Source organism: Mirounga leonina, unplaced genomic scaffold (assembly GCF_011800145.1).
Source record: "Mirounga leonina isolate KUSES-001 unplaced genomic scaffold, KU_Mleo_1.0 Mir_151, whole genome shotgun sequence".
Taxonomy (NCBI): domain Eukaryota; kingdom Metazoa; phylum Chordata; class Mammalia; order Carnivora; family Phocidae; genus Mirounga; species Mirounga leonina.
The window spans coordinates 51925573-52069751 of NW_023270377.1; the positions used below are offsets into that span (position 1 = coordinate 51925573).

Below are 144179 nucleotides of genomic sequence, written 5' to 3' on the forward strand. Positions count from 1 at the left end.
AACAAGAATCAAGCATGAGCAGGTGCAGTGCCTGAGGATTTCTTTTATCTTTTCTTGATGTTCTAAGCAAAGTCCTAAGTGACTCAAAGGGCACTTGAGATTTTGAGACTGAGGATTTGGCTTTAACTTGCTCAATAAAGGTTCAAGCTTTAAAGTTATACAAGATCTGGAATTGGCTCCCTCCTTTCTTTCCTCCTTGCTTCTTCCTTCCAACACGCACACAATATTAACATTTCCACATACAATTCCTGTGATAATCTTTAACTCCTTCAGTCTTAACATAGGTTAGGACTCTGGAGACAATGCCCAGAGGCCTGGTCTTTCATTCCTTGGGGCCTCTAGATATAGGACAATCTGTTCTAACAGAGGTTGGGGCTCCAGGAACAGAGCTTTTTTTTTTTTTTTTTTTTTTTATCTCCATGATCAATAGCACCTCTCTGGTAACTCCGAGTGCAATCAGAATCCCCAAAAGGATACTCCCTCCTGGAATTATTGCTTCATTTGGGGCATTAAAACTATTTATAAAGATTGCTAAGTTTCTGAAGGCTTATGTTTCAAACCAGGAAGCCCTACAAGCAACTCAAAGTAAATGTTCTATAGAATTTCTGCATTCCCAAAGATTTATTCTGAATAACTCTGGGGAACAGTATAGGAAGTACAGGGAGTGCTCACTGGATCATTTAAAGTGATAAATGTCCACCATTACTTGCTGTCATGGGTTGATGCAATCTGAGAAAGTGTCCCAAAATAATAAATGGTGTTATTTAAAAATTAATTAGGGAATACATAACATTTTTACTTTTATATGTCTTAAGATCCAGAAATTGGTGATGCCCAGTTTAATGTCAACAAGGCAGAGTTAGCTGGAGGCATATTTACGAAAAAGAAAAGTTTTCTTTGGCCCCCTCCAAACATCATTTACCCTCTACTCTGTCACTTTGTGAAGAACTCTCAGCACTTAACTCCCTCTTAATGCCTTCTGGTGGGCCAGATACTCCCCTGAAGTGTCCTTCTCTGACTGGCCCACCCTAAATAGGGCCTCATTACTTAGGTCTTTACTTCACAGTAACTTCTAGTCAAAACTTAACTTGTCATATATTCTACTCTTATTAGACTCTTTTTTTAGCTTAAAAATTGTTTATTACTAAGAAGTTAAAGTCTGTTAAGCCTTATTACTCACTGGATATAGTTGTATTATTAAACACTAATATATTAAAAAGAAATTCATAAGATCCACAGTATTTTTCCACAAGACCCTTTGCCAGAGTTAGTGACAAAGCAGTCATCGGCAGCACCCCCATCTCAAATGCCACAAGCAAAGGTTCTGTCATGTAGCAAGGCACAATGCCACGTTAGGGGTACACGGTACGGCCACTATGAAATGATGCCTTGAGCTCACTCTCTTTCTCAGTATAAACAGACGGAACATTTTATGGATGGAATTAAAGGGTCATAGAAATATGGCATTACATCCTGCATTTTTTCTTCTCTTTGGCAAACATTTGGGGATCCAGCCTTTTGTTTTGGGACATCTTTGATCACAGTTAGCTAAGGGGACAAGAATACTACCCTCAAAGAAAGAAAGAACCTCATCTGGATGCCCAAACCTAGGTCTTATGGTAATTTCAAGGGATAGTCATAAAAGAGGTTAGAAAGAAAGAAAAGTGGAAAAAGATTCAGGACAGAAGCCCTGTTTAGAAATAAAGAGTGTCTTTGACCAGGGACGTTTTCATTATTGTACCTCTTGAGACTCTAAGTTCAGCAATAGGGACTAGAAAGTAATTGGGTTTAATGGAAGCAAACACAGTTTCTTAGTGAATTACTCAGTTTCCCCCCAACAATAAATTACATTATTCTGTAATTATTTCTTATTCCTTTCTTGTTTTGTTGCCTCTACACATAATATCTAAGGAAGAAGTCAGTCTCTCGTTTTACCCCCAGTTCATAAACTGAATTTCTTCTTGTTTTTCACATTTGGTAAGCTAAAAAATCTTTCTCTTTCTCTTCTTCTTGCAGCCATAATTTAGCCTCCATCCTCAATCACTGGAAATTAGATCACTGGAAATCCAGAGGTCTGGGTCCAAATCCAGAGTAAATAATCTTGACAAAATAAGTTCATTTCTGTCGAAACATTCAGACCTTGTCAGTGGAGACATTTTACCTTGCACCATTTTCCCATTGAGCACCAGAGGCATAGTGATCTTGACCTGTGATATTTGAGTGCCTTAAAACAGTGAGATTATAAAAGTTATTAGCTGGATGATATGAAAGGAAAAAGATAATTCAATAATAGTTGGAGACTTCAATATTCAACTTTTAATAATGGATAGAACAGCTATGCAGAAGATTAACAAAGAAACAGAAGAGTGGAACAACACTATAAACCAACTAGACTTAACAGGTATCTATATAATACTTCACCCAACAATGACAGAAAATACATTCTTCTTAAGTGCATAAGGAAAATTCTCTAGGATAGATCATATGTTAGTCCATAAAACAAATCTCAAAACTTAAAAGGATAGAAATAATACAAAGTAGGTTTTCCAATCAAAATGGGATGAAAGTAGAACAACAGAAAAAGATTAGGAAAATCCACAGATATGTGGAAATTAAACAACACACTCCTGAATAATCAATGCGTCAATGAAGAAATCAAGTAAGAAAACAAACTATTTCGAGATGAAGGAAAATAAAGACACAACATACAAAACTTATGGGATTTAACTAAAGTAGTGCTTAACAAAAAATTTATATCTGCAAATGCTTATATGTAGAAAGAAGAAAGATTTCAAATAATACACCTAAGCTTCCACCTTAAAACACTAGAAAAAGAAGAGCAAATTAAATCTAAAGGAAGCAAAAAATAAAAATTATTAATAAAAATTAGAGCAAGAATTAATGAAATAGGGACTACAAAAACAATAGTGAAAAATCAATAAAAACAAAACCTGGTTCTTTATAAAGATGAACAAGTTCGACAAACCTATAAATAGATTAACCAAGAAAAAAATAGAGAAACTCAAAATACTAGAATCAGAAATAAAACAGAGGATATTACTACCAAACTTGTAGGGGAAAAAAAAGTATTATAAAGGAATACTATGGGACACTTGGGTGGCTCAGTCTGTTAAGCGTCTGCCTTCAGCTCAGGTCACGATACCAGGGTCCTGGGATCGAGCCCCACATCAGGCTCCTTTCTCAGTGGGGAGCCTGCTTCTCCTCTCCCTCTCCCTCCCCCCACTCATTCTCTCTCTCTCTCAAATAAATCAATAAAATCTTTAAACATAAGTAAATAAATAAAGCAATACTATGAACAACTGTATGCCAATAAATTAGATAATCTAGATGAAATAACAAATTTCTAGGAACACACAAACTACTGAATTGACTCAAGAAGGAATAGATAATCTCAAAAGATCTATAATAAGTGAAGAGAATGAATTACTAACCAAAACCTACCCAAGGAAAGCCAAGCCCAGATGGCTTCACTAGGGAATTATACCAAAGAATTAACACCTTTAATTTGCTCTTCTTTTTCTAGTGTTTTAAGGTGGAAGCTTAGGTGTATTATTTGAAATCTTTCTTCTTTCTACATATAAGTATTTGCAGATATAAATTTTTTGTTAAGCACTACTTTAGTTAAATCCCAAAAAATATAAGAGGAGGCAACACTTCCTAACTCATCATCTTATATTACCCTGATGCCAAAATCAGACAAAGACATCACAAGGAAAAAAAAACCCTACAGACCAATATCTCTTATGAATATGGATACAAATATCCCCCCACAAAATACTAGCAAATTGAATCCAGTAACTTATTTTTTAAAAACTTATATACCATGACCAAGTGGGATTTATCCCAGGAATGCCAGGTTAGCTTAACATCTGAAAATCAATTAATGTAATACATCATATCAATAAAATGAAAAATAAAAATCACATGATTATCTCAATAAACACAAGAAAAGCATTTGACAAAATCTAGTAACTTTTCATGATAAAGACACAAGACAAACAAGGAATACAAGGGAACTGCCTCAATCTGATAAAAGTCATCTTCAAAAAACATACAGCTAACATCATACATAAGGGTGAAAGACTAAATGTCCTCCCTCTAAGATCAGCAACAACACAAAAATGGCCTTCTTTCAGCACTTTTGTTCAACATTGTAATAAAGGTTTAAGCCAGGGCAATTTAGGCCAGAAAAAGAAATAAAATACATCCAGGTTGGAAAAGAAGTAAAACATCTCCAATCACTGATGGCATGATACTATATACATGAAATCATAAGGAATATACAAAAAATGATTAAAACTCAAAGAAATGGAAAACAGAATGGAGGTTCCTCAAAAAGTTGAAAATAGAGCTACCCTATGACCCAACAATCACACTACTGGGTATTTACCCCAAAGATACAAATGTAGTGACCCAAAGGGGCACCTGTACCCCAATATTTATAGCAGCAATGTCCACAATAGCCAAACCATGGAAAGAACCCAGATGTCCATTGACAGATGAATGGATAAAGAAGATGTGGTATATAAATATATACAATGGAATATTACACAGCCATCAGAAAATGAAATCTTGCCATTTGCAATTACATGAATGGAACTAGACGGTATTATGCTAAGTGAAATAAGTCAATCAGAGAAAGACAATTATCATGTGATCTCACTGATTTGTGGAATTTAAGAAATAAAACAAGGATCATAGGGGAAGATAGGAAAAAATAAAACAAGATGAAACCAGAGAGGGAGACAAACCATAAGAGACTCTTAATCATAGGAAACAAACTGAGGGTTGCTGGAGGGGAGGGTGGGTGGAGTGATGGGGTAACTGGGTGATGGACATTAAGGAGGGCATGTGATGTAATGAGCACTGGGTATTATACAAGACTGATGAATCACAGGCCTGTACCTCTGAAACCAATAAAACATCATATATTAATTAATTAAATTTAAATTTTAAAAATGTTAAAAAAAAAAAGAAATGAATTCAGCAAGTTTTCAGGATACAAAGACAATATACAAAAATCAACTGTAATGGAAAAAATATCCATGATCATGGGTTGGAAGACTTAATATGGCAATATACCCCAAACTGATCTAGAGATTCAACACAATGCTTATGAGAATTTCAGCTAACTTCTTTGTAGAAACGGACAGACTGATTTTAAAATTCATACATAATCACATGGGACCCAGAACAGACAAAACAATCTTGAAAAAGAGGAACAAAGTACAAGGACTTACACTTCCTGATTTTAAAACTTACTACAAAGCAATGGTAATCAAAACTGTGTGGTACTTGCAAAAGGATAAACAGATGAATGCAATAGAATTATGAGTCAAGAAATAAAATCATGTGTCTATGGCCAACTGATTTTTGACAAGGGCACCAAGACCATTAATAGTGAGTATTTCAACAGATGGAGCTGGAATAACTGGATAGCCACATGCAAAACATAGGACTTTTGTCCCACAACATATACAAAAATTAGCTCAAAATGGATCAACAACAAAATTCTAAAACTATAAAACTCTTAAGAGAAACCAAAGGGTAAGTCCCTTGGACTTGGAGAAGATTCTTGGATATGACATCCAAAGCACAAGCAACAAAAGAAAAATAGATACACTAAACTTCATCAAAATCAGAAATGTCTGTGCTCCCAAGGATACCACTGAGAGAGTAAAAAGCCAACCCACAAAATGGACAAAAAAATAAATCATGTATCTGATAAGGGACTTGTATCCAAAGTATATATGGGGCGCCTGGGTGGCTCAGTCCATGAAGTGTCTGCCTTCGGCTCAGGTCATGATCCCAAGGTCCCAGGATTGAGCCCCAACTCAGGCTCCCTGCTCAGTGGGGAGCCTGCTTCTCCCTCTCCCTCTGTCCCCTGGCTCATGTTCTCTCTCACTCTCTATCTCAAATAAGTAAATAAAATCTTTAAAACAAAAAAAGTATACAAAGAACTTTTACAACTCAATACTGGAGAGATAAATAAGCAATTTTTTTTTAAAAAAAAGGAGGTGAAATATTTAAATAAACATTTCTCCAAGGAAAATATACAAGCTCATAAAAAGATGCTAAACATCATTAGTTATCAGAGAAATATAAATTAAAGCCACAAAATAGCACTTCATACCTACTAGAACATTAGAATCAAAAGCCATATAATAACAAATGTTGACAAGGATATGGAAAAATCAGAACTTTCATACACTACTGGTAGGAATGTAAAATGGTGCAGCCACTGTTGGAATAGCAGTTCCTCATTTAAACACAGAGTTACCATATGATCCAGTAATTCCATTTCTGATATATACCCAAAAGAACTGAAAGTAGTTGTACACAAATACTTAAGCAATACTGTTCATTACAGGCAAGAGGTGAAAATAACTCACATGTCCAACTGATGAATGGATAAACAAAATGTGGTATATCCATACAATGGAAATCTTATTCAACCATAATAAGTAATAGACTACTGATACATGCTACAGCATGGATAAATCTTGAACACATTATGCTAAGTAAAAGAATCCAGTAACAAAGACTGCATATTATATTATTCCATTTATATAAAATATCCAGAACTGACAAATCTATAGAGATAAAAAGATTAGTGGTTGCCCAGAGCTAAAGAGGGAGTGAAGGGAAACAAGTAGGGAGGGTAATAACTAAAGTGGATGGGGTTTCTTTTTGAGGTGATGAAAATGCTCTAAAAGCTACTGTTGTGACTGTAGCATTTATCTGTGAATGTACTAAAATCTACTGAGCTGCAAAATATAATGGGTGAATTGTATGTAAATGATATCTCAATAAAGATCCTTTTAAAAAAGAATTGTTCTGGTTTGCAAAACAAAAATTACTGACTCCAAACACAAAACAATTTCCACAAAATAAATGTTATATTTATTTCATATATGGTTAGATTTAATACTAATAACAATTTAAGGACCCAGAACAATTTGTCTCATTTCTCATTTCAAAATAATTCTCTAGTAAGCACAATGATTCTTTAGAAATCAGAACTAAACATAATTTCAAAAACAAAACTATAAAAAACATTTACATCCTGTTCACTGTGCAGATATTACATTTAATGAGACATGTGGGTACACTTAAGAATGTTTCATATGATGTAGAGCACGATTTCCAAAAGTTAAGTGTTGCACACTAACAAACTCTTAAACTATCCCTGCTTTTACCATGTCTTTCACCACAGGCACATGCCCAGACACTGTGCTTGTCAGTTAAAAAAAAAAAAAAAAATTACGAATTTCAATGTCATTCCTCTTGACTCAACACATTTTGGTTTCCAGGGACTCTTAACTCCAGCTTTCTCCTCTGGGTTTTGTTCAAATTTTTATTTGTCATCTTTCAGCACACCAAGGCTTATGCTTTCAGGTAAAATATAAGGAAAATGTGAACAGATAAACCACTATAATGTGGATTGAACAGAAAAGGACTACAACATGGATTAGCTCATTTTCATGCAAATGTCTTTATGAAGAGAAAATGTCTTTATGTCAAGAAAGAAGGGTTAAAAGGGCCAATCTATGAATGCCTGAAGTGAAATTGGTATAGTACATAAAATTATTCCTCTTGAGATAAAATTGTAGCTAGTAAGTATTTTAAATTTGGCCAGTCATCAAGATAGAAAGCTTAGAGACACTTCAGAGACAGATTATTCCAGGTTTGGATCCCCTTTCATTTACTGGCTGGATGATCTTGAGCCAGTTGCCCAAATTCAATTCTCTTATTCACATAAAAGAGGATAATAAATTATGCATACATCATAACATTATAAGGAAAAAAGGACTATGCCTAGCAAAAGTAGGCATTCAAAAAACTTTTCTACCTTAATATTCTGGAATCTCAGTTAAAATAGAAATTCCATAATGTACCATTGGCCATTCAAGAAATGTTACTAATAATCTCCAATAACTAAAAAGATTTATTCTCTGTTCTAAATACCAGAGATAGATCAGACACTACTGGTAGACTACAAATAAACCCTCTCCCTACTGCCTCATACTCTCTAACCTTTTATAATATCTAATGAAATAGTTCCAATATAACTTCTTATGAAAATTGGGAAGTACAGACTCCAGAAGAGGGCAATCACTGGAGTACATGTGATAATAGACAATAGGCCCTCAAGTTTACTGACAGTAGAATAACTGGTCATTTCTTCCTCTCTGGTATAGCACTGCATCTACAGACTGCCTTATGTCACAGGGATGTTGTAAAGAACTAAAGACCTAAAAGAATCATTATAAAATGATTATAGGCACCAAATGCCTAATGAATTAATGAATGAATAAATAAAGCATAAAAGAACTAAAGGAAGAAAGTAAAGATGAAGTTATCTTCAGCTGCAGAAAAAAGGAAAAGCAACTTGAATAAGGTCAAGAAAACATGTTAAGTAGAATAGTTGAGAGAAGCCTTCTAAAGGTTTCTGAGTATCAGATGTGATTTTGTTTCTTTCAACTTGAATTTTTTTATTCCTCACTTTCCTTCACAAATCAACTCTTGTGAAATTGTACTGTACCTATAATGGAAGGGCATACACATAGTGATAGAAATTTTCTAATGGGGTAAGATGCGGAAGATAGATTCTGACCTTTTCATTTGCCTTCTCCAGACCTTTTCAAAGTTAAGCTTAAAAGAACTGGAGTCAGGAAGAGCTGGGGATTGATTTAGTTAAGTCAATTTCTAAAGCAATTTGGAAATGAACCACATGGAAGAGAAAGGGATTTCCTTGTTTGTGTTTATATTTTCCCTTCTGCAAAATAAGACTACATACTTCCTACTATTGGAGGAAGGAAACAGATAAAGTTTTTTTTTTTTAAGATTTTATTTATTTATTTGAGACAGAAAGAATGAGAGACAGAGAGCATGAGAGGGAGGAGGGTCAGAGGGAGAAGCAGACTCCCCGCCGAGCAGGGAGCCTGATGCGGGACTCGATCCCGGGACTCCAGGATCATGACCTGAGCCGAAGGCAGTCGCTTAACCAACTGAGCCACCCAGGCGCCTGGAAACAGATAAAGTTTTGAAGGTGTCTTTATAGTCAAGATGATTTATGAAATAAACTGTGGCGTATCCTTAATCAATACATCAGAATCTACACACAGAGTTGAAAAACCACATCATATTTTTAAAGTTTTTAAATTGTGATAAAAAATACGTAATATAAAATTTACCATCTTGGAGAATATGGCCAGGCAGCTCGGACTGAGCATGGTTTTCCTTGCCAGTGGATTCTGTAGAATGCACTGCCAGCCTCTTGTCTGCTCTTCACCAAGGCTTCTTCTGATATCCCAGTGAAAGAACTGGAGAAGCATGCCTCAGGCCAAGTTTTTGAGTTGATTCTCAGCCCTCAACCAAAAGAATTCATCCCAGAATTCCCCATTTCCCTCCAAAGAAGGAGGATATTTCTCTAGAGGAAATTCAGAAGAAATTAAAAGCTGCAGAAGAAAAATACAAGTCCCATAAAGCTGAGGTCTTGAAGCAGCTTGCTGAGAAACAAGAGCATGAGAAAGAAATGCTTCAAAAAGCAACAAAAGAACCACCTCAGTAAAATGGCAGAAGAAAAACTGACCCACAAAATGGAAGCCAACAAAGAGAATCAGGAGGTACAAATGGCTGCCAAACTGGAGCGCTTGTGAGAGAAGGAAAAGCACATTGAAGTGTGGGAGAACAAAGAATCCAAAGATCCTGTTGATATAACTGATGCTGACTAATTTGTTCTGAGAACCAACTTTCTCCCCTTCCCCTTCCCAAATACCCAAAGACTGTACTGGACAGTGTCATTTTATGTTTGCCTTCCTGACAAATATTCTAAAAGCTGATGTAGGACCGTATTGATAGATCTAGACGGTATGATGTTGTTTTAGGGGCTAAAGGGGAAAATCTGAGTGTTGCACTCTTTTTCTCAAGTATTGAAGTCTTTCTAATGTAGCTATTTTTGTTGCATCTTTTCTACTTCAATACACTTGGCGTCCTGGGTTAGTGGCTAGTACCATACTGGCTGTGTGAAAACATGTTTGTGGAAAGAGTATATAGTGGCTTCTTTCAAACTGTTAGATGCTGAATATCTGTTCACTTTTATTTTTTTAAGATTTTATTCATTTATTTGACAGAGAGAGACACAGCAAAAGAGGGAACACAAGCGGGGGAGTGGGAGAGGGAGAAGCAGGCTTCCCGCTGAGCAGGGAGCCCGATGTGGGGCTTGATCCCAGGACCCTGGGATCATAACCTGAGCTGAAGGCAGACGCTTAACAACTGAGCCACCCAGGCACCCCTCTGTTCACCTTTAAACCCCAATTCTGTCCTGATCTTACCAGATGCTACTGTACTTGAATGGCTAATAAAACTGCATAGTGCTGTTGGAAAAAAACATTCACCATCTAAACCATTTTTAAATATATAGTTCAGTAGTTATAAGTATCTCCATATTATTGTGAAATAGATATCTAGAACTTTTTCAACTTCCAAATCTGAAACTCTATAGCCATTAAACAATTCTTATTTCCTCCACCCCAGCCCCTGATAACCACCACTCTACTTTCTGTTTCTATGAATTCTATTATTTTAAATACACCTCATATAAAAGGAATCATATGGTATTTGTCTTTTTGTGACTCGCTTATTTCATTTAACATAATGTCCTTAAGGTCCATCATGTTGTAGCATGTGAAAAAATGTAAAAAGGATCCCCTTCCTTTTTAAGGCTGAATAATGTTCCACTATATGTATATACCACATTTTGTTTATCCATTAATCTGTTGATAAACATTTGGGTTGCCTCTACTCTTAGGCACTGTGAATAGTGCTATTACGAACATGGATATGCAAATATCTCTAAGTCCCTACTTTCAATTCTTTTGGATATACAGTCAAAAGTAGGATTATTGAATCATATGGTAGTTCTGTTTTCAACTTCTGAGTAACTGCCATACTGTTTTCCATAGCAGTTCCATCATTTTACAATCCCACAAACAGTGTACAAGCATTCCAATTTCTCCACATACTCAACCAACATTTATTATTCCCTGTTTTTATTTTTAATAGTAGGCATGCTAATGGGTACAAGATAATATGTCATTGTCGTTTTGACTTGCATTTTTCAGATTATTACTAATGTTGAGCATCTTTTCATATGGTTGTTGGCCATCTGTATTTCTTCTTTAGAGAAATGTCTGTTCAAGGCCCTTTGCTTATTTTTAATCAGATTATTTGATTTTTTGTTGTTGAGTTGTAGCAGTTCTTTATTTAACCTGGATATATTAATCACTTATCACATATACAATTTCCAAATATTTTCTCCCATTCTGTAGCTTGCCATTTCACTCTGTTGATTCTCAGAGCCCCTTGATACCCCAAATTTTTTCAGTTTAATGTAGTCTTATTTTTCCCTTTTTGCTTGTGTTTTCTCTGTTTTGGGTGTCATATTCCAAGAAATCACTGCCAAATTCAAAATGATGAAGTTTTCCCTCTTTGTTTTCTCCTAGGAGTTTTATTGTCTTAGATCTTTATGTCTTTAATCTAGCTTAATTTTTGTAAAAGATAAGGATCCAACTTAACTCTTTTATATATGTATACTCAGTTTTACCAAAAATATTTGTGGAGGAGACTGTTTTTTCCCATTGGGTAGTCTTGGCACCCATGTCAAAGAACATTTGACTATATAGGTAAGGATTTATTTCTGGGTTCTCTATTCCATTGATGTAGTTGACTGTTAATGCCACCATGTTTTGATTACTGTGACTTTGTGATATGTTTTAAAATCAAGAAGTATTCCTCCAACTTTTGTTTTTTTATCTCAAAATCGTTTTGGCTATTCAAAGTCCATTGAGAATCCATAAAAATTTTAGGATAAATTTTTCTATTTCTTTAAAAAATGCTGTTGGAATTTTGATAGAGATTGCATTGAACATGTAGGTCACTTTTAGTACTATAGACATGTTAACAATATTAAATCTTCCAATCCATGAACATGAGATGTCTTTCCATTTATTTGTGTTCTCTTTAAATTTCTTTTAGCAGTGTTTTGTGGTTTTCACTGTACAAGTCTTTCACCTCCTTGGTTAGATTTATTCCTAAGCATTTTATTCTTTTTGATGCTATTGTAAATGTAATTGTTTTCTTATTTTCCTTTTTTGGATTGTTCATTGTTATATCTGATAGATTATTAAATAATTCACCATTAGCTGTCCTCTTCTTTGCCATGATTCCTTTCTATGGTAAGTCTAATTATTCATGAGGCAGAACGGGATGCCAGGGTCTGTGTTCCTCTGATGCACACCCTTTTCACTGTCAGCATTCTCCCTGTTTCCAACCATGGTGACTTCAGTACTTTAAGACAACAGACTCAAAACAGAGAGTCAATCAAGATGGTAACATAGGAGGCTCCTGAGCTTTGCTCCTCCCATAGATATACCAAATATATAGTTACACATGGAGCAATTCCCTGTGAAAAAGATCCAGAAACCAGTTGAGTTACTCCTATATATTGGGCAAATGAAAAAATACACTGAAATGGGTAGGAAAGGCTGAGCCACACTTTGGCCATAAAACTCATGCCTGATACAGTGCCATCCAATCAGAATGGAACTCCCAACTGCCAAATTCTTCCTGAGGAGCAAAGAGACCCCACCCACATCTAAACTCCAACTTTTAAGACTCCTACATTTGAGACAGGCTCACAAATACTTAGTTTGAAAGCCGGTGGGGTTTTCATCCATGAGATCCACAAGATTATATCAAACAGAAAGCAGTTCTTAACTGGCTATCCCATCCAAGGCACAACATAGAGGGAACAGGCAAAAATTATCCATCTCCCTGAATGGATAAAGAAGGTGTGGTGTGTGTGTGTGTATATATATATATATATACACACACATACACAATGGAATATTATGCACCCATCCAAAGGAATGAAATCTTGCCATTTGCAACGACGTGGATAGAACTGGAGGTTATTATGCTGAGAGAAATAAGTCAATCAGAAAGACATGTATCATATAACCTCACTGATATGAGGAATTCTTAATCTCAGGAAACAAACTGAGGGTTGCTGGAGTGGTGGGGTGTGGGAGGGATGGGGTGGCTGGGTGATAGACATTGGGGAGGGTATGTGCTATGGTGAGCGCTGTGAATTGTGTAAGACTGATGAATCACAGACCTGTACCTCTGAAACAAATAATACATTATATGTTTAAAAAAAGAAAATAATAGGAAGGGAAAAATGAAGGGGGAGAAATCAGAGGGGGAGATGAAACATGAGAGACTATGGACTCTGAGAAACAAACTGAGGGTTCTAGAGGGGAGGGGGGTGGGGGGATGGGTTAGCCTGGTGATGGGTATTAAAGAGGGCACGTATTGAATGGAGCATTGGCTGTTATATGCAAACAATGAGTCATGGAACACTACATCAAAAACTAATGATGTAATGTATGGTGATTAACATAACATAATAAAATTAAAAATGCAAAAAAAAAAAAATTCATCTCCCATTTTTTTCCCTGAAAGGGCTTTATCTGCACATTTCAAAAGCTGCTGCCTAAAGTTCAGGCCTATAATTTAGCAGGCATCTAGGGGCTTTGCTCCTCCTTCACAGACTAGGGAAGTTGGCATACATTTCCCCCCCATCTTCTCCCTCCACCCTACTCCAAGTCACCAGTGTTTCCCTGAGAGAAGCTTGTATACACATCCATACCTCAGTTTTTGCAGCTGCTGACCAAGGGATGGATCTCTAGATTACCTAGCTCTGATAGCCAATGGAGTTTCCATTCATGAGTTCCACAGGGATGCAGCAAATAAAGAAGCAAATCTTAACCACCTATCAACCCAGAGCTCAACACAAAGAAAGTAGGCAAAAATGCCCATCTTCCAGTCTTTCTTTGAAAGGGATTTATTTGCATACTTTAGAAGCTGCTGCCTGAGGGCCAGGTTTCTAATTTAGCATGTATCTGGTGGCTGGCAACCATCATCTCCAGACACTGGGAAAACCAACAGATACCTCCTGTCTTCTCTCTCCAGCCTGCTCCAATTCACCAGCCAGTATCTCTCTGGAAGAAGCTTGCATACACATCTGCACTCCAACATTTATAGCTGCCTCAAGGGATAGATTCGCAAATCACCTGGCTCTCATAGCCAGTGGGGCTACCTTTCGCCAAGCCCCACTGGAGTGTAGGAAATAAAGAAGAGGTCTTAACTGGCTATCTCTCCCGGGCTCAACACAGAAGCAGGCAAAAATGCTCCTCTCCAAGTTTTCCTTGAAAGGGATCTAGCTGTACACCTTACAAGCTCATGGCTGAGCTCAGGCTTTTAACTTTAATACATATCTAGGGCCTGACTGTGACAAAAGTACATACTTTCCAAGCTTCTGTGTGAGATTCCAGCTTCTAATCAATCTACATCTAGGTGCCAACTGTAATCCTCCCTTTTGGAACACTGATGGCCTTAACCACTGGGAGCCACTAAAACAAAGAAGGCATCTTGGTGAATCACAAAGATTTGAGAGAAAACCAAGAGCTTGGTTGGGCTGATTAACAAGGTTGATCTCCTACATGAGCTAATATGTCAAGAGTGCAACAGGTGGCTATTTTATATAATATACAGAAACCACCAGAGTCTAGGGAAACGGAGAACAGAGAAATATGTACCAAACAACAGTACAAGATTAAACTCCAGAAACAGACCTTAATGAAATGAAAGTAAGTGATTAACCCGATAAAGAGTTCAAAATACTGGTCATAAAGTTGCTCACTGCATCAGAACAATTCAGTGAAAATTTTGACAAATAGAAAATATAAGAGACTGTCAATCAAAAATCACAGAGCTGAAGAAAGCAATAACTGACATGAAAATTTCAAAAGAGGGACTCAAAAAGCAGAAAATAGATGAAGCAGAAAAACAGATCAACAAATTCAAAAGACAGGGTAGTCTCCAGCCAACTAGAGAAGTTAATAGAAAAGCAATGAAAAGGAGTGAAAATAGCTTAAGAAATTTATAGGACACCATCAAATGGGCCAATATTCATATAATAGGGATCCCAGAAGAAGACAGAGAAAAAGACAGAAAGCTTATTCAAGGAAATAATGGCTAAAAAAACTCCCTAATCTTAGAAAAGAAACAGACGCCCAGGTCAAAGGATCCCAGAGAGTAAAAAATAAGAGAAATCCAAAGAGACCCACTTCAAGATGCATTATAATTAAACTGTCAGATGTTAAAGGTAAGGAAAGAATCTTAAAAGCATCAAGAGGAAAGCAAATTGTTAGGTACAGGGAACCTACATAAAACTATCAGCAGATATTTCAGGAGAAACTGCAAGCTAGAATGGAGTTGGATGATATAGTCAAAGTAATGTGGGGAAAAAGACTGCCAACCAAGAATACACTACCTGGCAAATTTGTCCTGCAGGATTGAAAGAGAGAGAGAATTTCCCAGACAGACAAAAGCTGACAGAGTTTATCACCACTAGACCAGTCTTACAGGAAACATTAAAGTGACTTTTTCAAGCTGAAACAAAACAGTGCTAATCAGTTACATAAAAACATATGAAAAGATTAAACTCAGTGGTAAATACATAGCTAAATGAAGAATACTCTAATATTATAATGGTGGTAGGTAAATCACTATTAACTCTAGTATAAAAGTTAAAGGACAAAAGTATTAAAAATATATATAACTACAAAAATTTGTTAATGGATATGCAATATAAATAAAAAGATGTAAGCTGTGATATCAAAAACACAAAATGTTGAGGGGAACTTAAAAATGTAGAGCTTTTGTATGCACTCAAAATTAAGTTGTTCCCAGCTAAAAATAGGCTGTTATAAATATAAGATAATTTATATAAGCCTTATGGTAACTACAAGGCAAAAGCTATAGTAGATACACAAACAATAAAGAAAGAAATCAAAAGAAAGAAATCAAAAATCATTACAGAAAGTCATCAAATCAGAGAGTAAGACAGAAAAGAACAAAGGATTTACAAAAGAACCAAAAAACAACAACACAGCAACAGTAAGTCATATCTATCAATAATCACTTTAAATATAAATGAACTAAAATTCTCTAATCAAAATATATACAGTGGCTGAATGTATAAAAACCAGACACAACTATATGCTGCCTACAAGAGACATATTAGCTTTAAGGACACACACAGACTGAAACTGAAGGGATGGAAAAAGATATTTCATGCAAATGGAAGCCAAAAGAAAGAAGAAGGAGTTATATTTCTATCAAAACAAAAACAGACTTAAGCCAAAGACTATAACAAGAGACAAAGAAGATCATTATATAATGATAAAAGAGGTCAATTCATCAAGAGAATATAACATTTGTAAATATTTATACAATACAGAAGCAATTAAATATATAAAGCTTATATTAATGGATGTAAATGAAGAAATAGAAAGCAATACAATAATAGCAGGGGACTTCAACAATCCACTTTCAACAATGGATAGGTCATTCAGACAAAAAATCAATAAGGTAACATTGGAGTTAAAGGATCCATTAAAGCAGATGGAACTACTGGGTATATACAGAACATTCCAACCAATAGCAGTAGAATACACATTTTTCTCAAGCACGCATGGAACCACCTCCAAAATGGATCATATGGTAAAGCCACAAAATTATTGAAATTGAAATCATTTAAATTCAATTAATAAATTGAAATTATATCAAACATTCTTTTCTAACCACAATGGTATGAAACTAGAAATCAATAAGAAAATTGGAAAATTCACAAATATGTGATTGAACAACATGCTCCTGAACAACCAACAGGTCAAAGAAATCAAAAAATAAATCAAAATAATCTTGAGACAAATGAAAATGGAAACAAAACATACCAAAATTTATAGGATGCAGCAAAAGCAGTTCTAAAAGGAAATTATAGTAATAAATAATGTATTAAATAGATAAATTATTAAATAGTAATAAAGGAAAAAGATCTCAAACAACCTAACTCTACATCTCATGGAACTAGAAAAAGAACAGACTAAGCCCAAAGCTAGTAGAAGAAAGGAAAAGAATTGTGTAAGACTGTTGAATCACAGACCTGTACCTCTGAAACAAATAATACATTATATGTTAAAAAAAAAAAAAGAAGAAGATAGCAGGGAGGGTAAAATGAAGGGGGTGGAAATCGGAGGGCAAGACGAACCATGAAAGACTATGGACTCTGAGACAAACTGAGGGTTCTAGAGGGGAGGAGGGTGGGGGGATGGGTTAGCTTGGTGATGGGTATTAAAGAAGGCATGTACTGAATGGAGCACTGGGTGTTATACACAAACAATGAATCATGGAACACTACATCAAAAACTAATGATGTAATGTATGGTGATTAACATAACATAATAAAATTAAATAAAAATAAAAAGTGCTTTTTGAAAATTAAAAAAAATTAAAGTGGAAATAAATGAAATAGAGAATAAAAAGAAAATAGAAAAGATCAATGACAATAAGACCTGGTTTCTTTGAAAAGATAAACAAAATAGACAAACTTTTACTAGCCTTACCAAGAAAAAAAAGTAGACTCAAATATATAAAATTAGAAATAAAAGAAATGATGTTACAACTGATACCACAGAAATATAAAGTATCAGAAGAGACTACTGTAAACAATTATACACCAACTAATTTGACAATGTAGAAGAAATGGATAAATTCCTAGAAACATACAATCTACAAAGACTGAATCATGAAGAAATAGAAAATTTGAACAGACCAATTACTAATAATGACTTTGAATGTTTACATAAAAACCTCCCAACAAAGAAAGGTCCAGCACCAGATGGCTTCACTGGTGAATTCTACCAAATATTTGAAGAGGAACTCATACCAACCCTTTGCAAACTCTTCCAAAAATAGAACAGTATGGAACGTTTCCAAACTCATGTTACAAGGCCAGAATTAACATGATACCAAAACCAGACAAGATCACCACAAGAAAAGAAAATTGCAGTTTAATATCACTGAGGAACATAGATGAAAAAATCTTCAATAAAATATTAGCAGAGTTCAACAATATACAGGATCATACACCATAATCAAGTGGGATTTCTTCAGGGTTGTAAGGAGTTAAACACCCACAAATCAATGTGACATATCACATTAACAAGATGAAAGATAAAAATCATATGATTGCAGAAAAAGCATCTGACAAAATTCAACATCCTTTCATGATATAACACCCAATAAACTGAGTATAGAGGAAATATACATGAACATAATAGAGGCCTACATAACAAGCCCATAGCTAACATTGTATTCAACAGCGAAATGCTAAAAACTTTTCCTCCTAGATTAGAAACAAGACAAGAATGCCAATTTTATTCAATATAGTACTAGAAGTACTAGTCAGAGCAATTAGGAAAGAAAAAGAAATAAAAGATGTCCAAATTGGAGGAAAAAGTAAAATCAGTTCTATTTGCAGATAACATATCATATATAAAAAATCCTAAAAAAATCTACCAAAAGCCTCTTAGAATAAACAAATTTAGTAAAGTTGTAGGCTACAAGATCAATATACAAAAATGTTTCATTTCCATATATCAACTATCAGAAAGAGAAATTAATCCCATTTACAATAGCATCACAAAGAATAAAATACTTAGGAATAAATTTAATGGTGGAGGTAAAACATCTGCACCCTGAAAGCCATAAGACACTGATGAAAGAAATTAAAGTCATAAATAATGGAAAGATATCCTACATTCATTGATGGCAAGAATTGATACTATTAAAATGTCAGTACTACTCAAAACAATCCACACTTTCAATGCAATCCATACCAAAATTCCAATGAAATTTTCCCCAGAAATGGAAAAAACAATACTAAAATTTGTATGAAACTACAAAAGACCGTGAATAGCCAATGCACCTTGAGGAAGAACAACAAAGTGTACTGCTGGAGGCATCACATTTCTTGATTTCAAATTATACACAAAGCCATAGTAATCAACACAGTATAGTACTGGCATAAAACCAGACACAAAGATCAATGGAACAGAATAGAGAGTCCAAGAAATAAATAATTACATAGATGGTCAATTAAAGGGTCTAGGAGACAAGTCAAGAGGATAGAGTTTAAGCCAGTAAGAAGACAGGTTGGAATATAAACTCAGGAAACCAAGACAGAAGTTCCCTCATTTGGACTTTGCAGATACAATTAGGATTTGGGGAAGGGTTCATGGAAAATACTGAAGCTCAGCACTAAGCCTCACCCTAGACATAGCAGTACCTAGAGCAGAGAATTCTGAGGTAATATGCAAAAACATTTAATAACTAGGACAAAATAAGCCCTGACCATCAAAACAGATGCTAGTTATAAACACTCTGTCCAGAGGTACCCATACACACACAATCCCTGAACAGTATCCCTGCATAGTAGAATACCTTCAGCTCAAAATAAGTAAAAATTCTAATCCAAACCTAAAACACTAAAAGTGATTCTCAGCTGGGAACTGCTATTAGCATTTTAACTAAGACAATGCCTTATTATTCACAACTATTCTTTACATCACAAAATGTTTACCATCCCCGGCTTTAGGAACTAACTGCCTGTAGTAATGGCTTCTGACAGTAGCATCCCTCACAATCAAAAATAGGGGATAGTATAAACCTTGGTTTAGAATGGCTGCTAAACAGTTCATAAGTAGGTTTCAGGTCAGACTTAATCTAGACATTTGTCAAAAGTCAACAGTGTATCTGTTCTCTTTAGTTTGTTCAGTTGTTCCCTCCTTTACTGGTCACCACTGATCTCAGGTTGGCCCCTATCCTAACAAGAGCTGCAACAATTCCAGACTTCACATTCCTATCACATTGTACAGAAGGAAATAGCATCTTTACTCCAACATTCCTAACAGAAATCTTGAGGTTCGCTGTAGTAAGACTGCCTTGGTAACATCCCATCCTTGAAACAATACTGACTGCAGGGGAACACAATACTTCACTGACCTTGCTCACATGCTCCTCTGGTTGGGTAAAGGGATGGAGTTGGTTTCCTCAGGTTGAGAAGCAACCCCAGAGAGAAAATTAAAGTCTTCTGTGAAAGGGACAAGTTGAGAAATGGACACTGGGAATATAATCAACAAATGAACACTCTAAGAGTGCTACTCAAAGTATCAGTGTCTGAGTTGTTTGTTACCAACTAAGAACAATGTAACAAAAGTTGTACCATAATGTACATCACTATGTCACTAGATTAAACACAGTTTAGCTGATGTTTATTTCGTAGTAAGACTCCGTGAAATTGACATCATGCACTTCCTGCACTGAGAAAAAAAAAATAAAACAAAAACACATCATCACTTTTGGGGCTTTCCTACCCAAAATATACACATCACCTAAATCTCATCATGAGAAAACATGAGACAAATCCAAACTGAAATGCATTCTATGAAATAACTGGCCCATACTCTTCAAAAATGTCAATGTTATAAAATGCCAAAAAAAAAAAAAAAACCTCTGAGTATTCTAGATCTAAAAAGACAAAAGAGACAAATCAACTGAATGCAACATGTAATCTAGAATTTCCTTTTGTCATCAAGGACTGGTAAATTTGCAAAAGTTGCTTAAGGTATATAGATTAGATGGTAGTATTTTGTGAATGTTAATTTCCCAATTCTAACCATGTTATGGTTGCATAAGAGAATATCTTTGTCCTTAGAAAATAAATGCCATACTATTTAAGGGTAAAGACACCATTTTTATAGCTTCCTCTCAAATGATTCACACACACACACACACACACACACGAGGGAGGTGGTGAAGACAGAGAGAGATATGTGTGCATATGTTCGTGTATGTGGAGAGAAAGAATGATAAAGCAGATGTGGCAAAATGTTAAATGTGAGAAATCTTGTTTAAAGACATACACAAATTTGTTGCACTATTCTTATAAATTGTCTGTAGGCCTGAAAGTATGTTTATTTAAAATTAAAGGAAAATAAACTTTTAGAATTCATAAATAGCAGCAATAATAAGGATGCTTCTATTTAAATATTCACTCAACTTCCTTAAAATGCATATGTAATTTTTTAGCTACTGCCTCAAGGTCTTATTTTTATTTTTGGAGTGTATAATTCAATATACATGTGTGCATGTGTGAGAATATCAGCTATTTGAAATAAAAATGCTTTTTTTTTTAATAGGAAGCCAGAAAAAACAGATAGATAGGGACAGTCTTAGAGTGTGAAAAGTGAAATTTTTATACTGGTTTCATAAAATCTGGGATTTAAAACAAAACTTTTTTTTTAATTTTTAAAAATTAAAAAAAAATTTTTTTTAATCCTATACTTCCAGCAAACATCCTGAAAGCTTTTTAAAGATAATGTTGACATCTTTAAATATCAAATCCAGAAGAAAAAAAAAATGAATGCAAATTTATTAGGGCCCTGCAGATGTCCAGAAGTCTCACCCAGAGAAATCTCCAGAAAGGCCCCATCTAATCTTTGGTCCATCATTGCAGAGATGCCCATGGGTACTTGACTTCTGTGCCAGATTTAAAGGCAATGAAGTCTTGGCAAACCTGGGGTCCTGCCACCTTAAGTGCCCTCGCAGTCATTCTTTTGCAATTCTGCCATCTTACCTTTCCTCCCACGACAAGGCACCACCTCTGAATGGGGCCTAAGTTCCCCATACTTGCAGACTTACTCAGCTCCAGCTTTCTCCCTATCTCACTATGTGAGCCTCTCTTCTCCATCCACTACAGCATTCTCCCCTCCAGGTGCACCTACCTGCAGAAAACAAAAGCCAGCAAAATCTTAGGCCAAGTGGCTTCTATTTCCAGACCTATCACTAACTTTCCCTGAGGAAGGTGGTCTCTATCTACCTGCAGGCTTGAAATGAGGAAAGCGGAGAGTACAAGGAAAACAAACTCAGTACATGATCATTTCATATTTATGAACCAAGACCCTTTTTTGTTGAGAACAAAGAACATTTGTTCAGTAATTTTCCTGATACGCAGTTTATCCATTTTTAACTCACCCTGGAATAGAACAGTGCCAGCCACTGTTTCAAATGGTTAGAGCAAACTGTTGATACTGCAACCATGTCCCTTGGCCTCTGCAGAGGCTACCTTGGTGGACTGTTCCCCTAACAGCTTTTTAGCACAAGCACTGGCATCTCTCTGCCTGAGGCCTTTCTCGGGCTACAGAAGCAAGCTTAGCTGGAATGCCAGCCTGCCAGAAGAAATTAACTCCCTCAGGAGCAACTCTTAGTCAGTGAAGGATCACACTGTCCCATTAGGGGCAATTACGAAGTATGTTCTCTACGCTGTTCAATACAGTAGCTACTAACAAATGTGCTTATTGAGCCCCCAAAGTGTAGCTGGTCCAAACAGATAGCCACTTTAAATGTAACATATACACTGGACTTTTAAGATGTAGCATAAAAAAAAGGTAAACTACATCATTAATATTTTTATTGATTATATGCTGAAATTATAATACTTTGGACCTATTTTTCTAAATAAAATATAACATCAAAATTAATGTTACCTTTTTTTTCACTTTACTTAGTACTAGAAAATTTTAAATTACGTAAGTGGTTTATACTACATTTCTGTTGGACAACACTATATACAGTTTATTAAAGCCTCTTTTGCAGAAATGAGCTGCAATTGCCCTCACTAACAGCCTAACCATTTTGATATATCTCCCCTACTTTCAACTGTACTGAAAACATTATTTAGGAACTGTGACACACTATAAAGAGATGGGTTTTTTGTTTGTTTGTTTGTTTGTTTGGATGGAGGCTTGCGTAGATGAAATCAGATTGAAATCTGTGCCTGTTGTTGCAGGGATGGCAGAAAATTCATATTTGGGGAAAGACAGCTTCTTGGTAAAATAGTATCTTTTATGGCCCTTTAAGTTAAGCAAAGCAAAGGAGAAAATGGAAATGGAATGCATGAGACAATGAGAAAGGAATGTGCTCTATTTTCCTTGAGGCTATCTATGTGTTATCCCTGCAGAGATTATGATGATGTTGGCTGGTTTTTGCTTTTCCTTGAGAAAGCTGGAGACAGAGCAAGTGGGGGACTTTCACTCCTGAAAGGGGAAAGCAGGAGTGAAGGGCCATCCATCTGGGGAAAATGAGTCAAGCCCTGGGCCACAGAGACAAAGCAGAGGAAAGGAAGGAGGCTCTTTGGAAGGCATGACTACTGAACTCCAGGAGAAATGGCACCCAATGCTTCATCTTAGGTTTCTTTTCCTGAATTGTATTATCATTTCTTGAATGCTTTAGTGAAGTTTTATAAAATGCCAAAGCTGTGCTTTGGGCAATTAAAGGTTAGGAGCCATGTCTGTCTTTGGGGCATAACTAGTCTGATATGAAAACTAGATGAAGTACGCATAAGATAGTGATGAGCAGAAAAGCCTGAAGCAGTGATTTTGTGGGGGAAAGTGAGCAACATTTTTCTAGCTAATAATAATAATACATTCATGTTTTTTTGAGCCAGACACCTTTGAACTACTACTTCCAAGTATTTTCATCGGTTATCTCATTTCATTCTCACAGTAACCATGTAACTAATATTATTATTATTCTTGCTTTATAGATAGGAAAACTGAGGTACAAAGATACTAAGTAACTTGATCAGGATCAAACAGCTAGCAAGTCAGGTACAAAGGCAGAGTCAAGGTACAATTTGGGCAGTCAGTGTTGTCTTGTGCCTTAACCGCTGTGATATTCGTTCTCTTGGGACATGTTTGTGAAACAAGGACCTACTCCCTATGGATTTTCAGAAATCAGGAGGCAAACCTTATAAGAGAACTGTATGGCAAATCAGGCCTTTCACAGAAGCTCTCAAGTAGGTGGGAAAAAATCATTTTTTCACAAAAATTCTCAAAGAGGCAGAAAATTTGAAAGGAGAGAACAAGTTCCTAAACTTCACACACATCATTGTATCTCTCACTGTTATCTGTGCTTAATAATAATTCCTAGTTACTGATCAAACGCACAAATGTGAGAAATGTCCTTTATTTCCTTTTATACCTAAATGTCCCAATATATTAAACATTGACTTTTAAGCTGTCCAAACAGCATTTTTTCCTAGCACAGCTTTGAGTGTATGCAGAGTATCTGTAGTATTCTAATAGTGTTAACTAATTTGCTAACTACAGATATATGACTTTAAAAATACTACCAAGTGATATTAAATTTTAACTCAATATAAACCTCAACTTCAGGCAGTGAAATCCCCATTATTACTTTTTTCAGGGTACTTTCATTCTACTTAATCCAAGGATTATCAAACACATGCTGCAGGACTGAATGAGACTGTAGAGACCTTCTCTTTTCATAATTATAGTCTGGCCATTTTCCTTCACTGAATTGCTTATTCAAATGTCTATAATTTTAACCAAAATTCAAAAGATTTAGAAAAAAAAGACCTTTTTAATATGCTATACATGATTTAAGCAGGAGAAAGCTCAGCCATCACTCCACTCTTCCTTCCTGGGACCTACTCTTTCCCTGTGATTTTTCCCATATAGCTGTTCTCCATCCCAAACTTTCCGTTTCTATAAGGATCTAGGCTTTTGGAAACCAAACCAGGAAGACCAGCAGGCCTATAGCATCCCATTTTGTCATATCTTACTGCTCATGAATGAGCCAAGAAAACCAACAGCTTGTATGGGAGAAAGGAAAAGGAAATCCCTAGGAGCAAAAAAAAAAAAGGTCAATATTTCAAAATTATTATTCTGCGTAAGGCACCATGTTCAGCATTTTACATACATCATCTTAGTTCATCCTTAAATAACCCTAATGTTTATTATGTTGTTTAGTGTTACAAATGCTATTATTTATCCTCCTTTTAGAGTGAAGGAAACTGAGACGTGGTAGTTTGGGCTACCTAGCTGGGGTGATAAAGCAGTCTCTGAGATGACCTCTGGAATTCACACCCTTGGGTTATCCCCTCGCCCTGAGTATCAGATGAGCCTAGTGACTTGATTCTAACCAAAGGAAGATGGTCCAAATAATGAGGTGTCACTTTTGAGACTAAGCTATGCCTTCTCTCACCCTTTCTCACTTGTTTGCTCTGATGAAAGCCAGCCACCATATTGTAAGCTGTCCTAGGGAGAGATCCACATCAGTAGCTGGGAACTGATGACCCCAGTCAATAGCCAGTGGGAAGCTGAGGCCTGCCAACAAAATATGAGTGAGCCTGGAATGGATCCTCTCCCCCAGCTGGGCTCTGAGTTGACTGAAGCCCTGGCCAACAGCTTGACTGCAGTCTTGTGAGAGACCAAGCCAGAGGACCCAGCTAAGCTGCACCTGAATCCTGTCTTGCAGAAAATGTGAGATAGTAAGTGTTGTTTTATGCACTAAGCCTTAAAGTAATGTATTGTGTGACAATAAATAACTCAGACAGCTGGTAAATTTAAACTCAGGTGATCTGGCTCTGGACATCATGTTTTAGCCAGCATGCTCTTCTGCTCCCTAGGAACTGGGACTGGTTCTCTCAGCTTCTGTCACAGAGGCCACCATGTGCAGTCAGTCCCGGTATAGTCCCTCCTGTCTCTCAAAAGCCCAAGTGGTGCCGAGATGCCAGCACAGAGCACACACACCATAATCACCTCCTTCTCTTGTACTAAAGAAAGATTCCTGTCCTTTTGCTTGCACTACAAAGTCGCTGGTAATGCCTGTTAGATTCTTGTATCCATTCTCATTACCATTTCATTTATTTCTCTCCAATTCCTTACTTTCTCTTTTGTCACTGTTTTTCTGCTCCTTTTTTTGTTCTTCTTCACTCTTAGACCCTATTTTCCTCTTCATTTCCACTTTCTCCTGTAAACTGTTTTCTCCTGCTTCTATTTTCACTTACAGAAAAAGGCTCTATTTGCCTCCTGGAAACTTTAATGCTTGTCTGAAAAGAACAGCTTTCTGGAAATATCAACAGAAAGAAAAACACAGGTGGAGAGTGGGCTTGGGGGCTGGTGCAAGAGAACCCTCTTTAGTGGGTTTTTTGTTTTTGAGGCCACGCGCCTCCCATATCAAAACATCCCTTAGGGCAGTTAAAAGCTGCTGGCCACCCCAATTAAAGTGTTTTCAAAGAAACTGTAAGAAATAGTTCCAAGAGCACTTTTAACTTATTACATGTGGGTTACATAAGCACTGGAAGCTTGTTAAAACATTCAAAATATGATATGAATTGAGTCACACAACAGTGGGTCAAAGCTTTAGCTTTTTAGTGTGACTAACATGATCGTCTATGATTCAGGCACCCTGGACAAAAACGGATCTTAAAGCAAATCAATTAAAGGATATATTTTGCTCCTTCTAAGAACCTACATTCCTAACTTTAAAAATATGGCTATAATTCCTTTGTATTTAGATTAACTATGCTTTAAAGCATAGCTGTAACAGAACTGGTCATATTACAAATCAGATATGGGAAGCAAAGGTAATTCTTTGATTTAAACAAATCTTATCTTCCTCAAGAGCCCTACCCACTAGGTTGTGTGGAAACAAAACAAAACAAAAACAAAAACACCCAAGCTGTTAAGCCACCCTCTAAACCCAAATGAAGAGCATGATTTAAACAACCCCTTTCATATTTCTCCCGATAACTCAAATGGCATGATGGGTAGGACAGTTCTGCTTAGAGCTTGGCAGGCATTGAGCACCTTCTCCCTCTTATCACCTCCTTCTGCAAAAAGCCAGTAGCCGCCCTTCCTGGCATGCTGACAACCTTAACCATCCTTACACATTTCCAAACCACCCCCTTGTGGGTCAGTACTGCTCTCCCTCTAAAAAATAACAAATCTAAGTAATGCTCAGGTATTTGGGTAAATTATTTAGTGTATGAGATCCATCTCTCTCCCACCTCCTCTCCAAGATGGCATCTGGGCTTTACACAAAAAGGAGTTAGCCAGGATCTTTAAATCAGTACAGTGTTCCCAGGTCCTCTGGTCTCCAAGGCAACGGTCATTACTCAGCTGGGTGGCCTCCACAGCTAAAGTCAACAGCTAGTGTCATTCCTGAGCTGGTCTCCATATATAGTCAACCCTTGTTGATACATGATTAAAGGAGAATTATTCTCAAATATGACACTTCAAGTATGACCTTGTTGCACAATTGATTTGTCCAATTATACCCTGATACAAAGAAGGAAATATTCTTATCAATCCTATGTAAAAAATCACAGCACTGTGAAAGTAAAGAGACTTAGTAAAAATATTCATTTCTCAATTCTTAGAAGTCAGTGAGCATCAGATCCCAAAGGCAGAGTCTACTGAAGATTTGAAAGAGCTTTAAAAAAAAAAAAAAAAAGAAAGGACTCTCTCCTATGTCTATGAGAAATACAACATTAAAAAATACCAAAAATATTCTGAATAAATTACCACATTAAAATTTTCCTCATTAACTTATTGAGTTCACTGTAATTAATATTTATTTTAGGGGCATCTGGGTAGCTCAGTCGGTTAAGTGTCTCCCTTCAGCTGGGGTCACAATCTTGGGGTCCTGAGACGGAGCCCTGTCAGACTCCCTGCTCAGTGGGGAGTCTCCCTCTCCCTCTGCCTCTCTCCCCACTTGTGCATGCTCTGTCTCTCTCAAATAAAATCTTTTTAAAAAATACTTATCTTACTCTGCTTTAGATCAAGCAATTAGGTTTGATCAAAATGTGTCTGCTTTTAGACAGAAAAGAGTCTTGCAAATTCTGACTTGGTCTACAGGTACAGATTGAAAGCTTCCTAAACAATGTTACCTTGGAAGATTGTACCCAAGTCTCTGTTCTTTGAAATATCCATAGTTCAGAGTACTTAGTGCAGTCCTTTTCCACAGGGCCCCAAGACTGTTTTTTTTCTTAAAAACACAATCACTAGCTTGTTGCCTAAACTGAAAGCTCAGGCAAGCTTCAGAGGGAAGCAGAAACCTGTTTATTGCTGTGGACAACTGATTACAGTACCAATAAAATCAGAATGAAGAACAGTAAAATTTTCTATTATCTATTTCGTAAGGGTTTAATCAATGTTTCCCATGAACTAAGAACCTATTGTGGACAGTAAGTGCAGTGACAAATTTCCAGGACCTTCCCTTAAAATCTACAATCTGTGAGATTTTTATATAAACTTATACTAGGGAAGGCTGAGATCTCTTCTGGTCTGACAATCCTTCCCATGCAATTATTACAACAGTAATACAGAACATACCAAACAAACCTAATAATTTCTAGCATCTCTCCAGTGCTAGTACCCGTTGTATAGGACACAGAAAAGCAGCATTCAGACATTCACATCCCTCTTCAAGAAAGGACTTGTGGCCTCCAGCTATTTACTCCTTCAGGTTGGCTTCTGCTTTTGAGCTCAGGTCATGGTCCTCTTGTGGTGGCCCCAGCTAATGACCAAGCAAGATGTGTCACAAGGGCCTAGACTTTCACCCAATGCAAGACTCTTCTAATAGGCAATCTTCACTGTGGACCTCTCTGTTGAGCTTTCGGAGACTTTGTCAGATCTGCATCATGGTACTGTTGACACTTCCTGCTCAATCCTATTTCCTGTCTTTTTCCATTCTCAGGTGTTACTCCCACATAAACCGTTTATATGCCTGTCTTCACCTCAGTGTCCACCTCTCAGAAGACCCAACTGACACAGTGGTACCAGGAATGAACAAAAAAAGCAAGTAGTAAGTTGGGATTTTGAGATTATATCCCTACCTGCTTGCCTGGCAAAGATGAGCCCATCCCAGGTGGTATGTAGCTAGTGTTATGCTTAGCAGTTGCACTACCATATTGTGCCAAAGACTAATTTTGCCCCACTATAGAAAATGCTGTCATGGCATGTATGAAAAACCCAAAGCTAACATCATCCTCAATGGCGAAAAACTAAGAGCTTCTCCCCTAAGATCAGAAACAAGACAAGGATGTCCACTCTCATCACTTTTATTCAACATAATACTAAAGTCTTAGCCAGAGCAATCAGACAACAAAAAGAAATAAAAGGCATCCAAACTGGTACGAAAGAAGTAAAATTTTCAATATTTGCAGATGACATGATACTATATGTGGAAAATCCTAAAATCTCCACCAAAAATCTACTATAACTGATAAATAAATTCAGTAAGTTTGCAGGCTACAAAATCACAGAAATCCACTGCATTTCTCTACACGAATAATGAAGTAGCAAAAGTAGAAATTTAGAGAACAATCCCATTTACAATTACACCAAAAATAATAAAATATCTAGGAATAAACTGAACCAAGGAGGTGAAAGGTCTATACTCTGAAAACTATAAGTCACTGATGAAAGAAATGGAAAACAACACAAACAGAAAGGTATTCCATGTTCATGGACTGGAAGAACAAATATTGTTAAAATGTCCATACTACCCAATAATGCAATCCCTATCAAAATACCAACAACATTCTTCAGAGAACTAGAATAAATAACCAAAAAATTTGTACAGAACCACAGAAGACCCCAAATAGCCAAATCAATCTTAAAAAGAAGAACAAAATCAAAGGTATCACAATCCTAAACTTCAAGATGTACTACAAAGCTATAGTAATCAAAACAGTACAGTACTGTTACAAAAATACACACAGAGCAATAGAACAGGATAGAGATCCCAGAAATAAACACACAATTACATGGTCAATTAATCTTCGACAAAGAAGGCAAGAAAATGCAATGGGAAAAAAACAGTCTCTTCAACAAATGGTATTGGGAAAACTGGACAGCTACAAGCAAAAGAATGAAACTATACCACTTTCTTACACCATTCACAAAAATAAACTCAAAATGGATTAAGGGTCTAAATGTGAGCCTTGAAACCATAAAAATCCTAGAAGATGGCACACACAGTAATGTCTCTGACATCAGCCACAGCAACATTTTTCTAGCTATGTCTCCCTAGGCTACGGAAACAAAAGCAAAAATAAACTATTGGGATTACATCAAAATAAAAAGCTTCTGTACAGCGAAGGAAACAATCAACAAATCTAAAAGACAACCTACCAAATGGGAGAAGATATTTGTAAATGACATATCCAATAAAGGGTTAGTATCCAAAATATATAAAGAATTTATACAACTCAACACCAAAAAAAACAAATAATCTAATTAAAAATGGGCAGAAGACATGAACAGAAACTTCTCCAAAGAAGACATACAAATGGCCAAAAGACACATGAAAAGATACCCAACATCACTCATCATCAGGGAAATGCAAATTAAAAGCACATGAGTTATCAGAATGGCTAAAATCAAAAACACAAGAAAGCACAAGTGCTGGTGAGGATGTGGAGAAAAAGGAACCCTCGTGAACTGTTGGTGGGAATGCAAACTGGTGCAGCCACTGTGGAAAACAGTATGGAGGTTCCTGAAAAAATTAAAAATAGAATTACCACATGACCAGTAATTCCACTACCCAAACAATACAGAAACACTAGTTCAAAAAAATATATATACCCCCTATGTCTACTGTAGCATTACTTACAATAGCCGAATGATCTACTATTGGAATGAATCATATGCCGGCCAGGTAATAAATGGAGTTATGGCCAAAGTCTGGTTCACAATGGGTCCACTGGGATCACAGATCAACTCAGTGGTCATTTACTCAATCCCAAATGTATAATTGGAATGTATATACTTCACAGTTGGGAGTCATTTCCATTTATTGTCCTTGGCCTATGGAGTAAGAGCTGTCACAGGGGGGAAGGCCAAGTAGACATCTTTGAAACTGCCTTCCCTGGCCAAGAGAGTATATCTAAAACAATATCACAATGCCAGAGGATGGTGGAGATTAATAACACCCTTAAGGATATAAAGGATGCAGAACAGTAGTTCCCATCACACCTTCATTTAATTTGATACTCTGGCCTGTAGAAACCAGATAAATTAGCAGAATGATTGTTGACTACTCTAAGTTCAACAAAGTAGCAGCCCCAACTGTAGCTGCCATGCCAAGCAAAGTATCATTGTTAAAGCAGGATAATACAGCCTTGGGTACATAGCCACTGATTTGGAGAATGGATTCTTTTCTATCCCAATCAATAAATATAATTAGAAATACTAATATACAAATGAAATAAGCAGGCAACAACATGCATTGACACTTTAGCCCCAGGGCTATGTTAACTCTCCTGTCTCTCTCATAATATAGTCCAAAGAGATGTGGATCATCTGAAAATCCTGTAGAGTATCATAATGATCCATTATATCAATGACATCATGCTGATTAAACAGGCTGAGCAAGAGGTGGCTAGCATGCTGGAGGTTTATGCCCCAGAAAGTAGGAAATTAACCTTATGAACAAGTCAGGGATCTGTCCCTTCATTAAAGGGTTTAAATGCCCAGTGTTCTGAGCAGTGCTAGAATATCCCCTTCTCAGTAAAAGACAAATTGCTGACTCTTGCACCCCCTACAAGAAAGAAGAAAGCACAGTGCCTACAAGGCTGCTTTGAGTTCTGTTAAGCAACATACTGCACATCTAGGAATATTTTTTGGGCCCTCATTCCAGGTGACACAAAAAGCTGCCAGCTTTACAACCTGGCAAAAGAGCTCGACAGCAGGTCTGAGTGGTGGCGCGAGCGGCCTTGACACTTGTGGTGTAGGATCTGGCACATTCTAGGGTGTTAAGAGTTGTCACTTTTAGAAAAAGACACAGTATTGAGTTTACGGAAATCTAGTGGGAGAATCACAGTTCAGGCACCTGGAGTTCTGAAGCAAGGTTCCACACCTTTTAAAAATTAGGTCTTCAGGGACACCTGGGTGGCTCAGTCCGTTAAGCAGCTGCCTTTGGCCCGGGTCATGATCCCAGAGTCCTGGGATCGAGTCCCACATTGGGCTCCTTGCTCAGCAGGGAGCCTGCTTCTCCCTCTGTCTCCCTCTGCTTGTGCTCTCTCTGTCAAATAAATAAAATCTTTAAAAAAAAAAAAATTAGGTCTTGGCATGCTACTGGAAAAAAAAAGGGAATGTTTGACCATGGGACACTAAATGATACAAAATGAAATATGTCTTGTTGAACCCATCATGTCATAAATACTGGAGGGCCCAGTCATAATTCATCATAAGATGAAAGTATTATATTTGGGATGAAGCACAAAGATGAGAAGGCACAAACAATCCACATGAACAGACAGTCCAGACCTTGATGTCACCCTTCAGTTGCATCCACACCCCTCTCAGCTTGCACTGATGGCCATATGGGAGAGGGGTGGTGTCTTGAACAACAAGCTGAAGAAAGAAAAAAATGGCTGAGCTTAGTTTACAGATGAATTGGCTAAGTATGTGCATGAAACCTGAAACCGGACAGCAACTACAGTACAGCCTCCCTCTAGAATAGCCCTGAAGACAGGAGAGTGACAATCTTGCTACTGGGTAGAGCTTCAGGGGGTGCACCTGGTCATCCACTTTGTATGGGAAGGAAAGAGGCCTAATTGTCAGAGTATAAACAGACTAACAGGTAATGGCAAAAAGCTTGGCTGGCTGGTCAGAGGTCTGAAAGAAAGAGATTTTAAAAATTGCAGACAAGGAGGGCTCCTGGGTGGCTCAGTTGGTTGAGCGACTGCCTTCGGCTCAGGTCATGATCCTGGAGTCCCGGGATCGGAGTCCCGCATCAGGCTCCCTGCTCGGCAGGGAGTCTGCTTCTCCCTCTGACCCTCCCCCCTCTCATGCTCTCTGTCTCTCATTCTCTCTGTCTCAAATTAAAAAAAAAAAAATCTTTAAAAAAAATTGCAGACAAGGAGATCTTAAAGGGTGAGAGGTATATGGATATGCATATTGTTGTGGGTAAAAAGTGTGAAGATCTTTTGAACACAATCAATGTCCATAAGAAAGCATACATTGCAGAAGAAGCACTAAACAACCAAGTAAACAAAATTATTCAGCTTGTTGATGTTAGCCTTTGTTCGCGGCCACTCCAGTGTTGGCACATGGACACTTGAGTGAAATGGTCATGGTGATAAAAATGGAGTCTATGTATGGGGTCCATGAGTATGAAGCCCATTTACCATAGCTGACTTACCTACTGTCTCATTTGCAAGTTCAACCTGCCAGCAAAAGAGAGCAATGTTGGGCTTCTAATGTCATCACTTCTTTAGGAGATCAAGTAGCCATTCCATGGCAAGTTGACTACACTGGAACCTTTCATCCTGGAAGGGGCTGCAGATCCATCCCATGGGAATAGATTACCTATATTGGGTATGTGTTTGCACTTTATGCCCACCAATCTTTATCCATCACCACTATTCGGAAACTTACACAATGCCTGATTCACAGATGTGGAATACAATACAATATAGCATCCAACTAGATAACACTTCACAGTAAAGGTAGTGTAGGAGGGTGCCTGTGACCATGGGTTCCACTAGTTATATCACATGCTGCATTTCCCAGAAGTTGGAAGCCTAATAGAGCACTGGTATGGCCTACTAAGAGTAAAATTCAAGCACCTAACAGGAGACAATACTCTACAAGGAAGAGGTGCTGTTCCCCAGGATGCAGGAGACTTTGATATGGGTTAGAGTCCCCATTAGGAACAATACATGGGTCCACAAGACAAAGGGTTAAAACAGGATTAGCCCCATTTACCATCATTTCCAGTGACCCATTCCTGCAATTCTGAGCTTTGTGGAATTAGAGGTCCTAGTCCCCAAAGGTGTTATATTCTTGTTAGAGGACACAGCAAGAGTCCCACTGAACTAAGCTTCATCTGCTGCACGGGCACTTTAGACTTCTTGAGTTCAGGGACAAGTAGGCAAAAAGAGGAGTCAACACCTTGGTAGGAGAAGCTAACTCTGATCAGCAGGAGAATGTAGTCTTGATGTTACATAACAGGAACAGGTAAGAAAATGTGTGGCACTCAGGTGATCCACTTGGGCATCTCTTTGTGCTACCTTGCCCAATAGTGACTATAAATGGGCAAGTGCAGCAACACCTACATGAGAAGACAATTATTACTAGGGGCTCAAGTTTCTCAGGAACTAGGGTTTTCACACCACCAGTTTAACCACTCAGACCAGCAGAAGTGGTAGCTGAGAGGGAGAGGAATTTAGAATGAATAGTGGGAGAGAAAGGTTCAGCTGTGGCCCAAGACCAACTGCAAAGATGGGTACTGTAGTTTGTTCCACTAACTTTTGTAAGTTTCTCTTCAGGAAGAGAGGCCACTGGAACCCTGTAGGAATTACTCCCTGAATGTATATACAAAGTGGATCTAAATAGTGCAAGGGGTGGACTGTGACAGACGAAGAGATAATCTACTCAGATACATTTTCAAGAAAAGGCTCTTTGCTAGGAGTGTGGTTAGGAGACAACCTTCAACTGTTAACACTTCCAAGCACATTTCAGGTTTTGAATGGAGGCCACATTCTCCTTGAGGTGGCTCTAGCCAATGAGTGAGCAGGACTGTGTTACAAGGGCCAAGCCATTTTATCACAGTGTGGGACTCTTTACCTTTGCTCTGGAGTTACCCATGCCCCATCCAATTTCCTCCCTCTTCCTTTTACCATTTTACATTCCAAACCCTGTATCACAGTTTGCTTCCTGAAAGAAGCAAATTCCAAACGACAAACCTAGTCTTTTCCAGCTCCATTTAGCTCCCCTAGCTTCAATTCTAACTTTCCTATTTCTATTGATAATTGTAGAGGTGGTATTGTGCTTTTTTTTTTTTCAGATATGAATACAAATGTTTACCAGATTCATCCCCTGTGCCCTGTATTGGTACAATCGAAATCTAGTCTCTTAAATATTTAGAGACACCAAAATGTACTTTAACTATGGTCAAATATGTTAACTATAAAAAAAATAGATAATACTGTTATGTAGTAGGAATTATGTCACATACATCAAGTGTATCAGCTAATTCATTCTTAAAAGTATTCTATAAGGTAGGTATTAATTTTTTTCCCTAACAGAAAATGGGCACACAGTGTTGCCCCAGAAAAATCATCCAGGAGTACATCAATAGAAAGAGTTAAACATAAATAGGCCTGCTCCAGTAACTTTTTCTGTAATCGCTATACTCTTCTGCCTCAAAAAAAAAGGGGGGGGGGGGTCATTAGCATGAGTACTCTAAAATTCTAATAGAGAAAAATGTTTGGAGAAACCAGGCCTGGTGTATAGAAGGTTGGGGAACATATACAGTCGCTTTAAGAAAAGATAGTTTCCAAAACAGTAACCAGGAGTTGAACTTTTAGATTTTGTTACTATTGAAAAGTAAAGAAAACTATTTCACTGATTACCTCTGATCTCTGGACAGTCGGCTATTTCCAAATTGGCCAGCCAGTCTCCTTATCCTCAGGATATCTTGCCAGCTGGTACCTTAAACTCAAACAGAGGCATCATCCTCTCTACAAAATTAGCTTCTCCTCATTACTTCACTTTGTTTGTGGTCCCATTCCCGTAGGCTTGAAATCTTGGAACTTTATAGGTACTTAACGCTTCTAACATTTTTGCTTATACAGATTCTTTATATAACTACTGAAAAAAGTCTGAAAAAGGCGTCTGCTCTTCTTAAGATTTTCACGGAAAAGTGACTAGAAAGGTCTATTTTTTGCCAACTGCCGAGAAGGCGCTTTAGAGTAAATTTTGCCAGAGCCTCATCACTACCAGGTTTCAGAGGAGCCTACTGGATCTCTCCGGCGCCTACCCAGAAGAACTACAATTCCCGTCGTACCTTGCGACCTTCTCAGCCTAAAAAAATTTACAATTGTTCACGTCATTTCCGCCCTCACAGGCGGCGGATACTGGACTTTGTAGTTTGAATTAACTTCCCTTTTGTCGCCGTCTTGGTAAAAGAAAATTAAAGCCAGACCCGCTGCTCTAAATTTGGTATTACGATAGGACATTTGAAGTAAATTAATAGGATAACGTTTTAAAGTGAATTTAGCGTCAGGTTTTTATGTATTTCACGTACCGCCTTCCTCGCACTGCCGGGTCGGGAAGGGGAAGTGACGCGCTTCCGGTGTAATGGCGGCGCGGTGTAGCTCCAGGTAATTACCGAACTCCGTAGACTCGCCTCAGGCAGCGAACCGGAGTGGGGGTGGCGGGCTGCCGGTCCGGGTGGGAATTGAAAGGGGACCAGGAGTGGGTCCCGGCTGGCTGGGACCGCCGTGGGCAGCGCCGGGTTGCGCGTGGCTCTCCTCGGGCGCCGGCCGGCCCGCGAGGCTGAGGTGTGAGAGCCGGTCGGGCGGAGGAGTCTGAGCGTGAACTCCGTCCCTGACTGCGCGGACGGACCCAGCTCCCTGCTGAGGCTCCTGGAGCGGTCTCGCCGTGGGGTCTTTGTTGCTGCAGTCTGGCGCGGCGCTGGGCCTCTTCTCCTGTCGGCACGGATCACTTAGAGCTTCTCCAGTCGTTTTGGGCTTCCTGAGGCCCCTTAATGTCCGGATTCCAGGCCGTGGGAGTGGGATTAATGAGCTGTAGTTAATTAGAAAGTAGCGGAAGTTCCACTCTTACGCCTCGTTCTAGCGTAATATACCTATGACAGCTTCTTTAAAATTTCATTAGTCGTTTCTTTTCCATCCATTTGCCCTGTAAATAAAGATGCTTTCTAGTGTTTACTCCTGGGGCTCTTCGTTCCTCATTAAGTGAGCTCTTTGTCCCCTTTTATCGTTGATCTACTTGCAATAAGGTGATACTCCCCAACTTGGGCCTCCAGTGTGTCCAACTATCCAGCTCCGGATCTTACAATACGCTTGTACATATCGGTCATAGTTAATTTCTCTGAGTCTAACTCCAGTAATCGCTTTACTTATTTTACCTTAATCCTCACGACTTTTTGAGATAGAGAAGGAAACGATTTGAGAAAGGTTATTCCAGATACAAGAAATAAGGGATTGAAAGGATGGTCAGAGTTCCCTTTACATTTTTAGGTGTCCCAAAGACTAGCAATAGCAGATAGAAAAGCAAGCAAATTTGGCCTTCAGAAAACTAGTTAACCTGCCTCCTTATCGTATTTAAGCTTGTTTTAGGATTGCCTGTGAACTTGGGGGTTAACCTCAATTATCGTCCTACTGTAGAAAAGCGAATTTAGATTTGGCATTAAAAGTGTGACTTTGTTCGCAGAAGCGTTGTGACAAGCAGCATCTGTAGGAGGAGGAGACCTACTTGTGTTGATGCTGGATGATGGACTAGTAAACCAAAGATTCGGCACTTACTAGGTCTGTCACTTGGGGCACGTTACCCATCATTTCTAGTCTCAGCTTCTTCACCTGAAAAATGTGAATGATAATAATATCCAACTTCGTGAGTTGTTTTGAGGATAAAGGAAAATGATGGATATAAGGCACTATGCACAGTGCCTGACATACAATGTTAGCTATTATTGTTACTGATGTGATATAGTTGATGAATTCTCTTGCCTCAGTTCTTTTCCTTTGGTTTTGAAGGTTGCCCTTCCACTTTTAAGTGCCCATGCCACTTTCATGGAGCATTTCCCACTTCATTTGGCTGGGGTCTGGTTTACTGTCCTCCCTGATGATTGCACATTGCCAGGTGATTTATTAACTTGTTGTACCTGAGACCATCTAAGAGAGCACACAATTATAATGTTGGTGCCCTAACTTAAACATTATTTTCTGTTTATTACCCACTTGTATCGAGACTGAATTTTGTACTACCTGGTATGTCCCTAACTTGGTATAAGTTAAGGCTGGCCTAGAGCTAGTTTAAAAGAGAGGTGGTTATTGGTAATATAGCTGATCCTGCTGATGACTCCATGGGCTTCCTTGTTGCATTTCTCTACCATCTAAATTTGAAAATTTTAGCATGGGAAGGTGATAAAACAAAAAGGCCTCTGGCATATTAGTTTCAGCAAACTTCTGGACTTACTAAACGTGTAGCCTAAATATTTTATCAGTGTATACATTTCCCAAGTGAATTTTGGAAGAGATAATTCATTGCCTACAACAGAGTGCAAATTTTCAAAGCATTTTCTTAAAAAATAACACATCAGGAGAGGAAGCGATGGATTAAAGCAAGCCTTTGCTATTTGTAGCCAAGTTAGTGAGTCTTTCCTCAGAGAACAGATACCAAAAGGATGGCATAAGCTGCCTTGGTCTGGAGACATTAGGACTCCTGTGATTATAGAAGCTAATGGGAGCCAAATTATGCAAAGAGCCCAAATGTCCATTGAGTGATGAATGGATAAAGAAGATGTGGTGTATATATTATATTGTGGTATATATATATATTACTCATCCATCAAAAGGAATGAAATCTTGCCATTTGCAATGACCTGGATGGAGCTAGAGTGTATTGTGCTAAGCAAAATAAGTCAGTCAGAGAGGACTCCTGGGTGGCTCAGTCGGTTAAGCATCTGCCTTCGGCTCAGTTCATGATCCCAGGGTCCTGGGATTGAGTTCTATATCAGGCTCCTTGCTCAGCAGGAAGCCTGCTTCTCCTTCTGCCTCTGCCTCTCCCCCCCCGCTCCTGCTCTCTCGCCCTCTGACAAATAAATAAATAAAATCTTTTTTTTAAAAAGAGAAAGACAAATACCATATGATTTCACTCATAATTGGAATTTAAAAAACAAAACAGATGAACACAGGAGAAGGAAGGGAAAAATAAAATCAGATAAAAACAGAGAGGGAGACAAACCATGAGAGACTTAACTACAGAAAAAAACAGTGTTGCTGGGGGGGAGGTGGACAGGGGGATGGGCTAAATAGGTGATGGGCATTAAGGAGGGCACTTGTGATGAGCACTGGGTGTTATATGTAAGTGAAGAATCACTAAATTCTACTCTTGACTAACTTGAATTTAAATAAAAACTTGAAAGATAAAAAATAAAATTCATCTTGGGGGAAAAAATAGAAGCTAATGGGAGGTAGAAACTCAGTGAAGATTCATATTTTTCTCCACTTTGGGCCTAATTCAGATGGACCAGGATAGACAGAGTTTAGCACTTCCGGGTGAAAGGTCACCCTGTGAGTCCTTTCCTCAATTTTATCAAGACAATTTTATTCTACATTTGGTGACAAGTGCCTCAGTAATGGAATATAGTGCTGTGTGTCTGGGGGCTACTTCATAGATTTCTCAGTGGAGGCCACCACTTCCAAGTTCTCTTTAAAAACCCGGGTTGTGGTTTACTAAATGGCTCTTTAATTAATAATCAGAAAGGCCACTTTCAAAGCTGTGCTGTGAGTGTTGGCAGAATATATTCAACCTATATACTTATTTAGGCAAGCAGAGGAACACATTTTTGGGGAGGGAGGAACAAAGTGGTATGAATGTTTGAAGGCATGAAGTATATTCAATAATTAGATGTGGTTTTGTAAGTTGAAGTAACTACACCTTCATGTTCAGATTTCCCCTTGGAATGCCTTTAAAGGAACTGGTATTTTTTTCATCTCAATGGGGAAGTTTATTCAGGCAGCTCTCCCCGTTAACATGGGATGAAGACAAGGGATGACACTTGATAGTAGTGCTGTCTTGATGCAGTTGATGACAAACAGCTTGGGGGTTCCTAGAAGTCGGGGTTGATAAATGAGACAAGTCTGTTGTGATAGTCTTTGGTAAAACACGTGTCAAAATATCATTATAGGGAGTTCTTTGTAGGAAGAGATACAGATAATCATTAGAAGTCTACATGCCCCCCCCATTTAATTTTAGAATTGGAACCTATAAAGTGGCAAGCACTGTCCTAGGTTCTTGATATATGGTAGTGACCAAGAACCTCAAGAATCCAGTGGTCTCATACAAGGTCTTTCATGCTTTAGCTTCTTGAATCTCATGTTCCATCTCATTTCTGCTCAATCTTCTGTATATACCCTGTACTCTGCTCAAACGGCTGAGAATCCCCTAAATTCTTTTATATCTGGAGTCTTTATACATGCTGATTTCATTGTCTGAATGACCTTTTTCTCCTTTCCATATGGGAAATTACCTTTTCCCCCTCTTCTACTTGTTCTTCGGAATTCAGCTTCTAGAACCACTTCTTTCTGTATGCCCCAGGCCCACTTAGTTACACTTTCTCTTTTCCAGAAGTACTATGTCTATAACATTGCTACAGCACTTAGACTTTTCTTCTCTGCCTGAGGATAGGAACTTTCATCTCTCAGACATCAGTGCCTTGTGTGCAGCGTAATGTATGTATCACCTCACTATTCACAGACACTGCCTTTAATCTCTCTTCTTAATTTGTTTCCAAAGAATAGGGGATAAAGTAAAAAACCAGAAAGAAGAAGATTATGACCATACTTCTCTTTCTCTTAACCTTATACTTCCTTATTTTTTCTATAAGTGCTTTACTGTACAACTTCTTAATGTAATTATCAGTTTTGGCTCCATCCTCATCGTTTTTTTAGTTCTGTTTACCTGTTTGTGTTGTACAAAGTTTCTCAATTTTTTATGACCTCACAAAAGAGTCTCTTCTGCACAAATTCAAACTTTAACGCAAAATGAAAAAGGAAGCATTCAGTGGGTGATAAGAAGCACTAGAGCTATTTCTTTACTACAAGGCTGTTCCTTTACTATTAAGTGGTGAGGGTTATGGTATAGATTTGAAATTTAAGATTTTGTCTCTTCTTTGTGATGATGAAAATGGATGTAAATTTAGCTTAATCACTAGACCAAGAAAACCCATAATGATAATATTTGTTCAATGAATGAAGATGTTGGAGTTAATGAGGAAAGTTAAATCCTGTTGCCATGCAGTTGAATTATGAACCAAGGGGTATATGGGCAAGATGAGGTGGGCTTAGGAGGATGTAAATACAAGTGATTGAGGGTGCAGTAGTAGCAGAGATCTCCCTTAGTTCAGTAATTAGAGGAGTGCTACTGAACAACAATCATATGTAGAAACAGATTGTTAATAATTGAGCCATTGAGACAGAATTTCCATTTTAAAAACTTAGAAGGTAACTTGGAAAGCATGAAATAATTTTGAATATATTGTGGTGGGATGTACTTTTAATTTAAGGACTAGGCTTCCCTATGGATAGCTTTGCAGATATTTAAAGGTACCTTCTGTCCTGTATGGGTGGAATACAATGAAACCTGACCAATTAGACATATACATAAGTAATTAATATTTTAGAGGCAAGTTGGAAAAGTTCTTATAACCTAGACATAAAGAAGACCTTGGGGGAATCTTATTAGAAAGGTCAAAAAAATTTTTGCCTTCCTCTAAAATGAAATTAAGGTTGTCTGATTATGGAAACTTTCAAAACTGAGCCTTCCCCCTACCTTCTTCTGTACACAATGGCAGAGAGAATAAGGAGAGGGAGTAGATTTGATTCTATGTCCTATTTATAAACTTGAAGGTAGAATTATTAGGATTTGGTGACTAATTGGGAGGAAGGAAAAGGGAATTGTCACTTAGTTAGGTTGTAGGTAATATCTTAGAGGAAGAGGGGGTTTGAGGAGAGGAGGAAATGATGAGTACCAGTTTGGACTTCCCTATTTCTGAGGGCCTTTGGGGCATCCACAGGGATTTTTTTCTATAGACATTTGGACATAAAGATTTGGAACTCTGTAGAGAAGATGAGGCTGAAGTAAAAGTCATTCTTGTAAATGTTAGTTGAAAGTGTGAGGGTATAGATGGTCTTCCAGAGAGAATATGGAGAAAGAAGAGATAAAGACTATTCATTTGTTCATTTAACAAATATGTTTTGAGGGCTTTCTCTGTTGGGAGAATAGCAATGAACAAAACAGACAAAATGCATAAGCGAAGATTAAACTCTACAGGATAGTAAATGTTAGAGGGGTGGACAGGAGAAGAGAGACAAGGAAAACCAGGTAAACATGGTGTCCCTATAAGTTGAGATTCGAGAACTTCAAGAAGAGGGATTTAGCAGTACCAATTGGTAGACCAGTGGCAGGTAAAAGAAGGAAGTGGCCCCTGGATTTAGCAACAAGGAAGTCATTGTGTAACTTTAATAAGTACTGTGGAGTAGTGGGAGTAGAAAACCAAACTGGAGTGTAAGAGGGGTTAATGGAAGGTTAAGAATTGTAGGCATCAAGTGTAGACTCATCTATCAAAATAAGTGTTAATAAAAACTTGGCTATGTAAGGAAAGAGAATGGAACTTGAGAGGGAACAGGATAAAGGGAATTTACCCCATAAATGTCATAATTTATGTTCAAGTGAATCAGTAAAGAAGTTCAGTATGTAGAATTTTTCTTGAAAACCAACTAAATTGGAAATCAATACTATGAATCAAGAAAAAGTTGATAGAAATTTTGAAACAGAAAAAAATTGACAAATTGCTGCTCTTAAAGAACCTACATTCTGGTGAAAAGGAGCACATTAGAGAATCTTCCTATGTACCAACAAAAGAATTTTTTTTTTTTTAAATTAAGTAGCGTACTGAAATGATCATATCACCTTTCATTTTATTTGGTTAAGTACAGACCATTATGGCCCAGCTTCATGATATGGGGAAATGAATGAAGGATAATAACTCCTCTCAGTTTATGAGTAATTTTTAGTATGGCTATTGATATCACTGAGTTCATTAAAATGTTAAGAACTTTTAGATTTTGTCATTTTTTTTTACTCATCTGAGTCTCACTGTCTTAAGATGTCCCCAAATTGGGCTGTCTCCCCTACACAGAGTCAGAAACTAATCAAAATCTTTTATATTTTGTTCATTCCTATACAAACAGTAATTCAGGTACTATCTGCACAATTTTCATCCCTGTACTTGAACATGGGAATCTTCAGTCATTCAAATGGTTCTAAGTCAAAGAGCATGCCTGATGTATGCATTGACTAAGAAGCAAACAGCAGGGAGTACAGGTCTCCAATTCTTTATTTGTAATTCTTGGAGCCAGAACTGTTTGACATTCAGAATTTTTCAGATTTTAAAGAAATACAGTGCATATATACTTATGAAGTAATCACTCTTTTGGGATCCAGGGTAACATCTTCTAATCAAACACATTAATATTTCTGCAGCGCATCAAATTAAGTCACCTTAAGTCTCAGGTTGGTGCCAGATGAGTTTCCCACGAGCTTAAGAAAAATCTTTGGAAGTTGTGCTGAGCATAGCATAATGTATAGAGTTGTCAAATCCCTATGTTATACACCTGAAACTAGTATAACATTGTGTGTCAACTATACTTCTATTTAAAAAAAAAAAAAAGGTAAAGAAAAACCTTTGTGTTTTCAGAGCTTTTCAGATTTCATAATTGCAGATAAGGGATTGTTACCTGTACCTGGTGACTTTTTCTCAAAATGATAGTAATGTTTGGGTGCTTTTATTTTCTTGAAATTGTAAAACTATGCTGAAATCAAATTACAACATCATTTTTCCTTATGTGACATATTATGGGGCATATTTCTCACTAATATGTGCACATTTTTAAAAATAGCAAGGAAAAAAGTAGGAAAGCTGTTTTCTTAAAAGATTTTTCCTTCAATACAGATATATAAAGGCCATAGCAATCTTGTCATAGTTACGACATATATAAGTTAAGAAATGTGGCCCATCTGTTTTTCATATCTGTTCCCTGAGAAGGAAGATCACCATGTGGAAGGGCCAACTGCTTGGGTCCTGTTTGGGGATTTTCTTGAGGATCCCATTACCACCTCCTTGCCCCCATTCAGTTTTGCATTTAGAACATATTTAAACTAGTTTTTCTTTTGAATATTGTTTAATATTATCATTTTCCCTGTTGAACAACTAAGTTGTTTTTTTTTTTAAATTCTGTTACAATGGTTGAAGTTTGCCAGGTGTGCTGCTATGTAGAATGCAGAAGAGCAAACTAAAGGGAATCTACTTTGTTGATTCCCTTTTAATTTTTGATAGTAAGTTACGGCAAGTTCCTTTAACATTGGTTGAGGACACCTAAGGGAAAATGGTAGGAGTACTCAACCAAAGTCATTGAGTATGTTTTCATCTTCTGAATTTTTGTGATAATTGCAGAATGTACAATTTGATAGTTTCCAGTTAACAGCCTAAAGTGCATCATACAAATGTTATTATTTTGCTTTCTGATGCTTGCTGAAACTGATAGGAAAATTATTTTTAAACTATATCTCCTTATTATAAAATACCCTCCTTGTTCAGGGGAGCAGGTGTGGTTTTGCTGAGTTGCTTTCTTGTGACAGGAGAGAGAAATTTAATAATTCATCATAAAATCCACACAGTGATACTAAGAAGAGCAGCGAGAGCTATAAACTCTAGATAAATTGCTCTCATTGCAGGAATTTCCAATTAGTCTAAGTATCAAGCATGCACATGTTGAACTGTCAGAATTTCCCTATGGGCATATTCTGTATAAATCTGGACGATGATAGGACTTTATGCATTTTTTGTTAGAACTGTAGTAGCAGTCTACTTTATAATATTGTCAATTTCACAGTTAGTTTTGAGACACAGAAATCTAACAGATTGTGTTTGATTGCCAGAAAATTATTTGGTGATGAAGGTTGAAGGATAGAAAGGGAAAGATAATACACACTGATCAGAAAGAAAACTCACTAAGTTTAGATAAATAAGGTAATTTGAAGTAAAATACACAGAAAATTGCTGTGTGTATGTATGTGTAGATAAGTTGAGAAGAGAAACCAGGCTTCAGAACCAAGAAGGATATCCAAGGAAAATGTTAAATTTTGCATAATAGAGTTAAGTGACTTATTTGCTTATGGAGTGAATTCTAGCTATGCTGATTAAATAAAGGGAACCTTTAAAATATTATTTTGCATGTTTAAAAAGATGTAGGTAGGGCCTCATATCAACACCTTTGCTATCTGGAACTTTGGAAGAATGGATCAGTTTAGGATAGGAAGATTTTCTGAATAGTAGAGACTATATCTGTTTACATTTTATAGTTTACTAATTTGGTATCAATATATTAATGTTATCATTTTCATTGGGATGCAGTATCATTTTCATTGGGTTTTGGCATCAGAAAAATCTTTTGATTTTAGCTCTGCCATTTACTAGCTATAATTTACTTGGACACATTGCTTCAACTCTTTGAACCTCAGTTCTCCCATTGAAAAAGAAGGTTAAAAAAATAAAGCAAGGTAATTATGAGGATTGAATAAGAAGATATAAATGAAATGCTTAGTGTTGTATCTTTGTGGCTGCGCTAACTTATCATTCTTTATTGTTGCTCTTACTATCTTAATTTAAATTACACATTTCAGACTTCTAAAACGGGAAATATATGTAGTTAATTGGTTAATCTTTGGATATCTCAGGAACCTCATTGTAATGTGCTATAGACTCTATTAGTGTCAATGGTAAATTAGTTTGTTGAAGAGCTACTGGTACATTGACGGTTCTCCTATTGGCTGGTTTTGAACAGTAATGTTGAACATTCACCACTGCACATCAGCTTTGGGACACTCACCATTATATTATTTTAAAATGACTTCTATATCAATGGAAAACATGTTTATATAGTTGACGAAAATACTTAAAAAATTTTTTTAAGATTTAGAGAGTACTCACGCATGAGAGTGGGGGAGGGGCAGAGGGAGAGACTCTTCAAGCCAGACACTCCCTGAGCAGGGAGCCTCCATCTCACAACCTGAGCCAAAACCAAGAGCCATGTGCTTAACTGACTGAGCCACCCAGGCGCTCCAGAAATTACTTTTTAAAAGTTTGTGTATTATTGGCATTAGAGCTGAAAGTATCTCCATTATCAACTTGGGCACAGTATTTAGGCAACAGGTGATTTTGAAATGAGTCTTATTTCAGGTACATACTAAGATAAGTTTTCTTGAATAGAAAATATGTAATAAGGATTGAAGTAATTCCAGGAGTCCATATCCCACCCTATCTTATTATTCCCCAAAAAACCATGATGTGAATATGCTAATAATATCAGCAGGTTCACAGTCGAACTAGATTAGAAAATGTTCTCTTCCAATAATTCATCCTTTTTGCAGAAATAAGAACTTCAGCCCACCTCCATTTTAGAAGGAAAGTTGGGTAGAGTTTATTAGTCAATTGAATTTGTACTGAATTCAAGTTAGTAACATGGGTTCTACTATATAAATACATCCCATTTTAGAGAAGGGAAATTGTTCAACTCAGGATCTAAACAAGGGCTGCACATTACATTGAATCTGTTAAATCACTTTTATTCTATAATAACTATCCTGCTTTTTTACTTTTTTTCTTCTTTTGTCCCCGTGGCATTGAATTATTTGAGAAATAGGGTCATTTGTCATATATGTTAAAGCCCACCAGTGAGTAATCACCAATATCATATCTAATTAGTAATCAAAGTCAAGTTTATTAATTTGCTGCAGCAAGGGAGACAACATACTCTGAGGGGCCATGGGGTATCTCATTAAGAGGGTTTAAGAAGGGTACTTACAGACTTTGTGAGAGTAGGGGTAGTTATCAGATGGTCTTGGCAGGGATTAAGCAGAAATTGTAAACTAGTGAGTTGCTAGAGCGGTAGATGGTCATACCTTTAGAACACACAGGTCCTTGCAGACATAATTTTGTGGTCTTACTTTGGAACAGATGGGTCTAAAGTAACTAGAAATAAGAATTTGACCTTAGCTAATCCAGGATAAGTATATCGTGACTTAAACTGGCATGATATTTCTGTTTTGCAAATTAGTGGAATCCATTTTACAAGTAGTAAGGTTTATATTTCATTTGTCAGTTCTCTCTTCATAGCTGTCATCGGGGTAATTTTTTAATTCTATTAGTACCCCTGGTTACTCAGCCTAAGCTGCAGAATAGACCATTATCTTCTGGGAATGCGATCAGTCCATATCTACACTGTTGTTCAGTGGGTCATGATTGTATCAAGTTTGTGATTGTCATAATATCTCTAGGACCAGATTTTCTTGCTGTTTATGTTAAATGATCAATGGCGTCATGGTGGCTGCACTGCATTTAAGACTCTAGAGATCCCACATTGGTGACTGCAACATAGACAAACTCTAGGACCAGGATTATTATATTATCCCTTATTTCCCATAATCTGAACCTTTCTTAGAAAATAACCAAGTGACTTTTCCTGTAAATTGGGTATGAGTTATTTTGCTTTGTCAGTATCTGAAGAATTAACACCATATCTAGAGATTGTCAAGGACAAGGATCTTGAAGTACCATGATTAAAAGGCCTAAATGTCTAGTAATCATTTAGAAGTATGCTGTCCAATATGTGTAAACTTTGATTTTCTCAAATCCACTAGGCGCATTTTAAGTGCTCAGTAGCCACATGTGGCCAGTAGCTGTTGTGTTAATGAAGTAGCTACTGACGGTGCAGAATATGAACCTTTCCATCAATGCAGAAAGTTCCATTATACAGATTTAGAAGCATCAACCAGCAGAGAGGGAAAAAATAAATAACTAAGAGGATAAAAAACAAAAATATGCAAAGAAGTAGCATTTCTAGCATCAGGGGAAGGAGAGCCTTATTCTGATAGCCTTGAACAGAAGCAGTTTTCAATGATTTCTGCTTCTGGACCCAAAAAGTCCTGGAAATCAGTCACAGGTGATGTGTGGTGGTGATCATGGCAGCAGTATCCATCAGGTTATTTCCTGTAAATTAATGAACAGTACTGAGTAGAGTCTTTCACACAGATTTCTTTTGATGTTCCTTCTGTACAATTCAATTCTTTAATTGTTTATAGAAGGAGTGTTTAGTTGAAAGTAGGGAAGCAGAAACTCCTGTGGACAGTGACTCTGATTAATTTATATGATAATATTAGAATAGAAGGGAGTGGAATCCTCCATGGAGGTATAATATAGTATCAATTTTATAAGGACTTAGTCACTGATTATCCTGGATGTAAGAACAAATTAAGGACACTGACAACTCTCTAGGCTTTTAATTTTTCCCTAAAGTATATTCCAGATCTCATTAATTAGCATATTTAAACCTATAGGCAAAAATTTTTTTACAAAAGTTATTTCAGTCCTTGTATATGAATATATATGAAATTTGTATCTAGTTTACCTAGGGAGGCAGTTGATGTAGGTTTTTCTCAATTTTTCATGTCTTACATTCATTTTAAGAATAATAAAAGCATTTTATAAACATATTTTGTCATCTGGATGACTCCATTTCACTGCTTAAAATTGTGCTTGTGCCCACGTTGCAGTAGGTAATGTTAATTATTACAGCATTTATGTTTGTTTTTTTGTTTTGTTTTGTTTTTTTTAAAAGATTTTATTTATTTATTTGACAGAGAGAGACACAGCGAGAGAGGGAACACAAGCAGGGGGAGTGGGAGAGGGAGAAGCAGGCTCCCCGCAGAGCAGGGAGCCCGATGCGGGACTCGATCCCAGGACCCTGGGATCATGACCTGAGCTGAAGGCAGTCACTTAACCAACTGAGCCACCCAGGCGCCCTCGGCATTTATGTTAACCTCCCAATGAGCCTGTGCTGTGGCAGTCATTACATAAGCAGTGAGGATTTTCTCCCTATGAATTGTGCCCAGAATTTCTCAGATTTAAGAATCACTGATATTGATATTCTTTTGCATGCATATATACGCTTCTTACCAGTGAGTTAGTATGGATTAATACATTTGGAATACAATTTGGAATGTATGTGTCCCTTTCCAAATGACTTATGACTACTTACTTCACTATAAAGGAGGTAGGCTATGAAGTCTCCGTATTTTATCTAAGTAGTTCATGGTTTACAACAAACTGAGAACCAAGATTTCTCATCCAAAATCAGAAAGCTGAGGAAACCTGGGGAAATACCTTGGGGATGCTTTCATAGAACCAGCATGCCTAGGCCTCCCCATTGCCCCCTGCCACACACACACACACCTGATGTAGTAAGTCAGGTGGGCCCCCATATAGGTACTAGTACTTCTATTATACAATATTCATAATTTAATATAACATAATGACTTAGGAAACCAGCTTTACATCAAATAATGATTTGAAACTTGCATGTAAAAAAAAAAAGCCCAACAAGCCACTTTGCTTGAGCAGCTTAGTGCTTTGCTTATCAATATAAATTTACTTTTTGTAACTAGGATATAAGCTCCATGTGGGCAGGGGATTTTGTTATGATTGTTCACTGCTGTCTACCCACTACCTAGAAAGATGCCTGGCAAAATAATAGAAGTATAGTAAATACTATTTGTTGTTGAATGAGTGTATATGTAAATAATACTGTGTGATAAAGGTGATAAGGATTTGTTAGAAATGATATGCAGGTTGTGCTGGTAGGGGTAAAAAAAATAACCATTACCTTTAGGCAAAAGTTAATTGAGTAAAATTTTGAATTTTATGGCTCTATACATTTATAGCCATAAAAACAGGACCTTTGAAAATAGTCATGTAAAAAAAGAAGAGTCATGTGATTTGTAGATTATGGCACAAAGTCAGCTTGTTGAGAAGACATGTGGGGCCTAAAACCCATCCAAGACAAGATCTGTGCCTTCAGGGTTGCATCCATCTGAGGGGAGGGAGAACTTAGCTTCTCTTTGTTAGACATGTTTGTCCATTAATATTTGATATAATTAGCAGTTAGATTAAGTCTGCCATCTTTTTTTTTATTTGTCCCTCCTGTTTTTTGTTCCTTCGTTCTTTCTATCCTGTCCTTCTAAATTATTTAAATATCTTTTTAAATTCCATTTTAATTTATTTACAGACTTTTTAGCTATATTTTTTACATTACTTTTTTAGTCATTGCTCTAGGGAACACAATATATATCCTTAACTTTCCACAAGTTTCTTAGAGTTGATATTACTACCACTTCACAAAAAATAGAAACCCTAGAACATGTAGGTCTGTTTTACCTCCTCCTCCTATATGCTACATATCACATATACCCCATCTACATACACTATAACCCCTCAAGATGTTAATTTTTGCTTTAAGTAGACCAATGTATTTTAAGTGAAGGAAAAAGTAGCCTTTTATACTTCCTGAGAAAGTTACCCGTTTCCAGTGTTCTTCATTCCTTTTTCAAGTCTCCATCTGGTATCACTTCCCTACAGCCTGAGAACTCTAGCATTTTTGTAGTACAGGTCTGCTAGTGATACATTCTCTTACTCTTCGTTTTCTTTGGTTTGTTTTAATTAGTAAATGTCTTTATTTTCATTCTTAAGATTTATTTTTGCTGGAATTCTGGGTTAGCAGTTTTTTATCTTTCAGCACTTTTAAGATTGTCTTCTGGTCTCCTTAGTTTCTGATGAGAAATCAGCAGTAATTTGAACGGTTATTTCCCTGTATGTACAATGTATTGTTTTTCCCCTTTTGCTGCTCTCAGGATTTTCCCTTTATCTTTGATTTTCAGCAATTTGACTGTTGACCGTTATCTATGACTATGTGCATAGACGTGGTTTTCTTTGTATTTGTCCTACCTAGGATTCCTTGAGCTTCATGAATCTGTAAATTTATGCTTTTTGCCAAATATTGGAGAAATTTGGCTATTTCTTGAAATTTTTTTTATTGCATTTTTTCTGTCTTCCCTTCTTGGACTTTGATTACACAGATATTAGGTCCTTTGATATTGTCCCACATGTCCCTGATAATTGTTCATTAATTTTTTTTGTCTGTTTTTAGATTGGTTAATTTCTTTTGATCTTACTTCACATTCATTGAGTTTCTTTAATCTCCATTTTGCTTTAAGTCTAACCAGTGAATTTTTCACTTCATATATTCTTCAGTTCTAGAAATTCAGTTTGGTTCTGTTTTCTTTTTCTTTTTGTTTCCTTTTGTTTTGTTTTTGCTGAACTTTCCTGTTTTTATTCCTTGCAAGCATGTTTTCCTTTGCACATTTGAATAAGCTTTAAAAACCTTATATTGCCAATTCCAACATCTGGGTCATCTCAGTGTTGGTCTCCTTTGATTGTCTTTTTTCTTAAGCTTGGACCACAGTTTTCTGATAAGTTATTTTTAATTGTATCCTGGACATTGTTACTGTTATGTTCTTAAGACTGTAGATTCTGTTACATTCCTCTGAGGAGTGGTGACTTTTTAGGCAATTAACTTGATTAGACTTAAATTGTAAGTTCTCTTAGGTGGCTGTTCATATCACAGTTCACTTCTTTGATCCTTAGCAGTACTCTGTTTTGTACATGTGTTGATTCAGAGGTGGTCAGAGATTTGGGCACAGGGGGCTCCTCTCCTCTGGCTCTCTCCCTGCTGGGAGTCCCCTAGAGTCATGTTAGTCTAACTGCAGCTACAAATACAGAAGTGGTAATGTGCTTTACATTGCAATTATCTTTTATAGATTAAGTTTATAAATAATCTCATATATTCATATAATGCGCTTTTAAGAACTTTGATGCCATGTTAACCACTGTAATAGAAACTTTTCTTGACCTAGTGATTTGGGTACTTCCCTATCTGCATTAAATGATAGTAGCTCTATGTCACTTTATAGTGTCAAGATTATTTGCATATATCTGAAGTCATGTGCCTTTGACAGATTATGTTAAAATTTAATTATTTTAATTTAACACCTTATTTTTTACGCAGAGCATATTTATTTCTGAGTGATCATTATTATAAGAACATTGGATAATTCATTCTTAGTTTATATAGAAACATGGGATATTTTACATTCAGTTTATATAGACTTTATTTTATATAATTATTTCTTCTGTTCACTCGCTTTTTATAATATCACAGTACTGTTTTATGATGTATGTTTAGGTGTCCCTCACTGAAAACAATTTGAATAAAGTTATCTGACATCAGTTATTAAATTAATTTTTGTTCCTCTCAGTCATTAGACTAAAATACCTTATGGTGCTTAATAAGCCCTTATTATTTGCTCTCTTATTCAGAGTCTTTTCTATGAATGTGTTCTTTTTATACATTGTTATGTGGAACTGTTTAAGGGATTTTTGAATTTTTATTTAATTATTGATTATATATCTGTGCCTACTGATTAAGAAAAATAAGACGGTCAAATGTTCATTGTGTGTAAATAATGTGTTGTTATTGCACATACATTTTATCAGTGTTAACAGAGCTTTCTTTGATATATCTTTCAGGTGACATTTGCATACAGAAAAAGCAAACTGTCAAGGAATTCATACGATTTGGTACCTGTTATTTGGACCAACTTAAGGAGTCTTTAATTTATCAGATCAACTGGCAACAGAAAATGAAAAGTAGTGTGGCACAGATAAAAGTAAGTGTTTGAAATTTATAGTGAAGAACATAAACTTGTACCTGTCTTTTAATCAAAAAATGCATTTATACAATTAGGACATTAGAACCAGACAGTAGAGTGGCATCATACACATATCTAACTTACACAATTTCAAGTGTTAGCTACGTGATCAGATAGAAGCAATAGTGTGCAAGAGGGCAAGTGAGAGAACGTGCAAGATGTATGTTTGTGTGTCCATGTACATGTATGCGCATATGTGTATCATTGCCTGCCCAAATCAAGAAAGTGCATGTGAGTGAGCATACGCAAAAGAAGAATAATTAACAGGACAGGGAATTCCACCATTCTTCTTAAAGAGCATACTTCCCTGAATGAGCATGAAGTGGAAGACAGGCATCTCCTTCCTCGGTTTTTTGTTTGCTTTTTTTTAAGATTTTATTTTATTTATTTGAGAGAGAGAAAGAGAGCACAAGAGGGGGTAGGGTCAGAGGAAGAAGCAGACTTCCCGCTGAGCAGGGAGCCCGATGCGGGACTCGATCCCAGGACTCTGGGATCATGACCTGAGCTGAAGGCAGTCGCTTAACCAACTGAGCCACCCAGGTGCCCTCTCCTTCCTCAGTTAATCATAGTTCCTGCATGTCTATCTACAAGGGAGCCATTTATTGCATTTCATGTGCATAAACAAGCTCTTTATTCTGTGCTGTCCTTTAGACATTATACACTCATTTATTCAACAAATATTCACTGAATTCTTAACTATGTCCCAATGACCGTTCTAAGCACTTTAGGTAAAATGATGAACAAAATAGAAATCTGTGGTCTCATGGAGTTTTCATTCTAGTGGGGGAAGACAGAAAATAAATTATAAACTTAATCCATAAGTAAATGGTGTGGGATAGTGTTCTTAAGAGCTAGACTTGTGCTATAGACAAAAGAAGTAGGGTAAAGTTGATCATTAGCATTGGGGGTTGCAATTTTTGATAGGGACGGCCCACTGAAAAGGTAGCCATTTGAGGAGAAACTTGAAGGATATGAGGAAGTTGGCCATGCAAATACCTGGGAAAAGAGTATGCCAGGCAGATGGAACAGCAAGTATAAAGCAAAGAGTCTAGTGTGGCTGAGGCAGGTTATAAGAAAGGGAGAATAGTAGATGCAGTCAGAGCAGTAATAGGGACCAGTAACTCCGTCGACTCTCAGAACTGTTCCTCTGCTTGTCAGTGGACTTAGCAGGAGAGCAAACCATTCCACTTCTTTTCAGTTGCACAGATCTACAAGCAGATACATCACTCCTTGGGTCTTGGAGTAAAGGGGAAGGTATTTTTATTTAATTACAGATCTAGGCCCTGCTCCCTTCCTCTCTCCTCCACCAATTCTGCACCCCTAAACCTCCTTTTTTAAAGAGAACCAGTGGATTGAGCTTAACAGTAGATACCAGGTAGTAGGCCTGGTGCCTGGTAAGTGTTTAATAAACTGAACTGATAGACTTACAGACTGAGGCAGGCTCTGCTGCCATCTTTTCTAAATTTTGTCGAGTATGATACTATCGAGTATAAGGCTTGGTAGACACCCAGCCCATGCTTCATATCTCTTTTGGTGGGAGCTCACTGTCTCAAGCAAGAGAGGTCAGTAGATACTTTCATATATTGTTCTGAAATCTGCCTCTTTGGACTTGTACTCATTGGTCCAGTGGCACTTACGCAGTTAATTAATTGTGGGCCTAGTAGGTGGCAGACTGTGCTAAAAGCTGAGGATAAAGAAAGAGGAGACCTGGTGTGGAACTGGCTCTTGATTGAGCCATATTAGACGAGAGCACTCAGATTTAGCCGGATGCCTTTTACACAGAGGGAGATGTGTTTAGTCTTTTTAGAATCCTTGTCCTGCTCCTCTTACACTGTGCTTCTCCACCTTTACTTCCTGTGGTCCCCATGGGTCCTCAGTGGCACCCTCCCATCCTAGGAGTGGGTATCTTCAGTCAGCATGCCCTCCAAGCTTAATGGCTCAGCTGTCTCTGCCAGTTCGTAGCCTAGTCTGCCTCCCTTTCTCCATCCTGTTAGCCATAGGCAAGTCCACTAGCTGGGTGGGGCCCATTTTTCACCTCAGGTGAAGCTCACATCTTCCCCTTGATGTTCTGAGGACTCATCTGCTAGGTTCGGGAGGGTTCAGCTGAGGATCCCTTGTTTTTCCATTGAGCCTTGCTGCAGCTTCCTTAACTGTCAAGAACCAAATTTCCTACTTGTTTCAGCCCTTCCTCTCCTTGCTCTTAAAAGACTGGTTCCTGAGCCTAATGTATGCTTGGACTCAGGCTCCCTGCTCCACTTACCTTCTCATACTGCTGTCTTTATATTGTTAGAGATAATAGGTAACCACATAGTATAAACATTTGTTTTGCTCCATGAGCAATTTAGAGAATTTTTAAAGGTAATTTTGACAATATATTATTTTCAATGCCTACTCTGATTTATAATCTGGATTCTGTGATAAAGGAAATAGGAAAATTCAGGTTATTATTTGAATCACATCTCAAAATGATATTTTACTTAGTGAAATCCTGTTCATCTACCAAAGCCTAGTTCAAATCCCCCTCTACCTACCTTCATCCCTCAGTATTCAGTTATTGTTCCCTACTCAAGATGTCCTGTTAACACTTCTGTGTGGGTCAGTCACATTAACGAAATCATGATTCATGACTTCAATATTTTTGGTTTCCCCCCTTGCTTACAACAGATGTTGCGGAGATGTGTTAAAAATCATTAGCACAGCACTGAGGCCTTCTCCCTAATGTAATCAAAATAATTGCTGTGCCTTGTAAAAGAGAAAGTAGACTGCAGTTCTGTTCTCTGTCTCTCTCTCTTCCTTCCTCCTCTCCTTCCCCTCATCCTTCTCTTTCTCCTCTTTTTCTTCTTTTATCTTACGCTCTCTCAGGAACTTATAATCTGATATGTTTAATTGTGGGAATGTTTACAGCTATCTTTCTACCGTAAGATCATAAATTCCTTGAGGGTTTTTCCTAACTTTTGTATCCTCCAGAGTGTCTACACAGGAAGGGCTATGTCTTAAATGATCAGTAAATACTGTGTTTGGTGTTGCCATGAATCGAATGAGTCTTGTGCTCCATATTGGTTTGGGATCTTGAAGTCAAGTTTTATAGAAAACTGTGTCATACATATTGAACAATTTTGCCTCATTGTGTTGCTAAGTGAAATAATTTTTACAACTTTATTATATACATTAGAAACAGGATTTTGAGATGGTTGCATTCAGTACAAAATAGCAGCCAAACTCCGGCTACCATAAATTACAAATTTTGATCACATGCTTATTCACCTATACCAATCAGTCTAGGTAGTATATAGTATTAGAAAAATTCAATAGTTAATGAGACTGTTTGGCAGTTTACTTGTGACAATGTTAGACTCAAACTGCTGTTAATTAGTCATAAAATAAGAGGAAGTTGGAGCTTATTTACATTTCTGTGCAATATAATTTTCTATTTTTAAACGTTTCTTTTTCCCATTAAGGAGGCAAGCATGTAAATATGTAGAACAAGTTGTTCATTATTTGATTTCCTTTTTCTTAGCTTTTAAGGTAAAGCTACTTTTTAAAAACATACTATTTTTCCTTTCTTATACTTAGGTTAGTTAAAATTATTTTAATCCGTAAAAAAAAAAAAGGCTGGTCAATGTGAATGTTCATCAGTGATATAAAAAATTTACCTATTTACAGAGATAAATATTTTGGCTTTTTAACTGTATTTGGATTTTTAAATTAAGATTTGTTCTCCAACTGGATAGTTCATATCTCTGTCTCTGTGACATTTCTCTTCAGTTTCGTGTTACAGTGGAGTTATTTATTTGTATGTCTTGTTATTTTTTAAAGGATTTGGTATAGGAACTCTCTCTCACAAATCATGTTTTTCAACTCTGTAGAGTCTAACATAGTGCCATACATATCAGACATTCACACAATGTTTCCTGAAAGTGAAAATGAATTTTCATAAATATATTAGAGTCAGTTTCTTCTAGCTGTTTATTTTATCCAGATTTAAAGATGACAGAGAGAGGCACAGTGAGACAGGCAACACAAGCAGGGGGAGTGGCAGAGGGAGAGGGAGAAGCAGGCTTCCCGCAGAGCAGGGAGCCCGATGCAGGGCTCGATCCTAGGACCCTGGGGTCCCGACCCGAGCTGAAGGCAGATGCTTAACGACTGAGCCACTAGGCGCCCATTTTAGTAATCTGAACTGAAGTGTTTTTTTTTTTTTTTTTTAAAGATTTTATTTATTTATTTGACAGAGAGAGACACAGCGAGAGATGGAACACAAGCAGGGGGAGTGGGAGAGGGAGAAGCAGGCTTCCCGCGGAGCAGGGAGCCCGATGTGGGGCTCGATCCCAGGACCCTGGGATCATGACCTGAGCCGAAGGCAGATGCTTAATGACTGAGCCACCCAGGCGCCCCTGAAGTGGTTTTTATAAGACAAAGTAGATCCAGGAAAATAAGTGCAGTATTATAAGACTTTGATATAACCACAAGAGTGAACTCTTCTTGCTAGATCTCTGGCCCTTAGTCATGTTTTTCACCAAGAAAAAGCTTTGCTCTTGTTTTTCACCAAGAGAAGGTGTTTATAAAAATGATGTTCTATATATTTAAAACCTAATACATAAGAATAAAATATCAACTAAGTGGTATCGAAAATTTGAGAATTATTTTCTTCTACCTTGAATTTTTTTTGGTTAAAAAAACTGTGTGGTCCATAGTGAAAACAGATTATATGCCACAGATATTCACCTTGGAGGGTCTGAAAATTTTGTTTTATCTTACATACTGTTTAGATAACATGAATTATTCTTATGATTAAAAAAAAGTTCTGAAATAATTTGTAAAGCACTTGTAATTTTCTGAGATACATATTTCATTTTCTGTGTGTTTTGTCATAATTTTTTAAATAACCCCTCCCCCTCTTTTTTTTCCCTTTAAAAGCATTCTTCTGGTCATGACAGAAGGGAAAACTATAATTCCTATCAGAGGACCTCCTCTCCAGAAGACAGGTAAATAATTTTATGTGCTCCTGAAATTTAAATTTTTTGTAATAAGTTTTAAAAAATTATTTAGCTCTTAGGTTCTTCATGTTAGGATGAACAATTTCTTTTATTTTTATTTTTATTTTTTTAAAGATTTTTTATTTATTTATTTGAGAGAGAGAGAATGAGAGACAGAGAGCATGAGAGGGAGGAGGGTCAGAGGGAGAAGCAGACTCCTTGCTGAGCAGGGAGCCCGATGCGGGACTCGATCCCGGGACTCCAGGATCATGACCTGAGCCGAAGGCAGTCGTTTAACCAACTGAGCCACCCAGGCGCCCCTGAACAATTTCTTTTAGATGGTTTTACAATATTACTTGAATAAGCTTGAGGACAAATCATTCTTGAATGACTGTTCTAGGAGTTTCTAGTAAATCTAGATTTTATCTAATTTTGGAGGTGAGAATAATTTCTGCATGTCAAATACTACATAAAAGTTTTATAAAATGAAATTAATATTGAATAAAACACTAAATGAAAGTTTATAAAATGGAAAACTGAGTTGAAATCACCTTATTTTGAAGTGCTGCTTTTACTGTTACTACTATCCTTTACATAGCTCCTTATAGATTTTAGAATACTTTTATATATATGTATCATACCTTATAATTGTGTTAAGATGAAAGATCTAGAAATACTGCTGTTAATGTTCATCAGGCATTCATAGTAGTACTTCAGTTATTTCACTTAGGGAGAAGCATCCTCTAAACTTCCTTTCAGTGGTCTCATCTGTTCCTTACCCCATATGTACTTTCTTCTTATTTCACTCTGTTGTCTCTAAAAACTTTTGTTTCATGGATGTTGAATTAATTGTAATGGTTTGCAACTACTTAGTACCTTTCATCAAAGTAAGCTAGAGAAAAGAAAATGTTATTAATGAATTCATAAAGAAGAGAAAAATACATTTATAATACTGTGCTATATTAGAAAAAATTTGCTAAACCCACACAATTCAAACCTGCAACTGTTCAAAAGGTTAACTATATATAAAATATGAATCACTATATATGTTACTGTGTATATTTATTATGTGTGTATGTATTTAACTTCTCTTAAGGTTCTCTGACTTTATTAATATTTAAAGTTCAAATGGCAGATCTTATACTGTCATCCTTGTTTGCTAATAATTTCAATCCTTTCTCATGGCTATTCAGTAAAGCAGCTTCAAGAATAATAGCTAAAAAAAAAAAAAAAAAGAATAGCTAATGTTTTTTGGATGTCTCTTGGAATAAGTTAAACTGTTCTTTATGGAGGCCAACCAATGACATTGGTCTCATTTGTTCAGTGCTTTAATAAAATGTGCCAACTAGGCAAAAGGAGTCCTTTGCAGCGTGGGCTTTTTTCATGCCAACTATATATGATATCCAGATATCTATCTTTTGCTTAAGACAATGTGAATCATGATGACAGGTTTGGTTACGTGAACTCCAGTAGTTGTTTTGTACACAAGCTGAAAGCTTTTATAATCAAGACTAAATGAATGGTGTCAACAAAATAAGCTGTTTGTTAAAAAGTTCAGTAAGACATCGTTCAGTCATAGAGTTGCTTTAGCATTACCAATATATGATTTTCCTAGGTATTTATAACATGTAGTTTTCATCTTATAACTTTGGTTTTCTTATTTAATGTGTTAGATATGCAGAACAAGAAAGATCCCCTCGGGATAGAGATCACTTTGATTACAGCAGGTCAGAATATGAGCATTCAAGAAGAGGGCGTTCTTATGATAGTAGCATGGAGTCACGGTTAGTATTGGAAATTTTAACTATAGAAAAATCATATTTGTTTAAATTTTCTTTATGCTTCATAAAAAAAACATAATAGCAGCTAGCATTACATGGATGTTCTTAGGTGCCAGGCTTTCTAATAAGGATTTCATGTGAATTAACTCCTTATTGCTGTAAATATATGAAGTAGATACTGTTGTGTGTTTTATAGATGAAGAAACTGAGGCAGAGAGGATTTAAGTCATGTGTTTGTGTTTTAAAAGCATGTCAGTGGAAGGTCCAGGTCAGTCTGACATTGAGCCTAAGCTCTTATTCATTATATGGTACTGTACTGCATGAGGACTTGGCAGTGTGAGTTTTTGAGATTCCTTACTGAATGAAAGTCGTTTTTATTATATGACATAGAGTGATCAAAATATACTTTCCTGCATGATGGCACTGGGACAGTGAGAATGAAGTTACCAATCTAGTTTTTACCTAATATAAATTATTCTTTCTTGAGCCTTGGAGAATTTGACTACCCACCCTATTAGGTCGTCCAGTTTCAAAAACTTGTCTACTGTATTTTATTGTTCACGAAGGTCTGTATCCTTTTGATATCTCCCTCATATTACCCACTCTGTGACTATCAAGACTGTACCCCCACTAAAATTTTGATGGCACTCCTGTGCAGTTTGGAGCTAATCACATTATTTGATATCTGCAGCCTAAGTTTCCTTCTCACTACTTACTTTCTAATATATACCCAAAACTAAAATGTCAGATTAAATTAACTTCCAAAAGCCAGGCTCATCTGCTGTCACCATAATGACCCCTTGGGAGAACCAACTACTGCCACCATAATTGGTGAGCTAAGCATTCTGCACTCTTTCTCAAATACTGTTAAAATTCTTACAAACTAGATAGTATTTTTTTCACAATTTGCAAAAAAAAAAGTGAAGTGGGTTTGAAGTGATTATATAACTTACCTGAGGTTGCAATTGCCCATCTGGTAGACAATGAAAGTGGGATTTGAACTCAATTTTGACTCCAAAGCCCATGTTTTCTTCCATAATCTCTGACTGTATTACTCCATTGTAACTGTGTTTGGTCCAGTGTGTGTACATAAGTCTAATTTGATCCATACAGTCACACTGTAAAGTAAGCAGGCTTTGTATTGTGTAGAAAATAAAAGCTAACAGTATGAAAGCATTGGAAGAGAAATATTTCTATTTAGACTTGAAGAAGACTCTATTACTTCTACACTCTAAAGGAACAAACAGTGAAATTGTAAAGATGCAATTTTATCAGCCAGCTAGCAGTCTCACCTAGTGTTTCTCAGAAGAATCGTAACCAATGCCAGTAAATCCCTGCTGTAGCTACTCTCTTAGAACATACTACACCCACAATAAGAAGCAACTCAGTTGCAAATCACTGCCTAGATTGCAGTGCACCTGCCTTTGTGACTAATTGGGGTGTCTATTTGGAACCACTTTTTTTCCCTTCTGTTCACTCTGTCTTCGCGTATACAGTGGTATACTTCCATTTCAAAACAGCTCCTCTGATCTACCTGGCTAGGTGACCCTCCCTCTTTTTGTAAGTTGTATTACTATATATTAAGACAGACCATCTCAAGTACATCCCCCCTAGATCTAGCTAAAATCTATCAAGCAGTTTCCTGGTAATCATGATAAATGACACTTGTTTTTATTTACTGTATTCATTTAACTAATGGTTGCACAAAGCATAAGCAGAATGATCTAAATTTCCAAGGTAGTATAGGTAAAAAAACAGCTAAGTGGACAAACTCCTCTAAAAAAGCAGGAATTTACTCTTCCCATTAGTTCTTGATAGTTTCAGAGAATAATACCTTGATTGTTTTAAAAATGTTAGCTTAAGAAAAGATACTCACCTATAGTAGTCAGGAAGAGTTATAGCTGGAAAATAGTTGATTTTTTTTTCACATTGTCTCAAATAACCAGATGTTTTTGATATTCTGAGGTTTTAAATGCCAGTTTTATCAAGAAATAATTTCAAATGTTACAGTTTTTTAGGACATTTTTATTCCTAAATTGCCATTATTGGAGATAAACTCTGATTTCTTCTTTATACAGTATATTGTGTACATTGCAAGCTAAATTGTCTTCTTTAAACACTGTTTTCATGTCACTATCACACTCAGAAACTATTAGTGATTCTCCACCAACTCCATTATAAAAAACTTAGTCTTTTGCTTGTCTTTTAAGATTTCATAGTCTGACTCAAACTCATCTTTCCAACTACCATTATACATGATTCTTTATTGTTTCCTGACAATACTACTTATTAGCTTGAACACTCCTGCTCCCTTTTTCAGTAGTTACTCTATTCTGCACTAGTTGCAAAATGCCCTCCTTCCTCCTCCACCTTCCCACCCTTGCCCCAGTATAAATTCTGTCAAGTCTTGAAGCCCTAGTTTAAGTTACATTTTCTCTATGAAGCACTTCCTCATCATTCCCGACCAGTTTCCCTTGTCTGAATTTGTGGCCTGCAAATGGTCTTGCTCATTTTGTATTTTGCTCATTTAAGAATGTAATTTATATTGCCTTTTCTCCGTTAAAAAAATTTTTAATATTACAGAAGTAGGGACCGAGAAAAACGCAGAGAAAGAGAAAGAGATATGGATCGTAAAAGGTCTCGGAAATCCCCATCTCCTGGGAGAAGAAGCCCAGAACCATCAGTAACCCAGAGTTCCTCTGCTCAGGATGAACCTACTGCAAAGAAGAAGAAAGATGAGCTGGATCCTCTTCTTACTCGCACCGGTGGAGCATATATTCCTCCTGCAAAGCTCAGAATGATGCAAGAGCAGATCACAGATAAAAACAGGCATGTCAATATCACTGAATATACAATATCGTTGAAAAAAAGTCAACTATGGTCTAATTAACATTGGCTATTGAGAGTTTACATTATTAGTCCACAGTGGTAGAGACCTCAAATTAGATTTCTCCTCTTTACTCCATAAGCTTCCTTGGAGCTCTACTTACTATTTGCCCTGACATTAGCTCAGCTTATTTTTTTACATGAATAAATCAAAAGGGTTTGAAGAAAGATCTTTTATTTTTACTATTTTCAAACTATTCCTTTTATAGTTGTATGCATGCCTATTAGTAGTGTCCATTTTTCATAGATAAGAGAATTATTGATATTTTAGAACTCAAATCGATCTTTCCAGTTGTACCAAACCAGGAGTTGGCAAACTTTTTCTGTAAAAGGCCAGACAAGAAATATTTTAGGCTTGTGCAGTGTTCTGTGTCTGTTGCGGATACTCAGCTCTGCTGTAGTAGTGAATATAGCCATAGGTAATATATAAACAAATGAGTGTGGCTCTCTTCCAGTGAAGCTTTCTTTACAAAAATGGGCTGTAGGCTGCATTTGAGTCATGGATGTAGTTTGCCAACCCCTATACTAATCTATGAAATGAAGTTGACTATGAAATGAGGTTGAATCTTACCTACTCCATAGTTTTCTTTGACCTTACCATCTTAGACTGTAATTTTTGCTAAGGCAAACAATCAAAATTCATTGATGAACACTCACCCTCAAAATACCTTCACTTCCTTTTCGAAATAATTGAGAGGAGCTATATATGAAAGTATCGCTAAGTGTTCAGGACCTTTTTCTCTAGCGGAATGAGAGGATAATTACGAAAAGTATGGTCCAAGATTGAAATGGTCACTCAGTTGCCAGTTAGGTAATAAAAAGATTGGGATAGAAGGTAGCTACACTTTAAGAAAAACAGATTTCCAGGTGAGCCACGAAAGAGTATTCCCACATCTTCCATAGGTATTTTAGTGGCAACTTGAAAGTACTTGAGACCCTTAGATAAATGAAATCTAAATTTGGTTCATGAATTAGCTTGCAGTAGAAATGTCATTTATATAAAGTATAAATATTTGAAATAAAATTTTTAAAATTTATGAGCTAGCAAGGGACATTAGATGACATTAAATTTAAAACTAATTAGTAAGTTTCTCTGTATGTGTAATATTCCAGTACATGGTAGTAATGCCTGCAGTGTTACATTTAGAAGGGATTTGGAGATGGCTTCTGTGGTTAGCAGGAGCTTCATGAGCACGTAGGCCTTCTGCTCCCTGCTCTCTGGAGGAGGCAGGAGTGGCAGCTTTAGTGAGTCACTGTCTCCAATCCAGTCCAAAGCAATCCTGATTATAGACAGAAACATTGTTATTAAGCCAAGTCTTACTTCCTTATATATAAAGTGGGTGGAGAAGAGTCCCCAGTATACATAATTTTACATAGATTTCTGGAAGATAATTTTATATACAGTTTAAATCTGCTCCTAGGCTGTAAAGGGGACAAGGAGAAGTAGAAGTCTCTTAAGAGAAGTCTATAGACTTTACTTTTAGTATATACTAAGTCAGGGGAATTGTAGGCTTCTTAATTAGGAAATAAAATTGTGCTTGGTTGTAGTTTTTGTTTGTTTGTTTTACCGAAGTTTAATAGGAGAGATTGTGATTATGTATGAGCAATCTTATTAATTAGGCTAGTTTTTAAGCCATTGATCTTTTTTCTCAAATAGTAGCATACCAAAGGGTGGGGTTGGGGCCCACTGGAAATGTTGCACCCACCTCAAATGCAGCCATTTAGGGAATACATGATCTAGAGGGAATTTAAAAACAATATAATTTAACTGCAAATCAGTCTGCTTTTTGTCCTTACCGTCTGCTGAGGACAATGTCAGTGATAAAATACTCTTCCCCACCAGGGTAGACTGCTCTCACCACCTCTCCCTTGGCATACCACTCCAGAACAGGGCCCCTTAACCTACAGACCTTCCAGAGGTCCATAGGTAGAATCTAGCCATCCATGAATGTAAATGGAAAGAAAAACTTGCATCTTTATTTTTACTTACCTCTAACTAAAATTTCGCATCTCTTTCTCTCGGGACTATAGGCAGGAGACCATAGTATTAACAAAGTATTTGCTGCAAATATCTTAACATATTACTCAATGGCCATGCTACTTGGAAATTAAAGAAGTTATTAGGCCTACCACCACTTCTTGTTATTTAATGAAGCACATAGAATTCTATATCAAACTTTTTTTTCTTTTCATGCTTTGAAAACTATTTAAATATGATTGGTATCCTTTGTAATCCTATATATTTATATGTATTATTTCAAGAAGCCCTTCAGCTTCACCAGACTGCCAGAGAAGTATAAGGAAGATGAAAAAGATAAAGACTTTCTGCAGCTGAAATCATATTCCACAGAGAAATAAATATAAAAAGCATAGAATTATAGAGCTTTAAAAGACCTTAGGTGTTATCAAGTTCAACCTAAACAAACCCAGTTAGGCTATTTGCCTAAGATCTAAGTTAAAAAACAAGTAATACAGATGTGGGACTACTGTCAAATGCAGAGATGTTCTTTAAAATACAACAGTCTTTCAGCCCCATGATTTCATATGACTTTTCCTTTTCCTGTATTTATCACCATTTCTTTACAGTTTAAAATATTTAATTTTGTTTTCCTTATGCTTTTATAAGAAAGGATGTAATAAAAATCTCCTTTTTATGGCTTATACTTGGGTATTTCATATTATAATTTAAAAATTTTTAAAGTTGTCATTTTAAAATATTTTCTTTAAAGACAGTTTTAACTAAATGAAGTATTATAATGTAAAATAAGTACGTATTGAATCTAATAAAGGAATGTTATAATTTCCAATATGCATGGACATAAGAACAAAACATTATCCTTATATATTCTTATATAATTTTATTATGTTATTAAAGAGAAGTGATCTGTAGTTGAGCATATGTACAGAACATCAAATGTAGGTTTAGATATTCATATAGTCGTATATTTTACTGCACTTTGAGGTCATTTTGTGAAAATAATGTTAAAAGCGGAGAAACTCCCAAGTATTTTTTATGTTCTTATTATAATCTCCAGTTATTGTAATTGTTGATTAAGTTTTCATCTTTCTTAAAATCAATTCTTTTTAGCTTAGCGTACCAGAGGATGAGCTGGGAGGCCCTAAAGAAGTCAATCAATGGTCTTATCAACAAAGTCAACATTTCTAATATAGGTATTATTATTCAAGAACTTCTTCAAGAAAACATAGTTAGAGGAAGGTAAGCATCAGCTATTTTATTTAAAGTATTTCATAGCAATTTTTCAAATGAACATAATATCTACATGGGCAATAGTCATTAATTTATTGTGCTACTTCAGTAGTAGTCGAGAATAGTTATTTAAAATGCATTTCTTGTAAAAATGTAAGCTATTAACAAATAACTTGTACTTCACCATTAGAAATTGTTGCAGAGTTTTTGCTTTTTGAGAAGGTTTGATGTCACATATTGATTTTTGTGCAGACATTTGTTTACTGAATACTTCCAATAATTTAAACCCATAAGGAATAATGAACATTTTATTTATATATAATTTTAATTTCTAATGAAAGCAAAGTGAGAATGTAAAAGAAATAAGAAAGATCAATGATAAATCTTAGAAAAGCAGAAAAGAATGACAGTCATTTTTTTTGTACTTTTAATTGGTTGTGATTTAAAAAAGGATCAGGAAATAGAAATATTTTATATTCTATTTTTTTATTTTGAAATTTAAGGGATGTTTTCCTGTGTCATTTCACATGACCCTGATTTATCATCTCCAAAACATTGGTGAGGGGGCATATAAAGTAAGATGTAACATGTTGTGGGGATATAGAAAGTTGACCAAGAGGCAGCTTCTGTCCTCAAAAGTAGGTAGGTAGAGCTCTCCCATTTTAGTCAGAAAGCACCAGAGGCTATATGGGTTGCTTATGATCTCACAATTTATAGGCTGGGTTTTCTTTTCTCATTTTCTACTCTGTTGATTCAGTTGTCAAAGTTCAACCTGAAAACTATTAAGATATTGTTTTACTGCCTTTTGGCAGTCCAATTATTATTTGTCATTAATTGCTGGACATAACTTTGCATCTCTCCCCTTATCAAATACATATAGAACCGTGCTCATTTCAAAATGAGTTAGAAGTGGAACCTTGTTGACTTTTTTTTTCTTTTTTAAACAGAGGCCTGCTGTCCAGATCTGTTTTGCAAGCTCAGAGTGCTTCTCCAATCTTCACCCATGTTTATGCAGCGTTAGTGGCAATTATCAACTCAAAATTTCCACAGATCGGAGAATTAATCCTCAAGAGGCTAATTCTTAATTTCCGAAAAGGCTATCGAAGAAATGATAAGGTATATATGATGGGCTTATAAGTCGACTGCCACATAGGGACAGACTAATAATCTAGTTTCAACAGTGATAAGCAATGTTGATTGCCACATAGGAATTCTTTTTAAAAACTGCATTTCATGAGAACATTTTTTTGTTCCATTAAATACCTCTGGCCACTAGTGATGAGCTACAAAACTGATGGCTATAACTGTAGAATTGTAATAATTTAACCAGAAATGACACTATTTTGCATGTAATAGTTTTTATCTTGTAACTTTCTTATATTATAAAAATTATCCTTATGTGCTACATATTTTAAATAGAATGTGTAAATAAACTGTAGATTTAGTAGTTAAATAAAAATGGTTTTAGTTTATAGATTAAAATTTTCTCTACCTTCACTTTTCAGCAACTCTGTCTTACTGCTTCAAAATTTGTGGCACACCTTATTAACCAAAATGTGGTAAGTAATTCTCAAAATTTGGTACCATTCACTGGCATTAGACATCACATGCTTGATGCCACTTCACTGACACATCTCTCTTTGTTTTGCCTTATAGTCTTTCAGAAAAGTATCTTGGATGATATTTGAGTTTTAAAACGTAATAAATGTGTTTAATATTCTTAAATATAAAAAGAAACCCAGAACAAGTATTTTATCAAATTAATCTGACTCTTAATACTATACATAGTTATTCAACTACAAATTATTCCTTCAAAGAATGTAATTTAATCATATTTATAAGACAATAAAGTTGATAGTTCTTCCACTCTTTTCTCCTGTACCTGTTGTTCATGAGAATGTAATACTGATATTCTATAAAAAACATACTGCCTCTTCAACAACATGGTATATAGTCATATATTCTTAGAATCAGTTTATAGGGGTGCCTGGGTGGCTCAGTTAATTAAACGTCTGCCTGCAGCTCAGGTCATGATCTCAGGGTCCTGAGGTCAAGCCCCGCATCGGGCTTCCTGCTCAGCGGGGAGCCTGCTTCTCCCCGCCACCCCCGCTCATGATCTCTCTTACTCTCTCTGTCAAATACATAAATAAAATCTTAAAAAAAATAATCAGTTTATAAAATATAAATGAAGTAATTTTAATCTGTTTTAATTGCAAGTAATTTTGTTCAGGTTTTGTGCTTATTTTGTATTCATCCATTGATCTATTTCAGAGGTTTTTTTTTTTTATTTGAGAGTTTTGAGTTAGCTTCTATTTAAACTTAAAAATAATAGAATTGCTCTTATTCATACTCAAAGATTTCCTTCAGATGTATATTATGTTTAATTATATATGAGAGGAAGAATTTTGAAGTCACATTTGATCTTATCACCATTAATATTTTAATTCTTTCCTACATAAAATTCTTTACCATGTTCATTCTTTTTTTTTTTTTTTAAGATTATTTATTTATTTGACAGAGAGAGACACAGCGAGAGAGGGAACACAAGCAACGGGGAGTGGGAGAGGGAGAAACAGGCTTCCTGTGGAGCAGGGAGCCCGATGTGGGACTCGATCCCAGGAACCTGGGATCATGACCTGAGCCGAAGGCAGACGCTTAACAGCTGAGCCACCCAGGCGTCCCCATGTTCATTCTTAAAAACCCATTACATATTAACCTAATGAGTTAAATTATTACAATGATAACTTGCTTCTTAAGACCACAGAGACTTAATTTCACATATCTATGTGAAAGCACAGAAAGTAAGTTTTAGTTTTTGAATGTATATTCATTTATATTGAAAATATTTTTGGCATTGCCACAAACCAGTTAAAAGGTTAAATATTTTAGATCTTCCAACTATGGTACAGGGCAATATTTTCTTTTTTTTTTTTTTCTTTCTTTATTTATGTATTTATTAAATTTTCTTTTATTATGTTATGTCAATCACCATACATTACATCATCAGTTTTTGATGTAGTGTTCCATGATTCATTCTTTGTGTATAACACCCAGTGCTCCATTCAATACATGCCTTCTTTAATACCCATCACCAGGCTATCCCATCCCCCCCACCCTCCCCTCTAGAACTCTCAGTTTGTTTCTCAGAGTCCATAGTCTGTCATGGTTCATCTCCCCCTCCAATTTCCCCCACTTCATTTTTCCCTTCCTACTGTCTTTTTTTTTTAAACATATAATGTATTATTTGTTTCAGAGATACAGGTCTATAATTCATCAGTCTTACACAATTCACAGCACTCACCATAGCACATACCTCCACAATGTCTATCATCCAGCCACCCCATGACTCCCACCCCCCACCACTCGAGCAACCCTCAGTTTGTTTCCTGATATTAAGAATTCCTCATATCAGTGAGACCTATAATATATGTCTTTCTCTGATTGACTTATTTCGCTTAGCATAATACCCTCTAGTTCCATCCACGTTGTTGCAAATGGCAAGATTTCAGGTTTTTCGATGGCTGCATAATATTCCATTGTATATCTATACCGCATCTTCTTTATCCATTCATCTGTTGATGGACATCTTGGCTCTTTCCATAGTTTGGGTATTGTTGATATTGTTGCTATAAACATTGGGGTGCACATACCCCTTCAGATCACTACATTTGTATCTTTGGGGTAAATACCCAATAGTGCAATTGCTGGGTTATAGGGTAGCTCTATTTTCAACTTTTTGAGGAACCTCCATACTGTTTGCCAGAGTGGCTGCACCAGCTTGCATTCCCACCAACAGTGTAGGAGGGTTCCCCTTTCTCCACATCCTCGCCAACATCTGTCGTTTCCTGACTTGTTAATTTTAGCCATTCTGACTGGTGTGAGGTGATATCTCATTGAGGTTTTGATTTGGATTTCCCTGATGCCGAGCAATATTGAGCACTTTTTCATGTGTCTGTTGGCCATTTGGATGTCTTCTTTGGAGAAAGGTCTGTTCATGTCTTCTGCCCATTTCTTGATTGGATCATTTGTTCTTTGGGTGTTGATTTTGATAAGTTCTTTATAGATTTTGGATACTAGCCCTTTATCTGATATGTCATTTGCAAATATCTTCTCCCATTCTGTCGGTTGTCTTTTGGTTTTGTTGTCCAGTTTCCTTTGCTGTGCAAAAGCTTTTTATCTTGATGAAGTCCCAATAGTTCATTTTTGCCCTTGCTTCCCTTGCCTTTGGCGATGTTTCTAGGAAGAAGTTGCTGCGACTGAGGTCGAAGAGGTTGCTGCCTGTGTTCTCCTTTAGGATTTTGATGGATTCCTGTCTCACATTTAGGTCTTTCATCCATTTTGAGTCTATTTTTGTGTGTGGTGTAAGGAAATGGTCCAGTTTCATTCTTCTGCATGTGGCTGTCCCAATTTTCCCAACATCATTTGTTGAGGAGACTGTCTTTTTTCCATTGGACATTCTTTCCTGCTTTGTCGAAGATTAGTTGACCATAGAGTTGAGGGTCCATTTCTGGGCTCTCTATTCCGTTCCATTGATCTGTGTGTCTGTTTTTGTGCCAGTACCATACTGTCTTGATGATGACAGCTTTGTAATAGAGCTTGAAGTCCAAAATTGTGATGCCCCCAGCTTTGCTTTCCTTTTTCAGCATTCCTCTGGCTATTCGGGGTCTTTTCTGGTTCCATACAAATTTTAGGATTATTTGTTCCATTTCTTTGAAAAAAGTTGATAGTATTTTGATAGGGATTGCATTAAATGTGTAGATTGCTCTAGGTAGCATTGACATCTTCACAATATTTGTCCTTCCAATCCATGAGCATGGAACATTTTTCCATTTCTTTGTGTCTTCCTCAATTTCTTTCATGAGTATTGATAGTTTTCTGAGTACGGATCCTTTGCCTCTTTGGTTAGATTTATTCCTAGGTATCTTACGGTTTTGGGTGCAATTGTAAATGGGATCGACTCCTTAATTTCTCTTTTTTCTGTCTTGTTGTTTTTGTATATAAATGCCACTGATTTCTGTGCATTGATTTTATATCCTGCCACTTTACTGAATTCCTATATGAGTTCTAGCAGTTTTGGGGTGGAGTCTTTTGGGTTTTCTACATAAAATATCATATCATCTGCAAAGAGTGAGAGTTTGACTTCTTCTTTGCCGATTTGGATGCCTTTTATTTCTTTTTGTTGTCTGATTGCTGTTGCTAGGGCTTCTAGTACTATGTTGAATAGCTGTGGTGATAGTGGACATCCCTGCTGTGTTCCTGACCTTAGGGGGAAAGCACTCTTTTTCCCCATTGAGAATGATATTCACTGTGGGTTTTTCATAGATGGCTTTTATGGTATTGAGGTATGTGCCCTCTATCCCTATACTTTGAAGAGTTTTGATCAAGAAAGGATGCTGTACTTCGTCAAATGCTTTTTCTGCATCCATTGAGGATCATATGGTTCTTGTTGTTTCTTTAATTAATGTATTGTATCACATTGATTGATTTGTGGATGTTGAACCAGCCTTGCAGCCCAGGAATAAATCCCACTTGGTCGTGGTGAATAATCCTTTTAATGTACTGCTGGATCCTGTTGGCTAGTATTTTGGTGAGAATTTTTGCATCCATGTTCAGGGATACTGGTCTGTAATTCTCCTTTTTGATGGGGTCTTTGTCTGATTTTGGGATCAAGGTAATGCTGGCCTCATAAAATGAGTTTGGAAGTGTTCCTTCCATTTCTATTTTTTCAAACAGTTTCAGAAGAATAAGTATTAATTCTTCTTTAAGTGTTTGGTAGAATTCCCCTGGGAAGCCATCTGGCCCTGGGCTCTTGTTTGTTGGGAGATTTTTATGTTTGTTTTTTGTTTTGTTTTGTTTTTTAAGATTTTATTTATTTGACAGAGAGAGACACAGCGGAAGAGGGAACACAGCAGGGGGAGTGGGAGAGGGAGAAACAGGCTTCCCGCAGAGCAGGGAGCCTGATGTGGGGCTCGATCCCAGGAACCTGGGATCATGACCTGAGTCGAAGGCAGACGCCTAATGATTGAGCCACCCAGGTGCCCCTGTTGGGAGATTTTTGATGACTGCTTCAATTTCCTTAGTGGTTATAGGTCTGTTCAGTTTTCCATTTCTTCCTCATTCAGTTTTGGTAGTTGATACATCTCTAGGAATGCATCCATTTCTTCCAGATTATCTAATTTGCTTGCATATAGTTGCTCATAATATGCTCTTATAATTGTTTGTATTTCTTGGTGTTGGTTGTGATCTCTCCTCTTTCATTCATGCTTTTATTTATTTGGGTCATTTTTCTTTTTGATAAGTTTGGCCAGGGGTTTATCAATCTTACTAATTCTTTCAAAGAACCAGCTCCTAGTTTTGTTGATCTGTTGTACTGTTCTTTTGGTTTCTATTTCATTGATTTCTGCTCTGATCTTTATTCTTTCTCTTTTCCTGCTGGGTTTAGGCTTTATTTGCTGTTCTTTCTCCAGGTCCTTTAGGCATAGGATTAGGTTGTGTATTTGAGACCTTTCTTATTTCTTGAGAAAGGCTTGTATTGCTATATACTTTCCTCGTAGGACTGCCTTTGCTGCATCCCAAAGATTTTGAACAGTTGTGTTTTCATTTTCATTGGTTTCCATGAAATTTTTTAAAATTCTTCTTTAATTTCCTGGCTGACCCATTCATTCTTTAGTAGGATGCTCTGTAGCCTCCATGTATTTGAGTTCTTTCCGACTTTCCTCTTGTGATTGAGTTCTAGTTTCAAAGCATTGTGGTCTGAAAATAGGCAGGGAATGATCCCAATCTTTTGGTACTGGTTGAGACCTGATTTGTGACCTAGGATGTGATCGATTCTGGAGAATGTTCCATGGGCACTAGAGAAGAATGTATATTCTGTTGCTTTGGGATGGAATGTTCTGAATATATCTGTGAAGTCCATCTGGTCCAGTGTGTCATTTAAAGCCTTTATTTCCTTCTTGATCTTTTGCTTAGATGATCTGTCCATTTCAGTGAGGGGGGGGTGTTGAAGTCCCCTGCTATTATTGTATTGTTGTCAATGTGTTTCTTTGATTTTTTTATTAATTGGCTTATATAACTGGCTACTCCCATGTTAGGGGCATAGATATTTACAGTTGTTAGATCTTCTTGTTGGATAGACCCTTTAAGTAGAATATAGTGTCCTTCCTCATCTCTTATTAGAGTGTTTGGTTTAAAATCTAATTTGTCTGATAGAAGGATTGCCATCCCAGCTTTCTTTTGATGTCCATTAACATGGTACATGGTTTTCCACCCCCTCACTTTCAATCTGGAAGTGTCTTTGGGTCTAAAATGAGTCTTTTGCAGGCAGCATATAGATGGGTCTTGTTTTTTTATCCAATCTGCTACCCTGTGTTTCTGATTGGGGCATTTAGCCCATTTACATTCAGGGTAACTATTGAAAGATATGAATTTAGTGCCATTGTATTGCCTGTAAAATGACTGTTACTGTATATTGTCTCTATTCCTTTCTGGTCTATGTTACTTTTAGGCTCTCTCTTTGCTTAGAGGACCCCTTTCAATATTTCTCGTAGGGCTGGTTTGGTGTTTGCAAATTCTTTTAGTTTTTGTTTGTCCTGGAAGCTTTTGATCTCTCCTTGTATTTTCAATGACAGCCTAGCTGGATATAGTATTCTTGGCTGCATATATTTCTCATTTAGTGCTCTGAATATATCATGCCAGTCCTTTCTGGTCTGCCAGGTCTCTGTGGATAGGTTTGCTGCCAATTTAATGTTTCTACCATTGTGGGTTACAGACCTTTTGTCTTGAGCTGCTTTCAGGATTTTCTCTTTGTCTGTGAGACTTGTAGTTTTACTATTAGATGTCGGGGTGTTGACCTATTTTTATTGATATTGAGGGGAGTTCTCTGTGCCTCCTGGATTTTGATGCCTGTTTCCTTCCCCAAATTAGGGAAATTCTCCACTATAATTTGCTCCAATATACCTTCTGCCCCCCTCTCTCCTAGTTCTTCTTCTGGGATCCCAATTATTCTAATATTGTTTCATCTTATGGTATCACATATCTCTCAAATTCTGCCTTCGTGATCCAGTAGCGGTTTGTCTCTCTTTTTCTCAGCTTCTTTATTCTCCATTAATTGGTATTCTATATCATTAATTCCCTCTTCTGCCTCATTTATCCTAGCAGTTAGAGCCTCCATTTTTTATTGCACGTCATTAATAGCCTTTTTGATTTCGACTGGGTTAGATTTCTTATTTTATTTCTCCAGAAAGCGCTTCTCTAATATCTTCCATGCTTTTTTCAAGCCTAGCTAGTATCTTTATAATCGTTATTCTGAACTCTAGTTCCGACATCTTACTAATGTGCGTATTGATTAGGTCCCTGGCAGTCGGTACTGCCTCTTGTTCTTTTTTTTTGAGGTGAGTTTTTCCGTCGTTTTGTCCAGAGGAGAATAGATGAATGAGAGAACAAAATGCTAACAGGGTACCAGTGACTCCCGAAAAACAAATCAGAAGAGACCTGAAACCAGGGGAAAAGAAAGGGAAAGAAAGAAAAAAAAAAAAAAAAAAAAAGAATATGGTCAACTATGATCAGGCTGGTGCATAGATCAGTGCCACACACTAGATTTTGGGCGTATTTTGGTCTGTTAGAAGAAAGTGCCTCCCAAAATTTTAAAGAAAGAAAAATTTATATATGTACAAAAATAAGGGTAAATATGATGAACTGATGGAATATGGCTGTAAAGATGAAAATTATAAAAAATTTTATAAAAGGAATTGATAAGATAAGTTGTTTGGAAAAAGAAAGAAGAGAAATTAAAAAGAAAAATAAAAGGGAGAAAATGTGATCAGGCAGGAGACTAGAACAAAGCCATACACTAGAGATTTAGAGTATATTTTGGTCTGTCAGAAGAAACTGTATCCCAAAATTTTAAAGAGAGAACAACTTATATATAGAGACCAAAAATAAGGTTAACTGCAATGAAAGGATAGAACATGACTCTAAAAGTGAAAAATAAAAAAGATTTTTTAGGGGCACCTGGGTGGCTCAGTCGGTTAAGCGGCTGCCTTCAGCTCAGGTCAGGATCCCAGGGTCCTGGGATCGAGCCCCGCATCGGGCTCCCTGCTTGGTGGGAAGCCTGCTTCTCCCTCTACCACTCCCCCTGCTTGTGTTCCCTCTCTCGCTGTGTCTTTCTCTGTCAAATAAATAAATAAAATCTTTAAAAAAAAAAAAAAAAGAAAAAAGATTTTTAAAAAAGGAATTGATAAGATGTTGGTTGAAAAAGGGAAAAAGAAAAATTCAAAAAAAATAGGAAAAGAAAATTTAAAAAATTAACTTTGAAAGACTAAAGAATTGTGGGAAAAAAAGCCATGAATTCTATGTGCAGTATTCCCCTAGTGCTGGAGTTCTGCTGTTCTCATTGATCGGTAAACTTGGTCTTGGCTTGCTGTTCTTGCTGATCTTCTGGGGGAGGGACCTGTTGCAGTGATTCTCAAATGTCTTTGCCAGAGGCAGAATTGCCCTGCCCTTGCCGGGCCGGGCTAAGTAATCTGCTCAGGTTTGCTCTTGGTAGCTTTTGTTCCCTGCAAGCTTTCTGTACAGCTTTGGAGGACGAGAGTGAAAATGGTGTCCTCCCAATCTCTGGCCCGGAGGAGCCGAGAACTCAGGTCCCCACTCCTCAGTGAGCCCCCAGAGAAAATCAGTCAATCACTCCCATTTCCCTGGTCTCTGGCGGCACTCTCTGCTCACCCAGCCCATCTCTGGCACCAGACCCCGTTTGGAGTCTCCAAACCCAGCAGATTCCTGCGGTGTGTTCCCACGCCACTTTTCCTGGGAGAAGAAGGGGAGTCTCCCCAGATCTGCCGCTTGTTGGATCCCTGCTGGAAGAGCAGTGGCCCGACTGTGCCACGGATCACGGTTTATGGCAGCCCCAAGCTGAGAGCCCGCTCCTCAGCTCTATCTCTGCAGCTGGCTTCCCCACTCTGATACCTGGGAGCTCTGCCGCACTCAGGCACCCCCGGTCTTTCTGTGACTGAGGGTCCTGAGACCACACTGTCCAAGCGAGGGTTCCACCTCCCACTTAGCCACTGGATCGACGTCCCTCAGCGGAGCAGTCTTCTAGAAGTTCTGATTTTGTGCTCCTCTGCTCTATCACTTGCCGATAGGGGCTGACAGAGGCTCCCTTCCCCTGTGGTCTATCTTCCTGTATATTGCCTCGGATTTACTTCTCTGCACGTCCTACCTTCCAGAAAGTGGTCGCTTTTCTGTTCAGAGAGTTGCTTCTATTCTTTTCTTCAATCTCCTGTTGAGTTCGTTAGGTGTTTAGAATGGCTTGATACCTAGCTAGCTGAATTCCTGAGACCAGACGAAATTTATGTCTCCTACTCCTCCACCATCTTGCACCTCCTCCAGGGCAATATTTTCTTATCACTGATGTAAGATTATTAGACCTTCCCACCATCCCACAAAATAAAAGCAATATGTATTTTTGATGTTGTGCTCAATGGAAAGGATATTTTCCTGAGTTAAGACTTAGACTGTTTCCTTCCCCATCTCAAAGAAGTATCCGACCTTAGGAAGGCATACATACAGTGTCTTGAAAATGCTTCCTTTTCACAGCAAAGCTGCTCAATAGACTTTTATTTGCACCCTACCTGGCATTGTTTTTAAGTATTAATTTTTGAACATGGCGAGTGTCAATAACTTTATTTAGTAAAGAAAAAGAAAAAAGAGGGAAGTGTTTCCAAACTGTCCTTGAGTTCCAGACACAGTTATTTTCTGATAAAATTATTCATGTAATTGAAGAACTATTTGCTGTATAGCAGAATTGCTGATAGAACGAACTAGGAAATGGATATAGAGAGTTATGGTTGTGAAGAAGGGCATTAGAAAAAGTGTAGTTTAATTTTTAACTTCTATTTTGAAGCTAATTATGGCATTTCCTGTAGCTATTATAATAATGTATAAGAATTATTTCTTCTGGAAATAAATAGGTGTATTTAATGTAATCAATTTAGAGTTTTGGAACAATCACCTGGAAATTTTTAACAGACATAATGAGAGTGAAAGAAAAATTATATCCCATATTTGGAGTATTTCTCTATGTATTCTAAAAACGTTGCTCATCATGTGTATAATGTTACTGCTGCAAAAACCAGATTTGCTAATTTTTTAAATTACTATCAATAGTAGGTTAATATATGTAAAAGTATTTTCTCAATTCCATATGTCTTCAATCTGTTTAAGGCACATGAAGTTTTATGCCTAGAGATGCTCACTTTGCTCCTGGAAAGACCAACAGATGATAGTGTTGAAGTAGCTATTGGTTTTCTCAAGGAATGTGGCCTCAAATTAACACAAGTGTCACCAAGAGGAATCAATGGTAACTATAAGCCCTTGGCTTGATATTGAGCTTTTGTTTGAGTATTATAATATCTTTTGCTTATTTTATTGCTTTTTTCTTTCATTTTAACTTTAGCTATATTTGAGCGCCTCCGAAACATTCTCCATGAGTCTGAAATTGACAAAAGGGTTCAGTATATGATTGAAGTGATGTTTGCTGTACGGAAGGATGGATTCAAGGACCACCCTGTTATCCTAGAAGGACTTGACTTAGTGGAAGAAGATGATCAGTTCACCCATATGCTCCCTCTGGAGGATGACTATAATCCAGAAGATGTTCTTAGTGAGTCTGAGTTGGGGAGGGGTGGGCCGGGTATAGGGTGAGTTGGGAAGTGGGGCACCAACAAATGTAAATATAGAAAATAAACAATTTTTAATTTATCTTTTTAAGATGTTTTCAAGATGGATCCTAATTTTATGGAGAATGAAGAGAAGTACAAAGCTATTAAGAAAGGTATATACAATTTTATAATCTATTTTGGATAAGTAGAAGCAATTCATGTAGTTATATAATACTGATAGAAAGGTTTAGATCACTGACCTAATGAAATCTCTGCTATTATGAAGCCATTCTCTTCACTGTTTTCCCATGCGTTATTTTTCTGTCTGGTGCTTGTTTATGGTATTACTTCATTCTAAATTATTTACCTCATTGTCCCTGTCCTCTTTCCCTCTATTTAAATTATACAGCCCTTAAGTCTCATTCCTCTTAAGAAATGTCTATATAAGGTTGCCTGGGTGGCTCAATCGGTTGAGCATCTGACTCAGTTTCGGCTCAGGTAATCATCTCAGGGTCCTGAGATTGAGCCTTGTGGTAGGCTCAGCAGGGAGTCTGCTTGAGATTCTTTCCCTCTCCTTCTGCCCCTCTGTCTGCACACATGCTCTCTCTGTCTCTCTCTCTCTTGCTTTCTCTCTCTAAAATAAATAAATAAATCTTTAAAAAAAAAAAAAAGAAATGTTCCTATATTACTAGTGGCCCTTCTTTTAAGTTCACTACCACTTAAGAATTGGTGCTTAAATTGATGTCCAATGTAATATTCAACTAGATGCTATACTTTTATTATAAAGTACAGTATTTTATTATTTCTTCAGAGCAGGTTGATATCCTGATAAAATCAATGACAATTCCAGATAGGCTATCAGTGCTCAATAAATTAATAAATTGATTATTATTATCATTTGTATGTCATCAATATATTATAAGCACTAACTTTGGACAGACTTTGGTTTGTATTTTGTCTGTGCCATTACTAGCTAAGTGACTTGGCACAAATTACTTGTTTGAAGTAAATGTTACTTGTTTGTTTAAGAATAAATAAAATACAGTGCTTTGTATTATCATAGAGCAAGTATTTAGGCAATGCTTTTTTTTTTTGACATTTGTATCATTTCTCTTCTAAAGTTAATTTTCAGGGATACCTGTGTAATTCTATTATAATTATAATTTTATAAGTTCGTTTCCCTTGAGTTGTGATTTTATGTGAGAAGTACTTACTGTTCTGAAAGCTCTCAGGAAGACAGCAGGAAGCCTAGAGCTCTGGTCACTTCCTCCATTCTGTGCTTCAGTCAGGCTTGGAAGTAGAATGAAGTAGAAAGTAAGGTGTAAGCAGCTTTCCATTTCTATACATTATTCTAAAAATCTGGTACAATAAAGAGATTGCTCTCCTTAGGTGCCAGTTTCCTAGGGACATTTCACTACAATAGCCAGATTCCTTTTGCTATTACAATTTAGTTTCTAGACATGGAGAATTCCTCAGACCTATTTTGCCTTCTTATGAACTTCTTTTTCTGCAGTATCACTCAAAGATTCTAAATGGTTTTATGGAATTTTTATCATACCTAGTATGATTTTTTTTTTCTTTTAACTTGGAAACTCCACATCCATTTCTTTAGGCCAACGGTGGTTGAGCAATGCTAGGAAAGTAGTACTTTTCTTTATTATAGCACCTAAACTCTCTGAACTTAAGTTCCCTTTATACTCTTGAAAATTATTTAGGACTCCAAAGAGCTTTTGTTTGTGTGGGTTACATCTATTGACATTTACTTCATTAGCAATTAAAACTGAGAATATTAAAAACATTTATCAAATTATTTCAAATTAACAGTAATAAACAGTGTTATACATTATATACTTTTATGAAAATAACTACTTTCTGAAACAAAGAAATTTAAGAAAAATGGCATGTTTTGTATACTCGATACAATTTAATATCTGACTTAATAGGAGATGGATTTTCATATTATTTGTGATTTCAGTCTCTTGCAATAGGTTGTTTTCATTGAAGTATATGAAGAAAATTTAGCCTCATGGATAATATGTATTTGGAAAAGAGAGAAGTATTTTAATAACCTTTTTAGATAGTGTGTATATTCTTTGTTAATACTATGCCAGTATTTAAAAGCTAATTGTTTCTTAAAGATTAATTGCAGTGTGAAACCTGAAACAATATTCTTGAATTTTCATGCTCTATTACATCAAAATCTATTGGCCTGTCACTTTGAATGGATCTTTTACCCATGCAGGATTTTGCAACATATTCCGTTGGTCATTTAGAAAATATCAGTTCACTCAGTTATGCATATTTTCTAAGTGTTAACATGTCAACATTATCAAAATTAAATTAACACATTAACATGATATCAAGAAGTCACATTTATTAGTATTGCCACCTACCTCATCAGAGAAGTCTAAGTATTGGGAAGCTTTCAACCTCACAGGAATGGATCCAAGTTCTCCAAAGTTCTAATTTTCTCTTGAGAACTCCCTATTTTATCATGGTAGTAAATACTGTTAATTATTTTGTTGAAGTGACAGTCTCACTTTGTTTATATTTGAGAAAATGTCTGCCAGATTCCTAACAACTATAGTTTGCCAACTATTCTTTCAAGTAAAAATGGAAAACATCACTAATTGACCTTGCAAGTCAAAGAGTAGCACAAGTGCTTTTCTTTGAGGTAACCATCACCATTGTGCATCTGTCTTTAACAAAAGGGCTATGTATGAATTCATGTTTTGCTACTCAGATGATTATATATGCTTACACTTTAGGGCTGAGCTTCAGTGAAATTAGCAGTTTTCTACTTCTTCCTCAAGGGCATCCTCAGGTCAAACTAGCTCTTTTCCTGCCTCCAAGAACATGGCAGTAAAGAGCAAGTGATGGCTGGTTCAGTTTGGTGCTTGATTTGTGCTCAGATTGCAGCAGCTTCAACTCCCATTGCTTCTGGATGCTTGTAGATGGTAGCACAGCAGAAAGGCAGGTAATGTCTGGATGTTGTTATGAAAATAGTTGTGACCTCACAGACCACCTGACAGGTCTCACTGATCCCCCGGGGACTTACATCATACCTTGAAACCGCTGCTTCATTCAGTTAATGAAATCCAGTTGTCATTGCCTAAGTGATTTCAGTAAGTAGATTCTCAGGTGGAGAGATGAGGAGAGGATGATGTAAACGACCAGACAATTCATTTGACCTTCATTCTTTCATAAAATGTTCTTCTAGAACTGGCATAAAAAAATGGCCACAGCAGGAAGTGGGCACAGCTTTAGTAATTAGCACCTTAGCGTGACCCAGGTGCACTTGTGTTTTAGGTCTTACAGCATTTGGGAAGACAGCAGGAGTGCCTGTCTTCCTACTATTGAATACTAAATAGTTTCCTCTCTTAAAAGTCTGTCTAAGCTATATTATGTAATAGGAAACTAGACACTTTACATTATTTCTTGAAGTCACATTTGTTAGAGATATTCTTGGGATTTGTTTGTCAGCTAAGGGCTGAATGACAACTCTTCGTTTTAATAAAATGATTTATTTTTCACAGTATGAAGTTTTCTGCTAGCATTAAATATTATATGTGACTCCTGATTTATAGTGCTCAGTTAAATATAAGAAATTAGAATTTCCCTAAAAGTAAGTTCACCCTAAAACTTTATCTTTTTTTTTTTTAAGATTTTATTTTATCTGACAGAGAGACACAGCGAGAGAGGGAACACAAACAGGCAGAGTGGGAGAGGGAGAAGCAAGCTTCCTGCTGAGCAGGGAGCCTGATGCAGGGCTTGATCCCAGGACCCTGGGATCATGACCTGAGCCGAAGGCAGACACTTAACGACTGAGCCACCCAGGTGCCCCCCTAAAACTTTATCTTAAAAACTCTGATTTTAGAAGAAATGCAAAAGTGGAGTGTTAGCCAGGTTTGTAAAATCTTTTATCAGATCAACAGAGCACAAACCATTGGGCGAAATATAACTAGTTTTTTTTCACTTGTTAACTATTAATATGATGACTAGCTTTATGTAGTCTCTTATTTACATTGCTGTTTTCATACAGTTCTAGATGTAAGTTGTATTTTAAGAAGTGATTTTCCAGTGAAGTGTTCATCTTACCGATTTTTTAAAAGGTTTTTAAACTTCTGTTTCTGTTTACATGTGGAAAGTCTTGAGATTAATTGTAATGTTCTATTCAATAGGTATACGTTAGAATAAAAATCTCATTACTGTTTATTGAAAGTAAACACTAAATTATGCAATTATTTTTTCTCCCTTCTTTGTCTTTCACAGCCTAAATTCTTATTTTCTATATCTAGCCTTAGCTTTGTATAATAGACTGTATCCTTTCTGATGCTGAACTAATAATATTTTGACTCCAGTATACTAGTTTCCATTCATAATTTGTTTTTCCGGTGCTCTTGCTCTTTTGGAAAACCTTCATCTACTTTTTTTGTTGTTGTTCTTCTCATCCCTTCCTTATTTTATGACCATTTTCTACTTGGCAGAAGAATGATATGTATGGCTCTCTGACCACCTAGGCAATAACATGAGACCCCTGTGCTCACATCGTTGGTGATAAACTGTAGCCACTATGGATTTTGGCAAACTGAGAATTATCTTCTCAGAATGAGATTCATGTGTATCACTTGCTCATTAATATTTTCCCATACTTTGTTCTGATAGAAATTCTTGATGAGGGAGATAGTGACTCAAACACAGACCAAGATGCTGGAAGTAGTGAAGAGGAAGAGGAAGAAGAGGATGAAGAGGGAGAAGAAGATGAAGAAGGTAAAAGTTAGCTGATTCTAGTAATACTGTAAAATACTCTGAAATTAAATTAATTCTAATGTAATCCTCTAAAATAGTGGTTCCCAATCTGTGGAGGGCTGGGGGCTGCTACTGGCATCTAGTGGGTGAAGGCTGGGGATGCTGTTAAACATCCTACAAGTCACAAGACTGCCCCCACCACAACAGAGTATTATCTAGCCCAAAATACCAGTATTGCTAAGGTTGAAAAACCGTGCTCTAAAAGTGTTAAAGAAGGAAATCATTTTTTAATGATAATCAGCATAATTTCAATTTGACATTTTATGCCTTTGAGTATAACCCATGAAAAAGATGCATTCGTGTTGAGTGCATGTGATTTCTGCAACCCGACATGAATGTGACAGATGAATGTGGCTAGGTATTTGCTATTCATTTTGGCAACATAGAGTGGGGAGGCCAAAAGCTGTGTTTGCACAAATCAGGCATAATGTTCTTCTTCAGCTTTGATTACTTTATTTCACAGAAAAATAAGCTCAGAACTTTATTTTATTTAAGTCTTAGTTAAAACATCAAAACATACGTAAGACTGGTCATTATTTACTTATATTGCATATTTGAAAATATTAAGAGTATATCTTTCCCTTTTAGGACATAATCTACTTTAGTTCTGTCCTAAAGTGTAATTATTCTTCTACAACATATTTTATAAAAATAAATTCAAATTTTTTTTCCAGTGTCTTTCTTACTTAAAACATTTCCTATGTACTATATTTAACTTTAGAATTTCTTTGTTTTATGTGAAAATACAGTTCAAATAAGAACCACTAAATATTTATAGGGGAAATTGTCCTGCATTAGATAAGAGAGAATTTTGATAAATACACATATTTATATTGGACCCATCTAGTCTGCCATGATGACCCAGTGTTCTCTGAAACTGATTATCTATCCATAATTTACAGTCCTTCCAAATTATCAAGATACTGTTTATAATTCTAGAAATAGTATTTTACCAAACAACAGCATGAGTGCTGCCTTTTATAATGTCTAAATGAGCAGGCAACACAGAAACAAAAATATTTCTGGCATGATTCTGGACTTCTTTGAACTGACAAAAGTTATTAAAATACTCTAAGATATGGCAGAAGACTGGAAATGGTTACTTTGAGCTCTGCAAATACTATTTTACACTGTAGAAAAGAGCATTATTGTTAAACTCATAGATTCTAAATATTTATGAAAAATTATCTAGAGATACATCTTCAGTCCTTCACATTTATTTTTGTAGTCTTGTAGTTTTATTATGTTTAATTTCTTTCAGGACAAAAAGTGACTATTCATGACAAAACAGAAATTAATCTAGTCTCATTTCGTCGTACAATTTATCTTGCTATTCAGTCAAGGTAAGATACCGTAGTTCAGTTGATCCTTATTTTGCATAGGGGATGGACAAGAAGATGGGATTTTTAGAATCTGATGACGGAAAACTAGATACCATTTCAGGGATTCTCAAACTACCTGCCCAACTTCATAGATCCCTGCTGTTGGTTCTTTGCTTCAGGAGAAAATTATCTTTATTTGGAAGGTCTAATTGTGTTACATAATTAAATGGGTTTTTTTTAACTGTGTCATTCCTTATAGTTAAATATCACTAATAAAAACCTGAAGACAACTCTGTGTTATAGAGCTGGCACAGTATATAATTATAGTGGAAATTTAATATTTTTTTTAATTTGGTTTCTAATTCTGATTCTAAGCATAGAAGTACTTCTTTGATAACTTTTGGACACTGATTTTTTTGTGTGTGCAAATGGAAATGAATATAAATGGAAATAGGAAGGTTTTGAGGACCCTTTGAAGTAATGTTAAGTAAGAACTACTGTGATGTCATGTGAATATCCTATTCCCTTTGAAGGCTGTGAGTTTGGTTTGGAAGAGAAATAAATGAAATATTAAATGCTTAGTACATCTGTTGTTTTTTATGCGAATCAGCCTATTGATTTAATGGGCAAAGTGTTTACATTTTGCACCGGAGGAGGAATGTTTTCTCAGTTTCGTTTTCTTACTAGGTTTTGTATATTTCCATTTAGTATGATGTAATAGCAAAAATGATTCATACGTAGGAGTCATCCTGTTTTTATTCTGTCTGAAAACTTTTTGGCTTAGATTCATCTTCAGAAAGGGAAATGTTAAAAAACAAAACATTGGCTAGAAATATTTTTGGTTTATCCTTACCTATTTCTTTGCCTTTCGCATGAAAGAAAAATCTATTAACTATTTTTTCATACAAACTTAAAGTGAAACATGAGAAGTTTTTGTTTTAGGTAAAACTTCTTAGTTTGACCTTTCATTTATCCTTGTCTAGAAATTCAACAGTAATCTGTTGTAAACAGCAGATTCACTGTTTTAATATTGCTGTTAACATTAACTTTGAAGAGTTACAGTGGAGCTGTTTAGATAACTATTTAAAGGAAACTGTTTTTTTAGTTTATCAAACCTTGATAATCCTTGAACCACACAAAAGATTTGAAAAATGAAAGCATCAGACAGGTGACAATCATGATTACCAAGTAGTACCAACTCTAGTAACAGCAGTACTGTTTTATGTGTTGGTATTTGTTAAGACTTCTGAGCCCCTGAATGTCTAGTAAAAATAATTTATATATGACAGAGTTTACTAGACTTAAAATCTCATACATATTTTAGAAAGAACCACAAAGACAGATGTTTAAAGGACATGGTTGAGGGAGTCATGTAATGGGATCCTGAATTATAAAGTTATTGAACAAATATCACTCTAGATTAGTAAGTGCTATTATTGGTCATTAAAACAGCTGAAGTGATTTACTTTAATTTTTTTTTCAAAGCAGCAGTACTCAGTATTAATGATTTTACTGAGATACAGGTAAACATTATTGGCGGTAATTTAAATTGATAAACTCTTTATGGAAAGCCTTTTGGTAACATGAATCAGGGACTTAATGTCCATGCCATTTGACCATTCTTTTTCATTATATTTCTTAAAGAAATAGAAATTGACAGAATTATATATAGAATTGTTCAGTACAAAGAAAAAAAGACCATCTTGTCCAATACAAATAATCAAATGTCCAGTTTATGCCACCATTGAAAGTTAGGCTAATGTGGGAATTGTTACTGATGTGGGCAAGTGGTCTGACTTAATGTGAAATGGGGCAAAAACTGCATAGACACTATAGTACTGTACCAGTAGTATTAACTGTTTAAATAGGTAGACAGATTCTAAAAGTGATACATTAACATATCAACAGTGGTAGTCTTGAGAGGAGATTGGATTACAGATTTTTTTGTGTCTGTGTTTTCCAGTTTTTTATGTTTTTCGAAAGTCTTATGTTTACAGTATACCAATCTGTACCAAGTATAATATAAATCAAGAATGGAATATAATCATCAAGTCAGATGGCAGTGAGGGCACTTTATACACTTTGCTTTTGGAAATCTTGCAAACAAAAGGGCGACAACTGAACTGTGTGGTGATTTTTTTTTTTAATTTCTTTCCTTTTAGACTTGTTGACTCATCTCACCTGTACTCTTACCTTCTTACTATCCTGTCTCCTAAATGACCCTCTCTCATTTACACAAAACATAAAATTGTACAGTTGGTTTTGTTACTAAAAAGTAAACATTCCTGTTTGTTCTTGCTTTCAAATGATGTTCCACTCTGACTTTGCATTATTGAAGCTGTAGCATCAGAGGGAGGTGGGTTTATCTTTTTCCCACCAAAATTTCTTAGGTTGGAAACATCAACAAAACCATGTGTAAACACAACTGCGAAACTAGCATCATGTAAAATCATTTTTCTGTACCCTTCCCTCAGTCGCTATTTATTTGTGTTAAACCTGAAATTCATTTGATTTAGCAACCTAAGATAACTGAAACAACAAGCAAATTTAATTCATTTAATATTTACATTTAGTACAACTTCAAAACAATCTTGGTATAGGAAGTTACCAAATACTTTTAAAATAAGAACAAGGAAAATAGACTATCATACAGCTAACTTTCTCAATGGTACTTACTAGATAAACTGAAAGTTATAAAATATTTTTATTAATTGATTGACTTATTTTTCAGAAATTGCAGGGTTTTTTCCTGCATACTAATTGTGTTCTTAAAAAAAATTAAAACTAGAAAAGAAAATGTCAACATCTTTCAAAATACTTTTTGGTAATATTGCTATATTGTTGAGGTTTATCAACTACAGTTTAATATTTTAATCTTAGTGCCAGATATTGTTTAATATCACCTGTTGCAAAAGCTCTTTCTGACATATTTCTTTCTTCATTTTAGTTTGTTTTTTTTTAATTCCATTACATTGTACCATTCTGAGTTATTACTCTTTTGTGCTTATGAAACTCAGTAAGTATCAGAAGCTGAGAAATCAGATGAACTATAAAACTAAATTCATAGTCATACTATTTCAGTGGTTGATTATTTTATACTGCTTTTATCAAAAGAATGAAGGTTTGAACATTCTACAAAAAGTACAAATATATTAGTATTATTCCTGTATTGAGCTCACATTAAATTTGATAATTTTCTTAAGTATATTGGAAATATTTTTAATGAAACTTACATGAATGTTGTATAAAAGCAAATTATTTTTCCTTGTAAGTGATTTTGGTTATTTACTATTTTTATACTTAGTTTTTGAAAATGTAGAAGCACTGTGGTTGGGTATGAATCATGATAACTTATAAATGTGGTGATTAAGCACTAGATGTCATGCTGGGCTCTGGGGCATCTTTTACCTCTTACTGACTTGGGTCAGAGATAAGTGGAAATATTTAGCAATGTCATAAAAATTTGTCTACTTTCTGTCTATATATTTGCCCATTCTGGACAGCTTATATAAATGGAATCAAACTGTATGTGGTCTTTTATATCTGACTTTTTCACTTCACATAAATCAGAGTTCATCCATGTTGTAGTACATCTCAGTACTTCATTCTTTGTAGAATTAAGAGCTATTTCTTTTCTATATACATGATACAGTACTGTGAAGTTACAATAAAAAAGTTATTTTAAACAATTATTAAAGTGAGATCCTTGTTTATAAAAGAGTGCTATAGTTTAACAATGCTACAAGTTTTTAACTTATTTTATCTCTACAGTTTAGATTTTGAAGAATGTGCTCACAAATTGCTGAAAATGGAGTTCCCTGAGAGCCAAACAGTAAGTTAATATTTTTTTCTTCTATTAGGAAATAATATTGGTTATAAAAATGTTTAAGACAGTTAATATAGGCTTTATGAATTGAAATAACTCAGTATTGAATATTCATTTTTTAATGTAGCTATTCTAAAATTTTAAAATAACTTAAAACTTAGTTCTGGGGTGCCTCATAAATGCTACTCATTGCAGTGAATTAAATGGACTGCTCAAATGGGATGTGGGAAAAGGAGGAAGTCTCTGAACCACTGCACTTTACATGAATTTCTGAGTGGTTGCCTATAAATCAAATGGTGGCTTAAAATACAATAGGAAATTTGTTCCTTAATGAATTGCCTACTCCATCTACTTAATGCACTAAAACATTCTTTTGTGGTAGAAATTGTAATGATCACCATACATGTTGTTACATTGTTTTAATTGGATATAGAAGAATCTGTCATTTTTTTTTTCATTCATTAATTCAACAAAATGTATTCAGCATATACTACATATCAGACTCTCTACAGGGTATCACGGATTCAGTAATCCAATACAAATCAGCCCCCTCTTAGTCCAGGGGACTCATAATCTTATAACTTAGTATATACTTCACTGTTCAAAGTATCATAGAAGCTTAATGACAAAAATAATAAAGACTGGATTGAGTAGATTGTCTTGGGTGTTTTTTATAGTTGCATTCTTATCTACATTGCTCCCTGCGCATCTACATTTTAAATCCTTGGAACCTGAGCCAAGGCTTTTGGGGTTTTGTTTTTCACACCCTGGTTTACACATGGTAGACCCAGCACAGATGCCGCAGTGAATAGATCAACTCTAGGCTGTTTCTGTTTCTAAAAGATCTTGACTATCTGAGCTGTTACTATTAGGTGTAAGTGCTTTGTTTTAAGGCTTTAAATATGATCTGTTACGGGGATTGGCAGACTGTGGCCCAGGCCCACTACCCATTTTTCTAATTAAAATTTTATTGGAGGGGTGCCTGGGTGGCTCAGTTGTTAAGCATCTGCCTTCGGCTCGGGTCATGATCCCGGGCTCCTGGGATCGAGCCCCGCATCGGGCTCCCTGCTCCATGGGAAGCCTGCTTCCCCCTCTCCCACTCCCCCTGCTTGTGTTCCCTCTCTCGCTGTGTCTCTCTTTGTCAAATTAATAAATAAAATCTTTAAAAATAAATAAATAAATAAAAATTTAAAAAAATAAAATTTTATTGGAATACAGCCATGCCCATTGGTTGGTGTATTGTGTATAGCTGTTTTCACCTTATGGCAGCAGAATTGACTGGTTGCGACAGACATCTTATAGCCTCTAAAGCCTAAAATATTTACTATCTGGCCTTTGATTGAAAAAGTTTGCCAGACTTTTTCTAGATTATGGATTTCTTCTTGAAATGCCATGGTATGTAATTTTGAGAAGAAATGAAAGTTCTTTTTTCCCTCTTAAAGTTTGTTTGCTGGTATATTAGAAACAGTGTACCTATTTGTACCCTGGGTGCACTTGATGTGTTCACTTTTGAAAGGAAATAAATTAGTGAATTAACCTTTAAAATTATAATTGAAACTGAAATTACTATATGATCTTGCCACATTATTTGAGGAGTATAATTAAGTCATTATAACTTTTATTAATATTAATTCAGAAGATAGTTGTTCTAGAACTAACCTCAGCATATTTTGATAGTTGGAAGAATGTCTTAGTGCATCTATTTTCATGCACTCAAAAGACTCTCCTAAAATGGCTATAATATTTAATTAAAATGTTAAAATATTTAATTATTATAGGCCACAGGGAATAACTCTTATAATTGCATTTAGTCTAGGGAAGAAAATGATTTGTTTTATAAGTAGCACTGGCTTTATTAGCAAAGCTGTCAGCATATTACCATGTTATGTTGTTTAAAACCTGATTAACTGTTATGTTATTGTAAAATACAATGTTAGTAGAAAGAGTTGAAAATGCATTTTAATATATCAAATTAACACAATATGGCAGAACTCAGAAAAACCTCATTTTAACTTTTTAGTACTATATTAAATTTTGACAAAGTACATTTTTCCAGAACTTACACATTAATAAGCATTTTTTTTAATTGAGGTGACTTGTGACTAATCATAAAAAAATAATTTAGCAATGTAACGACATCTAGAAACAACTTAATATTGTGAATTAAGTAAGGCTTTTTGAGTAGATTGTTTTATAAGTAGATTATCAACTTCCAGAACAGTTCAACCAATAGAACTTTCTGCAGTGATGAAAATATTTGTATTCCACGCTGTCTAATATAGTAGCCACTAGTCACATGTGGCTTTTGAGTACTGAAAATGTGGCTGGTATGACCAAAGAACAAAAATTTTAATTTTATGTAATGTTATTCAACTAATTAGCTAGGGGTTACCATGCTAGACAGCACAGTTCTAGAGTACCTGTTCTGTGCTTCTTTGGGACCCTTTTCCTCCCTCTTGTGCATAGATATATGCAGTAAATATAGATAGACCTGAGTTTTAAAAATATTTACAATATTTGCTTAGGTTGCATCTCACATTGTTAAATATGACAAAATGTCAAAATTGCCAATTGAAAATATAAAGGTAAAATTAAATAGAAGTAAAAATGAACTGAAAGGGCATGTATTATATTTTATATAATAAATACATTTTTATATATTATGCATTATATTATATTTTCTGTTCATAGAACACAAATACATTGCAGTTACTATATTTGGAAAAAATAATCTTTAACTTTTTGGTAAATGTTTTGTAGAAAAAGATATTTAGTCAGTTCTACAGCAGTGGTCAGAGAATGAATTTAGGCCTTTTTTCATTTTGTCTCTCCATTGATTTGTCCATGTTTCCTGATTTTCTTTGTCTATGAAATTGATATAATCAATACATATTTCATTACAGTATTTTAAAATTATAAATCATTTGTGATGATAGTGTTTCCTGGTCCTGGATTTACTCTCACATTTATTAGTTCAACAGAATTTTACACAGGAGTTTTCAAGGCACATAAATAGCTGATTAGACAATATATTACTCCAGCAGTTATGGAATGATTTGATCTATTTGTATAGATTTATCAATAGATAGATGTATATGCGTAACATTTATTTTGAGGCTGGGAAATCCAGCCACAGAGGTGTTTTTTTCTTTGTTCTTGTAAAAATATTTTTTCTTTATTAACCAGAGTGTCATTTAAGTTAATGTTGTAGCTGTGCTTATTTTTTTTTTTTGTAGCTGTGCTTATTTATGCTTCTATGAAGACTCATGTTCTACCTTTTCCATACTAATTAAATATATTCCTTAATAATTGAGTTTAAAGGTGTATAACTGAATTGTTAGGTGGCGTATTGATGATCTATATTTTTAAAGATTTTGTGTAGAAACTTTTTAGAATACAGTCTATTCAGTCTCTTCATGGTGTATCTGTTTCATATAGTAGATTTTCTTGAAGTGATTCATACTTAATATGAATTTAGAATTTTGTAATCTAATTAGCATGGATGACTATGGAAACTGTCAGCTAAGCTGAAGGCTTTAAAAAACTATAGGCTTGACATAGATTGAATTTTTTAATTTTGTCTTAATAACAAGCTCACAAAGCTTTGGAAGTTTTGTATATTTAAAACCTTATTTAAAATTCAGGCTGTCTCTGTCATATTGATAAATTATCATATAGCATGGATTCATTCTGTTCTGAATTATTAATGCAGTTTTTTTTTCCAAATAGAAAGAACTCTGCAACATGATACTTGACTGTTGTGCCCAACAAAGGACATATGAGAAATTTTTTGGCTTATTAGCTGGGGTGAGTTCTAGCCTCATTTTTCTTGTTGGAATGTAATAGAATCACTAAGGGAATTCTTAACATGAATATTGTGAATTAATGTGTCTGCTTTGTGGTCTTGTCTAATACAATAGCAAATCTTTGCTAAAAGTTCGTTGCTCTTCCCTTCCTCAGGTTTCCCATCCTCTGTAGTTTCCTCCTTTCCTACTTCATTTTGTAGTGCCTTAACATTGCCATGTGACTCTTCCAGAACTTTTTGAAATTCTGTATGCTTTGTAACAATTTCCCAAAGAGGACAATTAAATGTTGCCATTTCAAAATCTCAAAGCAGTTTCTGAAGTCAAGTACATGTTCAGGCAGCACAAATAGAGCATGAGCTAAAATAAGTTTTTAAATCTAAACTCTACCCACAGAGAAATATATTTACATAGTATGCAAATGTATGTGTCTATGATAAGCTACTTGTATAATTTTGTTTTAGCATATAAACCCCAGGTAAATAGGGATGATATATATTACCTTCTTTTTTAAGCATTCCATCATATAGCACAAAAAGATTGAGTGATATAATATATAAAATATTTACTAATTTTTGATTCAGTAAATTTAGAAGGATCTGATATGCTCATAATGGTATTGAGAGTCAATTTTTAGTGGTACTGACATTCAGTTTTTTTTTATTTATTAGCGATTTTGCATGCTAAAAAAAGAATACATGGAATCCTTTGAAAGTATATTCAAAGAACAATATGATACCATCCATCGCTTGGAAACAAACAAATTGAGAAATGTTGCTAAGATGTTTGCTCACCTTTTATATACTGATTCACTTCCATGGAGTGTAAGTAGATGGGTTGATATTTATACTTCCTTCCTAATCCCATTATTCTCGAATAGAGTATTAAGTATAATATAACCATACTTTTCCTATGTAGGAAATGTACTTTTAAAATGAAATGTATAGCAAACTTTTACTGTAATGGCTATCTTTGAGGTTATATTCATATAACGTGGGATCGAGAAGCTAAGTAAATAACATGAGTATAAGAAATACCATCCTAGGTGATTTTAACAGTCCAAACATCACAGTCCTTTTTAATAGTGATGGCTAATGGTGTTTTCAGGGAAAATAGAGATTTTCATCTTCTCTAGGTGTGCACATGTGAATACACACTCATACCCACATACATCAATAGCTTGGTGGTCCATGCATTATGTAGTCAGTTCTTTAGAACAAGATAAGATATCCTTGATACACAGATGTATACTGGATTGGAATTTGAAATGCATTCATGAAGCTGGCATTTATTGTACAACTGCTGTTCATCCAACAACCATTCATTTAGTTACCAGCTATGTGCCCAGTCACTTGAGAGAGATACTGGGCATCCAAAGTGAATTATATATGATCTCTGCTTTCAAGAAGCATACCATATAAGAAATACATAAGGTAAGATATGCCCATAGCGCCAATATGAAATAACAAGTGATACGTTATAAGAAAAGTGAAGTTGAAAGAAAGAAATTACATCCAAGAGGAAAGAAAGAAGAGGATCACATTGTAGAATACCACAACCTAATGGTAGAATGAGGCAGCAAAGTGACCTCATAAACATTAGATTGTTGTAATATTGTAAGTACTAAGTATGTCTAGCTGCATTAATAGGCAGCTAGACATAATATAGGAGCCTGATTATAATAATATTTTTACTTCTTTTTCTCCCTCTGGGAATGAAAATGAAATCAAGGTTTTAACCAATTGAAGTAGATGGGTTCCTGGAACACAGAACTCATAAAGACTGGAGGTTACTTTTCGTTTTATTTGTCCTAAAACATCTCTCTATGGCTTCAGTTTTTAAGCCTCAGTCTTAGTATTCAGAACAAGCTATCACTCTTCCTGTCTTTACCCTTATTGTATATGTAGTCACAAAACTATAGCCTAATGCTCTAAGTGGCATTTTGCCCCAAACCCTTATATATATCCACATTTTGATGAGTGAGTTTTAGGAGCTAGTAATCTTTGCTTCAGCATTATATACTCACAGTAGAATATATCTCTGCTATAAAAAGCACATTACTCAAGAAAGAATGAACTCTATTTCTGTAGTATCTTAGCATTACGAAAATTAGCATAGAGAGGTAGTCTTAAACTTTGCCAACAAGTAATACTTATCAGGACAAAGAAAGATATTCACGGATAATTCTTTAGAGACGCTTAGAGTTATAAATGTTGGTCATTTTGTCTTTTGAACAAAATAAAATTGTCTTTTAATTTTAATTTTCAGGTTCTTGAATGTATAAAGCTAAGTGAAGAAACCACTACATCATCCAGTAGAATTTTTGTTAAAATATTTTTTCAAGAACTTTGTGAATATATGGGTCTTCCTAAACTTAATGCAAGATTAAAGGATGAGTAAGTTTATCATTATGCACTTTTTATTCTTACTGTCCTCAGGAATTTTCTTCCATTGTAGCAACATAAGTCCACACTCGGTTGTAAAAACAGTAGTTAAACCTCTAGGACTTTCTTCATCCACTAATTACAACTCTGAATTTCATGTTCTGTGGCGCAGGACAACATGCAGTTTTTAATGTTGGATTTTAGTTGCAGTAGAGAAAACACAGAATCAATGCCTCTTTTAATTTAGTTAGAACACACAAAATTCTTTTGTATGTTCACTGGAGTTTTCCAATAATGAGTACTACTTACAGTTTTATTTTCATTTTTAACCCTAATTTTGAACCTTAGAAAATTAATTAATCTTTGTTATCAATGGATAATTGTAAATATATTTAGATGACCCAGTCATGTAATTGTTCAAATTATTACACTGAATGAGAGTCTTGTTCCAGGACTATTGTGTAATCCCTATCTCAGCTTTCTTATTTCCTGTTTATTCAGATTACCCATTGCCACTCACATTGACTTCTACTGTATTCACACTGCTGAATCATCCTTTCAGATTTCTTAGTGACTACCTGCCAGGTCAAGTACTTTTTCTCAGTCCTTATGCCCCTGGACTTCCCAGTCTTACTTACACAGTTGACCACTTGCTCACTGTGGCTCCTCACTTTCTTCTCATTCTGCCTAACTCTTCATGATCTCTACTCTTTAGCCTACCTCTCCTCTTTGCCACAGTTTCCATTCTCTGGGCTAGTCCATCTGCTCCCTTTAGCTTCATAGACTAACTTATTGGTCCCTGTCTACTTCACCAGGTTTATCTCCTCCCTCTCCACAGCCTGCACCAACATTGCTCAACTCATTCATGCTTCCTTACCTCCATTTCCAGAGCTAGAAATCCCCTCTCTTGGTCTATCCAGCAAAGCTCTTAATTATTCTCCTTATATGTCACCTTTTTCTATGAAACAGTTTGTCCTGACTCTGCTGGTTAGTCATTCAAATTGGTACTCAGAACAACATGTCCAAACCACCTTATATTGTTAATGTTTTTTGTTCCCCTTCCTAGAAATAATAATTATATGCAGTCTTCATCCATGATTTCACTCTTTTGTTGACTACTTTTCCCCATCCCCCAGTGCCATGCACAGTACTGTGTGTGCATGTATGTGTGTGTGTGTATATATGTACATATATACACACACAACTTTATTATATACATTCACATACTACATATATATGCGTGTGTGTATGATTGTATATAGTCTACAATATGTGTGTATGTGTGATGTATAAAAAAGTTTTTAAAAACTTATGTGGGTGCCTGGGTGGCTCGGTCAGTTAAGCATCCGACTCATGGTTTCCGTTCAGGTCATGATCTCAGGGTTGTGAGATCGAGCCTGGTGTTGAGCCTTACACTCCATGGGGAGTGTGCCTGAGATTCTCTCTCCCTCTCTCCCTCAGGCCCCGCCTCCCATGCACACACATGCGCAAGCTCTCTCGCAAATAAATAAATAAATAAATAAATCTTTTCTTAAAAAACCTCTGTTGTAACTTTAGTAAATTATGACTTGACCCTACTCATTTCATTTAGATAGCATGTAGTCTAATAAATTATATAAATCACTTACTTAATTGTATTTCATTTAGTAATTTAATAATACATAGAAAATCTGAAAAATGACTGCATACTGCCTTTTTATCTTTAAGCAATGTGTTTTCTTTTGTTCGTATTTTTTCTTGTTTTAGAACCCTACAGCCATTTTTTGAAGGGTTATTACCCCGAGATAATCCAAGAAACACTCGGTTTGCCATCAACTTCTTTACTTCTATAGGTCTTGGAGGTTTAACGTAAGGATAATTTTCAGAATTTTATTTTCATCTTATAAAATTATCTCACAGTTGCCTTAGAAGCAGAAACTAACAGAGATTATATCTTTAATTAGGGATGAATTGCGTGAGCATCTCAAAAATACACCAAAGGTCATTGTGGCACAGAAACCAGATGTTGAGCCAAATAAATCCTCCCCCTCCTCTTCCTCTTCCGCATCCTCCTCTTCAGAGTCTGACTCCTCCGCCTCTGGTTCGGACAGCAGTGACAGCAGTTCAGAGTCTTCCAGTGAAGAGAGCGATTCTTCATCCAGCAGTAGTCAGAGCTCTGCCTCAGGTATGGAAAGTCATTTATAATTGATTGGGCTCTTCTCTAACAAGTATATTGCTGGTGATGTTTACAGCAAGGGAACAAAATAATTTGATTGCTTAATTATTATAGATTCAGTTGTTTAAAAGCCACAATTAGTAATATAAATGATCATCTATCACTGCTGGAGTCTGTAGTGAATTGCATCATTTATAATGCTCAGATCACCTATTGGCATCCCCTTCATAGAAATGAAGATGTTTCATTGGCAAATACTTATTTGTTTGAGTGATGACTGAAATACCGTTCATTCATAATGCCTATAATCCAGTTTATAGCTTTCCTGGTGTTTATATTTTAAAGAAATTTTAGTTTTTTACTTTAGTGAGGGTTTATGTTATTGACATGCGCCATGCATTCAGTGCGTACTTCCTAAGTGTAAATGTTCATGAAGAGAACACATCCATGTGCTAGCTACCCATAACCAGAGTTACCAGCTACTGCCACTCCTCCCATCCACTGCCTCAGGGCAGCTTCTGCTCTCATTTGTAATTACGTAATTCATTGTGCCTGCTTTTAACTTTATAACTATGTTTTATGAACTCCTTTATGTCTGGCTTATCTTTCACAATTACTTTTGTGAGATTCACCTGTAATACTGCATTTAGTTATAGTTCATTCAATCTTATTGCTGTATAGTTTTCCACTATATGAATATGCTACAGTCTATTTAACATCCCTTTTACTCAGCAGCAATTTAGATTTATAAATAGTATTCCCGTGAATACTCTTATTCATACTTGGTAGATATATGTATATGTATATATGTGCATTTCAGTTGGGTGTGTACTTGGAGAATCACTGGGAATCACTGGGTTGTAGATTGTGTGCGTATTTAGCTTTAGTAGATAACTGTCAGTTTTGCAAGTGGTTATTTCACTTTATACCCCCATCAGCCATGTTTGAGAGTTCCAGTAGCTCCCATCCTCACAGCACTTCAGTTGGCTATCTTCTTCGTTTTAACCATTCTGGTAGATGTGTAATGGTACTGCATTGTGGTTTTAATTTGTATTTTCTTGATCACTAATGAAGTTGAGCACTGTTTTATATTCTTATTGGCCATTTGGGTATTTTTCCTTTTGTTAAGTGGCTATTCAAGTCTTTTGCTACCTCCCCCCTTTTTTTTGTTTTATGAAGTTGTCTCTTCTATAAATTTGTAGGAGTTCTTTAGGTTTTCTGGATATGTATCTTTTGTGACATGTATGTATTGCAAATAGCTAGTTCAGTTCCATTCTGTCTCTCCAGGCCTGTGCAGCTGCCAGAGCTCTGTTGGTCTCTCTGTCCCTCAGCAGCAGCCCTGAATCAGCAGATGCTTACAGGGAGAAAGTGGCTGTAGAATGTCAGCTTACCTCTCTATGGTTCTGCGCTCCTTGAATCTTGACCCTTATTCAACTTAAAGTTGCAGAAAGTACAGAAAATTCCCATATAGCCTTCACCCAACTTCTCCTAATGTTAGCATTGTACTAACCAGAGTTCAATTATCAAAGCCAGGAAATTAACATTGGAACAATGCATTAAACAAATTCTTGAATTTGAATTGAATTTCACCAGATTTTCCATTAATGTCATTTTTCTTATTCCAGGATCCTACTTGCATTGAACTGAGTTTCTTCTTAGTCCTCTGTATCCTGTGATAGTTCCTCTCAGGCTTTTCTTGGTTTTAATGGCTTTGATACTTTTGAAGTCCTCTGGTCACTTATTTTTTAGAATGTCCCTCAATACGGATATCTGTCTGATGTTTTTACATGATTAGAATGAGGTTATGCATTTTTGGACAGAATACCATAGAAATGTATTCTTAATGCATCTTATCTTGGAGTTCATAATATTAATATGTCTTATTGGTGACATTAACTTTGATTACTCAGTTATGGTGGTATCTGCTCGATTTCTTCATGGAAACTCCTTTTTTCTGTAAATTAATGTCTTATATAAGGGAGATAATTTGATACTATGCAAATCTTCTCTTCCTCCTCTACCTTTCACCCTTTAATTTTAGCATCCATCTTTGGATCTTGTCTGCAATACTTAACTGCTGTGAGGGGCGCCTGGGTGGCTCAGTTGGTTAAGAGACTGCCTTCGGCTCAGGTCATAATCCTGGAGTCCCTGGATCGAGTCCCGCATCGGGCTCCCTGCTCGGCAGGGAGCCTGCTTCTGCCTCTGACCCTCCCCCCTCTCATGTGCTCTCTCTCTCTCATTCTCTCTGTCTCAAATAAATAAATAAAATCTTTAAAAAAAAAAAAAATACTTAACTGCTGTGGTGTTTGCTGAACGTGGTTTTTCCATTTGCTTTTTTTTTCTGCATTTAGTAATTGAATTTCTTCTGCAAGAAGAAGTTGTCCCTCTCCCCCCTCCCCATTTATTTATTAACTGTATATTTTATCAGTGTGGACTCATGGATATTTATCTGAATTAGTTAAAATCCATTACTGTCATTGATTTTGTTGTTCAGGTTATTTCAGCTTTGGCAATTAAGAGCTCCTGCAAGTTGACCCCTCTGTTCTTTCAACATACCCCATCCTTTTTTTTTGAGCACTGCCTTTCTTTATAACATCTCAAGTTGTTCAAGATCTTTAGTGCCTTTAAGCAGAAGATTTTAAATTTTTATCTGGCATTTCTAGTAGTTTTCAGCAGGGGCACTGGTCTTCCACAGCTTTCTTCATCCTCCCCGGAAGTGGAAATACAGTAGTAAAGGATTTTTTCAAATGTGCCATTTTCTGAGAAGGTCTGTGGTATTTTCCCCAGGGTCAACTCTGTTTTCTTCCATCATAGTATCTTGGTCTGAATAAGAGATAGTCTAATTGTCCAAAACACATATCATTTCTTATTTTTTAATGCATATTTTAGTGGCAGGACAAAGTAGTTTGGAAGGTTGATCTTTATACTCTTGTTCTCCGGCTTGTTGCACTTAAAAGAGTATTAGATACTGTATGACAGCCAGAATTGTGGGACTCTCAGTATTTTATGTTATTAGAGCAAGATTGCATTTGCCCACAGGAAGTCTTATTCTTGAATTAAAATATATAACATTGTTCGTTTAATATTCACCTCTTTTAATTCTAAAGAATTTGTTATTTCATGGTATCTGTTTTGAGAACAGATGATAACACAGCATGAATTGCTGCAATAAGGAATCTTGCCGATTCAGAATTAATTTGCCTCATCATACAATTTCGGTAGAGAGCTTTCAGTTTTATTAGTAAAATATTAAGTAGCATAAAAACAGTATGAACTGCTCCCAAATTAGAAAATTGTAAAGCAAACACCAAAGAGTGGGGAGGTTGCATAATATGGTAGGGCTCAGGGTTTTGTGTCAGCGACACAAGAAAAAGAGTGGTGTAGAGTAGGGTCAGAGAGACGCTGATTTAGCACACAGCCAGATGGTTTCTGCTTGGGTAGCTGCAGCTCAGCTGAGAACCAGAGAAATAAATCCTTAGTGGCAAACCAATGGACTGTGCCAAGGGTAGACATTTGGCAGAAGAAAGAGGTTGGTACAGTGAGATTTAAGTGGAGATAGGACGAAGGTAGGCAGTTTTCTACCATATTTTCTTCTTTCTGTATATGTATGAATTTGACAGAACTTTTGGTCATCTTAGCAACTTTGACTTACGTACCCAAAAGAAATAACACAAATATAAAGTGATTAAACTTGTTTTATAGCTTAAAATTTCACTGTGATTAAGATTTATATTTATGATTATATCAGTGAGATTGAATTGTTCTAGGCCATTTCAGAAGAGTTTTCTCAGAAATCAAGCCTTCATAGCTCTCATAAAGCATATGATTATATGTCTTAACAAGCTTCACTTCCTGGTGCAGATACTGTTTCTCTGATAGCACTGGAGAGCAGAACTATTGTGGGTTTTTTTTAAGATTTTTTTATTTATTCACTTGAGACACAGAGATACAGAGAGAGAGAGAGCATGAGCAGGAAGAGAGGGAGAAGAAGCAGCAGGCTCCCTGCTGAGCAAGGAGCCCGATACGGGGCTCGATCCCAGGACCCTGGGATCATGACCTGAGCCGAAGGCAGACACTTAACCATCTGAGCCACCCAGGCGCCCCAGAACTGTTGTTTTTGTAGAAAGAGGTTTCTATTTGAAGAATGTATATTTGTGCTATTAAACAAACTCATGCACCCCACTCCCCCACCTTTAGGGAGTGATGTTGCTGGCATGTGTGATCACTGTATTTTTTAGAAGTGGAAATGTTAGTCACTTTATAAAAAACTTTACATTTGCTATAGTTTATTTAAAGTTTCTGTTTACTGCTTTGAGTCTAAAGATCAAAACAGTACTTTGGTAACTAATGGTGATATGATGTATATTCTTAAAAATTACTCATAAAATATTCTGTCATCAGACTTTCCATTCAATCAGTTTAGTTTTGCATCCAGTTTGTCTGAATTAATAAACCTACAATGGATCAATAAATGTAATTGTTAAATTATGAAATTAAAGATTAAAATAAAAGCTAACTACTTCATTTTACACCTGCAGCTACTGATACAAGAAAGAAGGGACAAGGGAACACCAGAAGTAAAGAAGTAGATAAATTGATCAGGAAACAACAAACCCATGATAGGAAACAAGAAGAAAGAAGGCCAGAGCAAAGACATCAAGAAACATGGACTGAAAGAGAAAGAAGGTCAGAAAAACATAAAGATAAAAATTCAAGGGATCCGCATTGGAGAAATCCCATAACAAAATACACTTCAGACAGAAGTGTTCCTTCTGAACGAAATAGTTACAGTAGAATCATGAATGACAGAGACCAAGAAGCACACACAGATTTGGAAAATAAGCATGGTGATCCCAAAAAGAAGAGAGGAGAGAGAAGAAATTCTTTTTCTGAAAATGAGCACAGACACCGAAATAAGGACAGTGAAAATGTTATAAGAAAAGATAGATCAAAGTCAAGAGAGAAGAATAGAAAACATTCAGGTTCTAGAAGTGATGAAGATAGGTATCAGAATGGTGCCGAAAGGCGATGGGAAAAATCTAGCAGATACTCTAAACAATCCAGAGAATCAAAGAAACATCAGGACCAGCGAAGAGAAAAGTCTCCAACAAAGCAAAAAAAATGATTCTACAAAATTACAGAAACTGAACATGCCTTATATTCAGTTGAAACAAATTATATTTTACATTAACGAACTTTATAGAGAATTCTTGTATAAAGTAATGGTTTGTATTTGTACATTTAAAATTTTTTTCTTTTTAACATGTTTTATAATTGATACATCTCAAGGCCCTCCACATAAAATTATTTGAAAAGTTTCACGGGAGAGGGATGTAATTCTTGCTTATATTTTGTTAATAAAATGATCAAATGCTCATTGAATCAGTGATTTTTTTCATTGACAAAATTTTTTTCCTGATAATGTTTCCAACTGTTTATAGAACTATTATAATGAATTATTAGTGGCTTTTTTTTTTTAATAACTAGAGACCAAAATAGATGAACCATTTCAATGTAATATTTTTGCTTTGTTAATGAGATGCTATGAACCTTTTTTAGGAGTCACCCTTTTTATAAAATAAGAATTATTTCAAGTTTCATATTACATCTTGAACAAAATAGGTATGTGTAATTTTTTTAACAAGTGTTTTGATGAAGCTAAGGGTATGTTAGTCTTTTAAACAGATACAAAGCTATATTATTTAGAATTAGGACTTCTCTCATCTCTCATAACATTTCTTCTCTCTGGACTGCTAGATTAACGTTTAATTGAAATTCTTTGTGATTAGTGCTTTTTCTCAGCCTTGAAGTTATATCATTGTTGGTAAGTTAATGTGTATTTAACTTTTAATTTAGATTAATAGGTCATTGGAAAACATACAGTCATGAGAAATGTGAACAGCCTGTGAAATAATTCCAATTTTTATAAGAATTTTAAAGGTTTCCATCACTGTAACTCTTACCAATTAATATGTGACCATATTATTTATTACTTTTGAAATAAAATATTGCCTCTGAAATTTTAGATTTGCTGACATTTAACCCTACTTACCAAATAGACCGCTTGTGCTTACTCACTTTTAAAGTACTTAAAGTCCATTTTAGCTGATGTCTGGTTTCAAGAATAATGGGACCACCGTCTTTAATGTTTGACTTTCAGGCATTTTCTGATTCAAAATGTTTTCTATTTTTGTTCAAAAACTTGAATATAAATAACAATAAAGTCCATATAAATAAATAAATATCCTCTCCTCCTATCCTCCTGCCCCTGCAAAAAAACAACAAAGAAGTATTAATTGAATATGGCAGCCTGGAAAAATTCTTTTTAGTGTTGTCTCCTACTGTGGTGGTTAGAAGGTGCTGAGTTGTCATTAGAAGGTACTGTCATGGACGCAGTGCATTTCACAAAACTATGAAGCTCAGCAAATTGGATTTAAGGAACACATAGGCTATGAGCCCTAAAGGAAAATAGTTTATTTTTGTAACTGAACACTGATCTTGGGGGTGGTAAAAAGGACAAAAACTGGACTAGAAATTTTAGCTTATTTTCTTCACTTTAAATTGATAATTTCTTTTCTAAATGTAGAAATGGGAAATCATTCGATTTACTGAGTCGTTAAGACCTTAGAGCGTTGTTCAAGTAGGTAATTTTTTAAATGTAACAAATATTTATTGCGCTCCTATTATGTGTGCAGACCTGTTCTAGGAACTAGAAATAAACCATGAAGAAAACAGAGAACTCTTACAGGGCTGATACTATGATAGGGAGATATGGTGGTCATGATATTGGTGGGGTGGTTGGTAATTTTCCATAGGAAGATCAGAGATCTCTGATAAGGCGATGTTTGCCCAGATTATTGAAGGAAATAAGGGCTTCAACCCTGTGGACTGCTATGGGGGGAACCCAAGCAAAAGGAATTGCTGAGGCATAGATGTTTATTTGTAACAAATATTGCCTGGAAATTTATGTTAACATTTCCTATTCAACTAGTTGGATTTTTTTTCTCCTCACTATTTTATTTACTTTTAACAAAAGCAGTTAACACCTAACTCCCTTCAAGCAGAAAAGTATTTTGAATCTAACTGAGTCATACCAGGGCACAGTGAATGGGGGCCTGGGGCAGAACTGGACTGTCGGCCTTCATGGTGCATTTCTAGCGCATCAAATGTGATATGCTCACATCCCCCGCCCTGCCATTCAGGCAGGTTTTTTCACTTTCATCCTTTTAAAATGCAGATAAGAAACATGTTGACTATGTCTGCTATTTCTGACTTTTTACTTCTTAGGATTAGCATTTTTTTGAGGATCAGCTGAGTCCTGTATATTTTGCATGCCATTACTCACTGTGTTTCAGTTTCTCAACTTCTTGCATCCAAGGTTTCTCTATCCCTACTACATCCCTAACCACCTGCACCCATGTCATCCCCTTTATGTTGACTTCAGAATCCACACCATCTCTGAAATCTCTTCTTCCAGCATCACACTTTGACCACTGCCCATCCCACTCACATGCTCTAGTAATGCTAGTCTAGGAATCCTTTCATCAAAACTTCAGATGTACTGACTTTGTTAAAATTTATCATCGCGCCCCCCTCCCCATTCTTTCACTTGCTTTTAGGAAGAGACTCGGGTTCATATTGGGTAATTTATTACCATTTCATTTGAAAACTATTTGGCTAACTGCACATTTAAGTCTGACTAGGTTTTTATCTGACCTATACCACTTGCTGGCTGTTGACTTTTGGGCAGGTCCTTCACTTAGTGTCTCCATTTGTGTCCATTTTCTCCTATGAACAGTGGGAGAACGGTAACTCCCTTAAAAAGTGAGTGGCCTCTGTGGCATGAGCAGGGCCTGGAGCTAAGTGCTCAGTGTGACTGTTCTTATTATTTATTTATTATTCTTATTATTTTTGTCACTAAAGGCTGTACCATAATTCATTTTTCCTCAGAGCCACATCCTTTCTAACTTAACTGCAATTGATTCTATGAATCTCCCATCATTTTTGAGTTCACCTTTCCCCAAATCACCAAACTTCAACAGTATCTTTTTTAAATTTTTTTTTTTTTTTTTTTTTTTTTTTTTTAGAGAGAGAGAGAGGGAAAGGCAGAGGGAGAGGATCTTCAAGCAGACTCCCTGCTGAGTGCGGAGCCCATTGTGGGCGGGCTCTCAGAACCCATGAGATCATGACCTGAGCCAAAACCAAGAGTCTGACACTTAACCGACTGAGCCACCCAGGCACCCCTGGACTTCGACAGTAGTCGGTGCACATCCTCCTGTGCACCAAGTACTGCTCCAAGGAGAGAGCAAAAAGCAAACAGGCCCTGTCTTCAATTGAGCCTAAATCCTTGCAAAGGAAAACAAAGTTTAAAAAATAAAAACTTACGCTTTGAAAAATGTTAGCTATTCAGAAAAACCAAAAGAATAGTGCAGTGACCACCTATAAACTACCTCGATTCTGATTTCAGTAATCTAAAGCCTTATTTCCATCCTGTCACTTTCTTCTACATGGAAGTTCAATGACTCCTCTAGCCTATAGCATAAATGTAAATTCGCAGCCTGTTACTCTAGTTTCTTTAAAGTTCAAGTTCACCCTGTCTTAATGATCTAGGAGCTGCCAGCCTTTGAGCACTAACTACTACGTTTTAGAATGTTTAGCAGCATCCCTGACCTTAGCTGCTAGATACTAGCTGCTAGATACAATTTTGCCTAGTTGACTACCATAACCATAGACTTAGCACTTAGGAAATAGTCTTCAGTGGATCTCAATGTCGTGCTTGTTCTGCAGGCGTCACTGTGCCCATTCATAGAAAGCTATGCCTATTATACTGCCCTCTTTTTGCAAGGGGAAGATTTGTTTTAAATGACTATTTAATATTCACTTAGTAGAGCAGTGGGCAGCAATATTCCAGTTTTTGTTCAGCAAAATTTTCTGATATTCTAGGGAGGACATTCTGGTTGACATTTTAAAAGGTAAGTTTTCTGCAAATAGAAGCATGATTATTAGCCTGTTAATATGATTGTCTCATATAGGTTCTGGCTTCTCACTGTAGCTGTTTGTTATAACCAACACACTTCAGGAATGGCAAATAATGAGCTGTGACTGTTGTATTATTTTTTTTTAAAGACTTTATTTATTTATTTGACAGAGAGATACACAGCGAGAGAGGGAACACAAGCAGGGGGAGTGGGAGAGGGAGAAGCAGGCCTCCCGCCAAGCACCGCGGGGCTCAATCCCAGGACTCTGGGACCATGACCTGAGCCGAAGGCAGACGCCTAACCATCTGAGCCACCCAGGTACCCCTATTGTATTATTGTTAATCCTGTAATAGAGAATTAGATTATCCAATATCCAAACACCTTAATTTTTGATAAAACACTTCAGTAACCATCAAATGGTTGCTGAAGTGAATTAACTAGTCATTTAATCAGTAACTTCATGCACTATAAGACCTAAAAGATTGGCCAAATGGGATTTAATCTTCACCGAGTTAGATTCTCTCCTGGAACAAGTATCTGGTATGAATCCAATGTCCTTATGAGTCCCATACTCTATATAGCACCTTAACCAGAGATCTTCCTCCACTATTTCTGTGACCAATACATGAGAAGTCCCTGTGAAGGCTGTACCGAACATTTGCTGTTTCTGTCTGAGGATGATTCCTTCTCTCTGATCAGATAATTTTGGGAACTTGCCAACAAAAACACTCCCTGGCCTGGCCATACAGGGTACCCAATCCCCTGAACAATGGAATTGGTTCAGGAATGAGCGTATGACCCACGCTGGTCCACTCAGAATCCTTGCCTAGTTGTTCTTCAGTTCGGAGCATGAAACCACAGGACCATGTCTAAGGGCACGCAGAGCAAAAAGGGTGTTTATTGAAGCTGGAGCATCCAGAGTCCTGTGGAAAAGTCCAACCTGCAAATCAGCGCTGCTCAAGAGCAAGCAGCCCCCAGATGGATGAGGAAACAATTCTGTTTGAGTCCCTAAATAAATTGAACTGTGGCAGAAGCTACACTTCCCAGATATGAGTTAACGAATCCCTTTTTTATTTAAGATACTTTGATTTGGATTTATACCACTTGTAATAAAAACATCTATTAATTCATGGTGATTCCTGTTGATGGACAGGATGGAATCATTTGGACAGTTATTCCCACCTCGCCATATTTTTGCTTACATACTTTTACTTGAAGAAGGGTAGAAGGAAATAGATGTATACCCAATAAAGATGACCTATGGGAAAAAAATACAACAAAGTACCTTTGGGTGGGTCTTAATATTTTAAAGAAACATCTAAATGAGTAATTTAAATGAGGTTAATTTTACCAGTGATTTTAAATGAGGTTAATTTTAAGTGAGGTTAATTTAATACTAGTGATCTATTTTTATAAATAACAGAACCTCACTTTTCCTACAGCACTCTTCTTGGGCTTTGAAATGTCTTGCACAGATGCAACAATTCAATTCACAAACAAAAATTGGTTTCATGTTACCAATGAAAAGGACTAACTGCAGCTATTTTGAGAGCTATAATACCTCCTTTAAGCCACAAAGATACTTTACCTTAACAACTAGTGTATCCTCCTGATCATTTTACAATATGAAATACTGAACAGTAAGAATACTGCAAACATTTGCAATCTTACACAAAATAAAAGCAGTCTGAAAATCCCATTATATACAAATAACTGCAGACTCTTCTTGAAATACAGGAAAAAATGTAAAAAGTCAACATTACCACCATTCCTCAAGTTTTGAGAACAATTTTGCTTGTGTCCTAATATTATTTTTTGTCTAAAAAGGGAGAAGATGAAGCTCTTAGGGGTATTTAGCCAAAGAGGGAAAAGAGAGGAGGAAAAATTGTGTTTGTGCTTAATGAAAGATCCTGAATTGCTCATCTAGGCTAGAGGTAAGTATTGGAGAAGTGATAGGAGGGGTGGGAGGCACTGGGAAGGAACTGGTAGTTACTGATAAAAAAGAGTCATCTTCTGTACATACTTCTCAGAGGTCAGAAGTTCAATTTTATATTCCTTTGTATCCCCAGATTCAAATCTAAAAATCTCTTGTAGATGTTCAATGAGCATTTGATGAATGAGTGGGGAAACAGAATATTTTGGTTTATTGCTAAGGAGAATAATTTTATACACTTCGGGATTCTTGGGGTTTTGTGAAATTTTAAATGCAGATCAACTACTATTAACCCAGTTGGAGTCCAAGTATAACTATTTTGCCATAGAGCATGAGAAAGTCAAAGTCAAGAACATATTAGCTTAAAACCTGGGGCATCAAAATGAAGATAAAATTTATGCATAAGAGTATATTAAAGGTAAAATACATAGAAGTAGAGGGAGTATAAATGAGTAGAATCATTTTAGAAAATTGTTTGACAGTATCAGCTAAATTTGAACATACATGTTTCCTATTCACCAGCAATTCCACTCCTAGGTGTTCAACAGTATAGTAGAACACTACATGTTAAGTGGAGAGAGGTTGGTAAAGGGTACAAACTTTCAGTTATAAGATGAATAAGGCTGAAGGTCTAATGTATAACATGGTGATTATAGTTGATAACACTGCATTGTATAATTGAAATTTGCTAGAAGGGTAGAACTTAAATGTTCTCACACAAAAAAGTGAGAAGTGGGATGATAGATAGGTTAATTAACTCAATAGGAGGAACTCACAATGTATATATACATCAAATCATCATTTTGTATACTTTAAATATCTTACAATTTTATTTGTCAAATGTCAATTATACCTCAACAAAACTGAAAAAAAAAAAAAAAAGAAGAAAGAAATACTGCATCTTGGGTACCTAAATATACAAACATTAAAGAACACTGTGAACATTTTCAATCTTTTTTTCCTCCCAACAGAAATGTGTACCCATGTGCACCAAAAGATGTGTACAGGAATGTTCGGAATAGCATTATTCTTAATAGCAAAAAAATTGGAAACAGCTCAAACGTCCAACAACAGTAGACTGGATAAATAAATTAGTAGTTTATTCATGCAGTGGAATACTGTACGGAAATGAAAATAAAATCAGAGCTATGTCCAACAACATAGATAAATCAAGAGAGCATATATGTTGAACCAAAGAAGTCATACGCAAAGGAGCACATACTGTATGTTCTCAACTATATGAAGCAGGAAAACAGGCAAAACGAATCTAGTCAGAATAGTGGTTACTTTTGGGGAGGAGGGTAAGATATGTTGAAAGAAAGGATAAATGGCACTCTGGGGATGCTGGCATTGCTCTAATTCCAAACGTAGGTGTTAGTTACACATTGTCTTTATTTTGTGCCAGTGCATTGACTTGTAAATGTTCAGGATTTGTACACTTTCTTTGCAGTAGCAAAAGCAAGTTAAAAGAAAAAAGATATAGATGTGTAAAATCTCCTCTAGTAAACTGTGCTTTTGATCTTCTTTCCAACTCAAATACAGTTGCAATTATTGCCTCATGTTAACTATAAACAAAGGTATGTGATGTGGGAGATTGCATCATGGCCATTTCTCTAATCCCTTTCTGTGTGTCACCATTAAGAGGTATGCTCTATTACTGCACTGTTGAGACCAAATGAGATGCCCAACACTGAATCTGAGTTTTAATCTGAATCCTAGTTATAGTTTTAACCTTTTTACACTAAGAATCTATTTTTACACCTCTGCAAGAGGTTTGAATGTAGGTATATGACTTGCTTTGGCCAATCGATTATCAGCAGACATGATGCACAGGGAAACGTGAATAGTCGTAGGCACTGGGGCTTGTCCTCTCCTGAGGCTAGAATTCTTTCCTCTACCAAGTGCATGAGCCCAGGCTAAGCTTGCTGGATGATGAGCAGCTGTGGCCATCCTGTTAGCTGACACTGAGCCAACTGTCACACATAAAAGTGAGCCCCCCCCAGACCAACCAACCTGCCAAGCACCAAATATGAGTGAGCCTTGACCTGGCTGGCACAGACCAGAAGGCAACCCTCAGAGCTTTAGGAATTAATCAATGTTTCCTCTTTTAAATCATTAGTTTTAGAGTAGTTGGCTACACAACAAAAGCTAACTGATATACACAATAATGACCCCTAAACTTTTTGCACAGAAATTAATATAATACCTACCACATCACTAAGACATTTAACAAAGGTTCTTGATAATGATGGAGCTTTCTTCTTGTTCTTCTAGCCTTTTCTCCTAAATAGTTTTACAACATAAACCCCAGAGATTTAGCTTCATAATTATTAAAAGATTTTAAATGTCTCGTGTATTGTTTTTATCACTGTTGAGTTTGTTTTGTTTTACTAAACCAGCCTCTTTGAAATCTTCAGGAATGATCTTCAGGTATGTTATGATTTTCCCCCACAAAACCATGCTGATTACTATTAACTATCTCTTTAGAAAATAATAGTCAAAACCGTTCTTCAGCACTGCACAATTTTTTTTTTTAAGAAATATATTCCTGTCAGGGAAATGTCAAACAAATTTACCATGGAGGGTTGTGGAATCTACTTTCCTTTAAGCCTTTGGAAGAAAGACTTCTCTTTTCTTGAACATATCTAAAGGTAATATTTTGATCCCTACCAATCCAATGATTTAAGCTTATGCCTCAAATGCAACATAAATACAAAAGCTCAGGAAAAATTGGCATGCATCTTTGCAATGTAGTAGGACTGCCAGTAATTTTTGCAATATTCTTAATTCTAAGAGACTTGTGGTTTATAATTTGAGTTTTAGGAGAATGCTATGTAATCAATTAGTTCTGCTGGCTGTACTATTGTAGGCCAAACCCCTATCTCTTGGCTACTGCCCTTCTGGTATATATTGCCAATCAGAGACATAGGTGAGACTCCGGTGAATGATTAACACAACTATGTGGCCCCAATAGGAAGTGTTAAAAGAACTCATGAAAAAAGTGAACAATACATGTGAAAAGATGGGAAATATCAGAAAATATATGCAAACCATAACAAAGAGTCAAATGGAAGTCCTAGAAATGGAGTTATGGTGACCAAGATGAAAAATTCATCAATGGAGTTACAAACCCAGAGGACGTGCCATACATAGGAATGAACTAATGAATTTAAGGATAAGTCAACAGAAATTTTCTAAAGTGAAACACAAAGAGAAAGAAAAAGAAAGGGGAACACATATCTGAGATAAGTGGGACAATATAAAATGGTCAATAATACATGTAACTGGAGTTGTAGAAAAAGGGCAGAGAGAAAATGGGACCAAAAAATCCTAAATTGATGAAAATTATTAATCTACATATCTGAGAAATTCAGCAAACCCTAAGCAGGATAAATACAAAGTAAACTACAGGAAGGCACATCATAAACTGCTGAAAGACTCAAAGGTAAAGTCTTGAAAGCATCTGGAGAATAAAACACATGGCATACAGGTGAGCAGCAATAAGAATGTTGACTAACTCCTCATTAGAAAAAAATGGAGGCTGGAAGAGTATAGAGCAATTTTAGGTGCTGAAAGAAAAAACTGTCATCTAATATTCTATATCTAGCAAAAACTATCTTCAAAAATTAAGGTAAACACATCTGTACATGAAGAAAAGCTGGGAAAATACTCCTCTTCATCAGATCTGCAATAAAAGACATGTTAAGAGGGGCGCCTGGGTGGCTCAGTCAGTTAAGTGTCTACCTTCGACTCAGGTCATGATCCCAGAGTCCTGGGATCAAGCCCCACATCAGGCTCCTTGCTCAGCAGCGAGTCTGCTTCTCACTCTCTGTCGCTATCTCTATCCCTATCTCTGTCACTCTCCCTCAAATAAATAAATAAAATCTTAAAAAAAAAAAAAAAAGACATGCTAAGAGGTTTTCTTGAGACTGAAGGGAAAATATGCCAGATAGAAAAGTTACCAGATAAAAAATTATCATACATATATATTCAAATTTTATCTTAGAAATTACTGATTCCTTAAATTAAAAGATATAGTGTGGGATTTATAGCATACATAAAATTAGACATATAAGAAGAGTAGCACAAAGGGAGGGAAGAGAGGAAAGTCCACCGCTGTAAGGTGCTTACACTATTGATGAAATAATAGATATTTTGGGGAGATATACTGTGAAAATTAAAGGTGTATATTGTAATCTCCAGGGCAACCACTAAAAAAAACCCACAAAGACACAATTAAAAAGTCAATAGAGAAGCTAAAATATAATATTAAAGAATAAATATTTGATTTACCAAAAGGGTGATACGAATGGAGAAACAGATAAAAGAAGAAATGGGACAAATAGAAAAGAAAGCACAAACAACAGAGAATTAAACATAAATATATCAGACCTTTCAAAAAGTATTCTTAGATATCTAAGAATAATAAAACAGAAGACAATATGTAAAATGCTTGAAGTAATTAGTATGAAGTAGACAAATCTAGTGGGAGATTTTAGCACCTCAGTAAGTGAGAGAGCAAGTAGACAAAAAATTAGTAATGATACAGAAGATTGGAAAAACTCTATCAACTAATTTGATCTAATTGTCATTTGTAGAACACTATAGCCCAAAATAAGAGAATACAAATTCTTTCCAATTGCACATAGAAAATTTATCAAGATAAAAAAAATAAAGAAAATTTATCAAGATAGACCATATATTGGACTGTAAAACAAGTCTCAATAAATTCCAAAGGTTGAAATCTTTGAAGTATGTTTTCTGACCACAAGAGTACTAAGTTAGAAATTAATAACATTAAGATGTCATGAATGTTATTAATCTAAAAAATCTTCAAGTATTTGGAAATAAACAATACATTCTAAATAACTCATGAACCAAAAAGGGAATCACAAGAAAAATTAAAAATATTTAGAATGGAATAACAATTAAAAAGCAGCATTTCAAAATTTGTGGCATACAGTTAAGCTGTGCTTAGAGGTAGATTAAATTTCAAATATAAATGCTTAAATTAGAATATATATAGTCATAATTGAAGGCTATATTAGCTTATTTTTTTATATTTTTATAAGAGTCAATATATTAGAAAGAAAGATAGATGACCTATGTTTCCAACTTAAGACATTAGAAAAATTAGAGCAAGTTAAACTCAACATAAGTAAAAGAAATGACCTAGTAAGATAGGAGTTGAAATCAGTGAAATAGAAAATAGGCAAAAACAGAAGAATGAACAATGTCACAAAAATTGTTTTTTTAAAGAGTAATAAAATTGATAAGTACCAAACAGGACTGATCAAGGAAAGAGAAAAAGCACAAATAGCTAATATTAGGAATGACAGAGGGGACATCATTACAAATTCTGCAGCAATTAATGGGCAAAAAGGGATATTATAAACAATTTTATACCATTAAGTTCAACAACTTAGATGAAATAGACAAATCCAAGGTAGATAGAAATTATAAATTACAAAAACTAACAGGGAATGTATAGAAAACTTTTATAGATTTGTATCTGTTAAAGAACTAAAAACCTTCATATAAAACCAAATACAAAACTTCCCACAGTTTCAGAAAACACAGGAAGAGGAAATACTTCCCAGCTTGTGTTATGAGGCCAGATTCCCCTGATATTAAGACCAGACAAGAATATTCAAGGAGAGATAATGGCAGCCCACCGCACACCCACTAAAATGGCTAAAATGAAAGTGACTGACAATACCAGAGTTGGCAAAGAGAGAATCAACCAGATCTCTCATACATTCATGGTGGGAATGTAAAATGGTACAGCCACTTTGGAGAACACTTTGGCAGTTTTCTTTAAAAACATATTTGTTTATAATTCAGCAGTTCCACACCTGAGTATTTAAAACAAATTAAAACATAGTGTTCACTAATGCCTTATACAAAAACATTCATAGCAGTTTTATTTGTAATTGCTAAAAACTGGAATCAGATGCCCAGGTGGCCATCAACAGGAAAATGAATAAACAAATCATGGCATACGATGGAATAAAAGGCATGAAACAATTTATAAAACATGCTGCGTGAAAGAAACCAGACACAAATGATTCTTGAAAAATCAAATACATTCACTGATATTAGAAATCGGGACAGTGGTTGCATGGGGTTATGGGTTGACAGGATAGGGGTACAAGGGGAAGTTCTGGGGGGATGGCAATGGTCAATATCTTTATAGGTGTGGGGGTTACACAGTTAAATGCATTTGTTCAATTGGATCAAACTGTATGTATATGTACATTTCTCTGTATATGATTATATAAATAAATATGGCTGGAAACCAAAAGAATATTTAAGACAACTTAATTTAGGTCACTTAAAATAAAAATTGCAAGCTAAGCTATCCTTTTCAAATAGGAAACAGTATTCATCCTTAAGCATATTATAGCTTACTTTTTTATATTAGAAAAACTAAAGCAACTTCTAATGACATTTTTAAAAATTTTTATCTCATTGTTTCCCTTATATGATTTTGCAAACTGTAATTTTATAGTAAGTTGAATTCAGCACTTCAAAAAAGTCTTTTCTCTTTTCTCTTTCGGATTTGATTATTCAATTAGTCATCTAAAATGCTTTGAAGCCTAAGCAGTTTTTTTGTCTAAAAACCTACGAGCGTTAGTGCTTCTCTTACCAATGGGCCTTATTCTAACCCTTTCTTTCTATAAACACATTATGTCCCAAATTAAATCAGTTATCTTTGCCACTGACTCTATTTGGAACGAGTGTAAATCTCAATAGTCTTATTATAATTTCACCAGTCCCAGATCTCTAATTAATTTGTCACTAAATATAATTAAGAAACTGAAGTAATTCATTTTAAGAATCTGCGCTAGTGCCAAAGGGTAATTTAAAAGCTTCTTTGATTCACTGGGAACTTAATATTATGTTTTTACTCACCAGAGAAAAAATAACCCAAAGAAGCCTTCCCACTTCCGTATGCAGCATTTAAAAATTTTATTTATCTGTAAATAAAAGACAAGGTCCTAGATAATTGGATCACCTGAGTTTGCTATTTTATGCAAAGACATTTATTATGTTGGGAAAACATATGCTTTTTTTTTTAAGTGTATTTATCCTTATATTTTTATTGTAAATTTAATACAGTTTCATGAAAGAAAATTCGAAAATATCAGAAAAGATGGGAAAACAAAAATGCCCATAGTTTCATGACTCAAATGCAACTGCAGTTAACTCTATGGAGTATTTCCTTTCAGGCTACTTTATAAATATTAATTAAATATTGGCAATGTAAAAAAGTGTTTTTTATGTATTTTAAGAAAAAAAAATTAAAAGGAACACTTGCGTACCCACTACCCATTTTTGTTGTTGTTGTTTTGGGTTTGTTTGTTTGCCTCCACTGCTGCTGCCCACCCCCTGCCAGGCTAGGCCACCCCCCTCTCAGTCCACCAGTCCTGACTGCTACCACCCCAGCACCTACATCACTGTCCCCATTGCCAATCTTAAATCAGAGAATATATTACCAGTGTTTTTAAAGTCCTACAGGCACATGACCCAATGCTTCACTGCATCCCACAGGTAACTATTGTCCTAAATTTAATACTTATCATCCCCATGCTTCTGTTTATGGATTTACTCCACAGGTGTCCCCCTAAGCATTCTGTCACATCTCTTAACCTCTCCTACGCATTTGCCACTTCTGTGACGCGTTTTGCTGCATTCTGGATACTTCCTTCAGATCTGCCTTCTGATTTTCCAAATGAATGCTGTCTTCAGCTGTGTCTAATATTCTGTTTAAATTCTCCACCAAGTTTTAAATTTCCATTACTTGATTTTTTATTTCTAGAAGTGTTACGTTTTTCCTTCAAGTCCATTTTTTCTTCTATTTTAATAACTCTCTGTTCTCATATGTACAATTCTTTTATTTCTTTATTTATATTAAACTTGTTTCTAATTTGTGCCCAGCTTAAATATTTAAAACTTCTGGAGGTCTGATTTTACTGTCTTGTTTCCTACTGTCTTATTTTCTTGGGTGCTATTTTCATTTTTTAATATGAGCTAATATTTTTCACTTGTGCTAATTTTTGAGGCTGAGTTATAAGTGTGTTGGCACAGAAAGGATTTGCATTTGAATCAGCCAGAAGCCTGGGGATTCTATCAACTGGGACTACTTTTGAATTTTGGCTTAAAGTTTTGTGAGTCATGTAAGTAGTATGAATTTCAGGTCCTAAAACTTTGGTGACATTGAACCTTTCAGGGAAGATATTTTGCACCCCACCTAGCATCAAGTTTGTTTCCTTGATGATTCCTTCTGTGGAAAAAGCTTATTTCTACTTCTCTGTCCTAGGAACTGTGGAGCTCTTTGGGGCCCCAAATTCATGCAGTCTACAGTTAGACTCTCAATCTTTCATAGACCCTTGGATTTGCTTCCTAAACTTGGTAAATGCGTAAGGACTAGGTCTCTGAGGAAAAAAAAAAATTTCCTGATCTGTACCACTTGGCAGTTTTTGTGTTATAAACACTCACATGGCTGATTTCAAACTATTAGTTTGAAACATTGAACATGAAGTTGGGAAGAGATATGTATAGTCAGCACTCTGGGCTGGTGGTAGGAGCTCCACACTCCACTGCTCACATTCTACATGGCTCAGAAAATGGAAGCTCAATTCACTAGTTTGGCATATCCCTCAGAGTGGAAAGACAGTTGAATTATTGCTTACCTCCTTGGATTTCATCTTTGATCTTGTTTTAGGCTATTTCTACTGTCTTGGCAGTATGTTTTAAAAGGAGGAGTTTTATATACTTATTTTTTAGCCCAGAATTTCTTTTTACCAAAGGGCTGTTGAGGTTATCTACTTAGCCTTATTGTCAAAAATAGAAGTTCTCTTTGTTTTCTTCTTCTCCTTTAAAAATGCAGAGTATTGGGGCACCTGGGTGGCTCAGTTGGTTAAGCGTCTGACTCTTGGTTTCCACTCAAGTCATGATCTCATGGGTGGTGGGATCAAGCCCTGCATGGGGCTCCTCACTCAGTGGGGACTCTGCTTGAAAGATTCTCTCCCTCTGGCCCTCCCCCCTCTCAAATAAATAAGTAAATCTTAAAAAATAAAATAAATAAAAATGCAAAGTATTGTTTTTATTTTATAATTATAAAGATACTACATGTTAATTATAGGGACTTTGAAAAATATACAAAAATACAGAGAAGGATATTAAAGCTCATCCATAAGCTCATAACCCAAAGCTAATTACCAATAACATTTTGGTGGGTTGTTTGCCCCATCTTTATATTATGTACATGCATGTGAGCATCTATCTCTCTATTTTATCTAATTTTCATCATATTGTATCTACCATTTTGTAATCTGTTTTTTATTTCTTTATAATAGTGAATGAATTCTTCTCATGTCATTAAATATTCCTCCACAACCTATTTTTATGGCTACATAGTATTTTCTTACATGAGTGAACCATAATGACTGATCATTTATATTGTTTTTAAGTCTTCACCATTACAAATAATGCTGAGATGAACATAAAATTTGTGTTTCTGGTCAGTTTTCTGAGGCAAAGAATTTTTACTTTGAGCTTGGAACTGAAACAATCTTCCTCCATGGTGTTAGACCATTTTTCTCTTATTTCTGCCTTGCTCAGCTGTATCTCATTCTGCAGCAACTCACTTTTTCCTACTGTATCTTCAGTTCTTCATCATTAATAATCCTTTATAGATCTATATTTTTACTTTGTCAGCCAAACATATTAACCATTTTAGAAAATGGTACCATGAAAGGATATATTGTTAAATGCAATTTTTTAAAAGGCCAAAGGAAAAATCTGCTAAGTACTTTTTCCAGTTCTGTATTCACTAAAATCAATTTCGCTCCTGGATATTGATGACTCTATTACTATTGATATGGCCACCTTGTAAACTATCAAAAGTATTGCTTCCCAGCAAATAAAGATATTTCCAGTCCATTGTGGCCATCTTTGGCAAAGCTATAGAGATAGCAGAGCATAAGCACTGAGTAAGGCCAGTATTTGCAACAGAAGTGAGTCATCAGCTTGTGAGAAATTACAATGGAGGCCAGTCCTTGCTCACTGAACACTCTTCATCTCTCCTCCTGCCCTATGACTTGTTTTGATTGAATCTCTCTTGATGTGAATCATCTATCAGGAAAGGACAAAGCAAGAGAAGTTGAAGGAATGATTCCAGGTTGACCCCTGTGAAAAGATAAAATATTTACTATAATACAAGCTTGAGGTAGGAAGAGTAGGTGATGTTTCCCTAGAGATTTGTAATCAAAAAGAGAACATTTAAGATTGTTATTTTTAATAATGCAATAATTATGGACTATGGAATATCTCTTACGTTAAAACTAATTCATCTCAAAAATTCAAGTTGTAGAAATAAAAGTAACTTCACTTTTCCAACAGAAATAGTTGGCAATCTCAGGGCACCTGGACGGCTCAGTCAGCTAAGCATCTGACTTGGTTTTGGCTCAGGTCATGATCTTGGGGTCATGAAATTGAGCCCTGCCTCAGGCTCCAGACTCATCAGGGAGTCCGCTTGGGATTCTCTCTCTCCCGCTGCCCCTCATCCCATGTGCTCTCTCTCTCTCTCTCTCAAATAAATAAATAAATCTTAAAAAAAAAAGAAATGGTTGGCAATCTCATATGAAATCAGAAGTTATTTAAATATCAGGCTTTAGGGGCACATGAGTGGCTCAGTTGGTTGGGCATCTGCCTTTGGCTCAGGTCATGGTCCCAGGGTCCTGGGATCAAGCCCCACGTCAGGCTCCCTGCTCAGCATGGATTCTGCTTCTCCCCCTTCCTCTGCTGCTCCCCCTGCTTCTGCTGTCTCTCTCTCTCTCTCTCAAATAAATAAGTAAAATCTTAAAAAAATATATCAGGTTTTAGTTGTAGAGGATTACAGAAAATATTTTTTACTAAATTCAATTTTCTCTCCCCCATGTGAGTGATATATCTAGAAAGACTCTCTTCTACTCACCTCCTTCTCCCCTACTCCAATGTAAGTATTAAATTACTAGTCAGTCATATCCCTGATATTCAGTTCCATGTACTCAGATGAATAGTATGTAACAATGATACATATTTTCTATTTGGTCAGTTCTTATTCACCCTTTACCCAGAAGCAAAAACACTTTTGTTAGTATCACTTGCCCTAGCCAAGTCCTAATATAACAGTGCAGTAGATGATAAGAATATAGTTTTGTTTTTTTTTTTAGACAATTTGGATTTGAATCCCAGACTGCCACTAGTTATCTTTGTGACCTTGGTCAAATTATTTGATATTTCTTCCATTTCTTCATTGTAAAACGGGCAGGATGGAGCCTATTTCACAGGAAGTAAATGAGGATTAAATGAAGATAATACATGTAAATTACTTATTATAATATTAGGACTATACTAAATGTGCTAAATATCTTATTAACCATCAACACCTATTTTATGTGGTCACACTTATCTAGTATTTATTAAGTGCTTATATATGAGTATTTATTAAGTACTTATATATATATTTATTAAGTACTTATATATTAAGTACTTATATATTGGTAAATTGGAAGAGTATATGGCACATATTTTATGTTTGTATGTATGTATTTTTAATAAAAGTATATATTTAAGGTATACAACATCATGATTTAATATATATATAACAGCGAAATGATTACTACAGTTAAGCTAATTAACATATCTTCACATAGTTATCCTTTGTGTGTGTGATGAAAGTACCTGAAGTCTATTCTCTTAACAAATTTTCATTGTTTAACACAGCATTATTAATTATAGTCATCATGCTGTACATTAAGTCTCTAGATTTATTCATCCGATATAACTGCAACTTTGTACTCTTTGACCAGCATTTTCCCATTTCCCCCACCTCCCTTACCACTGCTTTGCTCTCTGCTTCTAGGTTTTCAACTTTTTTGGATCCTACATATTAGTGAATGGCTTATTTCACTTAGTATGATGTCTTCCAGGTTCACTGCAAATGGCAGGATCTCTTCCTTTCTTGAGGCTGAATCATATTCCATCATATATATTTGGATATGGATACAGATATGACAAGTATATGTCATATCTCTATAAATGTATATATGACATATGTGTATATGTGTGACATATGTATATACATGAATACATGTGTAAATGTATATGTACATATGACATATGCATAGGTATCTATATCATAATTTCATTATCCATTCATCCATCAACGGACACTTACATTGTTTCCATATCTTGACTATGCTGCAATGAACATGGGAGTGCAGATACCACTTTAAGGTATTTATTTCATTTCCTTTGGGGGAAAGTGAGATTGCTGGATCATATGGCAGTTCCATTTTTCATTTTTTAAGGAATCACCATACTGTTTTCCTTAATAGCTGTATCCATTTATATTCCTGCCAACAGTGTACAAGGACTCTCTTCTCCACATCCTCACCAACCTCGTTATCTTTTATTTTTTGATAGTAGTATGGCATGTATTAGACATAAGCCTACCTTCATGAAGTTTACAGTCTACTTGAACAGATTTCACACTCTTCACACATCACATGTACATAACATTATATAAACCAGTATATAATAAAAATATGATGTACATGGGAAAAGCTTTGATTGAGAAAAGGGAGTGAGATTTGTGTGGGCTAGAAAAGTGGGCAAGTCTTTTGAGGAGATTTAATAATTAATAATAGAACGAGTCAGAACTCAGGATTGGAGTCAAAGAGATAATGATTTGAATTCTGTCTCTTGCACCTCTAACTGAGATCTAGGACAAATTTTTAACTTCCTTATGCCTCGGTTTCCCCATCTGCAGGGTGTTGACTCCTTAGACATAGGGTTGTCTGAAATATTAAGGAAGATTATGCAAAAGAGTGATTAGTGCAGTTCTCGACCCATGGTGGGTGCTTTATAAATGTGGTGGTGGTGGTAGAAATTGCTATAAATGAAGACAGGGATGAGAATGAACATAGAAACTACACAAAGATCAATTTTTAATGCATCCCTATTCTGTTATTTATGTACTTGATATGATTTTAAGGGAAGTAGACAGGAGCTTAATAAATACCACTTGAAGGTTGTGATGATCATGTTTTATTTGCTATTCCTTATTGAACTTTTTAATAAAATACCAAGGATTTTTCAGGCTAAATTATTAAATTTAAGTAAGTTTCAGAACCAAAACACATACATGAATCATTTTAATTCTTTGTAGGGTATACAAATTTTTTAAAACCTTCCATTCTGTAATGTTAATTTTAAAATCAATTTATTTCCTAATGCCCTGTTTCTATTTATAATTTTTACTTTATTCCATTCCCTTTAGATATAATTTCACTTTATGTAATTTTGTCTCTTTTTTTCATAAAATTATATTTATTGTTCTCATAATAACAAACATACATTTGAATACAAAACACAAAAGCCCTCAACAGTGAAGTTATTAATATACCTACCAGATAAACATGATTGAATTAGAGGCATTTACATCTCTGATGGATAATCAGAGGCAAATATGTTGAATAATAAAACCTGCTTTGGTGCTCTATTAAATTATACAAAATCTGAATGGTAAATGTTAGTATATTACAAGGCTTGATGTTTATTATATTCCCTCCACCTTTATATTTTCCTCTCATTTGGCAAAGTATTATCATCATTTCCATAACGCTGACTATACCAAATATCAGAAAGAAGTATTTTTAAGAGTAATTTCTATCATCAGAACCTGGGCTGCTTTCTTTAAAAAAATCAGCTGATTCTTCTTTTAAAAGTTTGGGTAATATCAGCAATTACTCCCCAATTAATAAAGCTCCTACTTTGGAAACTGAGAAGGAATTAATTAATCACAAGTTCATAAGTGGTACTTGAGTAGATGAAAGGAAATTCTTCCAGGAGACAGAAACCAATGGGTTAAGGCTGAAACACAGCATGGATAAAGGAAAATGAAGAGAAGCCAGTCACAGGGCTGGATCCAAGAGCTTTGTATCCCAGAAGGTAAAGGTGACTCTTCAGGATGGTGTGCAGAGGGGCAGCATCACAAGCAGGATGCACGAGACATTTTGGTGTTCAGAATCAGCACTGGCTACCGAGACGACAGTAGCCGGACATTGTAGGTGTTGCTTTGACAGGAAGTAGTGGCAGAGTTCGAACTTTCGCCGTGGCAATTCAGGTATTTTTTACGTGGCTTCATCACTAATATGGACTTTTAGGCTCTGACTGTTCTCTGAATTAAGATGGGATATTCACTCCCCTAAAAGGAAATCTTTGATTTGGGGGTAGGCATAGGGGTCAGAGAGAGTCCTTTACATCTGTGGAGTCTAGAGTTCTATGGACTGGGTACACATGGATTTCTTCAGCTCATTATTATCCTGTGGGAATTATCTTTTCTCTGAGGCAGGCCCTATCCAGTGATAGCTGTGTCCTTGAGTCTGGCATTGACAATTGTTTCTAAAATCCTGGCTCTAAGATACTCTTTGGTAATCCATTAGACACACAAGGAGAAACATTACTCTTTCAGGTCACTGGGACTACATTTATTGAATTTCTGTTTCAAGGGATTAAATGCTTAGTCAGTCAACCTTTATTGAGCACACACTGAGTATCCAGCACTATATTAGGTGCTATAGGCAGGCAGAAAAAGTATGATAGATGAGGTTCATGCCCCATTCTAATTTTGACATAGGAAAAATATAAAGAAGGCCCTTGAAATAACACATCAACATATAAAAGCACATTTTGTGTATGCACCACAGTCTATCACTGATCACACATGTTATTCATTTAACAGTTACTGCACACATATAATGATATGTAAGACCCTAGGTTAATGCTGTGATGTTATAAACTGAATAGAGCACAGCCTACCCTTAGATTGCTCCTAACCTAGAAATAGCTGTGACAAATAGACAAGGAATTATAATATGCACTATGTGCCAAGTAACTGGTACAGATCTGAGATTGTTATATCTAAGAAAAGCATTATTAGAATAAGTGATATTTGTGTTGTCCCTTAAAAGATGAGGAAACTGCAATGGGAGGACATATGCAAAGAGATTCCACACAGAAGAAAAACATAACAGAAGACAAAGCATAGCCTATCTGTATTAGTTATCTAATGCTGTGTAACAAATTGTTTCCAAATTTACTTCCTTAAAACTATAATAATAATTTATTATCTCTCATGGTGTCTGTGGGAGAGGAATTGGGATTGGCTTGGCTGGCTGGTTCTGGCTTAAGATCTATCATGATGTTGTAGTCACACACTGGCCAGGGCTGCACTCATCTAAAAATCTGACTAGGGCCAGAGCATTGTCTTCCAAAGTGGCCATCTTATACAACTGGTAAACTCATGCTTGCTATGGCCAGGGGTCTCAATACCTCTTCAAGTAGGCTTTTCATGGGCCATGCTAGCATTCTCATAGTATGTGGCTGGCTGGTGATCAATCCAAGAGACCAAGGTAGAAACTGACACCTTTTATGACCTCAGAAGCCATTTCTGTTATATTTTGGTCATGCAGGCTAGCACTGATTTAATGTGGGAAGGAGCCTTATAAGAGGATAAAGATCAGGAGGTGAGGACATTGGAGGTCATCTCACAGCTTTGATACCACACCATCGAAAGTGAGATGATTTAAAAATAATATATGACATAGTTGGTTTGGGAAACATCTGCAGACCTCTATCAGGGGTTTCTTGGTCTACCCTCCCAACTAGAATGTGAACACCTTGAAATAAAAACAGTGTCCTTTATCTCTGTTTTGTTCTCAGTGCCCAGAACACCCCTTGGTAAAAAATAGACACTTCATGCATGTTTCTTAAAGAAGTGAATTAATAAACATACGAATGAATATGATCCAAGAGATTAAAATATCAGAAGCATGGGGTGAAGTCTTGATTCAGGAGAATGTGAGAAGCCACATAAATGAGCCACGTTCTGCATGGAATCTGGAAAAGTAGGTAAGGTGGATAGTAAGAATTGTAGATGTTATCTGGCTTTAGCCAAGGCTTCATCTGGCAGACATGATTCTTTCGGTCACTCGAAAAGTCTATGTTAAGGGGTACAGAGAGTCTTGTTGGGTGAAATAGTCCTCACAACAACCAAGGAGTTTAGATTATCAAGACAGATCTCTGAATCGCATCTCTGAATTAGCCATCAAATAAGCCTTGCCTCTAAATGTTGTCACAGAGGTCACTGAACTGACACGTTTACTGTACTGTGATAGATTGCTACTCTTCACCTTAAAATTTCTTTGGTGGAAATGGCAAAGAATTCGGAGTCAGTTATTTGTTGTATTATTTGTTCTTCACAACCGTGATAGACCATGGGTGAACCAGTTGCGCTGAAGTCCTAAGTAAACCCTGTGGCTCAACAAGAAGCAAAGGGGGACACAGATCTTAATATAGCTGCAATGCATCAAGAAATCCTAAGGGCACCTGGGTGGCTCAGGTGGTTGAGCATCCAACTCTTGATTTCAGCTCAGGTCATGATCTCAGAGTGGTGGGATCGAGTCTCCTTATTCCTCTCCTTTTCCCCACTTGTTTTTTCTCTCTCTCTTTCTCTCTTCCTCTCTCTCTCTCAAATAAAGAAATAAAATCTTTCAAAAATAAAGAAATCATAAACCCAGAACCTGGACTTCAGGTCTGAGTGATGTAGGCTGCTAAGTTCCTGTAGGCCACACCCAACCCATCCCCTTTTAGAAGTATAAACATTAGGCAGCATACCTGTAGGATCTTTGACCTGGTGGATTCCTCACTCTGCATGGCTGCCAGAACTCCAAATTTTGGGAATGCATCCTGAAGAACAAAGGAGCCCTGGGAACCAAATCTACTTACATCATTGTGTGTCCTTCATCTTGCGCAGCCTCTTGGCTGGTTCCTCACTGGAACAAGAACTTAGCCCTAACAGGGCCTGAGTGGGCCTCTTGCCCAGCCCTGGAACATGGACCAGAACTGACATTCTGTTCTCACTCTACCCCTGAGCACAGAGCTAAATTAGACCCCATCTATGTACAAAAAGAACTGTAAAGTTACCAGAAACACAGAAGGCTCTGTATCATCCTTTTCTCTCCCCCACTTCATTTATTTGAAGAAAGTGGTTACGGGTATTCTTGATAACTCCACTAAAACAGGAGAGGTAAAATACTTTCCTTCTACACATGAGATGCTATTGGGAAGCTGACAGAGATGGCATCTGACAGGTGAAGCCCCGCTTCCCACTCATGTTTCCCTCATGAGGTGTGCTAAGGAGCTACATCCTCTCCCAGATGCAGCATAACTGAGCAGGGATGAAGTCAGAGAACACAGGATGGAGGGCTGTTCTGCTGGGGAGGAATGGGTCCAGGTCAGAGTAAATAAGCACAAGAGCTCAAACTAAAAGCTCTAAATGTTCTTTCATTGCTAGCAAAACTGATGAACTCCTCATGTGAAAGGGCTGACATTTGCTTTTGACAGTAGTGTTATCACTTTTTAAAAGAAGGAAGTCCAAAAGCAGTGCCAGGAGTGCACATATTGCAAGGAGAGTGCATGCCCAAGCCTGGGGACAAGGTCAGGACCAGCTTCCTCTGAAACCCAAGTGAACAGAATCAGCATCTATTCACGTACGCCCTCAGCTGGCACCCACACACCCTTGCTCAACTCTTCCCTGCAGCCCACTCTGTGCTGGAAATAGATCGATAGAGTGTGCTGTCAGACTTATGCAAGCCTTACAGGCTCTCAGCCCTCTCTCAGCCTGATGTTCACAGTGAGAGTTTCCCCATGAGGTCAAGAGTTGAGGTTTCACAGCGTTTCTCTGTAGAGGAAGAACATCTATGGAGTTGAGATGGTAATAAAACAAAGCAGATTGGAGACTGTAACAGTCTTTGGGTTCTCCGTTTCCTGAGTCAGCTGTCTGGTGCCCTCCCCTTCTCCCTCTCCCCACAAGTTCAGTTTTGCCCCGTAGTGGGGACCAGTTTTGTCCTCTACAGAGGTCTAGGAAGGAACTCTGGTTCAGCACCACGTCAGTGATGCTGGTGGTCCTTCTCTAACTTTGGTGACCCAACCTTGCTGTGACTATGCTCCTGCCACTGACCCTGAGCATCCCAGCCCAAGACGTGAGTCCCTGTCCTGGGTCCCCCAGAGTATCTTCCCTGGCCATTGCCAAGGTGGTCTCTTCCATGATTTGCCCTATCTGCCTTTGCCTCTGACCTTGGGCACTGTTTAATCCCTCTTTCTCAATTCTGTTGCATATTAGCATTGCCCAAAAAGGGTTTGTGTGTGTGTATTTGGTTTTTTTCCCAGTTTTTTTTTTTTTTTGAGAAATAATTGATACACATCACTGTGGAAGTTCAAAGTATACAGCATGATGGTTTGATTTATTTATGTTGTGAAATAATTACCACAGTATGTGTTTTTTTTTATTTATGGCAAAATAAGCATAACATGAAATTTACCATTTTAACCACTTCCAAGTGTACATTTCAGTGGCATTAAATACATTGGTATATAACCATCACCACCATGTATCTCTAGAAATTTTTCATGTTCTTAAACTGAAATTCTATGCCCATTAAACACTAACTCTCCCTCCCCTCTCTTCCCCAGTCCTTGGAAACCACTCTTTCACTGTCTCCATGAATTTGATTATTGCAGGTACCCCATGTAAGTGGAATCACACGTATTTGTCCTTTTATGCCTAGTATCATTTTCCTTATTATAATGTCTTCAAGGTTCATCCCTGTTGTAGCATGGGTCAGAATTTCCTTCCTCTTTAAAGCTGAATAATGTTTTATTCTATATATATATATATATATATATATATATATATATATCATATTTTGTTTATCCACTCATCCACTGATGGACATTTAGGTTGTTTCCACCTTTGGTTATTTCCACTCAACTGAATAATGCTTCTATGAACATGGGTACAGATATCTCTTTGAGTTCTTACTTTCAATTCTTTTGGGTGGATACTTAGAAGGGGGATCGCTGGATTATATGGTAATTCTATGTTGTTGTTTCTGTTGTTTTAAGAGGTGACATAGTGTTTTGCACCAGCAGTTCACAAGGGTTCCAATTTTCCACATCCTTGCCAACACTTGCTATTTTCTGTTTTTTGATAATAGGTATGCCAGTAGGTATGAAGTGGTGCCCAGGGAGTTTAAAAAATTATCAGTGCCTATGGCTTAATCCCAAAGACTCTGATTTAATTATTTGGAGGTGAGGCCTTGTCAACAATATCTTGAAAACTTCTCAGATGATGTTAATGTGCAGCCAGTGTTGATGACCTCTAATATATTCTTGGCTTATGCTAGCTGACTCTATTCCATATTCCTAGGCTGCCTTCCTGGTCTCACATGAAGAGACAAAAGCTTAGAAGGACTTGCCAAGTCAGCAGTAACTAACAAGGTCTATCTGACTCCAACCTGTGCTCTGCTCCCTGTACCCCAACTGTGCCCTAATGGCCTATTGTCGCAGGGTTCCCAATGCAATCTGCCAGCACAGAGCACACTAAACCCTTGGATCTGGATTGTGGGGTATATTAGTTCCTAGGGCTGCTAAAACAAATGACCATAAACTAGATGGTTTCAAATAATAGAAATTTAGTCTTTCATATTTCTAGAGTCCAGATGTCTGGAATCAAGGCATTTGCAGTGTTGGTTCCTTCAGGAGGCTCTGAGAAACCCTTCCATGCCTCTCTCTGCTTCTGGTGGCAGATGGCAATCCTTGGTGTTCCTTGGCTTATAGATGCACCACTCGAGCCTCTGCCTCCATCTTCACATGGCTTTTCCCTCTTTGTGTTTTCTCTCCTTCTGTCTCTTATAAGGACACTGGTCATTCGATTTAGGGCCTACCCTGAATCTAAGATGATGTCTTCTTGAGATCCTTAAATTTATTTTATCTGCAAGGACCTTTTTTGTTTTTTGTTTTTTTCCAGATAAGGTCACATTCACAAGTACCCGGGTTACGACTTGGACAGATTTGGTGGGTGACACATACAACCCACTACAGGGAGTTTTCTGTTGATCTTCCAAATTGTAATCAGTCCCATTATGAGTCAAGAGTTCAGCATTTACCAAAGCTCAATTTGTTAGAAATCAAGGCTGCAACTAGACTCGCACTAGCATCAGATTACCAAACTAGCTGCATAAATCTTTGCCTCGTGTCAAAGAGGCTGCCTGCTTTTTTAGTCCATCTCTAAGGGGCTCTGGAGCAAAGTCTAATCCCTAAAATAGTTTTGAGCCTGCCTTGGAGCCAGTGAGGTAGTGCCAAGACCCTAACTCAAGATGCCACAGAAATACCCATACTAAAGCACACGCCCTGCTTGTTCTCCTATCTTGAAAGGATAGAGCACAGGATACTGAGGCTGCTCTATGATAGAAGTATCCGGGGCAAAAGGCTCCAGTCATTAGAAGAAACTCCATAGCATTTAATGCCTCCCTGGTTGAGCTCCAAGCTACCAGGCTTCCATGGTGTCCTCTCTCCCTGTCTCCTTGCTTAAACTTATCCCATGGAGCCTTTGGTATCCATACAGCCTCCTGATGATTTCAAGGCTTCTTGGAAAGGAAACAAAACAAAATAAACCTTTTTCTCATGGAAAAGTCCAGAGCTGCCTGCCCTGTGGTCAGAGAGAAAGGCTCCTACCAGGCTATCTCCCTCTTCAGCTAATTTTACCATCCTATTTGGATGAGAAAGGCCCATCCCTAATGGTCAGTCTCTCCAGACCCTGTATGATCTGCAGGCAGTTTAGGGGAGAGGAAATTGCATTTTGTCTCATAAATAACTCCACTGTGTGCCAGAATCAGGCCAGCCCCACTTTTCCAACTGTGTAGGCATCTGGGATGTTGGGTATAAAATCCTGAACTGAATTATTTTCAGTTTAGGAATGTTTGATAAGTTGTCTAAAGTGAGAACATTTTTTTTTTCTCAGCTTTGCAGAGAATTGCACACGTGGTCCTCACTCTCATTTTTTTTTTTTAAACATTTGGACTGATTTTATTACAAACTATGACTCTGTTAGGAGTGAATACGTCTGAGAACACTAAATGCAGTCTCCCAGTGGACTTAGCCATTTGTAAAACCATCAAAGAATCTATAGGCAGAGGTTTTAAGAAGCGAGAGAGGCAATTCATCAACTCTTCATGCATATTCTCTTGACTGCCAAGGAAATTAAATTTGTTCTCACCTACTGAAACCTCAGCATATTTTTATTATATAAATATAATATGTGTTTAATGCTAATTTGCAATCAATTTACCCATTATGGCGAAAACCTAGTTATACATTTTTTTTTTTTCTCATGAAAAGTTTTGCTGGGACGCCTGGGTGGCTCAGTCCATTAGGTATCTGCCTTCGGCTCGGGTCATGATCCCGGGATCCTGGGATCGAGTTCTGTGTCGGGTTCTTTGCTCAGCGGGGAGCCTGCTTCTCCCTCTGCCTGCTGCTCCCCCTGCTTGTGCTCTCTCTCACTGACAAATAAATAAATAAAATATTAAAAAAAAAAAAACAAAAAGAAAAGTTTTGCCTCGGCATGTCTATTGGTGATCTAATTTGTGGGTCTATATTCTAATGTTTTTGTAAATTTACAACTTTTTATAGGGAATTACCAAGTGGATCATTTTTATATTTTAATTTCTCCTGTTAGTATGCTTAGTTAATCATACAGAAACACTACAAGTTTAGGGACAGGAGCATATTAATCTTTGCCACCAAGGGCTTAGAGGAGAGCTTGGTTCATAGTAAGCATCCCATAACCATTTATTGAAATGCAGATATACGTGAAGTGGGTGTGTGCCTTATATACAACACAGAAGCTTAATTTCCCCCAACATTTCGTTTTCTCCATTTTTAATAGTTCTACATGAGTTCTATTATAAGGCCTCTCAAATCTTAGTAGGGTATTTTTGTTAGACATATACAAAACAACATAATATATAAAAGTTGTAATGTACAAAGGGCTGATACATGTAAAGATGTTCTGTCTTATTAATTATTTAATAAATGCAAATTAAAACTGCAAGGTAACGTCTCTCAGTTTGGTACAAATGTAAAAGTTTGATAACATTTTGATCATTTTGAGCTGATGGGAGCAATGCTATACATTTTTGATGAGAACTGAATAGGTACATGAACTCAGGAATGAAAATGTTCATTTCACTTAAGAAAGCCATCTTGGCATTAGGAATCTAGCCTACAAAAATAATTGTGCAAGTCTGTAAACACATACACACAAAGGACTTTATGAAAACAGATAATCTGGGCCGCCTGGGTGGCTCAGTCGTTAAGCGTCTGCCTTCGGCTCAGGTCATGATCCCAGGGTCCTGGGATCGAGCCCCGCATCGGGCTCCCTGCTCTGCGGGAAGCCTGCTTCTCCCTCTCCCACTCCCACTGTTTGTGTTCCCTCTCTTGCTGTCTCTCTCTCTGTCAAAAAATAAATTAAAAAAAAAATTTTTTTTAATTGCTTTCAGTTCTCGGGCGCCTGGGTGGCTCAGATGGTTAAGCGTCTGCCTTCGGCTCAGGTCATGATCCCAGGGTCCTGGGATCGAGCCCCGCATCGGGCTCCCTACTCTGCGGGAAGCCTGCTTCTCCCTCTCCCACTCCCCCTGCTTGTGTTCCCTCTCTCGCTGTGTCTCTCTCTGTCAAATAAATAAAATCTTCAAAAAAAAAAAAAAAGAAAGAAAACAGACAATCTGAAATGAGTTCAATGCCATCTCTTGAGGCATGAATAAAGAAACTGTGGTTCATACAATGGAATATAATACAACATTTATACAGAACAAGGTCAATCTATATGGCCCAGAAAGATGACCAGGGTATATTGTTACATGAGTTATGGACCAATATGTCGAGAGAGAACAATTCTGGGTTTTTTTGAGATTTATTTATTTATTTGAGAGAGAGAGAGAAAAAAAAATGCACTTGCACAAGTGGCGGAAGAGGGCTGAAGCAGAGGGAGAGGGAGAGAGACAATCTCAAGCAGACTCCCTGCTGAGCACAGAGCCCAGTGTGGGGCTCAATCTCAGGACATTGAGACCGTGACCTGAGCCAAAATCAAGAGTCTGATGCTTAACCAATGAGCCACCCAGGCACCCCAATTCTGTTTTTTATTAGAAAAAAAATGAATGTTTATATATGCATGAGTGTGAGCGCATATAGGTATAAATCAGAAAAGTAGTGGAAGACTGGCCAAGTACAACTCTTCCCAATTTTTGTTTTATAAGAAGTACTATATTTCCCACCTTTCAATTTCAGTGTTAGAAGAATAGAAATAACTCAGAACAAATAGCTAATTTGACATAGTGATTATTAGAAAATCATCTATTTTCTTATACTTTTTTCTTTTTTTTTAAAGATTTTATTTATTTGACAGAGAGAGAGACAGCAAGAGCAGGAACACAAGCAGGGGGAGTAGGAGAGGGAGAAGCAGGCTTCCCGGCGAGCAGGGAGCCCAATGCGGGCTCGATCCCAGGACCCCGGGATCATGACCTAAGCCGAAGGCAAATGCTTAAGGACTGAGCCACCCAGGCGCCACTTTTTATACTTTTAATATGTTTTTCGTCACTTATTCTTTAAATCATCTTTAGAATCACTGAGAAGATTTGGGAGTCTGGAAGTTATACAGTCATTAAGGGAGGAAAAGTGAAAGTTTCAGGGGGAGCTGTACAGATTACAAAGAATGTTGGAGAAAATTAGGGCTGAGATGGAGGGGCTAAGAAATTACAATTCAAAGATGCATTTACTTTTTTAGCAAGTTTTTAAATTCAGTATCTAGTGTTCTTAGAACTGTTCTGCTGGGGCTCCGTGATGACCAAAACTGGCACAGTCTGGCTGCTAAGAGGTCCGGAAGAGATAGGCTCCTTTCCTCCACCACTTCCTTCTGAGCACCTCCTACTCCTGACCTTGTGTGTGCTGAGGAGAACAGGTCATACAAGGCTGCTGCCCTTGTGAAGCTGGCAGGAGTATCTGATGAGCAAATAAACATGGGGTATTTCTGGTAGTGACAAGAGTTAGGAAGAAAGCAAAACAGGGACAATGACGAGAGTGACTAGGGTTCACCGAATTTACATGGATACTTCTGACAGAGTGATCAGATAAGAACTTTCCAGGAAGGGACATTTGCCCTGAGATTTGAACATGGAAAAGGAGGTAGCCCTGTGAAGATTGGAGAGAATGATATTCTGGGTAGAAAGAAAAGTACAAAAAAATATGTATATAAAAACCCTGAAGTTGCTGTGGTCAGATGTTGTGGTCAGTGTGGTCCCCCAAACTCATATATTAAACCTTTAACTTTCAACATAACTCTATTTGGAGGTAGGGCCTATAAGAAGGAAATTAAGGTCATAGGGATGAGGCCCTGATACACTAGGAATAGTATCCTTATAAATGCACTCTCTTCTAGCTATGTGAGAACACAGTGAGAAGGTGGTCTTCTGTAAGCCAGGAAGAGAGCCCTCAACAGAAACCAAATTGGACTTCCCAACCTCCAGAACTGTGAGAAAATAAATTTCTGTCATTTAAGCCACCTAGTCTATGGCGTTTTGCTATAGCAGTCCAAGTTGACTAAGACATCAGATTTAGGGTGTATTTAGGTTAGAGCTTATAAGACTTCCCAACAGATCAAAAGTGTAGAATAGGGGGAAAAGCATCAAAAGTAACATTGAGGCTTTTTGCCTGAGCGTCTGAGGGAATGAGGTGCATTAAATACAATGGGAAGATGGAGTAGGAGGGGGAGTACATGAAGGGGAAGAGGCAAAATCAGGAGTTTCATTGTACACTCATTAAGTTTAAGATCGCCACCTGTTAGACATTGTCATGGAGCCGGACATACAAGTTGGGGCCAAGTTGAGTGTCATCAACATTTAGATTGGCTTTAAAGCTGTGGAACTGTATGAGTCCCCCCTAGTAGGATGTGTCCACAGGGAGCCCAGTGGCATTCCAACAGTTTGAGGAGCATTGAAGACAGAGAAGCCAGTAAAAGTAGAAGAAACTTGTGACACAAGGAAAACATCAGAAACCAAGAGCAGGCAAGTACTGCTAAGAGGTTGAGTGAGATGAAAACAGAGATTGCAGGCTGGGTTTGGCAGGCGGAGGTCTTAGGGCCTTTAGATGACAGGAGTCTTGGTGGAGTCAGGGAAGCCAAAGCCTGACTGAAAAGAGTGAGAATGGGAGGTAAAGAAGTAGAGATGAGTCATGTGTGGAACTGTGCTCCAGTGGGAAGCAGAGGAATGAGGCTGTACATAAAAAAGATGAGGATCAAGAGACAATTTTTTTTAAGATTTTATTTATTTATTTGATAGAGAGAGAGACAGCGAGAGAGGGAACACAAGCAGGGGGAGTGGGAGAGGGAGAAGCAGACTCCCCGCGGAGCAAGGAGCCCGATGGGGGGCTTGATCCCAGGACCCTGGGATCATGACCTGAGCTGAAGGCAGATGCTTAATGACTGAGCCACCCAGGTGCCCCCCAAGAGACAATTTTAAAAAATATTTTTGTGATGGAAAATTTTAAATGTATAAAAAAGTAGATCCAATAGTACAATAGATTTCACATGCATCAACAGCTTTTAGAATGAGCCATTTTGTTCATCTGTGCTGCTATGCACTTACACAGTTCTGTATTATTTTGAAGCAAATTGTATATATTATTTCATCTGTAATATTTGAGAGTATATCTCTAAGAGACAAGGATTCCTTGCAAAGAAATATAATCACAATACCCTATGACATCTAAAAAGAACAGATAATAATCTCTTAATACCAAACACCTAGAGTGTTCAAAGTTCTAATTATCTCACAAATGTCACAAATTTTAATGATTTGTTTGAATTAATTCCCAAACAGGATCTACCCATTGCAAGTTCTTTTGGTTTGATATTGCTATGTCTTTTTTTGTTGTTTTTGTTTTGTTTTGTTTTGCTATGTCTTTTAAATCTTTTAGTCTAAATATTCTCTCTCCATCTTTTGTCCTCCTTGAAATTTATTTTCAAAGAAACCAGTATGTCCTGTAGAGTTTCCTACAGTCTGAGTAAGCCTGATTGGACTTCTGTGATTTTGTTTAACAAATTTTGTATTTCCCCAAAGTTGATGGTTGGATCCAAAAGCTTGATCAGAATCAGGTTTAAATTTTTTGGCATGATTAATTCAGAGATGATGGTATGTTTATCCATCAAGAAGAACATAATGTCTGGTTGTCTCTCTTTTTGTGTTGTTAGCAGCCATTGATGCTCTCTGTCCAGATACATTAATTCATTAAGGATTGCAAAATGGTGACATTCCAATTCTATCCTTGCTTCTTTATTTATTAGCTGGAATGCTTCCCTTATCAGTTTTTGGTTACTTACTGTTACAGTTTGTTAAGAAAGACAATAAATGTTTGATTCTTTCTCTTTTAACAGTTTTCAAAAATAGTAAGTAAACTCTTTAGTATCTTCCAACAATGAATGATTTTTAAAAATAATACTATGAATTCGTGGATTTAAATATACTCATTGTTTTCAATACATTGTAGTTAGTATCCTTGAAGTTCAAATTGCCCCCATTGTGGGCAATGGGAACTTCTTTGATTTGGCCCCAGAATATTTTTTTTTAAGATTTTATTTATTTATTTGACAGAGAGAGAAAGAGACAGCGAGAGAGGGAACACAAGCAGGGGGAGTGGGAGAGGGAGAAGCAGGCTTCCCGCCGAGCAGGGAGCCTGATGCGGGGCTTGATCCCAGGACCCTGGGATCATGACCTGAGCCGAAGGCAGATGCTTAGTGACTGAGCCACCCAGGTGCCCCGGCCCCAGAATATTTTTGATAATCCCTGGTAGTTATTTATAGATTCCTTGATATCTGGTATTCTAGGCTTATCTTGTATGATTTCTATCTTACATGGTAATCAGCTATTTCTTCAAAAAGAATAATTTTTATTTTAAGTGTGAGATGCTAAAGCATATTTGTACATTGAGGGGGATAATCCAGATGAGAGGAAATAACTATAGGAGCACAATCCTCAGTAGAAAAGGGAGGATGGGATATGTGGAAACGTTGGCCTTAGATTGAAACAGGGACAGTTAATTCATTGTAGTGGTGCACTGGGAAAGCAAAATGCTCTAGAAAAATAGGAGGCATATGGATGACTAAAAAATAAAACTGCCTATATGATTCTGTGTTAAGTTGCCACATTTCCCACTTACAAATTCTACATTTACAGGTATAAAATTTACCTACTTATTTCCTGAATCACTGATATGTTGAACACTTTTGTTGTCCTATAAATAACTTCCATAATCAAAAATCTCAAAATATGGGCTCCTGGGTTGCTCAGTCTTTTGAGCTTCAGACTCCTGGTTTCAGCCTTGGTCATGATCTCAGGGTCATGGAATCAAGCACCACATGGGGCTCCATGCTTGGTTCAGAGTATGCTCGGGATTCTCTCTCTCTCTCTCCCTCTGCCCCGCCTCCCATCTCTCTCTTTCTAAAATAAATAAATAAAATCTTTAAAAAGAAAACCAAAAATCTCAAAATAGATGACTAGCAATACACTAAACTTTTGAGATTTTTCATGGATTGTTAAGATTTCAAACTCAAAATAAAAATACTTAGCTTTCCAGATTTAAATATTGTTCATTTAAAATTATTTTCCTTTTAATTTCCAAGCTGAGTATTTATTTACTCTTTATATATTTGAAAAAGTGAAAAATATTGATCTTGGGGTTTCTTTGCTTTTACTGGCTTGAATCATGACAATAGAAGTGTCTCTTTGTAAGTCACAAAGTTCCCAGCTAATGAATGTCACTGACATACAAATGGCTATCCCATCTTGTCTGACTTGGCTAAAGAGGTATCCCTACCCCCTTCCTTCATACTCATTACTGCTGATAGATCCATTCCATTCCTCTCTTTACAGGGGCTGTAACATCATCTCTTCTCCCCATTTCCTTCTCATGTTTGTTTCACTACATTATTACTGCTTTCAAGGAATGTCCAGATATTGTAAAACAAAAACAAAAAAAAATGTGAACTCATTTCTGTCTTCTTTAGGCCTGTTGTAGATGTGCTACATGAGATTGGCAATCTCTCCTCTCCCTACCAGAATCCCGTCTCCCCTGGATTCTTGGGCCCAGCTGGATGAGAGGGCAATTTGGAAGAGATAGGATGGGTTTAAGTCATCTTGAAACCTGAAATACATCTTTTAATGCCATTCAAACAAGAGACTACAAAAAGGTAACCTTACAGCAAGACCCTGACAATGGAAGTGGTTAGGAAAGAAAAAGAAAAATGTAGGGAGGAGAAGAGTAATGATGGTAAATGTTACAGTTTTGAAATATTGCTTAGAATCACCTAGCAAAAACTGAAAAAGGAAACTGCTCTCCATTCTCTTCTTTCTTCCTGTGACATCAAGGCTCTCTCGCCCCAGGATCCTGAAATTGATCTACTTATTAATGGTACTAATGTGATACAGGGCAGGGGCATTAGAGTTAAAAAGTATGATTTTGAGGAACTTGACTACAATTATTTGGATGGAAAAATTTTATTCCAATTTTTTAGTAATCAGTTTTCAAACTGTCTTTGCAGCCCAGTGTAATCATAAATTGCAAATACGTACGTGAGCTGTTTATGCAAAGTCAGATTTTCAAAGTTCAAATTAGAATCTAATTACTCAGCTTGCAGAAGTATTCACCCTAGGATTCCTTTACAACAGGAACTTCTTTAGTGTTTGGTTCCAGACCATTAACTACTTGATAGAGAATCTATGGGTGGGTTAAGCAGCCTAATGTACAAAAGTTGGAAACTGTTAGACAAAGATAGATGAAAAATGAATCTTAAATAAATTATAGGGAGATAAGAAAATAGAATTGATTTGTCGATCAATCCATCTTACAAATAAATCTATTTGTGAAAGTGAGGTAGGGCCTTAATTGTTGTCACCAGGCACATAGTATAATTTTGTTGTAGTTTGTTACAGGGAGTGATCAAGTATTTTCTTCTTACAACATGAAATACTTACTGACATTTCCTTATTCCATTCCATAGATTTATCTGAGTATTATATTATGCATTTAACTGAAATGTTTATATATCTGCTTGGTGCTTGGGAAAGGAAGTGCAGTATCACCACCGCATATATCCCAGAGAATTATTAAAATTTAATGAGCATCAGTTAGTGATAAATCCTATAGTGATAATATAAACAAGATGGTGAAGTAAGGCAGTTATCTAGGTAATTTGGGAAAATGCAGAGTTGTTTTGCTTGATTCTTCTAGATTTTTAAGAACATTCCTCTAGAATTTAATATTTATAGCCCTGAGCAATTTGAGTGGGGCAGAAGTTTAGCAACCTGTCCACAGACAGCCTTTGTTCTGAGCTGGTAACTGAATCACATGCATAGAAGGACACCTCTCTCATTTTACATGAGTTTCCAGCTTAAGGTTGAAAGCCAATAAACACTTCATAATACTAATTCAATTCAACTTGACAATAGTGAGCTCCACCGATCAACTGTGCTAGATGCTGGGATTACTCAGTCTGGAGTCTCATGGGGTTTCTGACCTAGTGAGGAACACTAAAATAATAACACATTTTAACTTAAGACATGACATGCTCTAAAAGCAATGTCTAAACAAAATTCCATGGGTATAAAGCAAGAAGACAGATTTGTTCTGAGAAGTCTTTGTGGAAAATGCATCTTTTTAGGCTGGGCTTAAAGGACAAGGAAGTTTTCAATAGGCCGAGATGGTGGAAGATACTTTTCTGAAAGAGAAGTACAGAGGCAGGAAAACACAAGACATCTTTAGAGAACTATGAGATGTCCTGTGGGACTCAGACTTAGGCTGTGGGAATGTGCTGTGGTATTCAGAAATAGTTCAAGACCCGAATTACAGGTTTTGGCAGACTAAAACAAGAAGACTGCTTTCCTAATTGGCAACCGGTAGCTGGGGAAAGTTTTTGATCATAGATTGTTCTGCTTAGTGCGAGTAGCTCTTGTACCAGTTTGCAGGACTGGAAGGGGTAGAAACTGGAGTGTTGGAGATCAAATAGAAAACTTGCATTTGCCTAATGAGGAGCAAATAGGGCTCTGAATTAGTTCAGGAACAATGGGAATGGAAAGATGGGGTGGTATCTAGGTTTTACCAAGGTAAGGTTGTGATAATCTAGTGACAGACTGGGGAGCATGGGAGTGGGGGCGATGCAGGAGCCCCCTACATTTATGCAGAGGAAGAGAAAGAGAAAAATATGAAGATGGTGTAAGTTAGGAGAAGGCCTACCCAGTATCTCAGAAACCAGATGAGGAGAGCATTTCAAGAAGGTCAACAGAAATAAATGATTCAGAGAAATACAGTAAAATGAGGACAAAGAAGAAATAAATAGATTAAATAAATAAATTTAACAAAGTTGCTGTTAATTTTTTTAGGTTTATTTATTTTAGAGAGAGAGAGAGAGAGTGGGGGGGAGCAGAGTGAGAGGGAGAGAGAGAGAGAGAGTTGGGGGGAGGGGAGCAGAGTGAGAGGGAGAGAGAGTCTTAAGCAGACTTCGCGCTGAGGGCAGAGCCTGACTCCGGGCTTGATCTTACAACCCTGAGACCACGACCTGAGCCGAAACCAAGAGTCGGACACTCAACCAACTGAACCACCCAGGCACCCAAAGGTTGCTGTCAATTTTTTTTTAAGATTTTATTTGTTTATTTGAGAGAGAGACTGAGATAGAGAGAGCATGAGAGGGGGGAGGGTCAGAGGGAGAAGCAGACTCCCCGCCGAGCAGGGAGCCCAATGTGGGAGTCGATCCCAGGACTCCAGGATCATGACCTGAGCCGAAGGCAGTCACTCAACCAACTGAGCCACCCAGGCACCCGGGAGGGTTATTTTTTGAAGGGAATAAAGTTGAAAAGAAAGTCGTATAAGGATAAGGCTGATTCTAAGGAGACAGCAAAGAGGTGAGATGGTAGTCTGTTACACTGATGACCCCCCAGTGAGCTGTGTCTCCCAGTATTCGTGTCCTTGTGTCCCCTTGAGTCTGGGATGGCTCGATGACCAATAGAATGTGATATTTTGGAAAGGTTTCCAAGTCAAGTCATTAAGAAGACCTGACAGCTTCTACTTTTGTACTCTGGAGAAGCCAGACATCATACAAGAGCTCCAAACCTGATACCATCCTGATATGGCGGAAACCCAAGCTATCCACGTGGAGATGCCACATGGAGTGAGACAGAGATGTCCAGCCAGCTCCCAGATGGTTTAGGCATCTCAGCTGCAGCACCAGACATGAGTGAAAAAGCCAATTTGGGCTTTCCAACCCCAGAAGATGCTACTTGGATCACTGAGGAGCCCTGCTCTGCCAAAACCACAGACTTGTGAGTGAATACATGATTGCTGTTTGAAGCTGCTAAAGTTTTTGAATGCTTGTTATGCAGCAATGGGTGCCTAGAACAGGGGGTTAAAGAAAGAAAGAAACAGGGGGTGCCTGGATGGCTCAGTTGGTTAAGCATCTGCCTTCAGCTCAGGTGGTGATCTCAGGGTCCTGGGATTGAGCCCCACGTCAGGCTCCCTGCTCAGCAGGGAGTCGGCTTCTCTCTCTCCCTCTGCCCCTCCCCCTGCTCCTTCTCTCTCTCTCAAATAAACAAATAAAATCTTGAAAGAAAGGAAAGAAGGAAAGAAAGAAAGAAGGAAGGAAGGAAGGAAGGAAGGAAGGAAGGAAGGAAGGAAGGAAGGAAGGAAGGAAGGAAGGAAGGGAGAAAGAAGTATTAGGGAGGCTGGCTGGCTGGAATAAGGCCCCAAAGAAGATGAGGGGAGATAGAATCAAGTGGAAAAACTGGTCTTCAAAGTGAGGACACTGCTTTTTTGGAGGCAGAAATGATTGAGAGAAGGAGAGATAAAAATTAGACAGGGGTGGGAAGGAAAGTGGACCAACTCAAGCTAGACAGGGAGGCACTGTGTTGGGAATGAGGGTTGCAGGAAGGAGTTGAAAGCTAAAGAGGGAGGAGAAAAATGGTCAATTCTGCATGAAATAGGGGTTCATCCAGGGAGGAGTAAATAAAGGGCAGAGTGGCTATAAGCATCCCCTGGGTGAGTGTGGGGGCCACGAGTTGGTAATGAGGCTAACAGCTCTGGGATTTTTGCACCCACCCTTACTGAGATTGGCTTCCTTCAGGGATCAAAACCTACTGTGTAGTGGGTAAATAGTCATTCTATTTGCTTCAGGAGATGTGGACTCTAATTATATAAACAAATGGGGAAAAAGGTATCCTAACTGGAATATTCAAGTGTTTCAAAGTCTTTCAGAGACCCTTCCCACTTTTATGAAAGAATCCATGCACCTGCTGCTTGCCCATTTGCAATACTGGAAATGATTTCCATTAGCAATTGCTGAATCATATACCTGAGATTACAGACAATGCTATTTATACTAAAGAAATTGAGTGCACATCTATTTTAGCTTCCTGTCCTATTTTCATACTTCCATCCATTTGGATATTTGTCCCATATGTTGTCCTCAGCACTCTGTCTTAAACTACTGTCTAGTTACAGCTCAAAAAAGCTTCTGTTCCAAATGGGACTTTATTTCAGTAGGGGGCTGTACTTCCTTTCAAGCCATTACTTAACTGACAGATACTGTGAAGGTTAATTAATCAGTTTTTAAAAGCTCTCTGTGATGGCAAAGAGAAAATAGTTAGTTTTATACCCTTGAATGGTACAGAATGACTTGATTTTTTTTTATAGCTCCTTACATGAAAGGTAAACTATTGGAGGGGCTTGGAATATGAATAGTTGTAGAAAGCCAAAGCTAAATGAGCCAATGACTTTGAGCCACTAAAGGGAGCGTATGTCATGCCCATGTCACTACTGAATAAAATCCAGTTGCTTCTTCGTCCCTCGTCCCTCACCTTGTCTTGACCTCTAGAGGCTCCCTGTTCCCTGGTTTGATAAGTTGGCTTTGAACTCCTGATCCTACTGATTTGTATGCCAGGACTGAACTGTGTTGCTTCTCTCAGTTCTGGCTGCTCAGTCTGACTCTGTGACACATTGCCATCAATATGCTGGTGTTTCACACTTTGACATACTTCCCACTAGGATGTGGCCCCACAATAAGGAAAGAACTTGCCAAGATGCAATATCCATTGACCTGGACCACGCAATGCCTATTGTCATGGCTGAACACAGAGGGTACCCAATGGCCCTCAGGTAATTCTAGAAACTACTAATTAGGTTGATTCACCAGGAAGTTCCAATGGGCCCTTTAAAATATAAGATGGCATGGATTGTTCCAGTTACATAATGTTCCAGTTACATTCAGTGGGAAGATCTGAGTTAGAATTCATTACTGGTTCTTTCAGTCATTAGCTGGGAACTGATTAAGGACCGCTTTACGTGCATGCCTATGTGCCAGAAGTCACATATTAGGACAAGCATAGACTGTCAAGTTAAATGAATATCAGGCTGAAGGAAATTGAGGGTATACATCACAGTATGTACCACAGACGAGCAAACGAAGCATTTCGTCTGAAATAAAAACACATTTTTGCTATCCCAGTCAAACTACATGCTAAATAGATTGGGAAGGAGAAAATAGCATCAAACACATCTATGGCTTGGAAACTGGATTGGCATCAACAAAGCTGGGGAAGTTCAAGCCAGATTTGAGATGTGCTGAAAACCAAATTTCCTAAAGGCCTGGGAGACTTTGGCACATGTTACTGAGCCGTTAAATTCTAGAGCGATTTCATTTGTGCCCAGCTACTTACCATCACCAACATCAAACTTGCGTAATTACCACTGCAGTTTTACTGCTGAAAATGAACTTTTCTTGACCTGAATATGTGCAGAGGGTAAACGGCAGGGAGAGATCTGATCTGCTGTGCATAAAGCTGAAGGGAAACATTCGTAGTAGGCTTGAGCATAAAGATCTCCTCAAAGACATTCGGCAGAACGATTTCCATGTATGGGATAGCCATTGCCTGGTTCGCAACAACAGGCTAAGCAAACTCACTTCACATGAGGCCTTCTGAAACAATAATCAGGAACCAAGATGTCCCAAAGATCATAAAGTGAAGAGTGATGACCTCAGTTAGCAATGCGGGGACGGGTAATTGCTGCTATCTGGAATAAAAATATAACTTTCAATACACGCTTGCAGCGGATGCTGTTATGCACCATCCAGATGCCCCTTTCAGGGCTGGGGTATTCCTTCCCTCAGCTGCAGGGGACCTTGGCTGCCGTCAGCTCGCAGCTCATTTCCTAGCCCTCTGCTGTAGAGAGCTGCCTTTCCCAAGGTCATGCCCCCTCCTGGGACAGCCCACCTCCAGTGACTGTCAAATAGGGGATACAAAGGCCTCTCTGCCTTGTCTTGATTCAAGAAACCCTGAAGGGCCATCGCATCCCAGTTAATTGGTTCCCCTGTAGGACAGCGGGAGGCATCTATTATAGCGGCCTCACGGTCCTTCTTGCTCTGCGCTATTATCCTGCTCCCCTGATGCCCCAACAGGTGCTGTTCCTGAGAGCTCTCCTCAGTAAACCTGTTTCAGGCAAATCTCGGCCTCAATCCCTTTCCCCAGGAACCCAACCTAAGACGATGCTAATCTGATACGGCACGTGGTGGGACAAAAATGATCAGCAGATGCTATTCCCAGGCCTTCCTTTCTCCTACTCTCCAAAGAGGAGTCAGACTTTGCCTGTTTCCTTTCTTGCCAACCCCCTCCCCACCACACACACCGCCCACGCCGCCTCCTCCCAGCAGCATACTGCCTGGCAGAGTTTTGACAAAAGGAGAAAGGTGGTGCGGAGAAGGGTGAGAACACTGTGAGAAGAGGTGCAGGAGAGGCTGTGGCAAATAATGAAACTATTTGGGGTGGAAAGATTTTAAGCAATATCATTGTGCTCAGCCTCGCCCTTTCATGGCATTGAAACAGCGGAAGCACAGAACGTGGATTGTTTGCAAATTAATTTTTGAGACTGGACTGCCATTCCACCCTGAGTTTGGATTACAATGGTCACAATTTTTAAGCTTTACGTGTGAATATAGACAACCTCATCTTTGGATGTCAATGGTTATGCAAGCAAAACTGTATGTTTCTGGAGTGTTTTAAGATGGGGCATAGTTTTACTGTGTATAATCCGCATTCTTTGAATGCAAAAATTTAAGTCAACAAAAATAGATTTATAGAGTTCAGGGCTTTAAACAAAAATGTTTGTAATAATAGAAAAATAATTCAACTATTGCTTCAGCCTTTATCACGAGAGACATATAAACAACTAACTATTAACATAATCTTCCAAAACATCTACACATGTCAGCCATGGGCATGTAAGAGCTAAGGACAGCAGGACAGCAGACTCTAAGGGTATAATGGTCCTAAGAATTTACTTGCAGGAGACTCTCCACAACAAGCCTTTTAGATTCTCTAAATTACAGTGTTTGCTCTAATGCCCAAGAGCAACGGCACATGAGTGGAATTGGTGAGGAGTCTGGCCAGGCTGGGGTCTACTTGAGAGTACCTGCAGGGGTGACAAGCAGAGGTCCCTGTCATGCTAGGCTCTGTCGGCCCAGGACTACAGCCGAACTAGACTCCATCGAAGTGGGTTTGAGTTGATTGTAAATCATAGCATCCTGAGTTTACAGGTTGGATGTTTCCTCTATTTTCTTTCTTTTTTCTATTGAAAATTGTCAGCAATTTTTCTTAAGGGTAGAACATTTCTAAGAATAAGCCTTAAAATACAAATAAGTATTTGAATGATGAACTTAAGACAAGTTTGCCAAATGTAATATTTTCACTGGGGTATAGTTCCAAAAGCTGGTAGTGATCATGAGCTGTTAGCAGTCTAGGAATCAGATGTAGTTATGTTCCAAATCGACCAAGATGCTCCAATCTGTCATCCTTAGACTTGTTCTTTCAAGGCGCAATAGACAACCTGTCCTCCTGAGGATCTCTGTTCTTGAGTTTGGTTGCTAAATCCAGGGAAAAAGGACCAATTTATAAAAGGGAAACTTTCGGGACAAGAAGATTAAACATTCTTCAGAGGAAAGGCTGGGGTGCTGTGGGTTGCTCGTGTCCCTTCTATGGCCCATGTTCCTGGTCAACTTTGAGGTTGATCGTCAGCAATCACTACTTATGAGCTTTGATTTTGTTTATTTTTATAATTTATCTTGTAATCTAAATTTTAAAAAATTAGGTCAGAAGCAGGGACATATCTCCTTTATAATGTTATCTGATACATGATATGTGTTTATGTTCCAAAACAGAAATATGTAGAAATTTAGTACTTTGAATCTTACTCTTAAAAAACCTTTATATTGAAGTATTTATATATATATATATAATGATAAGTAAACATTTCCAGTATAGCTCAATGAATTTTCATAAATGAAACACATCCAGTTCAAGAAACAGAACATGACCAGCACCTCGTAGCTCCCCCCTTTGCTCCCTTCCGGTCACTGACACTCCCAAGGGTACTCACTATCTTGACATTTTACTCTTTGGATTAGTTTTGCCTGTTTTTTTGTTTTTTGTTTTTGTATTATATGTAATTTTATACAGAAAATATAGACGGTCCCTGACTTAGGATGATTCAGCTGAAGATTTTTCAATTTTACAGTGGTGCACAAGCAATACACATTCAGTAGAAACCATACATCAAATTGTGGACTTTGATCTTTTCCCTGGCTGGCATCATGTGGCGTGATACTCTCTCGATGCTGGGCAGTGGCAGCAGCCGCGGCTCCCCATCAGCCACGAGGGTAAACAGTAGACACACAACTATTCTGGTTTTCACTTTCAGCACAGTAGTCAATAAATTACAGGAGATAGTGAACACTTTATTATAAAGTAGCCTTCGTGTTAGAGACCTTTGTCCTACCATAGGCTAATATAAATGTTCTGAGCATGTTTAGGGTAGGTAAGGCTAAGCTATGATGTTCAGTAGAGTAGGTGTATTAAATGCATTTTGGATTTGCGATATTTTCAATTCATAAGTCAAGGGAGATCTATGCATATTTTTACTATCTGGCTTCTTTCAATTGATACTATGTTTATAAGAGTCATCCTTATTGTTGCAAGTGGCCATATATCATTCATTTTTATTGCATAGTATTCCAATACTCTACGAATAGACCATAACTTATTTATACCTTCTTCAACACTTATTTATAATTTCTTCTTCTAGTAATATTGGCCCTATGACCAGATGCAAAAATCTAACTTCAATTCCTTTGTCTGAATCTCTGAGGCCAAACGATGCCCTCTGGAGGAAGAGGCTACCTTTTCCCACACTTGTAATTTCTTCAGTGTCAGAAAGCCAACCTGGCCCATTTGGATAGCCCAGAGCTTGTACTGTTAATCCAATATAGCTCCAGGCCAGACATGACTACTGAGCATTTGAAATGTGACTGGTGTGAGTTACGATGTGCACACAGGTAAAATACACATTGTATTTCATAGACTTGGCATGAAAAAAGTAAAGTTAAACAATTCAATAATTTTTATATTGATTGCTTATTGAAATAATTATAACTTAGACTTAATGAAATATATTATTAGAATTAATTTCACCAGTGTGGTTTTTTTACTTCTAAAACCATGGCTACTAGAAAATTTAAAATTGCATAGGTGGCTTTCGTTAGATTTTTACAGGATAGTGTTGATTGAGAGCACTGTCTCATTTAGGTGGCTCATTTAGTCTTCTGTTAGATTCAGAATGTTAGACCAGATGATCTCCAAAGTTTTTTGTTCGAAAAATCTTCTAAAGGTCAAGGTGGCCGTTGGAAGCAGTACATGGGTGCTCTCAGTCAGTGTACAATTGGCCCATCAGCAGTTTGAGGTTGGTCCAGGTGAGAATCAATGCATGCCTGCCTCAGGACGTGAGCGCTGCACATTCGTTTTGGGGAGCCAACAAACGTGGGTCATACATTAAGCACGGATACCACTTTAATTAAAAATGTGACAAGAGATGTTGATTATGAAAGTATAGGAGACTTCACATTTCCAGCCTCCATAGAGAAACCACTTCTCGCTTCACTTAACACTGTTTATAGCTGCTGTTGGTTTATATGGAAAATGTGGCAGCTAAAGTTCTAACGATTTATATATGGCAATATAATTTATATGAAGTCATTTTGGAGGCCAGCTGAATAATGAAAGTGTCAATTAATTTTAAGTTTTTGACTACGTGTTTAGGTTTTATCATCCATAGACAACGTTTTAGATCAATTCCAAGCATTCATATTAAGGTGGTCCCAAAGTCCCTGAGCCATAAAGAAATTAAGATGACCCTAGTGAAATAGAAATATGATATGTAAGAACTGTCTCCAGAATGGAGATGTGATTCCTAACAACTTTACCGAATACCATATTCCACTCATATGAGATGTTTTATTCTGACTTACTGCTTTTAGCCTGGAAGAATTTGTGACTGTTAAAAATTTCACTGGACAGATAGATTTTTAAATTTCTCAGTACA

The 144179-nt window shown here is 36.8% G+C and overlaps 1 protein-coding gene and 1 pseudogene across 3 annotated transcripts; both read left to right on the forward strand.

The window, feature by feature from the left end:
- Positions 1-8374: 8374 nt before the first annotated feature.
- LOC118012674 lies at positions 8375-9917 on the forward strand (annotated as a pseudogene).
- A 25906-nt stretch (positions 9918-35823) lies between these two features.
- Positions 35824-101043, forward strand: CWC22 (CWC22 spliceosome associated protein homolog). Of its 3 annotated transcripts, none has more exons than XM_035007613.1 (20): positions 35824-35974; positions 51877-52016; positions 56973-57040; positions 58705-58815; positions 61396-61641; positions 64787-64915; positions 65854-66022; positions 66412-66465; positions 76124-76259; positions 76356-76562; positions 76671-76733; positions 81226-81330; positions 82631-82712; positions 86463-86523; positions 90247-90324; positions 90992-91144; positions 92589-92716; positions 94451-94552; positions 94648-94868; positions 99398-100118. In XM_035007613.1, the coding sequence occupies exons 2-20, from the start codon at positions 51990-51992 to the stop codon at positions 99982-99984; spliced, it is 2727 nt and encodes a 908-aa protein (XP_034863504.1). In that variant the 5' UTR covers positions 35824-35974; positions 51877-51989; the 3' UTR covers positions 99985-100118. The 3 variants fall into 3 exon arrangements, with proteins under 3 accessions (XP_034863504.1, XP_034863503.1, XP_034863505.1); XM_035007612.1 differs by lacking the exon at positions 35824-35974 and adding an exon at positions 36005-37141 and having other exon boundaries at positions 99398-101043; XM_035007614.1 differs by lacking the exon at positions 35824-35974 and adding an exon at positions 36005-37141 and having other exon boundaries at positions 61399-61641.
- The last annotated feature ends 43136 nt before the right edge of the window (positions 101044-144179 follow it).

Excerpts from the sequence above, each read along its gene's own strand:
- CWC22 (XM_035007613.1), top strand. The coding sequence starts at position 51,990 with ATGAAAAGTAGTGTGGCACAGATAAAA. Across the intron at positions 66,023-66,411 it reads GCTATCGAAGAAATGATAAG|CAACTCTGTCTTACTGCTTC; the intron begins GTATATATGATG and ends TTCACTTTTCAG. Across the intron at positions 94,869-99,397 it reads TAGTCAGAGCTCTGCCTCAG|CTACTGATACAAGAAAGAAG; the intron begins GTATGGAAAGTC and ends TTACACCTGCAG.